Source organism: Macaca thibetana, chromosome 20 (assembly GCF_024542745.1).
Source record: "Macaca thibetana thibetana isolate TM-01 chromosome 20, ASM2454274v1, whole genome shotgun sequence".
Classification (NCBI taxonomy): Eukaryota; Metazoa; Chordata; class Mammalia; order Primates; family Cercopithecidae; genus Macaca; species Macaca thibetana.
The window spans coordinates 53,994,015-54,138,193 of record NC_065597.1 but is presented as its reverse complement, the minus strand read 5'-3'; the positions used below and the strand labels follow the sequence as shown (position 1 = coordinate 54,138,193).

The window sequence follows — 144,179 nt, the reverse complement described above, 5'->3', positions numbered from 1 at the left end:
TGGGAGATAATGAGATTCGAGCCTCATTTTAGAAAGATATCACTGTAACAAGGCAGAGATGGATTGGAGCAGGAGAGATCTTTTATTCGTTCAATGTGACAAATATTCGTGGAGTAGCCCCTGCTGAATTAGTTTCCTATTGCTGCTGGAATAAGCTTCCACAGGCTTAGTGACTTAAAACAACACAGCTTTATTTATTTATTTCTTAAGTTCTGGAGGTCAGAAGTCTGAAACGGGTCATACTGGGTTAAAAACCAAGGTGTCAACCAGGCTGCATCTCTTCTGGAGGCTTTAGGGGATAATTCATTTTCTTGCTTTTCCCGGTTCTAGAGGCTTTGGCCCCTTCCATGTTCAAAGCCAGAAATTCTCCCATTGAGTCTTTCTAATGATGCCATTCCTCTGGCGATAACCCCTTCACCTCCCTTGTCCCCATTTAAGGACTCTTGTGATCATATGGGGCTCACCCAGATAATCTAGGAAAATCTTCCATCTCCAGATCAACTGATTAGCAACCTTAATTCCATCTGCAACCTTAATTCCTCCTTGCTATGGAACAGAACATATTCACAGGTTCCCAGGATTAGGACGTGGACATCACTGGGACCCATTATTGTGCCTGCCACACAGACCAATTGTTTGTTTGTTTGTTTGAGAGAGTCTTGATCTGTCACCCAGGCTGGAGTACAGTGGCACAATCTCAGCTCACTGCAACCTCCACCTCCAGGTTCAATTGATCCTCCCACCTCAGCCTTCCAAGTAGCTGGCTTTACAAGCATCCATCACCATGCCCGGCTAATTTTTGTATTTTTAGTACAGGATTCCACCGCCAGGCTGGTCTCAAACTCCTAACCTCAAGTGATCTGCCTGTCTCAGCCTCCCAAAATGCTAGGATTACAGGCATGAGCCACAGCACCCGGCCCCCACAGACCAATTGGGAGGAGACCACCCAAGGACATGGATGCCAGGAGGCACAGGCCATTGGGCACCATCCACAACTCCACTGAGACTTCCAGTTTGAGCATTTGTTTGGAGATGACAATGAGAAATGCTATAGCTTGGGCTCAGAGATACCAATGGAAATTAAAGTTCAATTTGGTCTTCTAGTCATTTGCACGGTCTGGTCATAATGACCTTTCCCCATCTTCTTGCTTACCATGGGGGCCAAAGTCCCCTCCAGAGGAAGACTGTCATGATGCTGGGGGCAGGAATCAGGAAGTTCCAGTTTCACGAAACTACGCCACCACCATCTGGTGCTTTCGGTTTACTCCTGCCTTCTTAAAACCAAGGACAACTGGCAAAGTCCTAGTGTGGCATTGCTCTTCCACCCCTCCCTAATCCCTTCCCTTCACAGAGTAAGCAAATCTATCCTTTGTTCCATACAGTGGACTAAACAAAATATGACACAAAAAGCAGGTGGAAATTTAAGGAACATCCGATGTTTGGGACAGCTTTGTCCTGAGGATCAGGGTGTTTGTTTCAAGGTGACAAGCTTGGGGCATCTGATTTCTCAGCCTCACGCCACCCCTGGTCTTGTTACGAGACATGCTCTCATGCTAAGAGATCAGAGGAATGTTTTGCATAGTTACCCTCCATTTGCCTTGTATCTTCCAGCTGTATTTTCAACAAAAGACTTATGGTTATGCAATAAGCAACTTAGGATGTGGAAACAGGTGAGCCAGGAGGCAAGATCAGCTTAAGGTCATTTTCGTGGCCAAACTGGTTGCAGGCAACTTTCTAGGCTGTTTGGTCCACATCAGGGCACCAGCTATCCAAAGAAAAAGTCTTTAAAACTAGTCCAAGGGTTCCTGGAGGGAGGCTGGCTTCAATACCCTCCTTCACTCCACTGCCAATATCGTGGATACCCCAGATCAATAAAACCAAGCTCTGTTGCTTTAGTCCCCTGGATGTCCCTAGAGTCTGTCTTCTCTCCATTCTCCCAGCTACCACCATCAGTGCCTGACGCTTGTGAATAGCCACTGTACTCCAGCCTGGGCAACAGTGCAAGACCCTGTCATATATATATATATATATATATATATATATGGATCACCTGAGGTCAGGAGTTTGAGACTAGCCTGGTCAATGTGGCAAAACCCCATCTCTACTAAAAATACAAAAATTAGCCAGTCATGGTGGTGTGTGCCTGTAATCCTAGCTACTTGGGAGGCTGAGGCAGAAGAATCACTTGAACCCCGGAAGTGGAGGTTGCAGTGAGCTGAGATCACGCCACTACACTGCAGCCTGGGCAACAGAGTGAGACTCCATTTCTAATAAATAAATTAATTTAATTAAATTAAAAATAAAATAAAACTGAAAATCTAGGTCAGGTGCAGTGGCTCACTCCTGTAATTCCAGCACTTTGGGAGGCTGGGGCGAGCAGATCACCTGAGGTCAGAAGTTCGAGACCATCCTGGCCAACATGGTGAAACCCTGTCTCTACTAAAAATACAAAAATTAGCTAGGTGTGGTGGTGCACACCTGTAATCCCAGCTACTCGGGAGGCTGAGGCGGGGGAATTGCTTGAATCCAGGAGGTAGAGGTTGCAGTGAGCCGAAACTGCGCCACTGCATTCCAGCCTAGACTACAGAGCGAGACTGAGTCTCAAAAAAAAAAACAAAAAAACAAAAAAAAAAAACTGAAAATCTAGTGCCCAGAACCCATACTACCCACTTAGCCTCAGGAAAACTGGGATGGTTGATCACCCTACATGTCCCCTCCAGCTTCGAAGCTGCTGCACACACTGTTTCTTCTGCCTGGGAAATCTTCCAGCACTTTTTTTTTCTGTTTTTTTCTTTTCTTTTCTTTTTTTCTTTTTTTCTTTTTTTGAGACAGGATCTTGTTCTGTCACCCAGGATGGAATGCCATAGTAGAATCATAGTTCACTGCCCCTCGACCACCTGGGCTCAAGCGATCCCCCTAATTCGGCTTCCCAAAGTTCTGGGATTGCAGGCTTGAGCTACTGTATCTGGCCACCTTTCTGTCTGGTTAATTTCTAATGTTTATCCTTTCAGATCTTGCCCACATGTCATTTCCTCAAGGAAGCCTTCCCTGACCTCCCACCCCCAGGTCACATCTCCCTGTTCAAACACTTGGTGCACCATGAACCTCATCTTCATAGAATTTCCACGTGGTTATAATTTTATGTTTAGTTATATAATAGTTTATCGACATCTATCTTATGTGCTTCCTTCCTGTGAAGGAAGGTTGTTCTGTATTCTTTTATGTGCTGGTCAGTCAGGTGCAGCCACAAGAAAGAGCATAGTGGAGGTCCAGGAGAACAAAGTTTATTATACTCTGAAGTTCTAGAAACAAGAGGCAAGGTTTGTCACACACGGCCACATGGGGAAGTCTCAGGGTGGTCAGGAGACAGAAGGCAGGAGCAAGGGTTCCCTCAGGACAGGCAAAAGGGAGCAGAGTAAACAGTTTAAGATTGGCTAGGTTTTGGGGGGGTTTTATTTATGTATTTACTTTCGATAGGGTCTAGCTGTGTTACCCAAGCTGGAGTGCAATGGCACAATCTTAGCTCACTGCAGCCTCGGCTTCCTGGGCTCAAATGATCCTCCCACCTCAGCCTCCCAAATAGCTGAAACTACAGGCAGGCACCACCATGCCTGGCTAATTTTGTATTCTTTGTAGAGATGGGGGTTTGCCATGTTGCCAGGTTGGTCTTGAACTCCTGGGCGCAGGCAATCCTCCCTCTTTGGCCTTCAAAGTACTGGGATTACAGGCGTGAGCCACCATCTCCAGCTCCTTTTTCACTTGGCAATAGGTCTTTTGACATTTTGCTCTATCCAGTCTGCTCTGTCCAATGGCAAAATCTGTTAAGAAACCAAAACCTAAGGGGTTTGACCTAAACTTTGGGGGTGGTCCCTAGTAACCTGGTGCCTGACCCTGGGATGATTAGAACAGAGACACATTGCCTTCTGGGCCGGATAAGGGACTTATGGATCTAGATTGGTTAGTTTGCACATCAAAAGCATACTCCCAACTGAGTCCTTTGCTAACTCTAAGAACTAGCTAGACCCAGGAAAGAGAAGTCCGTCCAAAGCCGGAAGGTTTTTAAGATGTCAAAACACCATCATATTCAGAAAATCAAATGCACAGAATACGAAGCTGCATTAGGATTTACTCTCCCATTGATTCCTGACCCATAGTAGGCATGCAATAAATATTTGTTGAATTAGTGAATTAATAAATTGTATAATTTGGGTCAGGTGCGGGGTGACTCACGCCTGTAATCCCAGCACTTTGGGAGGCCGAGGTGGGTAGATCACCTGAGGTCAGGAGTTCAAGATCAGCCTGGCCGATATGGTGAAACCCCGTCTCTACTGATAATACAAAATTAGCCAAGTGTGGTGGCACATACCTGTAGTCCCAGCTACTCAGGAGGCTGAGATAGGAGAATCACTTGAACCCAGGAGACGGAGGCTGCAGTGAGCAGAGATAGTGCCACTGCACTCCAGCCTGGGCAAGACAGAGCGAGACTCCATCTCATAAATAAATAAATAGTATAATTTGGGTGGAAAAATGAAATAAAAACATCAGAAAGATTTCAGGAGGCAGAGGGAAGAGAGTTCACAGACACTACTAAAGGAGGAGTCAATGTTTTCAAAATGTTTTGTTATTGCCTGGGTGATATTTTCAAATAGTCCAAAAAGGGAAAATAATAATTGCCTATAACATAAAAACTGGTGAAATCTGGATAATGTTTGTACCTGTGTAGTAATAGTAGTAAAGTGTAAGATATTATCATTGAGAGAAGCTGGGGAGGTGTGTATGGAGTCTCTCTGTACTATTTTGGCAATTTATTGTGAGTCTTTTTTTTTTTTTTTTAATACAGAGACAAGGACTCATTATATTGGCCAGGTTGGTCTCAAACTCCTGGCCTCAAGCAATCCTCCCACCTCAGCCTCTCAAAGTGCTAGGATTATAAGCATGAATATTGTGAGTACCAAACTATTTCAAAACAAAATGTTATAATAAAAAATGGCTCTTAATCCTGTCCCCCCAAGATAACTCTTATTAACATTTTGTCATTTTTCCATCCAGAATCTTCCTATGCACAAATATTCATGATTTGTAAATTATATTGTACATGCTGGTTTTTTGGGTTTTGTTTTGCTTTTTGAGATGGAGTTTCACTCTTGTTGCCAAGGCTGGAGTGCAATGGCACAATCTCAGCTCACTGCAATCTCTGCCTCCTGGGTTCAATCGATTCTCCTGCCTCAACCTCCCAAGTAGCTGGAATTATGGGCGCATGCCATCATGCCCAGCTAATTTTTGTATTTTTAGTAGAGACGGGGTTTCACTGTGCCCAGCCTGTATATGCTGTTTTGAGATCAACTTTTTTTTTTTTTCCACGTTGCACAGTGATTCTTAACACTGTACATTAGAATCACCTGGTAAGTCTGATAAATACTGACGACTTCCACTTCCAAAAAGATGGAGTAGAAAATAGAACTTCTTCTCTCTATTCCTCCTACCAAGTACAATTTAAAACTTAGGACATTATCTATAACACCCACTTTAGAAGACTCTGTCAGGTGGAGAGAAGAAATCAGACAAGCTAGGGACATCAGGACCTGGGAAACGACACAGTGTTTGACTTCCCTGGGTTTTCTTTTGCTTCATATATCCCAGACTCGGAGCTGAAAAGCTTGAAACCTGAAAATGTGGACAGGCACACACAAAAAAATATCCCCCACTCCCCAGTAGACTTGGCGTGGTGTACCTATAATCCCAGCACTTTGGGAGGCTGAGGCGAGTGGATCACTTGAGGTCAGGAGTTTGAGACCAGCCTGCCCTACATGGCCATCTCTACTAAAAATACAAAAATTAGGTGGGTGTGGTGGCGGGCCCCTGTAATTCCAGCTACTCAAGAGGCTGAGGCGGGAGAATTGCTTGAACCTGGGAGGCGGAGTTTGCAGTGAGCCGAGATCACGCCACTGCCCTCCAGCCTGGGCAACAGAGTGAGACTCTGCCACAGATATATAGGGATATATCTATATATACCCCAACAAAAGCTTTCTCTCTCCAGCCAGCAGAAAAAGAAAGTGGCAGCCTAGCAAGACAGAAAACTTTAGACAATAACCGATTTACTCTAGCCAAATGCTACAGAAAAAGCTGTGGACCCATCCACACCACTCCAGCAAAGGCCAGGTAGACAACCATAATTTCTACTCATGCCCGGCAGTAATAAAATGTCTCTAAGTGGGGTGGTGTCAGAGAAGGTCTAGTGGAAAGTTGGGACTTTTACCATCACCCGGTGATATCAAGGCCACCGCTTTGTGATGTTAATGGAGACGACGCAGAGAGCTGGAACTCACATTTCCACCACCCCTCGGCAGTAACAGGGAGCCCTCTTTCCTCAGGGATCAGTGGAGGCTGAGTGGGGACTTCTGCCTAGACTTCTACCCTCACCTGGCAGTAACAGGCTGGTCCCTACACTTCCCCTTGTTGGGTCATTGTTAGAGAACACCAGCTAAAACAAAAGGTTTCAATAAATCCCAGGATTATATAACATAACATATGAAACTGTGCAGGTAGGTTTCTATTGAAAACCACCCTTCATCCCCCAAACCAGAAAGACCCCAAACTAAACGGAAAAAAAGAAAAAAAAGACAACAGATTGATTAAACCAGAAACCAGAAAGATCCCAAACTGAATGAAAAAAATAAAAGACAACAGACTGATTAATGAAATGACAGAGATGTTAAAATTATCTGAAAAAGATTTTAAAGCAGCCATGACAAAAATGTTCCAACAATTATAAGCATGACGGAAACAAAAAATAGAAAGCCTCACAAAAGAAACAGAAGACATAAAGAAGAACCAAATTAAAATTTTAGAACTGAAAAATACAATAACAGAAATGAAAAGCTCAGTGGATGAGCTCAGCAGTAGAATGGAGGGGACAGAGGAAAGAATTATTGAGTTGGAAGATAGAATGATAGAAATTGCCCAATCTGAAAAAAAGAGAATAAATAGACTGAAAAAAAAATGAACAGAGCTTCCAGAGCTTATAACAAGAGATCTAATATTCATGTCATTGGAGTCTGGAAGGAGACAAAGAACAGATTAGGGCTAAAAACTTTGTTTTTGTTTTTGTTTTGTTTTTGAGACAGAGTTTCACTCTGTGGCACAGGCTGGAGTGAAGTGGTGCAGTCTCAGCTCACTACAACCTCTGCCTCCCTGGTTCAGGTGATTCTTTTGCCTCAGGCTCCTGAGTAGCTGGGATTACAGGTACGCATAACCATACCCAGCTAATTTTTGCGTTTTTAGTAGAGATGTGGTTTCACCATGTTGGCCAGGCTGGTCTCAAACTCCTGACCTCAAGTAATGTGCCTGCCTTGGCTTCCCAAAGTGCTGGGATTACAGGCATGAGCCACTGTGCCCAGTCACTAACAAAGTACTTAAAGAAGTAACAACTGAAAACTTCCCAAATTTGGAGAAACATAAATCTATGGATCCAAGAAGCCAGGCAAACTCCAAACATGATAAACTGAAATAAATTTATGCCAAAACACATTGTAATTAAACTTCTGAAAACTAAAGATAAAGAAAACATCTGGAAAGCAGTCAGAGAAAAATGATACTTTATGGGTAAGGCAAAAAGACCATGGGAATGATAATGAATTTTGCTTCAAAAACTATGGAGGCCAAAGGAAGTGGCACAGTGCTTTTCAAGCTCTGAAAGAAGCTTGAAAGCCAACCCAGAATCCTATACCCAGTGAAAATGTCCTCTAGGGATGCCATGGAAATCAAGACATTCTCAGATGAAGGAAAATCAAGAAAATTTATCACCAGCAGACCTACCCTAAAAGAATGGCTAAAGTAGTTATTTAAATGAATGAAACAATAAAAGAAGGAATCTTGAAATATCAGGAAGGAAGAAAGAACACAGTGAAGGAAAATTTGAGTAAGTAGAATGGACCTTTCTTCTTCTCTTGAGTTTTAAAACTTATGTTTGACAGTTGAAGCAAAATTTTTGACACTGTTTGATGAGGTTCTAAATGTGGTTTTAAATATTTAAGATAAGTGTATTAAACAAGGGTAAGGGAAAGGAAAGGAAAAGGAGGTAAAGTTTTTATACTTCACTTAAACTGGTAAAGCTTCTATGCAAGTAGACCATGTATTGTTACGTATATATAAGGTAATACCTAGAACAACTTTTTAAAAAGCTATATAAAGAGATGCATTAAAAAAACATAGATAAATCAAAATGGAATTCTCAGAAATGTTAAGATAATTCACAGAAAAGAAGGAAAAAGAAAACAAAGAAATGAAAAACAGAAATAACAAATAGAAAACAAAAAATAAAATAACAATCTTAGGCCCCAACACAGCAATAATTATATTAAATGTAAATGGTCTAGATACAGCAATTAAAAACACAGGCTGGCAGAGTGGAAATATGAACCAACTACACTTTGTCTACCAAAAACTCACTTTAAATATAGTGATATAGAGGCCGGGCGCGGTGGCTCAAGCCTGTAATCCCAGCACTTTGGGAGGCCGAGACGGGCGGATCACGAGGTCAGGAGATCGAGACCGTCCTGGCTAACACGGTGAAACCCCGTCTCTACTAAAAAAAATACAAAAAACTAGCCGGGCGTGGTGGTGGGCGCCTGTAGTCCCAGCTACTTGGGAGGCTGAGGCAGGAGAATGGCGTGAACCCGGGAGGCGGAGCTTGCAGTGAGCTGAGATCCGGCCACTGCACTCCAGCCTGGGTGACAGAGCAAGACTCCGTCTCAAAAATAAAATAAAATAAAATAAAATAAATATAGTGATATAGGTAAGGTGAAAGTAAAAAGATAGAAAAAAAAGTATCATTCAAACACTAATCAAGAGAAAGCAAGAGAAAAAAAATTTTTTTAAGAAAGCAAGATTGGCTAGATTAATATCAGATAAAGTAGACCTCAGAGCATAGAAAATTACCAGAGACAGAGTGGGACGTTATATAATGATAATGAGGTCAATCCACCAAAAAGACATAGCAATCCTAAATGTGTATGCACAAAACAACAGAGATGCAAAATACGTGAAATAAAATCTGGTAGAACGAAAGAAGAAATAGACAAATCCACAATTGTAGTTGGAGACATCAACGTCCCTCTCTCCACTTGTTCTATCTAGCTGTTAAAGAACTAGATAGAAATTCAGTTCAACAACACCATCAATCAGCAGAATCTAATTGACATTCACAAAACACTCCACTCAACAACAGCAGAATACACATTCTTTTCAGTGCCCACAGAACATATTCTACAAGACACTGTATCCTGAGTGATAAAACAAACCCTGACAAATTGAGAGAATTGAAACACTACAGGGGACTCAAAAACTGGATATCAGCAACAGAAAGACAATAGGAAAATATTCAAATACTGTAAACTAAACAACATCTTTTTTTTTTTTTTTTTTTTTTTTTTTTTTTTTTTTTTGGTGAGATGAAGTCTCACTTTGTCACCCAAGCTGGTGTGCAGTGGTGTGATCTTGGCTCACTGCAACCTTCATGTCCTGGGTTCAAGCAATTCTTCTGCCTCAGCCTCCCAAATAGCTGGGACTAAAGGCGTGTGCTACCATGCCTGGCTAATTTTTGTATTTTTACTAGAGATGGGGTTTCACCATGTTAACCAGGCTGGTCTCGAACGCCTGACCTCAAGTCATCCACCCGCTTCGGCCTCCCGAAGTGCTGGGATTACAGGCGTGAGCCACGGTGTCCATCCAAACAATACACTTCTAAATAATCCGTGGGTCAGAGAGGAACTCTCAAGAAAAACTTAAAGGTACATTGAACTGAATGAAAATGAAAATGCTACATATCAAAATTTGTGAAACTGCTAGCACAGTGCTGAGAGGGAAGTTTATACCACTCAATGTATAATTAGAAATGAAGGAAAGTCACAAGTCAACAATTTAAGCTCCCACCTCAAAATCAGGAAAAAAAAAAGAGAAAAACTGAAAGCAAACAGAAGGAAATAATAAAGAGTGGAAGTCAGTGAAAGTGAAATTAGAAACACAATAGAGAAAATAAGCAAAACAGAGCTTTGAAAGGTCAGTAAAATTGACAAACCTATAGCAAAACTGACATAAACCAAGAGGGAGAGAAGGCCAGGCATGGAGGTTCACACGTGTAATCCTAGCACTTTGGGAGGCGGAGGAGGGTGATCATTTGAGTCCAGGAGTTCAAGACCAGCCTGGGCAACATAGTGAGACTCCCATCTCTACACAAATGCAAAGAAATTAGTCAGGAGTGGTGGTTGTACTGTGTGGTCGTTTTGTAAGATATTACCATCAGAGGAAACTTGGATTTCTCTTTGTTATTTTGAATAACTACATGTAAATCTATAGTTGTCTCAAAGTTAAAACTTTAATTTTTTAAAACACTGGTACCTGGGGCCTCACTTAGAACAATGAAATTAGAATCTCTGGTTGTGGGTCCTAGGTATTAGCATTTTAGTAAAGTTCCTCGGGTGATTCTGATGTACAACCAGAATTGACAGCCACTGACATAGTGACACATGATCAATCTTTTCCCAGGTCAAATACTTCTTTTGTACCATAACTTTGGGTGTTTTTTTTTTGTTTGTTTTTGAGATAAGGTCTCACTCTGTTGCCCAGGCTGGAGTGCAGTGGCACAATTATGGCTCACTGCAGTTTGAAACTCAAGCAATCCTCCCACCTCAGCCTCCCAAGTAACTAGAATTACAGGCATGCATCACCATGCCCAGCTATTTTTTTAGGGGTCTTACTATGTTGCCCAGGCTGGTCTCAAACTCCTGGCCTCAAGTGATCCTTCTATGTCAATCTCCAAAAGTGCTGGCATGAGCACCTGGCTCAGCACCACAATTTTTAATGTGATACTGTATTTCAGTTTATGGTACCACGATCCATTTAAACAATACCCTAGTATTTTGACAAACAGCTTGTTTCAAATGTATTGCTATTATACATAAGCATACTTCTAGATTAATAACTGGACACATGTCAGTATTTCTCTTTTTTTGAGACAGAGTCTCACTCTGTCACCCAGACTGGAGTGCAGTGGCACTATCGTGGCTCACTGCAACCACCGACTCCCGGATTCAAGCGATTCTCCTGCCTCAACCTCCAGAGTAGCTGAGTTTACAGGCGCATGCCACCAAGCCCAACTGATTTTTGTATTTTTGGTAGAGACAGGGTTTCACTGTGTTGGTCAGGCTGGTGTCGAACTCCTGACCTCAAGGGATCCACCTGCCTCGGCCTCCCAAAGTGCTGGGATTACAAGGGTGAGCCATGGCACCCGACCTATTTCGTTTATTAGAGCATGAATATGTTTAAGGTTTTCCACCCATCTTGCCAAGCTGTCACCCATAAAGGTTGAGCAATCTCACCAGTTTCTGTGCCTATTGTTTCCCCAACACTGGACAATGGAAGGTAATATCATTCTTTCATCTCTCTGCTAATTTGGCAGATTAAAAAGTTATTTTTTATGGTTTAATGTACACTTTTGAGGTAGGTTTTTCATGGATTATTAGCTACTTGTATTTATTCCTTTGTGAATCATCTATTCACATACTTTTCCCATTTTTATGTGAGAATGTACTTCTTTTTCCTATTCATGAGAGCTCTTACCTTTGTAATTAAAGGATATTAACCACTTTTGTCAAATATGCTGCAAATATTTTTTTTCCAGTGTTTCCAAAGTCATTCGATTTTGGTAATGATTTTTTTCTTTTTTCTTTTTTTTTTTTACCATGAAGAAATTTGTAATTTTTATGTAGGGAAAATCAGTGCTTCCAGGAAACTCCAATTTTTTTATAACTTACTAGCAAAACTGTAAAGAAATTATCTGTTTTAAAAAACTAAAGAGGCCTGGCATGGCGGCTCATGCCTGTAATCCCAACACTTCGGGAGGCCGAGGCAGGTGGATCGTGAGGTCAAGAGATTGAGACCATTCTGGCCAGCATGGTGAAACCCCGTCTCTACTAAAAATACAAAAACTAACTGGGGGTGGTTGTGCACGCCTGTAGTCCCAGCTACTCGGGAGGCTGAGGCAGGAGAATCACTTGAACCCGGGAGGCAGAGGTTGCCGTGAGCCGAGACTGTGCCACTGCACTCCAGCCTGGAGACAGAGGGAGACTCCATCTAAAAAAAAAATAAAGAAATAAAGAAATGTATAAAGGGGGATTAAATAATGCTTGATGGAGACACAATCTATCTTCCTGAACAGGAAGCCAAGAATTGATAAATTGTGAATACTGTACAAACTTACTGATATTCAAACAAAATTCCAAAGGAATTTTTATTTGTGGAGCTTTAGGGATAGAGATTTGACCAAGGATTTAAAGTTTATCTAGAAGAACAAAAAGACAAACATAAACTTTAAAACCTTGAAAAATAAGAGTTGTAAAAGAAGCTTTGCTCTGCCAGATGTAAAAAAGTACTATGAAGTACAATAATTAAAAATTGTGGCATTAGTTTAAAAAATAAAAATCAATACAAAATTAGCTGGGTGTGGTGCACATGCCTGTAATCCCAGCTACTCGGAAGGCTGAGGCAGGAGAATCGCTCGAACCCAGGAGGCAGAGGTTGTGGTGAGCCGAGATCATGCCATTGCACTCCAGCCTGGGCAACAAGAGCGAAACTTCGTCTCAAAAAAAGTAATAAAATAAAAAACAAAAATAAAAATCAGCCGGGTGTGGTGGCTCACGCCTTTAATCTCAGCACTTTGGGAGGCCAAGGCGGGCGGATCACGAGGTCAGGAGATCGAGACCATCCTGGCTAACACAGTGAAACCCCATCTCTACTAAAAATACAAAAAACTTAGCTGGGCATGGTGGTGGGCACCTGTAGTCCCACTACTTGGGAGGCTGAGGCAGGAGAATGGTGTGAACCCGGGAGGCAGAGCTTGCTGTGAGCCGAGATGGTGCCACTGCACTCTAGCCTGGACATCAGAGCAAGACTCTGTCTCTAAATAAATAAATAAATAAATAAATAAATAAATACCAATGTAACTGAGAAGATAGTCCAGAAACAGACACAAATAGATTTTAAAATTTATCATGTGATAAATCTGGCATTAAGAATCAGAGAGAAGAATTACTTAATAAGTGATATTGAGGAAATGGTTATCTATTTATAAAAAAAAGTTAGATCCTTATTTTTTTTACCTTCTTCTAAAATGAATTCCAGATAGATTGTTACAGATTATTGCAGATAATTTGTTATAGACTGTTAATTATCACAAATAAGACCAGAAAATAGCTTTTAAAAAGGAAAGGAAAATATTTCTTGTAAAGAAGGAATTTCACTATGTTGCCCAGGCTGGTCTTGAGCTGCTTGGCTCAAGCAATCCTCCCTCTTTGGCCTCCCGAGTAGCTGGGACTACAGGTGTACACCACCATGCTGGCCAAAAATGGGAACATTATTTTAAAGGAAAAGCACTGCCTTCTGCAAGTACAGATGAATTTCAGGGCTGGTTTCAGGGATACCCTGACTTGGATGTGGGTTTCAGCCGATCCAGGTTTCAGTTTGGGAAACTGAAGGAGTCATAAAGAAACTTTTGTGATAGCCGATATCTCAGCATGAGGCATTATGAGCAGCATCTTGTAACTACTTGGTCCCTGGACCTATAGCTGAGTTTGACTGAGCTACAGAATACTGAGAGCAGTGCCTGTCACAATACTATACAGTTGTAGTTAATACTTAATAAACACTACTATGTGCCAGGCACTGTGCTAAGCACTTCATATGCATTTGATCCTCCTTGCATCTTGTAATAAGCAGCAGCCATGATTATTTATTTTTACAGGTGAAGAATCTGAGGCTCAAAGAAGTCTGGTACTTGTCCAATTGCCTATAGATTGGTGGAATGATCTTGTTCCAGAGTCCACATTTCATATTACAGGAGACCTTCTGGAGGCCGGCAGGTCTCTCTTCACTGGGGATGAGTCTGGGCCATTGCTCCTGTCCCAGCTAGGAAGCCTGAGAAAACTAAGGAAACAATAGAGATCAAGACAGAAGTCTGGCCAGGTGCAGTGGCTCACACTTGTAATGCCATCATTTGGGGAGGTTGAGGTGGGAGGATCACGTGAGGCCAGGAGTTTGAGACCAGCCTAGGCAACATGGCAAAACCCAGTCTCTACTAAAAATACAAAAAGTAGCCGGGCATGATGGTGCATGCCTGTAGTTCCAGCTCTTCAGGAGGCTGAAGTGGGAGGATCGCTTGAACCGAGGAGATGGAGGCTGCAGTGAGCTGAGATAGTGCCACTGCACTCCAGTCTGGGCAACAGAGTGAGACTCCATCTCAAAAAAAAAAGAATTTAAGGTTAATGATCACTGTCCAGGTGTGGTGGTGCATGTCTTTAATCCCAGCACTTTGGGAGGCCAATGCAGGAGGATCACCTGAGCCCAGGAGTTCAAGACCAGCCTGAGTAACATGGCGAAACCTCATCTCTATGAAAAATACAACAATAAAAAAAAAAATTAGCTGGGCGTGGTGGCGTGCACTTGTAGTTTCAGCTACTCAGGAGGCTGAAAGGTGAGAGGATTGCTTAAGTCTGGGAGGTTGAAGCTGCAGTGAGCCATGATTATGGCACTACACCCCAGCCTGGGTGACAGAGTGAGACCCTGTCTCAAAAAATAATAATAATAATCACTAATAGAATTAAAATAAGATGTGGAACTTCCAAGTGGCTAGAAAAGGGATAAAAATCAATTATTCAAAACAAATAGAGAACATAAAATAGGATGGCAAGGACACCATGAAACTTATCAATGGTTAATGGTTACAGTATATGTGAATGGGTTAAATTCCCTCACGTGAAGTCAAAGACTCTCGGAGATGCTTTGACTTTTGCTTTATAAAAGCAAAATCAGCTACATATTACTTACAAGATATATATATATACACACACACAAACACACACACACACATTTGTTTTGTTCTGTTTTTTAAATTAGAGATAGAATCTTACTTTGTCACCCAGGCTAGAGTACAGTGGTGTGATCGTAGCTCCCTGCAACCTTGAACTCCTGGGCTCAAACGATCCTCCTGCCTTAGCATGCCGAATAGCTGGGACTACTGGTGTATGCCACCACATCCTGCTAATACTTTTATTTTTATTTTTGTAGAGACAGGAACTCACTGTGTTGCATAGGCTGGTTTTGAACTCCTGGACTCAAGGTGATCCTCTTGCTTTGGCCTTCCAAAGCACTGGGATTATAAGCATGAGCACACCCAGTTGAGATACATTTTTTAAAATAAAAAAAGTTTTGAAAATAAAAGGATGGGAAAAGTATCAGGCAAATGCTAAGAAAATGAAAGCAAATGAGATTGAGATCAGGACTGGTACAGGAACGGGGGTGGATCTGGTTCTGGGTTGGGGAATATCAGTGAATCCAGTTACGAGAAGACAGGAAAGGAGACCAATGTGGATATTAAAAGCTTGATAGAAATAATACTAAGCCAACAGAAGCCTCACACTGTCCACTGAGCTGTTCCTAAATATTGTCCTAGTTTGTCCCATGCAGTGTGACAAGCAGGCTCTTTCTCCTGTGTCCAGACTTGCTGGATTGGCCCTTATATGTGATGTTGCCTCCGAGAAGGTTTCCTCACTGTGAACCCAGGTTGCATCATCTGAAACAGAGTGAAGACTAATCTATGACCAGGACTTCCCAGCCAGAGGCACCAGTCCCAGAGAACCACCAGGACAGGATCTGGTGCCTCCCTTAAGATCCAGTATCCACTCCCAACAACTCAGCCCCACACCTGCTCTGCCCAAACCTTTGGCTCAGCCAGTGGCTGGTGGGGACATTGTGTTTTTCCCACCCACGTCCTCACTGATCACATGTTGGTCCTTAGCATGAACAGGGTAAGCCATGCTTCCAGGTTCCTGTCCACTGGTCAAATCACCCCCATGCTATGTTGGTGCATTCTTGCCAGACCAGCACTGAGACGTTTATGACCCCAATTTATTGCCCACTTATGGCCAATCAGGCATGGAGCTAAGTGCTTTACAGATACAGTCTCATTTCATATTCACTCATTTCAGTAACTCTCTGGAGAAGATACTGTTATGATCCGGTTTTTTGTTGTTTTTGTTGTTTTTGTGTTTTTTTTTGAGATGGAGTCTCGCTCTTGTCGCCCAGGTTGGAGTACAATGATGCAATCTCGGCTCACTGCAATCTCCACCTCCCGGGCTCAAGCGATTCTCCTGCCTCAGCCTCCCAAGTGGCTGGGGTTACAGGTGCCCACCACCGTGCCCAGTTAATTTTTGCATTTTTAGTAGAGACGGGTCTTGCCATGTTGGCCAGGCTGATCTCAAACTCCTGACCTCAGGTGATCCACCTGCCTCAGCCTCCCAAAATGCTGGTATTACAGGCGTGAGCCACCACACCCAGCCATGATCCGTATTTTACAGAAGAGGAAGGAGTTGAGGTTCAGAGAAATTACAGAACTCATCCAGAATCTCCCAGTAGGAAAGGCATAGATAGAACCAGATAATAATCCCAATCTGTCTTCTGGAGTCTGAGTTTCTTTTTTTTTTTTTTTTTTTTTTTTTTCAACTTTTAGGTTCAGCGGGTATGTGTGCAGGTTTGTTACATGGGTAAATTGCGGTCACTGGGGTTTGATGTACAAATGATTTCATCACTTAGGTAGTGAGCATAGTACCAAGAGGTAGTTTTTCAACCCTCACCCTCCTCCCACCCTCCACCCTCAAGCAGGCCCAAGAGTCTATTGTCTTCCCTCTTTGTGTCCATGTGTACTTCGTGTTTAGATCACACTGTCTAAGAAAGAACATACGGTGTTTGGTTTTCTGTTCCTGTGTTCATTTGCTTAGGATAATGGCCTCCAGCTGCATCCATGTTGCTACAAAGGATATGATTTAATTCTTTTTTATGGCTGCATAGTATTCCATGGTGTATATATACCTCATTTTCTTTATCTACTCCACTGTTGATGGGCATCTGGGTTGATGCTATGTGTTTCTCATTGTGGATAGTGCTGCAATGAACATACACACAGGTGTGTCTTTTTGGTAGAATGATTTATATTACTTTGGGTATGCACCTAGCAATGGGATTGCTGAGTGAAATGGTAATTCTGTTTTAAGTTCTTTGGGAAATCTCCAGACTGCTTTCCACAGTAGCTGAACTGTGATTTACATTCCTGAGTTTTTAAACTGTTGTGGTCTTTTGGGTTTTTCTTTATCTTGCACGCAAGGTAAACATCTTATGGTTGTTGTGGTCTTGTTTGTTTTGGTAGGCTCTCTTGCAAGTGAATCTTTTCCCTCAATATGTATATTCATATTCTTGCATCATCGTACATAGGTTCAGAAGTGTAATGCTATAAGTGCTTTTTTAGAGCACACTTTTTTTTTTTTTCCTTATTTTCTTGGCTCCCTCTCCCTCTCTCATTCCTCCTCTTCCCATGGGTCCCTCCCAGATAACTAATAAAAATCAAGTGCATGACCTTCTATATTTTTCTTTTCTTTCTTTCTTTTTTTTTTTTTTAAGACAGGATCTTACTCTATCACCCAGGTTGGAGTGCAGTGGCAGGATCTTGGCTCACTGCAACCTCCATCTCCCAGGTTCAAGTGATTCTCCTGCCTCAGGCTCCCAAGTAGCTAGGACTACAGGTGTGCACCACCCCGCCTGGCTAATTTTTGTATTTTTAGTAGAGATGGGATTTCGCCATGTCTCAAACTCCTGACCTCAAGTGATCCACCTGCCTCGGCCTCCCTAAGTGTTGTGATTACAGGTGTGAGCCACAATGCCAGTGTGTGGCCTATTTTTCTCTCTTTCTTTCTTTCTTTTTTTTTTTTTTTTTTTTTTTTTCTGAGATAGAGTCTCACTCGTTGCCCAGGCTGGAGTGCAGTGGCACAATCTCAGCTCAGTGCAACCTCTGCTTCCTGGGTTCAAGCAATCCTCCTGCCTCAGCTTCCCAAGTAGCTGGGATTACAGGCATGTACCATCACACCTGGCTAATTTTGTATTTTTAGTGGAGACAGGGTTTCACCATGTTGGCCAGGCTGGTCTCGCACTCCTGACCTCAGATTATCTGCCCGCCTTGGCCTCCCAAAGCACTGGGATTACAGGCATGAGCCACCATTCCCGGCCATTTTTCTTAATTCTTATGTAATTCTATTCTCTTCTCATCCCCCCAACACCTCTCCCTCTCTCTGTTTCTCTCTAGCACACACACACATGCCTACACATATGCATACGCATACACACACATTGCATATACATACATACGTTTTTTGTAATTTTGTCTTTTTTAAACAAAAATATAGATTCACCTTATACACATTTTTTCCTTTCTTACTTTTTCCACTCAATGATGCCTTGTGGAAATCCTTCAGATGATCCAGTGTGACTCTAATCCAATATTGTAATGGCAGCATAACATTTGGTGGTAGCATAACATTTGGTGGTACAATAATGGTGCATAATGAATGCACCAGTACGCATTCTCCCACCCTATATTGATGGGCAGTCACTGTTTCCGCATTTTGTCACAAACAATGCTGCAGCAACTTCCTGATACTCATGTCTTTGGGTCCTGATGCTTTTCTTTCCAGGGGACGAAGCCTAAAGGGTAGGATTGGATTGATTGTGTATTTTCATTAAAATTCTGAATACATAGAAAAAAAATTCTGAGCATAAGTTTCCAAGGATTACAATTCCAAATATTAATTCCCCATTGCTGCTACAACAAATTACCACAAATGTGGCAAATGTGGTGGTTTAAAACAGCACGAGTTGCGGGGTACATTTGCTCATGCCTGTAATTCTAGCACTTTGGGAGCCTGAGGTGGCAGGATCGCTTCAGTCCAGGAGTTCAAGACCAGCCTGGGAAACATAGCAAAGCACTGTCTCTAAAATATAAAAAAAGGCCAAGCAAAGTGGCTCATGCCTGTAATCCCAGCACTTTAGGAGGCTAAGGTGGGTGGATCACTTGAGGTCAGGAGTTCGAGACCAGCCTGACCAACATGGTGAAACCCCATCTCTACTAAAACATACAACATTTGCTGGGCGTGGTGGCACATGCCTGTAATCCCAGCTATTTGGGAGGCTGAGGCAGGAGAATCGCTTGAACCTGGGAGGTGGAAATTGCTGTAAACCGAGATCATGCCATTGCACTCCAGCCTGGGCAACAAGAGTGAAACTCCATCTCAAAAAATAAATAAATATATAAAATAAAATATTTTAAAAAGTAAAAACACTTTTTTTAAAAAAAAAAGCAGCACATATTTATTATTTACAGTGTTGGAGATGAGAAGTCCTAAAATTTAGGGGTGGGCATGGCTGTGTTGCTCCTGGAAGCTCTAGTGAGAAACTGTTCCTGGACTTTTCCAGCCCTAAGGCTGCCTGCATTGCATTCTTGCAGCCAACCTTGTGATTATATTGAGCTTGCTTAGATAATCCAAGAAGATGCTCCCATTCCAAGATTCTTAAAAATCATATCTGCAAAGTCCCTTTTGCAGTGTAAGGTAATACTTTCACAGCTCAAGGAATTGGGGTGTACACATCTTTGGGGGGGTCATTATTCACCCTATACAAAGTGCAAATGAATAAAGATAAATCTCCCTCCCTCAACGATTCCAAGGACTTTAATCCTCCACCCACCCATTATTTCCGATTTCCGATGTGTTCTTCCAATGCGAGCTTGTTCAACCCACCACCCATGGGCTGCATGCAGCCCAGAGCAGCTTTGAATGCAGCCCAACACAAATTCATAAACTTTTTAAAAACATTATGAGATTTTTTTTGCGAATTTTTTGTTTTTTTCCTCATCAGCTATCATTAGTATATTTTATGTGTGGCTCAAGACAATTCTTCTTCCATTGTGGCCCAGGGAAGCCAAAAGATTGGACACCCCGTTCTAATATTTTACGTAAACTTCAGTAGATATTTATGTTTGTTATATTTTACAAATGACGGCATAGTATATACCCTGCTTCCTGTCCCTGACTTCGTTTCATTTAACAACACATCTTAGTAATTATCCCATTGCCAGAGCCTTAACCAATGAAGTTACAGGACTTGAAAAGAAGTCCAGTTTAGCAGGAAAAAAAATGTAACATTCAGACAGCAGGTGCTAGAAAATCAGGCCATGTCAGGGATACTAACAGGTGGGTGAAGGCCCAGGCCTAAGAACCCTGGCACTATTTGGAATTCCAAGAGGTGGATCAGTTGCAGGAGCTGTGATATCAGAGAGCTCCAGCTACTGGGCAGGTTCAAAGGCAGGACCTGGGTGTTTGGAAAGGAATGGTGAGAGGTAGGAGGAATCTGGTCCTAGGGAAGTTACCAAAACAGGCAGTCAGGAACAGATAACTCAACCACCACAGAAACAACTCCACAAATATTTACTTAGTGGCTGCTACTGGCCAGGTGCTGAGCTGAATGCTGGTTTCTATCTAGGATGAGACAGGCCTGATCCAGGTCCTCCCACACCTTCATGGTCAGGTAGAGAGACAAACAGGTAGAGAGACTGTTGCTGTCAATATAGTCAGTGCTGTGGTTGGGGAGGAAAGAATTCTTTGGGATAATGGGGGTGGGGAAGGAGAGAACAAATAATCCAGATATATTTATCAGGCTAGGCTAATTTCTATAGCAGACAACCTTCAAATCTCAGTGGCTTAATACAATAAAGTTTATTTTTCACTTATGTTACAATATAATGCTGGTTGAGAAAAGGGTAGGTGGGACTCTGCTCCACATAGTCATTCAGTGACCCAGGCTCCTTCTATCTAATGGCTCCACTGCCCTCCCGTAAGAGTGTCAGTTCCCTGTCAGATCCTCTGCATCCACCTGGGGGAGGGAAAGAACACTGTGGAAGATAACATGGGAGGTTTTCATAGGACAGACCTTGAATAGATATACATCATTCTACCCACTTTCCATTGGCCAGAATTCAGTCACTTGGTCTCACCCATCTGCACGGGAGCCTGGGAAATGTAGTCCAACTATGAGCCCAAGAAGAAAAAGAACCAGGGTTTGGTAAACACATAGCAGTCTGTGCTGTACCAGACTTGGGAAGATGGGGGAACTCCCTGGAAAAATGGTTTCTAAGCTGATACCTGGAAGATATGTAAGAGTTATCAGGATGAAGGAAAGGGAGGAAGGGAAGGGCAATGTTGACAACAAATAGATCAATGTAAGCAAAAATGAAAAGCATTGAAAATCATGGTATGTTGAAGACAAGAAGTCTGTTCTGTCTGTCTAGAGAGCAGAAGACAAGCCATGATGGTGGAGCAACCACAGGGGCTAGACCAGGCAGGGTGTTATAAGCTGGTTCAAGGAATTTATCCCAATAATGATCAAAGCCATGGAAGGATTTGAAATTCAGGATAAATTTGCATTCCAGAAAAATGTATCTCATTTGTATATGGAGAATAAATTGGAGGGAAAAAGCAGAGAAGATGGCAGGAGACCAGCTGTCAAGGTGAGAAAAGATGACAGTCTAAACTATAGGAGTGGCTGCAGAGGGCAGTGAGAGTTCCAGATATCAGGAAATGGGGTTAGAGGATTCATAATGGATGGGATGTGCAACTAAGCAAAAGAGATGAACAAGGATGAGGGCTGAGTTTACCTGTGGGATAACTGAATGGCTGGTGATTCCATTAGCCAAGAAAGACAACAACCCCAGCAATTTGGGGGGTGGGGTTATTTTCACTTCGGACTTGTTAGGTTTGTGGTACCTACAGGACATTTAGAGAGCATTGCTCTGTAGTCAATCTTCCTTCCTTCCTTCCTTCCTTCCTTCCTTCCTTCCTTCCTTCCTTCCTTCCTTCCTTCCTTCCTTCCTTCCTTCCTTCCTTCCTTCCTTCCTTCCTTCCTTCCTTCCTTCCTCCCTCCCTTCCTCCTTTCCTTTCCTTTCTTTCCTTCCTTCCTTTCTTCCTTCTTTCTTTTTTTTTGTAGTGGGGACGGAATCTCGCTATGTCACCCAGGCTGGAGTGCAATGGCACAATCTCACCTTAGTACAACCTCCACCTCCCAGGGTTCAAGTGATTCTCCTGCCTCAGCTTCTTGAGTAGCTGGGATTACAGATGCCCGCGAACATGCCCAGCTGATTTTTGTATTTTTAGTAGGGATGGGGTTTCACCATGTTGGCCAGGCTGGTCTCAAACTCCTGAATTTGTTCATGATCCACCCACCTTGGCCTCCCAAAGTGCTGGGATTACAAGCATCAGCCACCGCGCCTGGCTTCTTTCTTCTTTTTAAGAGACAGGGTGTCACTCCATTGCTCAGGCTGGAGTGCAGTGGTATAATCATAGCTCACTGCAACCTCGAACTCCTGGGCTCAGGCGATCCTCCTGCCTCGACCTCCCAAACAGCTGAGACTATAGGTAGGTGCTACCATGCCCAGTTAATTTTTTTTTAATTTTTGAAGGGGTCCCAACTATGTTGCTCAGGCTGGCCTTGAACTGGTGGCCTCAAGCAATCCTCCTGCCTTGGCATACCAAAGTGCTGGGATTAGAGATGTAAGCTGGACCCAGCCTTGTAGTCAATTGTATATGGGCCTAGAGATCAAGAAAAAGATTCAGGCTGAGGATACAGTCATGAGAGTTGATAAGTTCATTCCAGGGAGAGGAGGAAGGAGAGAAACATGAGAAAGAACAAGGCCTGGGCTGAAACCCTGTGGAATGCCAACATTTAAGGAGTGAGCAGAGGAAATGGAGCTCACACAAGCATCTCACACAAAGCAGTGTAACATGTGAGGACAAAAGACAATGAGAGCATGACATCATGAAGATCAAGGAAAGAGACAATTTCACGAAAGCATGTGCAGGCAACAGCATAAAACTTGCAGAGAGGCAAACTAAATCAAGGACTGAAAACCGTCCATCAGTTTTGGACAGAAAGGAAATTGATGATGTTGGTAAGAGCCAGATTGCCCTGGATTGACGAGGAAGGTTGATGAAGACTGCTCAATCGGGAGCATTGCTGTGAAGGAATGAAAGAATTCAGAACAGTGTCAGAGGAGAATTTAGTGTGTCCATGCAAGGTAGTCCTCATTTTAAGATAGAAGATGCAGCCGGGCGCAGTGGCTAACACCTGTAATCTCATCACTTTGGAAGGCTGAGGCGGGTGGATCACTTGAAGCCAGGAGTACGAGACCAGCCTGGGCAACATGGTGAAATCCTGTCTCTACTAAAAATGCAATAGTTAGCCAGGCATGGTGGCATGCACCTGTGATCCCAGCTACCTGGGAGACTGAGGCATGAGATTTGCTTGAACTCAGGAGGTAGAGGTTGCAGTGAATGAAGATCACTCCGCTGGACTCCAGCCTGGGCAACAGAGCAAGACTGCCTCAAAAAAAAAAAAAAAATAGAAGACACCTTTCCTTGACATCTTGTCACTTTGTAAGCCCTTTGGAACTTAGACACCATCAAAGAGAAAAGAGTGAAGATCCCAAAATTCATTAATTGAACAAATATATATATTATTTATATATATAACAAATATATATTATATAAATATATATATATATATATATATTTTTGAGATGCTCTGTTGCCCAGGCTGGAGTGAGTGCAGCGGTGCAGTCTCAGCTTACTGCAACCTCCACCTCCTGGGTTCAAGCCATCCTCCTGCCTCAGCCTCCTGAGTAGCTAGGATTATAGGCATGTCTCACCATACAGACTAATTTTTGTTTTTTTGCGTTTTTTTGAGATGGAGTCTGTGTCGTCCAGGCTGGAGTGCTGTGGCGCGATCTCGGCTCACTGCAACCTCCGCCTCCTGGGTTCACGCCATCCTCCTACCTCAGCCTCCCGAGCAGCTGGGACTACAGGCGCCTGCCACCACGCCCGGCTAATTTTTTGTATTTTTCGTAGAGATGGGGTTTCACCATGTTAGCCAGGATGGTCTTGATCTCCTGACCTCATGATCCACCCGCCTCAGCCTCCCAAAGTGCTGGGATTACCGGCATGAGCCACCGCACCCAGCCTAATTTTTGTATTTTTAATAGAGACGGGGTTTCACTATGTTGGCTGGTGTTGAACTCCTGACCTCAGGTGATCCGCCCACCTCGGACTCCCAAAGTGCTGGGATTACAGGCATGAGCCACCATGCCCGGTCTTAACCAATATTTATTAAGCACTTACTATGTGACAGACAAGCACCTGCTGTAGTTTAGGCAAATGTGAATATTGCAGTGCTCTAAACATCCCTAAATTCTTAGCTCTGTTGAGCCTGCATTCCAATAGCGGGGACAGTGGTTAAACACACAATAAGTACGTTGGATGATGACAACAGTTGTTGTGGAGAAAAATAAATCAGAGAAAGGGCTGGGAGGGGTGCAATTTTGTAAGAATCACCAGGGAAGGCCTCACTGAGGGGACATTTAGACAACGACCTGAAGGAAATGAGGCGAACCACTGAACTATATTTGTAAGAGGAATGTTCCAGAAAGAGGTTGAGTACCAAGGGCTTGAGGTAGGAGAGAAATGGTCAAATGTACTGACAGCAAGGAATCCAACCCAACTGGCCTTCAACAGAGTGAAGAGATAATGGCAGAAGTGAAGACAGAGAAATGGCCAGAGGCCGGATGTCGGGCCTTGGGGGACGCTGTCGGGACTTCAACTTTATGAATGAGATGAGCTGGAGAGCACTGGAGAGTTTTGAGCAGAGGGGACATTATGTGACTTAGGTTTTAACAAAGTCACTCTGGATTCTGTGTAGAGAAAAGATTGGGCTGGGCGTGGCCAGGCATGGTGGCTCACACCTGTAATCCTACCACTTTGGAAGGCTGAGGCGGGAGGATTGCTTGAGCCCAGGAGTTCAAACCAACCTGAGCAACATAGGGAGATCCAGTCTGTACAAAAAAATTTAAAATTTAGCCAGGCATGATGGTGCACACTTGCGGTCCCAGCTGCTCGGGAGGCTGAAGTAAGAGTAATGTTTGAGTCCAGGAGTTTGAGGCTGCAGTGAGCCATGATGGAGCCACTGCACTCCAGCCTGGGAAACAGAGTGAGACTCTTATCTTAAAAAAAATTTTTTTTTTTTTAAATTGGGCCAGGCGTGGTGGCTCATGCCTGTAATTCCAGCACTTTGGGAAGCTGAGGCAGGCAGGTCACTTGAGGCCAGGAGTTCGAGGCCAGTTGGCTAACATGGTGAAACTCCGTCTCTACTAAAAATACAAAAATTACCACGGCAGGGTGACACACACCTGTAATCCCAGGTACTCAGGAGGCTGAGGGAGGAGAATCGCATGAACCCAGGAGGTGAAGGCTGCAGTGTGCCGAGATCGTGCCACTGCACTCCAGTCTGGGCAACAGAGTGAGTGAGACTCCATCGCAAAAAAAAAAAAAAAAAAAAAAAAAAATTGGACCAGGAAGGGTGGGGAGGGAGGGGGAAGCATGAAGGACAGAAGTAAGAAAATCCAGGTGACAGGTGATGCTGTGTTGGGGAGGAGGAATGAAGTGCCAACAGTGGAAATGGTGAGAAGTGAATCCATTCTAGAGATACTTTGAAGGTAGACTCAGCTGGATTCACTGGCTGATTGGCTGTGGGTTATAATAGAGTAGTATCCACCCTAAAGTGGAATGAAGTGCTGATACAGGCTAAAACATGCTTGAACCTCAAAACACTTGGCTAAGTGGAAGAAGTCAGGTCCTTTAAGTTGTTGCCAAGAAGGACAACAACCTCGGCTATTTGGGAGTGGGGTGAGTTTCGCTTTGGGCTTGTCAAGTTTGTGGTGCCTATGGGACATTTAGAGAGCGATGGTTGGCAGTTTTGTTTTGTTTTGAGACGGAGTCTCACACTGTCACCCAGGCTGGATAGTCCATCCACATATTGTATGATTCAATTCATGTGAAATGTCCAGAATAGATAAATCCATGCAGATGGAAGGCAGACTGGCGATTGGCAGGGGGTAGTGGGAGACGGGAGGCGGGTAACTGCTTAATGAGTATGGAGTTTTCTTACAGGGTGATACAAATGTTTTGGAATTAGAGGTGATGGTTGCATAACGTTTGAGTGCACTCAGTGGTACTGGATTGTTCATTTAAAAATGGTTAATTTTATTGCTTGAGGCCAGGAGCTCAACACCAGCCTAGGCAACATAGTGAGACCTGCCCCATCTCTACAAAAAAAAATAAAAAATTAGCCCAGCTCGATTGCATGCACCTGTAGTCCCAGCTACTTGGGAGGCTGAAGTGGAAGGATCACTTGAGCACAGGAGTTGGGGGCTGCAGTGAGCTAGGGTCGTACCACTGCACTCCAGCCTGGATGACAGAGTGAGGACTCGCCTCTAAAAAAATAAAAAATAAAATAAAATGGCTAATTTTATGTTCCGTGAATCTCACCTTAATTTAAAAAAAAAAAAAAAAAAAAAGGAGGGGAGTGGTTTGAAAAAAAGCCTCCCAAGTCTTTGGTCTGAAAACTCTGTGTGTGTGTGTGTGTGTGTGTGTGTGTGTGTGTGTGTGTGTGTGTGTGTGTGTCACAGAGTCTCACTCTGTCAACTGCAACCTCTGCCTCCCAGGTTCAAGCAATTCTCCTGCCTCAACCTCCCAAGTAGCTGGAATTACAGGCACACACCACCATGCCTGGCTAATTTTTGTATTTTTAGTAGAGATGGGGTTTCACCATGTTGGCCAGGCTGGTCCTGAACTCCTGGGCTCAAGTGATCTGCCCACCTCAGCCTCCCAAAGCACTGGGATTACAGGCGTGAGCCGCCACGCCCAGCCTTGGTCTGAAAACTTAAAGAATGGGGTTGCCATTTACTGAGATGGAGAAAACCTACAGAAGGAGGATGGTGAGGGAGAAGGTTCCTGTGTTCAGTGCTGGATGATTCTTAATTTGGAGATGTCTAATGAACATCCAAGTGAGATCGTCAAGGACACAGATAGATGTGCTTGGGTTTCAGGGAAAATGCTGAAGACATTTGGGAGTCCTCAGCATATCTTTAGGCTTAGAATTGGCTGATACTTAAGTTTCTGCTTTTTTTATGAACAAGACAGAAATAGAAATTACTTTATAACAGAAAAGTAAACAGTTTTATGTGTTGCACGACCAAGATTGTGGACTGAAACTCGTACCTTCTACATTCAGATGGGTTGCAGCTCTTTAAACCCAGCCAGGCATGACTGATCTGGAGCCAGGCAGGGCCAGGCTTGCTGGGAGGGTGGAGGAAGCCTGCAGAGCTCCGAGCTCTCTCCAGTGTTTCTGCAGAGCCCCTGGAGAACAACAGCTGACTTTGTGTATTCAATAAAGATGCATCTGTCATGCCTACTAGCACTGTTTTCATCCTGCTGAGACTTGTCGGTTGAAAAGCCAGAAGGAATGCACCTGGTTTGCTAGCACCACCAAAATTTTGCCAAACTAAGGGATGCAGTTTTTAGAACAACAATCTTCCACTGTTGGTGGTCGTGCAAGTTAACAACCATCACCAACAAATAGTAGTAACAATGGATTCAGTCCTTCCTGTGTGCCCAGCACTCCACCAAGGGCTTTGCGTTCATCATCTTGTTTTGCTCTTACATGAAGCTTGAGAAGGAGGTATCATTTTTATTTTATTTTTTTAATTTTAATTTTTTTTTTTTTTTTTTTGAGACAGAGTCTCACTCTGTCAAACAGGCTGGAGTGCAGTGGTACGATCACAGTTCACTGCAGGCTCAACTTCCCAGGCTCCAGTGATCCTCCCATCTCAGCCTCTCAAGTAGCTGGGACCACAGGCATGAGTCGCCACACCGACTAATTTTTGTATTTTTGGTAGAGAGGGGATTTCCCCATGTTGCCCAGGCAATCTACCCGCCTCAGCCTCCCAAAGTGCTGGGATTATAGGCGTGAGCCACCACGCCTGGCCAGTAGGTATTATTATTATGAGCTCCAGTTTTCCACATATTAAACAAGCACAGAGAGGTTAAGCGATTTTCCCAAGGGCACACAGCAAGTAAATGAAGAAGCAGGAGGCGGACTCAAATATGTCTGACTTTTTAGTCTTGTGCTTTGGAATAATAAAACCAGGAAATGTCAGAAGCTTCCTCTTTCACCACTATGCAGTCAGTGGCTAGAGAAGGTGTGGTCTGGGTCCCCCAAGTGACCATGTGCCTCCTCACCAGCCCTTAGCAAAGGATTGGCACATAATTGGTGTTCAGAGCTTCCTGAATGAATAAATGGATGAATGACTGAATAAATGAACAAGCACACAAAAGATCTGCAAGTATCACATTGCATTGTGCTTAGTAATTAATGAGCCAGCTCAGGCTGTGGGCTACTGGAGGAGACAGACACTTCCTTACATCCTGTAACAATGATGTCCAACATGCCAGAAAAATTTGGAGTACAGGTTAAAACGCATGGACGCTGGAGGTGGACTGCGCAGGTGCAAATTGTGCCTCCTCTTCTGTACAAGCCATGAGACCCAGTGCTTTGATTTTCTCATCTGGAAAATGGGAAGAATAGTAATAGCTACTCTATAAATATTTTTCTTAAGATTAAATAAGGCGGTGGCCCATGCCTGTAATCCCAACACTTTGGGAGGCCGAAGTGGGTGGATCATCTGAGGTCAAGAGTTCGAGACCAGCCTGGCTAACATGGTGAAACCCCATCTCTACTAAAAATAGGAAAATTAGCTGGGTGTGGTGGCTGGCATGTGTAATCCCAGCTATTTGGGAGGTTGAGGCAGGAGAATCACTTGAACTCGGGAGTGGGAGGTTGCAGTGAGCCGAGATCATGCCATTGCACTCCAGCCTGGGTGACAGAGCAACACTCTGTCTCAAAACAAACAAACAAACAAAAAAACGATTGAATAAGTTAAGACTCTGGTACATAACAGCTGTTCAGTAAACATTAGCTGTGTGTCCATGGAGGCACAGAGAAAGAAGTCCCTGGCTGTCCCTGGTGGGGTCAGGTACAGTTGGCACTCTGTAACCTAGAATAAGAATAGATAAGGGTTTTTACATATTCTCACTCGTAAGTGGTAGCTAGACAATAGGTACACATGGACATACAGAGGAGGAAGTTTTTGACATGTCCTGGTTTTATTCCTCCAAAACACAAGACTTGAAAATCAGACATGTTTAAGTTTGCCTCCTGATTCTTCATTTAATTGCTGTATGGACTGTATGAAAATCAGACATATTTGAGTTTACCTCCTGATTATTCATTTAAATGCTGTATGACCTTGGGCAAATCACTTAACCTCTCTGTGCTTGTTTATACGTGGAAAACTGGGGATCATAATAGTAATACTTACTGGATGGGTGCAGTGGCTCATGCCTGTAATCCCAGCACTTTGGGAGGCTGAGGTGGGTGAATTGCTTGAGCCCAGGAGTTCGAGACCAGACTGGGCAACATGGGGAAATCCCATCTCTACCGAAAAAATACAAAAATTAGCCTGGCATGGAGACTCCAAAAAGTGGGAGGGTGGGAAAGGGGTGAAGGATGGAACACTGCCTATTAGGTACAATATACGCTATTTGGGTGATGGGTACATTAAAAACCCAGATTTCACCACTACACACTATATCCATGTACCACGACTGCACTTGTACCCATAAATCCATAAAAATAGAAAATTTAATTTCAGTAAATAAAAACAATGATGGAATTAGTACCCCCCAAAATGAGGGGGAACAACAGATAGGGTTTTCAAACATTTATTAGGTGCCAAGAACTGAGCTAAGCATCTCCTATGCATCTTGGAATTTAACCTTTACAACAATAATATGAGATAGGCACTATTATTATCCCATTTTCCTGATACAAAGACTGAGGCTAAGAGAGATTAAGTAACTTGCCAAGATTCACAAAGCAAATAAGTATAGATAAAGAAAGGAATCTATGGATACTCCTCCTTGGTTTACAATGGGGTTACATCCGATAAACCCATCATGAGTTGAAAATATCTTAATTGAGGTAGGAGGCACGACTCCACTCAAGGTGGGGCTTGGACACTGGACCAAATTGAGAACTAGCTAAAACAGGGCCAGAGCAGAAGCAACTTTCCATAAAACACGCTCACTAGTGTACCATGTCAGTTTACCATTGCCATGGCAACGCCTGCCCCCTTCCATGGCAACAACCTGACAACCCAGAAGTTACCACCCCTTTTCCTAGAAACGTCTGCATAAACTGCCTCTTGATTTGTACATAATTAAAAGTGGGTGTAAATATGGGTGCAGCCCTGCCTCTGAGCTGCTATTTTGGGCACACTGCCTATGGGGTAGCCCTGCTGTGCAAGGGGCAGTCCCTCTGCTGCTACTGTGCACTGTGGCTTCAATAAAATTGCTATTTAACACTACCAGCTTGACCTTGAATCCTCTCCTGGGCAAAGCCAAGAACCCTCCTAGGCTAAGCCCCAACTTGGGGACTTGCCTATCCTGCATCAAGTTGAAATGCATTTGATATACCTGACCTACCAAACATCATAGCTTAGCCTAGCCCACCTTAAGTTCAGAACACTTACTTTAGGCTGGGCACAGTGGCTCACGCCTGTAATCCCAGCACTTTGGGAGGCTGAGGCAGGTGAATCACTTGAGGTCAGGAGTTCAAGACCAGCCTGGCCAACATGGTGAAACCCCATCTCTACTAAAAATACAAAAATTAGCCGGTTGCGGTGGCGTATGCCTGTAGTCCCTGCTACTTGAGAGGCTGAGACCTGAGGATCTCTTGAACTTGGGAGGCAGACGTTGCAGTGACCCAAGATTATGCCACTGTACTCCAGCCTGGGCAACACAGCAAGACTCCATCTCAAAAACAAAACAAAACAAAAAAAGGACACTTACTTTAGCCTACAGTTGGGAAAAATCACCTAACACCAAGCCTAATTTATAAGAAGGTGTTGAATATCTTGTGTAATGTATTGAATACTACACTGAAAGTGAAAAACAGAATGGTCGTATGGGTACTCCAGGTACAATTTCTACTGAATATATATCGCATTTGCACCATGGTAAAGTCAGAAAATCCTAAATTGAACCATTGTAAATCAGGGATTGTCTGTGTCGTCCCTGAAAAACAAAACCATTCTAAGCAATTCAAATAGAGGGAATTTGATTCAAGAAATTAATTACACAAATGATTCAACAGCTGAGAAGCCAAGCCGGAGATGGTGAAGCAATCCTGGACTCAGCAACATCAGGAAGCTACTCTCACAGTTACGGCTGGAGGGACACAGGGCGGATGTGGTGTTACCAATGCCCAGAGTTGGGTCATGCCCAGAGCTTGGTCCACCTAGAAGGAGTTAGAACCACAGCAGGAGCTGCCCAGTGAGAAGCTAAATCATGGAGGAGGTGCAGCCTCTGTTGGGAAATGTTCTCTGAACTTGGGGAACGAAGGACCGCCCTGGCTCCTCCCCTTGTCCCACCATCCAATCTCCCGCCAGTGCCTCTTTTTGGCCCAATTTAGCTAGAAGCCAATTGACCAGTTCACAGTAGAGCTTGGGAAATGTACTTTGCATTAAAAATGTTAGGGATGGCCAGCTGCGGCGACTCACACCTGTAGTCCCAGCACTTGGGATGGCTGAGGTGGGCGGATCACCTGAGGTCAGGAGTTCAAGACTAGCCTGGCCAACATGGCGAAACCCTGTGCCTACTAAAAATACAAAAATTAGCCAGGTACGGTGGCACGTTCCTGTAATCCCAGCTACTCGGGAGGCTGAGGTAGGAGAATTGCTTGAACCCAGGAGGAGATTGCGATGAGCAGAGACGGTGCCACTGCACTCCAGCTTGGGCAACAGAGCAAGACTCCGTCTCAAAAAAAAATTAATTAAAATAAATTAAGAAAATAAAATAAAATGGCAGAGAATGGGTCTAAGATCAAACAGGTCAACAACCCACATGTTGGTCTTGTTAGAACTCCAGCACCTCACATAGTGTGCGGCACAACGAAGGCACTCCGTAAATAGAAAGAAAGCTAGGAGGCAGAGGGAAGGGCAAACACTAAAGTCTGTGTTCTTAACCCAGAGGGAGCAACCTCAGATGCCTACAGCAGCCGGACAGATCATACAAAGGCATGGAGTGAACCTGTTCTAGGGAGAGGTGAGGACCATGTCAAACTGGAGAGCACACCCCGTGTCTAAATGGGACAGCCCTACTAAGTAACCTTCAGCCAATCTCTGCCAAGGAATGCAAGTTCAGCGTTGCCAGAGCTGCTGACTTCTCAGGAGAAATAGAAAATCCTGATTTTCAAGTTCAATCTGCTACTTTTTCAATGTTGGCAAGCAAATCAAATCCAAACGAGCCTGGGGCATCTTGTTGGGCTGGAAAGCAGAGAAGCTTATCAAAGACTATGCGAGGTCACGGTCCCATCAGAAGGACACAGAGGTAGCCTGGCAGGGCTCCCACTTGCTCAAATTGGACCATTTTTTAGTATCAGAAAGAGAATGAATAATCCTGGAACGGAAAAACCACATTAGTGGAGAAACTGGTAACATTTAAATAAAGTCTAGAGTTTGGTTAATAGCAATGTATGAACATTGGTTTTTCACTTTTGTTAAAGGTACCATGTGGTTATGTAAGATGTTAAGAAGTTAAGACGCTCACTCTGTCACCCAGGCTAGAGTGCTGTGGTATGATCATTGCTCACTGCATCCTCAGTCTCCTGGGCTCAAGCTATCCTCTTGTCTCAGACTCCCCAGTAGCTGGGACTACAGGTATGCACCACCACACACAGCTAATTTTTTATTTTTTGTAGAGATAGGGTCTCCCTGTGTTGTCCAGGCTGGTCTCAAACTCACGGCCTCAAGTGATCCTTCTGCCTCGGGCTCCCAAAGTGCTGAGATTACAGACATGAACAAGTGCACCCAGCCTTAAAACATTTATTTTAAAAAATAATAAATGGGCCAGGCATGGTGGCTTATACGTGTAATCCTAGCACTTGGGCAGGCCAAAGCAGGAGAATCACTTGAGCCCAAGAGTTGAAGAATAGCCTGGCCAACATAGCAAGACTCTGTCTGTATAGAAAATTTTTAACTAGCAAAAGTAAAAAATAATAATAATAGTCTGGGCACAGTGGCTCACTCCTGTAATCCCAACACTTTGGGAGGCCAAGGCAGGTGGATCATTTGAGATCAGGAGTTCGAAACCAGGCTGGGCAACATGGCAAAACTCCTTCTTTACTAAAAACACACAAATTAGCTGGGCATGGTGCATGCCTCTCCCTAGAACAGGTTCACTCCATGCCTTTGTATGATCTGTCCGACTGCTGTAGGCATCTGAGGTTGCTCCCTCTGGGTTAAGAACACAGACTTTAGTGTTTGCCCTTCCCTCTGCCTCCTAGCTTTCTTTCTATTTATGGAGTGCCTTCGTTGTGCCGCACACTATGTGAGGTGCTGGAGTTCTAACAAGGCCAACATGTGGGTTGTTGACCTGTTTGATCTTAGACCCATTCTCTGCCATTTTATTTTATTTTCTTAATTTATTTATTTTTATTTATTTATTTATTTGAGATGGAGTCTTGCTCTGTTGCCCAGGCTGGAGTGCAGTGACACCATCTCTGCTCACTGCAATCTCCTCCTCCTGGGTTCAAGCTGGTGCAAGCCAATAATCCCAGCTACTCAGGAGGGTGAGGAATGAGAATCGCTTGAACCGAGGAGGCAGAGGTTGCAGTGAACCGAGATCAAGTCACTGCACTCCAACCTGGGCAACAGAGTGAGACACTGTCTTAAAATAATAATAATAATAGTAATAATAATAATAATAATATACTATTGAATGAAACACATTAAATCTATTTTGAAAGATCAATGAATTCATAATGATATTTTAAAAAGAGAAAGATAAAACAAAAAAGAAAGAACTATTCGTCATCATCGGAGGCAGCTGTTGCATCAAGTCCTTACTCTAAAAATAGTAGCGATAACAAGGAAAAAATTTATTCTGCCCTAGTCAGTGAGGGAAAGAAGCTCTTCTTTAAGGAAGAATGCCACCTCACAAACATCAAAAGAATGAGCATTAGAACTTTGCAACTCCGAACAAAATAACTGACTCAGACAATTATCATCAATAGATGCTGAAACTGCAAGGTGAAAGGTTCAAGGGAGGCTGGATTTTTAACCTCCGCCTCCTGGGTTCCTGCGATTCAGAAGCAGCCAAGTCATCAGGCCATAGAGAACTTACTGGTTCTGAGAAGAAACGACTTCACAATGGAAGGATCAGGTTGTCACCACCTGAACCCATGAATCAATCTTAGCTTCACTAATGAGACAGCCTTTCATTTTGAGCTTTCTGGTGTGATGCAAGAGCATACTTATAACACCACCCAGGAAGAATTCTTGCCAATAATGTGTAGCCAAAATCTCATCAAACCATAGATTTAGCTTCTGGTTTATAGGAAATACAGGAGATAGAAGGTCAAATTAAATACACCACAAGACATCAAAGTCTAGAAGGTAGACCATTCTACCAGCAAGACAATGGTCCTAGTTGCTTCAACAACCCAATGACCTGGAAAAAGGAGGGAGAACGGGAGTCTAGATTTAAAAAGACTTAAGAGATGAAATCAGGCCAGGAGCCTGATTATAAGTGGCTCACACATGTAATCCCAGCACTTTGGGAGGCTGAGGCAGGCTGATTGCTTGAACCCAGGAGTTCAAGACCAGCCCTGGCAACATAGAAAGAGCCTGTTTCTATTAAAAGTAAAGTTTATTTAATTTCTGTTGTTGTTGTTGTTGTTTTGAGACAGAGCTTTGCTCTTGTCGCCCAGGCTGGAGTACAATGGGGTGATCTCCACTCACTGCAACCTCCGCCTCCAGGGTTCAAGTGGTTCCCCTGCCTCAGCCTCCCGAGTAGCTGGGATTACAGGCGCCCACCACCATGCCCGGCTAATTTTTGTATTTTTAGTAGTGATAGGGTTTCGCCATGTTAGCCAGGCTGGTCTCGAACTCCTGACCTCAGGTGATCTGCCTGCCTCAGCCTCCCAAAGTGCTGGGATTACAGGCGTGAGCCACTGTGCCCAACCAAAAATTAATTTTAAAAAAGAGAGAGAGATATGATAAAATGCGACTTGTGAACATTGACTGGGTCTCAGTTTAAACCAATGGTAAAAGACATTTTGAGGGCAACTGGGGAAATGAAAATATGGGGAATTACATGTTAATAAAGATTCTGTAATCCCAGCACTTTGGAAGGCTGAGGCGGGGGGATCATTTGAGCCTGGGAGTTCAAGACCGGCCTGGGAAATACAGCAAATCCTTGTCACTACAAAAAATAAATAATAATACTACAAAAATTAGCCAGTCATGATGGTAGGCACCTGTATTCCCAGGGGGTGACCTACAGATCCACCTCCTGGAGGATGCAGAGGGGGGATCACCTGAGCCCGGGGAGGTTGAGGCTGCAGTGAGCCGTGATTATGCCACCACACTCCAGTCTGAATGACAGAGTGAAACTTGGTCTAAAAATAGAAAAGATCTGGGGCTCATTTTGTTTTGTGTCATGATAGTATTGTGACTGAGTAGTGTTTATTTTTTTAAGAGATGGGGTCTCACTATGTTGCCCAGGCTGGTCTCCGAACTCCTGGGTTGAAACAGTGACTCACACCTGTAATCCCAGCACTTTGGGAAGCCGAGGTATGCTGATTGCTCGAGCCCAGGAGTTCAGGACTATCCTGGGCAACATGGCGAAACTCCATGGCTACCAAAAAAAAAAAAAAAAAATTAGCTGGGCATGGTGGTGTGTGCCTGTAGTCCCAGCTGCTTGGTGGGCTGAGGCAGGAGCATCGCTTGAGCCCTGGTTGAGGCTGCAGTGAGCTGACATTGCGCCACTGCACTCCAGCCTGTGTGACAAAGTGAGACCCTGTCCAGACCCTGTCTCAAAAAACAAAAAAGTTGCAAAGTATTGATAATTTTTCTTTTATTAGCTAAGATATATCTATAAAAGAAAACTGCTCCAATATCAGTTATATGACTATCCTCAGATTCCATTTGTATAGGACAGCCAGAATACATGCTTGACACTCTCATTTTCATTACAAATTTTCAAAATAATAAGTCAGTTCCCTAGTGTATTAGCTGACTATTGCCACATAGCAAATTACCACACTTAGTGGCTTAAAACATTACTCATTTATTACGTGACAGTTTCTGCCAGGTGGGAACCCTAGCAAGCCTTAGCTGTGAGCGCTGCTTCGTGGTGTCTCATGGGGCTATGATCAAGGTGTCTGACAGGGGCCAGGCACGGTGGCTCACACCTGTAAATCTCAGCACTTTGGGAGGCCAAGGTGGGAGGACTCTTTGAGCCCAGGAGTTCGAGACCAGCCTGAGCAACATGGCGAAACCATGCCTCTACAAAAAATAATTATAAAAAATGAGCTAGTTGTGGTGGTACCCACCTGTGGTCCACTACTCAGGAGGCTGAGGTAGGAGGATTGCTTGAGATGGGGAGGTCAAGGCTCCAGTGAGCTCTGATCACGCCACTGCACTCTAGCCTGGGTGATAGAGTGAATGTCTGCCAGGACTTGGGTCTCATTTAAAGGCTCTACTGGGGAAAGGTGTTGCTAGCAGGATTCAGTTCCTCAAGAGTTGTTGGACTAGGGGCCTCCGTTCCTGTCTAGTTTTTGCCCGGAAGCTACTCTCAGTTTCTTGCCTCATGACCCTCCCAGCATAGTAACTTGCTTCTTCATCAAAGCCAGCAAGGCAGGGTGCTAGCAAGACAGCAGCGAGCAACTTACACAGCCTAATCACAGAAATGACATCCCATCACCCTTGCCATCTTCGATGATTAGAAGCAAGCCACCAGATCAGCCTCCCCACGCAGGAGTGTTCACACCAGCAGGCGGAATCACCGGGAGCACCTTAGAGCCTACTGGCCACACCTAGCATCCTTCTAAGATGACTGAGGAGTGTCACTCTGTTTCTTTAATATGGCTTGAGTCATAGAAGGATTATTCTGGCTATGTGTGGAGACTCTAAAACAGCGGAGGCTGCATGTGGTAGCTCACACCTGTAATCCCAGTGCTTTGGGAGGCTAAGACAGGAGGATTGCATGAGGCCAGGAGCTTGAGAACAGCCCAGGCAACATAGCAGGATCCCATCTCTACAAAGTATTTTTTAAAATTAACTGGGCACAGTGGTGTGTAGTCCTGGACACTCAGGAGGCTGAAGCCAGAGGATCCATGAAGCCCAGGAGTTTGAGGCTGCACTGAGCTATGATCACACGACTGTCTAGCTTTAGTGACAGCCTGAGACCCTGTCTCAAAGGGGAAAAAAAAAAGAAATCCCTCTCCAACCTCAAAGATAGAGCCAGGGGAGAAACTACAGAATCAAATGGACCTGCTACAGGCATCCCACAGCTTTATTGTTTACTACTCCAATATTTAACTTTTTTTTTTTTTTTTTGAGGCAGGGTCTCACTCTGTCACCTAGGCTGGAGTGCAGTGGTATAATCTCGGCTCACTGCAACCTCTGCCTCCGGGGTTCAAGCGACTCTCCTGCCTCAGCCTCCTGAGCAGCTGGGATTACAGGCATGTGCCACTATGCCTGGTTAATTTTTTATATTTTTAGCAGAGACAGAGTTTCACCATGTTGGCCGGGCTGGTCTCGAACTCCTGACCTCAAATGATCTACCCGCCTCAGCCTCCCAAAGTGCTGGGATTACAGGCATGAGGCACTGCACTCGACCCAATATTTAACATTTCAATATGATCAAAACCTCACAAATGAAGTAAAAAGGCAAGAAACAGGCTGGGGGGAAACAACAGACAATGGATTTGACCTTTAGAAAATGCACCCAGTAGAAATCTGCACATCTCTGTTTTTTCCCCTATAAAATGAGGATGATAGTCTCTGTCTCACTGGGCTATCATGAGGATTAACAGAGTTAGTAGATAGAAAATGTTTAAGACAATGGTTGGCACAGTAAGTGCTACCTAAGTGTAAGCATTTGCTGCTGCTACTGTTATTGTTGTTGAAATTATTATTATTATTATTATTATTATTTTTTTTTTTTTTTTGAGGCGGAGTCTTCACTCTGTCGCCCAGGCTGGAGTGCAGTGGCACCATCTCGGCTCACTGCAAGCTCCGCCTCCCGGGTTCGCGCCATTCTCCTGCCTCAGCCTCCGGAGTAGCTGGGACTACAGGCGCCTGCCACCGCGCCCGGCTAATTTTTTGTATTTTAGTAGAGACAGGGTTTCACCGGGTTAGCCAGGATGGTCTCGATCTCCTGACCTCGTGATCCGCCCGCCTCGGCCTCCCAAAGTGCAGGGATTACAGGCGTGAGCCACCGCGCCCGGCCTTGTTGTTGAAATTATTATTAGCAACACTTATGTGATCAAACTCTAGGTTTTGTTTCTTTTGGAGTCAGGGTTTCGCTCTGTCACCAGGCTGGAGTGCAGTGGTGCCGATCATGGCGCATTGCAGCCTCAACGTCCTGGGCTCAAGTGATTCTCCCACCTCAGCCTCCCAAGTAGCTGGGACTACAGGTGTGCACCACCATGCCTAGCTACTTTTTCTGTTTGTTGTAGAGACCGGGTCTTGCTACGTTGCTCAGGCTGTTCTCAAACTCCTGGACTCAAGCAATCCTCTTGCCTTGGCCTTCCAAGTGCCGGGATTACAGCCATGAGCCATTGCACCCCTCCTAAACTCTAGTTTTTAAGGCCCCTTAATTGTCAACTTCTTTAAGACTGTTTATTTCTAAACCCCTATGTGTAAAAAATAAAAATTTAATTTTAATTTAAAAAAAATAAAACTTTCTGGCTCATTTTCAGTTGTAAACCCACACTAGTTAGAAAGGGGTTCTCTTTTAGTAGACCAAACCTAGTGAAGGTCTCTTATTTTCCTTCCCAGCATGAACCAGTGATTTCAGGTCACTTAAGTAGCAATTAAATAGTTTCGAAAGTGAATCTGACGCATTAAGCATACAATTGAAAGACTGGGTCATAAATTAAAGCAAGTCCCTCCTATTCTTTTTAAAGATGTAAGCACTATTTATTAGGGTTTTTAATTTTTTTAATTACATAAGTGATATCTGAGCATACTCCTTAAAAAAAAATTCATACATCTAAGGATCAAATTCTTCTTGACCACCCTTTTTTTTTTTTTTTTTTTTTTTTGAGACAGTGTCTTGCTGCGTCACCCAGGCTGGAGTGCAATGGTGTAATCTCGGCTTACTGCAACCTCCACCTCCCAGGTTCAAGCAATTCTCCTGCTTCAGCATCCCAAGCAGTTGGGACTACAGGTGTATCCACCATCCCCAGCTAATTTCTTGTATTTTTAGTAGAGACAGGGTTTCACCATGTTGGCCAGCCTGATCTGGATCTCCTGACCTCAAGTAATCCACCTGCCTCAACCTCCCAAAGTGCTGAGATTATAGGCGTGAGCCACTGCGTCCAGCCTGAACACATATTTATCCCTGTTCCCTCCCTTTCTTTGCAGAATTTGATATATATCCTACTATAATTTTTGTCTCTGTATTTTCATATATATCCACGTGTGTGTGTGTGTGTGTAGGTATATATACCCATTAAATATTTGGTTTGTATCCTTCTAAAACATTGTTTCTGCATTTATTTTATTTAATTTTTATTATATTTTTTGAGACAGGGTCTCACTCTGCTTCACAGGCTGGAGTTTGGTTGTGAGATCACAGCTCGCCGCACCCACAACCTCCGAGGTTCAGGCGATCCTCTTACCTCAGCCTCTCAAATAGCTGAAACCACAGGCACGCACCACCACCACCCAGCTAATTCTTTTTTCTTTTCTTTTTTTTTTTTTTTTTAGTGGAGATGGTTTCACCATGTTGCCCAGGCTGGTCTCGAACTCCTGGACTCAATCCATCCTCCCGCTCTGGCCTCCCAAAGTGCTGGGATTACAGGCGTGAGCTACCGCGCCCAACCTTTGTGCCTGCATTTACATAAACAAATATATATACCCATTTAAACGTATTCTATTGTTTTACAAGGTTTTGTGCAAATACTGTAATGTTACATTGTAGCCGTTGTTCTGCAACTTGTTTTTTTCTCTCACATCCCACATCCAATTCCTCAGCAAATTACGCCAACTCTTCCTGAGCACCGTATCCAGAATCTGGGCACCTCCACAGCTTTCACCCTGCCCCCTGCTCTGCCCTTGGCACCCTTAGTTCATCTTAGTTCATGCTCAGCAATCCCTCTTATTTTTGTATTTTATTTTATTTTATTTTATTTTTTATTATTATTTTTTTGAGACAGAGTCTCGTTCTGTCACCCAGGCTGGAGTGCAGTGGCGCGATCTTGGCTCACTACAAGCTCCTCCTCCTGCGTTCACACCATTCTCCCCCCTCAGCCTCCTGAGTAGCTGGGACTACAGACACCCGCTGCCACGCCCAGCTAATTTTGTTTTTGTATTTTTGGTAGAGACGGGGTTTCACCGTGTTAGTCAGGATGTTCTCAATCTCCTGACCTCGTGATCTGCCTGCCTCAGCCTCTCAAAGTGCTGGGATTACAGGCGTGAGCCACTTCGCCCAGCCAATCCCTTTTATTTTTTATTTATTTGAGACAGGGTCTCACTCTGTTGCCCAGGCTGGAATGCAGAGGTGCAATCATAGTTCTGCAGTGACTCTCCCCGGCTCAGGAAATCCTTCCATCTTTCAGCCTCCTGAGTAGCTGGGACTACAGGCACACTCTACCACGCCTGGCTAATTTTTAAATTTTTTGTTGAGATGCGTTTTCGCCATGTTGCCAAGGCTGGTCTCGAACTCCTGGGCTCAAGTGATCCGCCCACCTTGGCCTCCCAAAGTGCTAAGATTATGGGCATGAGCCACTGTGCCCAGCCGGCTATACTAATAGAGTGAGACTTATAATGTCTGGGTGCAGTGGCTCATGCCTGTAATCCTAGCACTTTGGGAGCCTGAGGTGGGTGGATCCCTTGAGGTCAGGAGTTTGAGACCAGCCCAGCTAACATGGTGAAACCCCGTCTCTACTAAAAATACAAAAATTAGTAAGGCATGGTGGCAGGTGCCTGTAATCCCAGCTACTCAGGAGGCTGAAGCATGAGAATCGCTTGAACCCAGGAGATGAAGGTTGTAGCGAGCCGAGATTACACCACTGCACTCCAGTCTGGGCAACAGAGGGAGACTCATTCTCAAAAAAAAAAAAAAAAAAAAAAAGTGAGACTTATAATCTTTCAGTCAGAGCTACCCAAAAGCATCGAAACCAGTGACTCAAACAGTGAACACCCATACTCATAGCAGCGTTATTCACAATCGCCAAAAAGTGGAAACAACCTAAATGTCCATCAACAGATAAATGAACAAACCGTGTGGTCTCTACACACAATGGAATAATATTTAGCCTTTTAAAAAGAAGAAAATTCTGGCCGGGCGCGGTGGCTCAAGCCTGTAATCCCAGCACTTTGGGAGGCCGAGACGGGCGGATCACGAGGTCAGGAGATGGAGACCATCCTGGCTAACACAGTGAAACCCCGTCTCTACTAAAAAAATACAAAAAACTAGGTGGGCGCCTGTAGTCCCAGCTACTCGGGAGGCTGAGGCAGGAGAATGGCATGAACCCGGGAGGCGGAGCTTGCAGTGAGCTGAGATCCGGCCACTGCACTCCAGCCTGGGTGACAGAGCGAGACTCCGTCTCAAAAAAAAAAAAAAAAAAGAAAGAGGAAAAAGTTCTGGAGATGGATAGTGGTGATGGTTACACAACCATGTAAATGCATTTAATGCCACTGAGATGTACACTTAAGAATGGTTAAATGTGCTGGGCGTGGTGGTTCATGCCTGTGATCCCAGCACTTTGGGAGGCTGAGACATGAGGATCACTTGAGTGCAGGAGTTTGAAATCAGCCTGGGCAACATAGGGAGACCCCTTCTCTACAAAAAAAAATAAAAAATTAAAAAAAAATTAGCCTGGCATGGTGGCATGCACCTGTAGTCCCCAACTACTTAGGAGGCTGAGGCAGGAGGATCTCTTGAGCCCAGGAGGTGAAGGCTGCAGTGAGTCGTGATCTTGCCACTGTACTCTAGCCTGGGCAACAGAGTGAAACCCTGTCTTAAAAAAAAGAAAAATGGTTAAATGGCAAATTTTATGTCATACATATATGTATATTTTGCCACAATAAAAAAATACATAAAAAATTTTCCAGGCCGGGCGCGGTGGCTCAAGCCTGTAATCCCAGCACTTTGGGAGGCCGAGACGGGCGGATCACGAGGTCAGGAGATCGAGACCATCCTGGCTAACACGGTGAAACCCTGTCTCTACTAAAAAATACAAAAAAACTAGCCGGGTGAGGTGGCGGGCGCCTGTAGTCCCAGCTACTCAGGAGGCTGAGGCAGGAGAATGGCGTGAACCCGGGAGGCGGAGCTTGCAGTGAGCTGAGATCCGGCCACAGCACTCCAGCCTGGGTGACAGAGCGAGACTCCGTCTCAAAAAAAAAAAAAAAAAAAAAAAAAAAAAAAAATTTTCCAGTCAGATTACATCACCCCAAACCTTCTCAAGGATCCTACCTCAGTCTGATTCAAGACTAAAGTCCTGGCCAGGTGTGGTGGCTCATGACTGTAATCCCAGCACTTTGGGAAGCCAAGGCTGGTAGGTCATTTGAGGCCAGGAGTTCAAGACCAGCCTAGCCAACATAACAAAACCCCATCTCTACTAAAAGACAGAGTATTTTTGTATTTTTAGTCTCTACTAAAAATCACTTGAATCACGAGAATCACTTGAACCAGGGAGGTGAAGGTTGCAGTGAGCTGAGATTGTACCACTGCACTCCAGCCTGGGCAACAGAGTGAGACCCTGTCTCAAAAAACAAACAAGGAGACCAAAGTCCCTACACTGGCCTACAAGACTCTCCCACAAGGTTTGCTCCCATCCCCCCATTACCTCTCTGAACTCCCCCTTAGTCTCTTCTCTTTGTTCACTTCCTATCTGGACACACCGGTCTCCTTGCTACTCCTCAAACACACCCAGCACATACCCCACTGCAGGGCCTTTGCCCTTGCTGTTCCCTCTGCCTGGTATATTCTTCTCCCAGATACCTGCAGAGCCAACCTCCATACCTCCTTTAGGTTCCTGTTCGTGAGTCCCCTTCTCTGATCATCCCATTTAAAGCTCAACCTCAGCCAGGCACGGTGGCTCATGCCTGTTACCTCATCACTTTGGGAGGCCGAGGAGGGTGGATCACTTTAGGTCAGGAGCTCGAAACCAGCCTGACCAACATGGTGAAACCTCATCTCTACTAAAAGCACAAAAATTACCCAGGTGTGGTGGCGCGTGCCTGGAATACCAGCTACTCGGGAGGCTGAGGCAGGAGAATCACTTGAACCCGGGAGGCGGAGGTGGCAGTGAGCTGAGATCACACTGCTGCACTCCAGCCTGGGCAACAGGGCAAGACTGTCTCAAAACAAACAAATAAGCAAAAAAACAAAAAAACAAAAAAAACCCCTCAAACTCCACTCATCTCCTCTGGCCTGCATCTGTTTTTCTGCATAGCCATTATTACCATCTAGACATTCTTTATCCTACTTGTGTTTTGTCTGTCTTCTCTCACTAGAATGCAAGCTCCATGAGGGCAGGAGTTTTTGCCTTGCTGACCAGTGTATCTCTAGTGCCCAGAACACATAATCAGTGATCATTAATATTTGGCCTTCATTTTTTTTTGAGACTGGGTCTCACTCTGTTACCCAGGCTGGAGTGCAGTGGTGTGATCATAACTCACTGCAGCTTCCAACTCCTGGCCTCAAGCAATCCTCCCACCTCAGCTTCCCGAGTAGCTGGGACTGTAGGAGTATGCCACCATGCCCAGCGAATTTATTTTTTGTAGAGGTGGGATCTTGCTGTGTTGCCTAGGCTGGTCTAACTTCTGGGCTCAAGCAATCCTCCTATATCTGCCTCCCAAGTAGCTGGGACTTCAGGCACATGCTACCATGCCTAGCTAAATTTTTAAATTTTCGTAGAGATAGGGGAGTCTCACTTTGTTGCCCAAGCTGGTCTCGAACTCCTGGCCTCAAGCAATCCTCCCACCTCAGCCTCATAAAGTGCTGAGATTATAGGCGTAAGCCACCGCACCCAGCCCTGGCCTTACTTCATTCTTTTTTATGACCTCAGAGAATTCAGCAGCTTGAAAATGACCGAATATGTATTATCATTCATTTCACCCCTGCACGTTTAGAAAGTTCTTAGTGTAGCACAGTGTTAGAGCCTTTTAAAGTCTCCAAGCCTCAACCTGAACTTTCTCAGGGTTTCCGGATGCAACTGAAAACCTCTGTGGCAAAATCACAGTTTGTTCCCAGATCCTCCTCTTCCCCAGGTCAAGGCCCTAGGAGCTGATTAAATTTTTAGTCTGAGTGAGTGGGAAGAGAAAAATGGAAAAGTATGTGCTCTGAGCTGCCAGGTGAGTTCTGAGCGTCAGGCTGGCTGCGCCCTGTGCGATCTGAGGCTTTGTGGTTGGATTTCTGGGAACAATGTGAAAAAACTGCCAGGCTTGGTAGTGGCCGATTCTTGTGGCCGACTGGCCAGGCTGAGGGAAAGGTCAGGATGAGGTGACCTGGACATACCGGGAGTAGAGGCCCCACACTCAGTTCCCCTTGGGGCAGAAACAAGAGGCCCAGGCTGGGTATGGGACACAGGGAGAGGGGGTGCCACAGGAATCCAGAGAACTGAGGCCATTCAAGCCAAGCAAGAATAGGAGACTCTTGTCTCACCAAGTCTCCTGACTGCTTATTTTCCAGAAAATCGGGAAATTGACATTTGTATGTGATTTTCTGGTTTTTAAACATTGGTTCGAAAATCTAAAACATGGCAGGTTGACAAAAGCTGGATCTCTCCCGTCCTCTACCCACCCCACTCGAGGGCTGTCAGTGTGCAACTCTGCAGGTTAGCAAAACATTTCGGAACATGGACTTCGTTCTTGTTCTTTGGGTTTCGTGGCTGTTTGGGCAAGTTCCTTGACACCTCCAGGTCTGTGAAATGGGAACAAAAATTTAAATGGGCTGGGGAATATTGGAGACAGAAAGAGGGATAACAAAAAGGATATGGATCGTGTCAGCTGGTATGTTGTGGTCACAGGCAGGGAAGCACCCGGAGCTTGCTGTGGCCTGGGGCATTGAGATTGAAGATCAGGGGACAGGCGCAGTGCCTCATGCCTGTAATCCCAGCCCTTTGGGAGGCCAAGGCAGGCAGATCACGAGGTCAGGAGACCAAGACCACCCTGGCCAACATGGTGAAGCCCCATCTCTACTAAAATACAAAAAATTAGCTGGGCATGGTGGGGCACGCCTGTAGTCCCAGCAACTCAGGAGGCTGAGGCAGGGGAATCGCTTGAACCCGGGAGGCGGAGGTTGCAGTTAGCCAAGATCACGCCACTGCACTCCAGCCTGGCCACAGAGCAAGAATCCGTCTCCAAAAAAAAAAAAAAAAACAAAAGAACAGAGAGATTGAAGATCAGGGATCTGCCTTTGATTAATGGAATGAGATAAGGATTCCACCAACCCAGCCAGAGACCCAGCACTGGGGGGCCTCCGGACCTGTAGGTGGCACTGCATCTCTGGAGTGTCCTTAACCCTCTGTCTCAGGGGGCTGCACACGCCCCAAGCCGTGGCTTCCCTTTCAGGACTCAGGCAGGCAGTTGCCTATCTGAGCCTCACTCACTGTTAGACTTAACATTTGTACTTGTTGTTGTTTACATTCTCAGTTTAGAGCCAGACATTCCAGTCTGTCAAGATTCTGCAAATAGATGTATTAGCTCTTCCTCCTCACTTCCTTCTTTTGCAATTTGGATACAATTTTCACCAGAATCGGCCAGGAGTCTTTTGGTTGCAAGCAACAGATACCCCAAGATTGCTTAGCAAAAAGGAAATTTATAGCCTTATGCATCTGAAATGTCCAGGAGGTAAGGCTAACCTCTGGTATGTTTTTAGTTGGGTCAAACAATGATATCGGGATCTAGTTTCTCTTTGTCATCTTTCTGGGTGGAATCCATTATTATACAGCCTATTCCAAAATATAGCTCCCCATCTGAACAACTCCCAAGCCAGTGAAACTCCCTGAGAGCTCAATGAAAGAGTCCTTGTATAGAGTTTCACCAATCAGAGTTGATCTGACTTGGGTCATGTCCCACATATGAACAAATTACTATCCCAAGAGGAATACAAAATGCTAATTAATAGGCCTGGGCCATATCCACCCTGAATGGGGTGGTAATGAATGAAGTCAACACCCCTAAGATCAAAATACAGACTAACAGTGAAAAAGGAGTGGTGACCCCGGAGCTAAACCAACTGCAGTTCCTGAAGTAGAATGAATGGATATTTGGTGTCCCCAACTCTCCCACACCCCCAAAAAGAATATTCACCTTGTCTTCCATGCGAAGTATTGTGATAGATGGTGGTTATAAAGGGTAATATGGTTTCAACATCTAACACCCCTCTGATTTCTAGGGCTAGATTGGCTGATCTTGGATCCCCTCTCAGACCTCATCTCCTAAAATTGCACTAACCCAAAGAAAGCAAAAGGGCTGTCTTTCCACAATACTACAAAAATATTCAACAGAACATTTTTTTGGCCCTGAGATACCTCCCAAACCAGTCATAAATCCTTTCAGGCATGAATTCATCTGACTCTGCCATAATTCAACCCACGAATCTTAATCCATAAAAAGAGATTTTTTAAAATTTGGCCAAATTAACGCAGGGCAGGTTCTTGGCTTCACTCAGGAAGGAATTCAAGAGCCAGCTAGCTGGTGGTGGAAGAAAACAGCCTTATTGAAGGCAGCAGCAGTGTTAGGGCTCTGTCCCTGCTCCCGCAGAGCAGGGCTACCCCATGACGGCCAGAGCAGCCTAGCAGTCATATTTATACCCACTTTTAATGACATGCTAATTAAGGGGGCAGGTTATTCAGAGATAGCTAGAAAACGGGCGGTAACTTCTGGCTGTTGCCATGACAATGGTAAACTGTAATGGCACTGATGGCCATGTTTTACGGACAGGTGCTGTTGGTGTCTCTTCCATGTTTGGCCAGTCTTCAAACTGGTCCAGAGTCAAGTTTTGCCTACTTCCTACCTCAAAACGATCCACAGTGCTAAACAGCTGGCTAAAGTCCATGTGGACACTGTCTAATGCTGTCAGACTATAGACCCTAACAAAAAGGGGAAAGAAGTTGGTTTTCTCCTCAGGAGGCCAAGTTAACTACAGAGCACAACACTCTTTGTTCATAGTTGCTTAAACATTCATGCCTTAAAACTTGCCAGCCTAACATCAACCAGTCTGGAGTTCCCAGACATCCCAAAATTCCAACTCTCCAACAATGGAATTCATGACACAAAATGAAGATGTCAGTTGCATAAAGCTGGTCACAACAGCACAGTTCCACAGGGCACTCATTCTAAAAATGTCCAACAGGGCCCCGAAGGAAAACCTTCAAAAATAACATATTGGGTTGAACCATATGAAATTGCTATTTTTTTCTTTTTTTTTTCTTTTTTGAGATGGAGTCTCACTCTGTCACCTAGGCTGGAGTGCAGTGGCACAATCTTGGCTCACTGCAGCCTCCGCCTCCCAGGTTCAAGTGATTCTCCCACCTCAGCCTCCTGAGTAGCTGGGACTACAGGTGCGCACCACCATGCTTAGCTAATTTTTTGTATTTTAGTAGAGATGGGGCTTCACCATGTTGCCCAGGCTGGTCTCAAACTCCTGAGCTCAGGCAATCCACCCACCTTGGCCTCCCAAAGTGCTGGGATTACAGGCATTAACCACCCTGCCCAGCCAAAATTGCTATTTTCATAGGTCAATAATAGTCAAATATCAACAATTTTATATGGTCACAACCAAATACACCTGGGAAGCATTGGTTTTCAAAGTGAGGTCCACAGACCCCTGGGAGGTCCCAGAGATCCTTTCAGGAGGAACTGTGAAGTCATACTCACTTTCATAATAATCCTAGGATGTTATTTGCCTTTTTCACATATGGACATGTTCCCTAACAGTGCAAAAGCAATAGTAGGTCATCACTGGTCATTAGAGAAATGCAAATCAAAACCACAATGAGATATCATCTCACACCAGTTAGAAAGGCGATCATCAAAAAGTCAGGAAACAACAGATGCTGGAGAGGATGTGGAGAAATAGGAACGCTTTTACACTGTTGGTTGGAGTGTAAATTAGTTCAACCACTGTGGAAGACAGTGTGGCGATTCCTCAGGGATCTAGAGCCAGAAATACCATTTGACTCAGCAGTCCCATTACTGGGTATATACCCAAAGGATTATAAATCATTCTGCTATAAAAACACATGCACATGTATGTTTATTGCGGCGCTATTCACAATAGCAAAGACTTGGAACCAACCCAAATGCCCATCAATGATAGACTGGATAAAGAAAATGTGGCACATATACACCATGAAATACTATGCAGCCATAAAAATGGATGAGTTCATGTCCTTTGCAGGAACATGGATGAAGCTGGAAACCGTCATTCTCAGCAAACTAACATAGGAACAGAAAACCAAACACCGCATGTTCTCACTCATAAGTGGGAGTTGAACAGTGAGAACACATGGACACAGGGAGGGGAACATCACACACCGGAGCCTGACAGGGGTGGAGGGCTAGGGGAGAGAGAGCATTAGGAGAAATACCTAATGTAGATGATGGGTTGATGGGTGCAGCAAACCACCATGGCACCTGCATACCTGTGTAACAAACCTGCATGTTCTGCACATGTACACCAGAACTTAAAGTATAATAACAAAAAAGAAAAAGAAAAAAGAAAAAAGCAATGGTGGGTCAAGTTACATGAAGCTGAATTTACTTCATTTACTTCAACTAAAACAACAGATTGCAGCCGACTGAATACAAGAATCCTGCTATCTCTTTTTAAGCCAAGCATTAAAGAGATTTGCAAAAATGCTTAACAGTGCCCTTCTTCCCACTGACTTTTTTTTTGAAAAATATTTTTTCAGCTAGGCATGATGGCTCACACCTGTTATCTCAGCTCTTTGGGAGGCTGAAGTGGGAAGATTGCTTGAGGCCAGGTATTTGAGACCATCTTGGGTAACATAGCAAGACTCTGTCTCTAGGAAAAAAAAAAAAAAAAACAACTTTTTCTAATTAGCCAGAAGCAGTGGCACGCACCTTGTAGTCCCAGCTAAGGCAGGAAGATGGCTTCACCCCAAGAGTTGGAGACTGCAGGGGGCTATAATCACACCACTGCACTCTAGCCTGGGCCACAAATTGAGACCCTGTCTCCCTTTACCAAAAAAAAAAAAGAAAAAAATCATAAAAAGCCTTTTATTTATGTCAACAAGTAGTGGGTTTATTAGTTAGAGTGTAATGCATTAATAAATATTTTTAGGTATCAGTTTTAATGTCTCATATGGAAAGTATCATTATATAAACAAAATAATATATATGTCTTAAAAACACACACATGTTTATGTGTGTGTGTGCGTGTGTGTCCCATATAAACAAAAAGTCTCGGGTATTCTATAATTTTTAAAAGTACAGAAGATACCTGGCTGGGCACGGTGGCTCACGCCTGTAATCCCAACACTTTGGGAGTCCTAGGCGGGTGGATCTCTTGAGTCCAGGAGTTCCAGACCAGCCTGGCCAACAAGAAGAAACCCCATCTCTACAAAAAATACAAACAAATTAGCCGGGCATGGTGGTGAGTGCCTGTAATCCCAGCTACTAGGGTGGCTGAGGCAGGAGAATCGCTTGATTCCAGGAGGCGGAGGTTGAGGTGAGCTGAGATCCCACCACTGCACTCCAGCCTGGGCAACACAGTGGGACTCTGTCAAAAAAAAAGAAAGAAAAAAATACAAAAGATGCTTAAGACAAAAATTTTGAGAATGACTGCATTAGGACAATCTATGGAGAAATATATAGGAAATGAAGTGTTAAGGATATTGGCAAAAAAGTGGCTGAAATGATAGTCCTGAAACCTTGACTTGATGAGGAGAGAAAAGAAATGGAAGAGAAGATTCGAGGAAATGCGCAAGGCCCGTCAGTGCCCTGACGCTGGAGCACAGGTGTAGCGGGCGCTCCAGAGGGGGCCAGAGGTCCCAACCTCTGGGTGGGCTGTTTGAATTTCTAACGCAAAGATCGGACCTATAGGGGATGACTGAGATTTGGAAGGTCTCCACCTTGGTGGAAGTGGAAGAGGCAGAGGGAAGAACGTTCCTGGAAAAAGTGACTGCACGGATCCCCCTAAAATCACCAACTTGCCCAAAGGACACTGTGTCTGCGGCGGTGTGGACGTGATGGGGGCGCGACTGTACAGGTGAGCGGGATGCTTCGCCGAGGTGAACGCGACAGGTACACGCGTGGGGTGGGATGGAGTGTTCATATATGTGGCATGTGATATGTACTGAGGGGACGTGGGGGACACTCGGATGAGGGGTCTGTGGACATATTCGTGGTGCATGTGGGTATCGCTGATGTCCCAAGGTGAGGAGGGAGAATGCGGAGCGTGTGCGTGCAGGGGGCACTTAGTGTCCCTGAACGTGGCGTCTGGGGGCTGGAGCTTATTGGGAGGCGAGGGAGGTGGCCGGGGGAGCAAGGACCTTGCGTGTGGCCAGGCCGGTAGCGCCCGGTTTGCTCCGCCCGCGGGCGCTCCCGGTGCTTCCCCGCCCCTGAGCCTGCTCCCTCCCCTTCGGTCTCGCCGCGCTCGCCGGGTGTCCCTGTGTCACCACCACTCGGCCGCGGCCGCCAGCTTAGCGCGCACCGCCGCCTCCGCCACCGCCGACAGCACGCGTCCTCCGTGTCCCCGCTCTGCTGCCCGAGCAGGTATGACGGCGACCCCTGGTTCGCACCCGGTCTCCCGCGCGCTGCCCAGAGTCCTGCGCGCCGCACCTTCTCCTGCCCAACCCCGGCCAGCGCGCTCCTGTCCCGGCCTCAGTTTCCCACGGGAGGGCGCTTGGGTGCCTATCTGCGGCGCCGGGGACCCGGCCTGGGTACTGAACCGATTGGGGGCGGAGGGGAGAGCTGGAGGCTGGGAAAAACCCCCAGGGTGCGAAAGGCGGGACCGGGCGAGGGTCCCCGGTGTGTCTGGGACCTCAGAGACGGCGGCAAAGTCCTGGCACGGAGTGGGCGGAGCGAGAGGTTGTTCAAGAGGTGACAGCAATGAAACTCGAGAGCGCTTTCTACGTGCTGGGCGCAGCGCAGCAGAGCGCCTCGCTCAAACGACCTAACTTCGCCCACAGGGCATCCCTGTGGGTTGGTTCTCTTGCTGTCCCCATTTTACAGAGGTGCAAACTGAGGGTCAGAGGGTGGGAAAGCTTTCCTAGCTCCCAGGAACAAGTTGCTGAGCTCAGATTTGAACCCAGGCAGTCCGGCCCTGGAGCCTACCTCGTGGGCTGTCAGTTGCGACCAGGGGAACGTGGGTTTCTTCTCTAAGCGTCCCATTTGGGGTGATGCTGTGGAGGAGGCCAGATCGGAACGCTCTGCAGTTGTCGGCGCTGAGCACTCTGCAGCCCTAAGTTGATGTCTGGAGAATGTAATATGGCTTAGGTGTGCTGTGGAGGGAGAGGGTACAGGGACATTCTCACTCTAGCATGGAGGAGGAAACTGAGGCACAGAGTTTAGGGAGGAAGCAGCAGAGAGCTCCAGTCCACAAAAGGCACATCTTCCCACTCACCTCCACCAGGGAGTGGGGGCAGAACAACCAAGACTGGCTTTGGTCCCTGGCAGCCCAGCTCTCACAAAGCCGGGTGAATGGGTCTGAAAGCTCCCAGAGACCTGAGCATCCGTGTCTCAGATCCCAGCATCCATGAGTGACCCAACCTGCCTACCCATTGAACTGTGTCATTCCATGCAGAACACAAAGACCCATTCTTCCTCCTCTGTAATCCTCCACCCCTGCCCTCCCAGCTCCCCAAAGGGAACCACCTTCAGAATTTGGGGTGTTTCCTTCCAGACGTTTTCCTCCACCTACACAGTCGTATATACAGAGCCATAGAAAATATGTAAAATACTAAGTAATGTTGAAGGCGGATGTTTAATGGAAATGGTACAACCCTTGGGAGGCTCAGGCAGGCGGATCACTTGAGGTCAAGAGTTTGAGACCAGCCTGGCCTACATGGTGAAACCCCATCTCTGAAAAATAAAAAAAAAAGAAGCCAGGCATGGTGGCATGTGCCTGTAATCCCAGTTACTCAGGAGGCTAAGGCAGGAGAATCGCTTGAACCCGGGAGGTGGAGGTTGCAGTGCGCTGAGATGGCACCATTGCACTCCAGCCTGAGTGAAAGAACAAGACTCTGTTTCAAAAAAAATAGAACTAGATGTAGAAATGGTATAACCCACCTATGTCATTCTGCAACTTAAGCCCTCTCATCTCCAGTTATCTATGCTGCTGCATATAAACCCAGCTTATTTATTTAAATTGCTGCATGGATTCCCACCATGGATAATGCCTACCGATGGGAATTTAGGTGACAAAAATGTTCAGGTTGGTTTTTATTTTAGTGTCTTCCATAAATTGTTATCTTGGGGTTAAGTTCAATGTCCTGTTCTTTATCCTAAACTAACTTCACAGGATCTGAATTTAAGGGAAGAGGTCCTCTCTTTTCCACTGCTCACATACAGACCCATACATGCACGCACACACACACACACACGCACGCACATATATGGGTACATATGTATGTTCACACACAAGCACACACATGCACACATACGTGAGACATACACACAAGCATGTGTACATGCATGCATACACATACACAGGTGTGTGCACACACCTCTATTCTGTCTATGGCCGAGGACACACTCTCTAGCTGCAGTCTCTGCTGGTCCCAAAGGCTGGCACTCAGTCAGGCCACTAGCTCTGCCTGGCCATGCCCCAGTGGGCAGAGGTTCCATCAGGGCTACCTCCAGGGTTTCTCTATAGATGCCCCCCAAAGCCAAACTCACCCTCCAATAGCAGACAAAAGGAGTTGAGAACCACAGACTGGCAGATTGGACTGTCCAGGGTCCCATTTGTGTACCACAAACTTTGTAGGTCCAGGCTGTGGTGTGAAGAGTGTGTTTTCTGTAGACTGCATGACGGGACCCTTAAAACTTTGGTGGAACCCATGATCCGGGTTGATGAAAAGCTAGAATCAGAGATACTACATTATAATCCCAGCTTCACCACTTCCTACTTCAGGCAATTCCCTTCCCCTCCCTGAGCCATAGTTTTCACATCTGTAAAATGGCACCCTCCCCAAACTGTTAGGTGGATTAGTGGAGTGATGTAAACAAAACGTAGCGACTCATCAGCATCAGTGAGCGGGAAGTCTTTTCCTGAACAGGGGAGACCTGGAGATGGCCCTGGGGCAGGGGTGATGCCTACAGCCGCTGTTTGTGACTTCATCCACACCCCAAGTGCAGACCAGAAGGTCCTGAGCACTGAGTCCTGAACCAAAGAAGAGATTTCGGCTTGTTGAGAGCCAAGCCCAGCTCACTGTGGAGTCCAGAAGTGTCATGTTACTTACAAAGGGTCTAAGGTGTGCCTGGTCCTGAGTTAAGACACAGAAACAAAGTGAGCTGAGGTGCTCCCCTTTGGAATATAGGAGACAGCAAAAGTCACAAGGAAGGCCTGTGGACTTTCAAATTTTTAGATTATTCCCAAGATTTTAAAAATCAGTTCATGTAAGACTCCATATTTCTGGATCCTCTTGAGATATCAGTAAAGCTGGCAACGGCCAGGCATGGTGGCTCACACCTGTAATCCCAGCACTTTGGGGGACCAAGGAGGGTGGATTGCTTAAGCTTAGGAGATCAAGACCAGCTTGGGCAACATGGCAAAAACCCATCTCTTCTATATCTATATCTATATCTATATCTATATCTATATCTATATCTATCTATATATATGCTGTGTGTATATATATATAGGCTGGGTATGGCGGCATGTACCTACAGTCCCAGCTACAGGGGAAGCTGAGGTGAGAGGCTCTCCTGAGCCCAGGAGGTTGAGACTATAGTGATCTGTGATCACATAATTATACTCCAGCTTGGGCAACAGAGTGAGACCCTACCTCAGAAAAGGAAAAGAAAGAAAGAAAAGAAAAGCTGGCAACTCCAGGCCGGACATTCAGCTGCCCCCTTACGTGCAGCAGGCACCTTGCAGGGCATGACAGTCACTACCTGGCCCACCCCTCATTCATAAAGGGCAGCTAATATAAAAGGTAACACCACAGACTCCACAGCCAGTCTCTATCTCCCAGCTATGCAGTGGATTAATTACAAGTTTCAGGCCAGGCGAAGTGGCTCACACCTGTAATCCCAACACTTTGGGAGGCTGAGGCAGGTGGATCACCTGAGTTCAGGAGATCGAGACCAGCTTGGCCAACATGGTGAAACCCCGTCTCTACTAAAAATACAGAAATTAGCTGGGCGTGGTGGTGGGTGCCTGTTATCTCAGCTACTTGGGAAGCTGAGGTGGGAGAATCACTTGAACCCAGGAGGCAGAGATTGCAGTGAGCCAAGACTGCACCATTGCACTCCAGCCTGGGAGAAAAGAGCAAAACTCTGTCAAAAAAAAAAAAAAAAAAAAAAAAAAGAAAGAAAGCAACCCATGTTTCAGGCAAATTGTTTAGCATTATTTGCGACTCCATTTCCTTACATGTAAAACAGGCATAATAAATAGCATTTGCCTCAAACGGTTATGCTGGGCATTAAATGAGTCAACACACATGAACCCCTTAGCACAGTGCCTGACTCAAGTAAGCACTGTCTAACCATTGCTGATGCTGATGCTGATAATGGCTGATAACGGTGCCTGCCTGCCTGGCCCCTGTAACAGTGGATTTATACTCCAATTATATTCCTTATAAAATGTAGTAGGAATATAGTAAGGGAGGAAGAAAGGAAAGTAACACTTTGAGTCCCTTCTTCAAATAAGATGCTGCAATACGTTTTCTGGCCAAGGACAAGAAAGGAACGTTTCAAGGAACGGTTCAAAGAGAAGGGCTTTTTAAGGTGGGTTTTAAAGGATGAATAGGAGTTCTTCTGGAGCAGTGGAGTGAGAAAAGCATTCCATACAGAGGAAACAGCCTTTACAAAAGCCTAGAGGCATGACCAAAGGAAGCATGTTTAAGAAGTGATGTAGTCTATTGTCACTTTGTAGTAGGGTGAGTAGGAGGAAAGACAGGAAGAGGTATCTGAAAAGTGAGAAAAGGAACTTGAGGCCGTGATGGGGCGTGAGGCAGGAATAGGGATGAGCATTTCTTGAGTAACTACTGTGTGCAGGTGCTCTTCTAGTCATCACCCCTGTAGTCATAATGCCCTGGGAGTCGCTTTTTGTGATCTCCATTCTACAGATGAGTTAGACTGAGGCTCAAGAAGAGTAAACCACTTGCCCAAAATCTTGCAGTGGGTCAGGGGTAGAGCTGGAGTTGGACACCAAATCTGTCTGATTCAAAGCCCGTGAGCCCTTGCTGAGCCTCAGTTTTCTCACTGCAAAGTGGAACTAGTACTAATAAAATCCACTCCACGGGTGTGCTGGGAGGGTTCAATGACAGAATGAATGCATAGTCCCTAGCACACAGCAACTGTTACCATTATTTTGACTGGAATGAAGCCTGTGTTCCTTTTTTGGGGGGCAGGGGGAGACAGAGTTTCATTCTTGTCACCCAGGCTGGGGTGCAATGGTGTGATCTTGACTCATTGCAACCTCCACTTCCCGGGTTCAAGCAATGCTCCTGCCTCAGCCTCCCAAGTAGCGGGATTACAGGAGCCCGCCACCATGCCCAGCTAATTTTTGTATTTTTAGTAAAGACGAGGTTTCACTATGTTGGCCAGGCTGGTCTCAAACTCCTGACTTCAGGTGATTCACCCACCTCGGCCTCCCAAAGTGCTGGGATTACAGGGGTAAGCCATCACGCCCAGCCACCTGTGCTCCTTTAAACCCCTTGGCCTCACATAGTGGACCAGCCTCAGATGGGAGAACCCAGGGAGTGAATGACCTAGGCCAGTGGGTCTCAAAGTGTAGTCCCCTCACCAGCAGCATAATCATCACCTGAGCTTATTGGAAATGCCAGGCGCAGTGGCTATCGCCTGTAATCCCAACTGCTTGCAAGGCTGAGGCAGGAGGACCACTTGAACCCAGGAGTTTGAGACCAGCCTAAGCAACATAGCAAGATTCTACAAAAAATTCAAAAATTAGCTGGGTGTAGTGGCACATGCCAGTAGTCCCAGCTACTTGGGAGGCTGAGGTGAGAGGATTGCTGGAGACCAGGAGGTTGAGGCTGCAATGAGCTGTAATCACCTGATTGCACCCCAGCCTGGGCAACAGAGAGCAAGACCTTTGCTCAAAACATAATGAATTCGTTGAAAAGATAGAAAGAAATGGCAAATTCTCAGTCAGGCGTGGTGGCGTATGCCTGTAGTCCCAGCTACTCACAAGGCTGAAATGGAAGGATTGCTTGAGCCCAGGAGTTTGAAGCTGCAGTGAGCTATGATCACCGGGCTAGACTCCAGCCTGGGTGACAGAGCAAGACTCTGTCTCTAAAAAAGTAAAAAGAAAGAAAGACATGCAGAGTACAAGCCAGGTGCAGTGGCTCCCACCTGGAATCCCAGCACTTAGGGAGGCTGAGGTGAGAGGACCAATTGAGGCCAGGAGTTGAAGACCAGACTGAACAACGTAGCAAGACTCCATCTCTGCACAAAATTAAAAATTAGCCAGGCATGGTGGTGCACACCTGTAGCCCTAGCTACTCTGGAGGCTGAGGCAGAAGGGTTGCTTGAGCTCAGGAGTTTGAGGCTGCACTGAGGCATGATCATGCCATTGTACTCCAGCCTAGGTGACAGAATAAGGCCCTGTCTCTAAAAAACAGAAATGCAGATTCTCACACCCATCCCAGACTTCCCACATCAGAGACTCTCAAAATGAGCCTGGCAATCTGTATTTTATTTTATTTTATTTTATCTTTTCTTATTTGTTTATTTATTTTGAGACAGAATCTGACTCTGTCACCCAGGTTGGAGTGCAGTGGCACGAACTTGGCTCACTGCAACCTCTACCTTCTGGGTTCAAGCGATTCTCCTGCCTCAGCCTCCCAAGTAGCTGGGACTACAGGCGCCCACCCTGACACCCAGCTAATTCTTGTATTTTTTGTAGAGATGGGGTTTCACCATGTTGGCCCGGCTGGGCTCGAACTCCTAACCTCAAGTGATTCACCTGCTTTGGCCTCCCAAAGTGCTGGGATTACAGGCATGAACCACCACGCCTGGCCACAATCTGTATTTTAATAAGCTCTCTCAGTGATTCCGATGGACATTCAAGTTTGAGAACCACTGGCCTAGAGTAAAACTTCAAATGAGATCTCCTCCAGCCACCTGTATCTGCCTCAAAATAGAAGGGAGGGTGGATGGTGCAGAGTTCTGTCCTCAGCAAAGACATAATCTGGAGGGTATGTCAAAAGATAAAGGCATGTCCCTCTCGGCCCTGGAGCTTGGAAGAAACCATTTTTTTTACAGATAGAAAAATTGCTAAGGGAGCTGGTGGAGTTCCTAGAACTATTATTCTTCCAAATTTGCTCAACATCCTAGACTTACAGCTTCCAGTCTGCCCCTCCTTGAGGGCCTGGGGCAAACTTGACTTTTAGAGGAGCTGCTTCCTAGTGAGGACTGCCCCTGACAGCTGAAGACCTGCCCCCACCCCACTGCAACTGTATTAGTTAGGGCTCTCTAGAGGGATAGAACTCATAGGATGGATGGATAGATAGATAGATAGATAGATAGATAGATAGATAGATAGATAGATAGATAGATAGATAGATAGATAGATAAAGGGGAGTTTATTAAGTATTAACTCACACGATCACAAGGTCCCACAATAGGCTGTCAGCAAGCTGAGGAGCAAGGAAGCCAGTCCGAGTCCCAAAACAGAACTTGGAGTCCGATGTTTGAGAGCAGGAAGGGTACAGCATGGGAGGAAAACGTAGGCTGGGAGCCTAGGCCAGTCTAGCCTTTTCACGTTTTTCTCCCTGCTTTATATTCTAGCAGCTCTGGCAGCTGATTAGATGGTGCCCACTCAGATTAAAGTGGGTCTGCCTTTCCTAGCCCACTGACTCAAATGTTAAATGTTAACCTCCTTTGGCAGCACCCTCACAGACACACCCAGGATCAATACTTTGCATCCTTCAATCCAATCAAGTTGACAGTGTTAACCATCACAACCACCTTATAAAGAGCCTGTTCTTAGAGGCTCCTCTGTGCCTGTGGGCCTTCTCTCTTGGCCCCCATGAAAACACGGTTCAAGGCACAAGTCCCAGGCAGTAGGAAATGATCTCAACTCTACAAGAGGACTATTAAGGAGGCCCCAGGTCAAGCCCAGGTTGGGGACAGTCATATCCTGCAGATGATCTCAAATCAAGAAGCAGGCCCCTCCACACATCCTCTGTGAAGCACTGATTAAGAATCAGAAGGACAAGGCGTGGTGGCTCACACCCATAATCCCAGCACTCAGGGAGGCTGAGCTAAGAGGACTGCTTGAGGCCAGGAGCTTGAGACCAGCCTGGGCAGCATAGTGAGACCCTGTCTGTATTTTAAAAATAAAAACAATAATTTTATTTTGAAGGCTTTGCCTTCAAGATTGCTGGGTCTGACTACATAAAAGTTAATATGCTCTGCGTGACCAAAAAAAAAAAAAAAACACCCACATAAACTCAGGCATTCCAAGCTAGTTAAAATATTTGCCACTGTTATGACCAAGAATTATTTTATGGATAGGGTTCTTGCAGGCTGAGCGCAGTGACTCATGGCTGTAATCCCAGCACTTTGGAAGACCAAGGTGGGAGGATTGCTTGCTTGAGGCCAGGAGTTTGAGACCAGCCTGAGCAATATAGTGAGACCCCATCTCTATAAAAAAGAATGATTAGCCAGGCATAATGGCACATGCCTGTAGTCCCAGCTACTTGGGAGGCTGAGGCAGGAAGATGGCTTGTACCTGGGCATTGGAGGCTGCAGCAAGCTATGATTGCACCACTGCACTCCAACTTGGGCAACACAGCGAGACCCTGTCTCAGGAGAAAAAGAAATGTGTTCTTGCAAATCAAAGACTAAATACCCCACCCAAAAAGTTAGAGAGCAAAGGCTATAATGTGGTTGATCATAGGAAAAGAAGTATACATTAAATTCACACAGATGAAAAAATTCTCAACTGCACTCCAAGAAAAGAAAACCACAATGATTGTTTTTTTTTTGTTTTTTTGTTGTTGTTGTTGTTGTTGTTTTTTGAGATGGAGTCTCACTCTGTCGCCCAGGCTGGAGTGCAGTGGCCAGATCTCAGCTCACTGCAAGCTCCGCCTCCTGGGTTTACGCCATTCTCCTGCCTCAGCCTCCCGAGTAGCTGGGACTACAGGCGCCCGCCACCTTGCCCGGCTAGTTTTTTGTATTTTTAGTAGAGACGGGGTTTCACCATGTTAGCCAGGATGGTCTCGATCTCCTGACCTTGTGATCCGCCCGTCTCGGCCTCCCAAAGTGCTGGGATTACAGGCTTGAGCCACCGCGCCCGGCCAACAATGATTGTTTTCAACCTGTCAGGTTGTCGAGTAACACTCAGTGTCGATGAAGATGCAGGAAAACCAAGACTCTCAAATTCAGTTGGTGAGGGTACAAATTGGTGCAAGTTCCTGGCTTATGTCACACCATGGCCCAACCTCAGATGAGGGAGCCCAGGGAGTGAATGGCCTAGGCCGGTGGTCAGGGTGCAAATTGGTGCAAGCTCTTGGCCTCACTCTGAGGGCAGTTAGGCAAACATGTCAACACTGAAGATGCACATATGCTATGAATCTGACATTTCACCTCCAGGAATTGATCCCGTGGTTATCTCTGCATTGGACACAACGTGTTAGAACAAGGATATTCAGCACATTTGTGAGAACATTTGTGTTCTCACATTTGTGAGAACAAGTGATTGGAACTATTTAAAATGTCCATCAGAAAGGAACTAAGTTCTGTAAGTGTTGGAACAGCCACATAAAAGACTGGGAGGCTGTTTGTTTTTTTCTTGTAAATTTGTTTGAGTTCTTTGTAGGTTCTGGATATTAGCCCTTTGTCAGATGAGTAGATTGCAAAAATTTTCTCCCATTCTGTAGGGAGTTATACCTGATGTAAATGATGAGTTGATGGGTGCAGCACAGCAACATGGCACAAGTATACATATGTAACAAACCTGCACGTTATGCACATGTACCCTACAACTTAAAGTATAATAATAATAAATAAATTTAAAAAAATAAAAAAAAAAAAAAAAAAAAAAAAAAAAGACTGGGAGGCAGCCATTAAAAAGAAAACAGTAGGCCGGGCGCGGTGGCTCACACCTGTAATCCCAGCACTTTGGGAGGCCAAGGCGGGCGGATCACGAGGTCAGGAGATCGAGACCATCCTGGCTAACACGGTGAAACCCCGTCTCTACTAAAACTGCAAAAAATTAGCTGGGCGAGGCGGCGGGCGCCTGTAGTCTCAGCTACTCGGGAGGCTGAGGCAGGAGAATGGCGTGAACCCGGGAGGCGGAGCTTGCAGTGAGCCGAGATCGCGCCATTGCACTCCAGCCTGGGCGACTAAGCGAGACTGTCTCAAAAAAAAAAAAAAAAAAAAACAAAAAAACAGTAACTCTCTATAAAGGGATGTGAGGCCAGGCCGGGTGGCTCATGCCTGTAATCCCAGCACTTTGGGAGGCCCAGACGGGTGGATCACCTGAGGTCAGCAGTTCGAGACTAGCTTGATCAACATAGTGAAACCCCCGTCTCTACTAAAAATACAAAAATTAGCCAGGCGTGGTTGTGGGTGCCTGTAATCCCAGCTACTTGGGAGAGTGAGGTAGGAGAATTGCTTGAACCAGGGAGGCGGAGGTTGCAGTGAGCTGAGATCGTGCCACTGCACTCCAGCCTGGGCGACAGATGAAACACCGTCTCAAAAAACAAAAAAAAAAGTGATGTGAAACAATCTTCCAGATGTATTGCTAAAAGAGAATGTGTATATATACACGCACATTAAAATCTAGAGTACACACCAGAAGCTAGTAATAGTGTTTCCTTTTTCAGAGGTGGAACTGTGGGTCTTAGGTGAAAAGGAGACTAATCTTTCATTACATACAATTTGGCATTCTTCACTTTTTTTTTTTTTTTTGCCCCATACATTTATTATATTATAGTTATAAATTATAGCCACACGCCTTCTTATTTAAAACAAGCATAACAGCCAGGTGCAGTGGTTCTGGGAGGTCGAGGTGGGTGGATCACCTGAGGTCAGGAGTTTGAGACCACCCTGGCCAACATGGTGAAACCCCATCTCTACTAAAAGTACAAAAATTAGCCGGGCGGGTGGCAGAGGCCTGCAATCCTAGCTACTCGGGAGGCTGAGGCAGGAGAATTGCTTGAACCCGGGAAGTGGAGGTTGCAGTGAGCTGAGATCACACCAGTACTCCAGCCTGGGCAACAAGAGCAAAACTCCATCTCAAAAAAATAAAAAAAATAAGTAAATAAAAATAAAACAAGCATAATGTTGGAACAAGGTGGCTGAGTGCGGTGGCTGATGCCTGTAATCCCAATAAACTTTGAGAGGCCAAAGAGGGGGGATTGCTTGAGGCCAGGAATTTGAGAACAGCCTGGGCAACATAGTGAGACTGTGTCTTAAAAAAAAAAACAAAAGACAAAAGAAATAAGCTGAATTCCTTTTGACACCACCCAAATTATACATTATGCTTTCAAATTTAAAAAATATTACCTTTTTTAAAAAGTAGAGGCTTTCATCACAAAAAGACAAATATATGATTCTACTTATATGAAGTAACTAGAATAGGAAAATTCGTAGAGACAGAAAATAGAATAGAGATTACGAGGACTGGGGGATGGGGGGTTATCACTTAATGGGTACAGAGTCTCATTCTGTTTGGGATGATTAAAAAGTTCTGGAAATGCACACCTGTAATCCCAGCACTCTGGGAGGCCAAGGTGGGCGGATTGCTTGAGCCAGGAGTTCAAGATCAGCCTGGACAATATGGTGAAACCTCATCTCTGCAAAAAAGTACAAAAAAATTAGCTGGGTGTGACGGTGTGAACCTATAGTTCCAGCCACTTGGGAGGCTGAGGTGGGAGGATCGCTTGGACCCAGGAGGTTGAGGCTGCAGTGTGCCATGATAGCACCATTGCACTCCAGCCTGGGTCACAGAGTGAGACCCTATCTCAAAAAAACAAACAAAAAAAGTTCTGGAAATGGATACTGATAGTGGTTGTAGTGTACTTAATGCCACTGAAGTGTATGCTTGCAGTTGGTTAAAATGATAAATTTTATGTTATATATTTTGCCACAGTAAAAAAAAATTGGGGGATGCAAAAACAAAAACAAAATCAAAAACAAAAACCTAGGGGCTTTGACATCAGAATGCTTGGGCTGTAGTCTTTGGTTCTATCACTTCTCAGCTGTGTTTACTTGATCAAGCGGCTCTACCTCGTTAAGCCTCAGTTTTCCCATCTGTGAAATGGGGCTGCCTAACAGTGCTGGCCTCACAAAAATCCTGCAGGGATTCAATTATTCCATCCATACAAAATGCTCTCTCTGCATGCCTGAGGCTCTTGTAGGAGGTCAGGATTAGGAGAGTAGGGAGGCTGGAATCAGCAATTGGACCAAATACTACAAGCAGCAGATTCAAGTGGAGCAGGGACCTAGGGAATTTGTAACAGCATCAGGTCTGGGCGGGGTGCGGTGGCTCACACCTGTAATCCCAGCACTTAGGAGGCTGCAGTGGATGGGTCTCTTGCACCCAAGAGTTCAAGACCAGCCTGGGCAACATGGCAAAACCCAGTTTCTACAAAAAATACAAAAATTAGCCAGGTGGAGTGGCATGTGCTTGTAGTCCCAGCTACTTGGGAGGCTGAGGCAGGAGGATCACCTGAACCCCAGGGGCAGAGGTTGCAGTGAGCCAAGATCATGCTGCTACACTCCAGCCTGGGCAACAGAAGTTAAAAACCTGGTGTCCAGAAAAAAAAAAAAAAAATCAAGTCTGGATTTTTGTATCATTTTGCATTTGCAAAATTAAAAAGAAATTGTGTTTCCATAATATAAACTGCAAAATGTAGATTAGAACAAAATCTTGTTGGCTGATGGGAGTACATAAAAGATGCAGTGATTCTTTACCTGGGGGCTACTAACCTGGACTGCTGGCTCTGCCACTTATTAGCTGGGTGACCTCAGGCAAGTTACTTAATTTCTCTGTCCTTCAATTTTCTCATCTGTAAATGGGAGATGATAAGATTCTCACTTCATAAGGAATGTTATGAGGATTAAATGTGTCAAGTGCTTAAAACACTGCCCAGCAAACAGTAAGGCCTGAATACGTGTGTTAAATAAATGAACTTCAAATAAACCTGAAAGTCTTTTTGTTTTTGTTTTGTTTGAGACAAAGTCTTGCTCTGTTGCCCACGCTGGAGTGCAGTGGCACAATCTTGGCTCACTGCAACCTCCACCTCTCCAGTTCAAGTGATTCTCAGGTCTCAGCTTCCCAAGTAGCTGGGATTACAGGCACGTGCCACCATGCCCGGCTCGTTTTTGTATTTTTCGTAGAGACTGGGTTTCACCATGCTGGCCAGGCTGGTCTTGAACTCCGGACCTCGGCCTCCTAAAGTGCTGTGATTACAGGCGTGAGCCACCTGGCCCGGCCTAAATTGAGGCTTTTTTTTTTTTTTTTTTTTTTCCGAGACAGAGTCTCACTCTATCGCCCATACTGGAATGCAGTGGCACAATCTCAGCTCACTGCAACATTTGCCTCCTGGGTTCAAGCAGTTCTCATGCCTCAACCTCCCCAGTAGCTGGGATTACAGGCGCCCACCACTGCACCAGGCTAGTTTTGTGTTTTTAGTAGAGATGGGATTTCACCACATTGGCCAGGCTGGTCTCAACCTCCTGTCCTCAACTGATCTGCCTGTCTTGGCCTCGAAAAGTATTGGGATTACAGGCATGAGCCACTGCACTCGGCCAACCCTGAAAGTCTTAGCATTTGTGTTTTCAAAACGGGGATTTATTTTTTACATGAAGAAAACAATGTCCTAGCCAAAGTACAGTCATGGGGCTGAAATGAACTTGGAGGAGGTTCCTGGGGTAGGTTTGACGAGAGGTGGCTTCAGGAGGCCAATAACAGGGAAAGGATGCTCAACTGATGGGGTGAGGCTGTAAGACACTGAGGCTCAGAGAGGTTGAGAAACTTGCCCTAGGGACACACAGCAATAACAGAACCTGAGTTTCAACCCCAACTCTCTCTTCCCCAGTGCCTCCCTGCTTGGGATTTTTTTTTTTTTTTTTTTTTTTTTTTTTTTTTTTTTTTTTTTTTTTTTTGAGACAGAGTCTCGCTCTATTGCCAGGCTGGAGTGGCATGATCTCAGCTCACTGCAAACTCTGCCTCCTGGGTTCAAGCAATTCCCCTGCCTCAGCCTCCCGAATAGCTGGGATTACAGGTGTGCACCACAATGCCTGGTTAATTCATGTATTTTTTGTAGAGACAGGGTTTCACTGTGTTGGCTAGGCTGGTCTCAAACTCCTGATCTCAAGTGATCCGCCCGCCTCAGCCTCCCACTGGCTGGGAAAATCTTGATGATTGGGGGCTGTAGGTCTGGGGGCCACTGGTGGCCCCTTGGCAAATGTGGCTCTTTCCTTTCAGACCCCCAGGACCAATGTAGGCCACCTTGTTCCCCTCCACATGCTAGGGAGCTCATTCCTGAGCCAAGGTTTGAAAGGAGGACTGAGATCTGGAGTCTTCTGTAGCCTCTCTCAAGAGCTACTCCTGATTGGACTCATTTGAAGACCTTAAGCGGGGGCTGGGTTCACCCTCCCAAAACTAGCTTTGTCTCACCTGCCGGCTGATTCCTGAAATTCCTCGGTGGGTGTCTCACCTACGTCTACATGTGGAGGTTGTTGATTCTCTAATTGAGCTCAAGGTTTGAATCCTGATTGGAAAACACCACCCCCCCCCCCCCACCTTACCCCCACCCCAGGAGAGATTACCTTTGTCTTTCTCAGAGACAAAGTTCACAAGGCAGCAAGGAGTTGGAGAGAGGCTTTGGTGGACTGGGTTAGGGAGACAGACCACGAGGAAGCTTGGGGTCTGAGGCTGTGGACTTCAAGACAGGCTTTCAAGGATTGTTTTAGAGATTGGAGGGTGGCGGGGAGGAATATGAAATGTTTAGAAGCATGCCTGGTACATGCCTGGCTCATTAATGGGGCCAGGAGGGGAGTGTCGGAGAGGAAAGGAGATAGGGAAGAGGGGGAGATTTAGGAAGAGAGAGAAAGCCCCAAGAGATGGCCATGGGCCTGCACAGGGCAGAGACTCCTGCCTCCAGCACCCAACACCTACCCTCCCGCCCTGGTTGCATTCGGGGGTGTGGTGGGGGAGCAGAGGCTGATGTAGGGAGGGGGAGGCCTTCATTATCCCATTACCTTGGAGGCAGAGCTTTGCCTGCCCCAGGAGAAGGGCCCAGGCGAGTTCTGGTTTACCCCAGGCTGTCTGGGAAGCTGATTTCTGTCCTTAAAACATTTTCTTTCATTTTTATAGAGATAGGGTCTCACTATGTTGCCCAGGCCAGTCTCGAACTCCTGGGCCCAAGCAATCCTCCCACCTCAAGCTCACAAAGCGTTGGGAGTATAGGCATGAGACACCTTGCCTGGCTCCTTAAAGCATCAAGGGCAAGATTTGGGTGCTAAAGTCTCCCAGTCCCTTTAGCTGTACCCGGACAGGTTGTTTAACAGTTAAGAGTTTGGGAGTCAAGCAGGCTGGAGTTGGAGCTCAGCTGTGGGACAGGTGGACTGCCACCTGTCCACAGGATAACTTGGTGGGGGGAATTTAGGGGGATCCTGAGGCATTAGCAAGCCAAGGGCACAGCATGCTGACCCCCAGGCACTGGACCCACCCTGGCTTTTGCTCTGATAACCTCCAAATGGTTGCTATGCTGCTCCTGCCCTGCTTGGAGAAGGGACGAGGGTAGGGCAATGATGGGAGAGCTCTGGGCAGAGAAGCCAGAAACAGTTTTATCTGCAGAATTCAGGGAAAATTGAAATCTCAGAATCAGGGCCTTGGGTGAGTGGAGGGAGGGTGGATGTCTGAGTGGATGACAATCTGGTTAGTTACAAGTCGTTGGCTGTTGGAACAGGAGCCCAGCTGGGCCTCACCTCCCCCGATCCCTTGGCACCAGGTGATAGAGAGTGGTGCCATCCTGGCCACAGGATGGTGAACCCACTGGGCAGATTCCCCTCCCCAACCCTCACAGAAAGCAGAACCTGGAGGAGAGCCGTGGTGGAGGGGAAGGAGGCTGCACATTTTCCTACATTTGGGTGGAAAGGGAGAAGACGCTTTCTTTCCCAATACAAAGCAGTTTTCTTTGCAACTCATTCATTCATTCATTCATTCATTCATTCATATTTAGGGAGTGTTTCCTGAGTGCTATAACACTAGTTCACAGGAACCAAAACACTTAGAGGCAAGGTTTTATGTGTTTTGTTTACTGCTATTGTCCAAGTTCCTAGTAGATGCTCAGTGAACATTTATTGAATGAATGAATGAATGAATGATGGATGGATGGATGGATGGATGCATACCAGCATTAGGCTAGACACTGAATATACAGTGGTGACCCAGCCACATCTCTCATCCCCCAGGAAACTCCATGGACCCCCCATTCTCTGGTCCCCTTCCCATCTTCACCTCTAATCTTGAACTCCCAGTAGGGCCCCACCAATGGTGGCTGGGCCTGAAATGGGCAGGGCTATATTCTTGTTGGATCTTATGATCCAGCTGGCTAAAAACCCTACCCTGAAGACCCCTCTACAAAGGATCTCATTCACTTGAGGAGGTGTGGTCACCTTGTCTGGGAACCCTCTTGTTTTGTTTGCCTTACGCACAAGGACTGAACTGGACTCAGTTTCTTTTTCAACACATGATATCGTTTACCAAATCAACTCTGATGGGGCCCAAATGGCTCTCTCCCCTACAGTAATAATAATAAAAATAAGCACCGTTTTTTTGTGGGTGGTTTTGTTTGTTTTTGAAATGGAATCTCGCTCTGTCACCAGGCTGGGGTGCAGTAGCACGATCTCGGCTCACTGCAACCACTGCCTCTTGGGTTCAAGTGGTTCTCCTGCCTCAGCCTCCCAAGTAGCTGGGACTATAGGCGTGCACCACCACGCCCAGCTAATTTTTGTATTTTTAGTAGAGACAGGGTTTCACCATGTTGGCCAGGATGGCCTTGATCTCTTGACCTCGTGATCTGCCCACCTTAGCCTCCCAAAGTGCTGGGATTACAGGCATGAGCCAGCCCGCCTGACCAGCAGCATTTTTGAAGTATCACTTCATGCCAGGCACGTGTTTTCTTTCATTGAATTCTTTCAGCAACCATATGGGGTAGGTACAGTTTTTTAATTATTAATATTATTTTTACATTTTTCTTGTTTGTTGAGACAGAGTCTCACTCTGTTACCCAGGCTGGAGTTCAGTGGCTCAGTCACAGCTCACTGCAGCCCAGCGTCCCAGGCTGAAGTGATCCTCCCACCTCAGTCTCTCCAGTAGCTGGGACTGCAGGTGCACACCACTACGGCCAGCTAACTTTTCTATTTTGTTTGTTTTTGTAGAGAAAGGGTTTGGCCATGTTGCCCAGGCTGGTCTCGAACTCCTGGGCTCAAGCAATCTTCCCACCTTGGCCTCCCAAAGTGCTGGGATTACAGGCGTGAATTATTATCCCACTTTTACACACAGAGAAACAGAGCTCTCCTACTGCGGGATTTCAATGTATCTTTACAACAATCCAGAGAAACAGGTAATGTAATTGTCTGCATTTCATGGAACATAAAATAGGCTCAGAGAGCTTAAGTAACTTGCCCAAGGTCACACAGAGCTAGCAAATGGTGTGTCTGGGATTCAAACCCAAGCAGTTTGACTGCAGATCCCATTCTGTTCACCCCAGCCTGCCTCTCCTCAGCTTCTTGGTGTCATCTGAGAGGTGAGTGTGGAGGAGGTGGGGAATTTTTTTCTATGTGACGTGGCTCTCGAAGCCTTTTTGGTTCACGCGCAGCCAAGTGTAAAGTTTCGGCTTTTCACAATGCCAGGAACCACCTTGGGTCACTGTGCCGGTGAAGATTCTAATCTCCCCCAACAAAGAGGGTACTCAGCCCTTGCCTTCAGGGCACCACATTCCCAGCCTTCAAATTTCCCTGGAAGCCTGGCTTTCTCCAGCCAGATGGCCTTCCTAGGGGATGAGGGGGTTGTGGACCCTGCGCCACTCTCCCAACGTTTTGGATCCAAGGCCAGTTACTATGCCAGCCCGACCCTGGCACAAGGTGGGGAACGTGTGGCCCAGACCAGAGCCTGGAAAGGCAAAGTTGGATTTCAGAGGTTGGCAGGAGATGGAGACAGAGCAGGAAACAGAAGGGGTTAAGAGAAAAAAATGTCACCGGCCGGGTGCGGTGGCTCAAGCCTATAATCCCAGCACTTTGGGAGGCTGAGGCAGGCGGATCACCTAAGGTCGGGAGTTTGAGATCAGCCTGACCAACATGGAGAAACCCCGTCTCTACTAAAAATATAAAATTAGCTAGGCGTGCCTATAGTCCCAGATACTCAGGAGGCTGAGGCAGGAGAATCGCTTGAACCCGGCAGGCGGAGGTTGTGGTGAGCCTAGATCGTGCCATTGAATTCCAGCCTGGGTAACAACAGCGAAACTCCGTCTCAAAAATAAAATTAAAAGAAAAAGTCACTATTCTTTCCCTTTCTTGAAAGTCTCTGATTCATGCCTTTCACCTGGTGTTTGGTAAATAATGTGTTTATTTAACAAACTGCAATGCCATGGAACCCATTCTGGAGGTCGAGGGTACAGGGATCCCAGCTGACCCAGCATGTATAAGCACTTACTATAGAACAGGCATGGGAACCTCCTGCAGTGGCTCACACCTGTAATCCCTGCACTTTGGGAGGCCAAGGTGGGAGGATTGCTCGAGCCCAGGAGTTTGAGACCAGCCTGCCTGGGCAACATAGAGAGACTCTGTCTCTATAAAAAAAATTTTTTTTAATTAGCCACATGTGGTGGCACTTATAATCTCAGCTACTTGGGAGGCTGAGGTGGGAGGATCACTTGAGCACAGGAATTCAAGGCTGCAGTAAGCCGTGATTGTGCCACTGCACTCCAGCCTTGGTGACAGAGTGAGACCCTGTCTCTTAAACAAAGTACAGGCATAGGGAGCAATGTTTTGCCTGAACCTCTCATTTAATCTGCACACAACAACTGTATCAAGTAGGTACATCCTTACCATCACCATCATCATGGTCACCATTACCACCATCATCGTGGTCACCATCACCACCATCATCATGGTCACCATCGCCACCATCCCCTTCATTACCATCACCATCACCATCCTCACTATCACCACCACCATCATCATCACCACCATCCTCACCATCACCACTATCAGAATCACCATCACCACCACCATTATCACCATCCTCACCATCATCCCCATCACCATCATCCTCACCACCATCACCATCATGATCACCATCACCACCATCACCACCATCACCCTCACCATCTCCTCCATCCTCACCATCACCACCATCATCACAACCATTATCACCATCCTCACCATCATCCCCATCATCATCATCATCCTCACCACCATCACCATCATGATCACCATCATCATCACCACTATCACCCTCACCATCTCCTCCATCCTCACCTTCACCATCCTCACCATCACCACCATCATCACAACCATTATCACCATCCTCACCATCATCCCCATCACCATCACCATCCTCACCACCATCACCATCATCACCATCATGATCACCATCACCACCATCATCATCACCACCATCATCCCCATCATCGCCACCATCCTCACCATCACCACTATCAGAATCACCATTACCACCACCATTATCACCATCCTCACCATTATCACCATCCTCACCATCATCCCCATCACTATCATCATCCTCACCACCATCACCATCATGATCACCATCACCCTCACCATCTCCTCCATCTTCACCATCACCATCCTCACCATCACCACCATCATCATCACAACCATTATCACCATCCTTACCATCATCACCATCACCATCACCATCCTCACCATCACCATCATGATCACCACACCACCATCACCCTCACCATCACCTCCATTATCACTATCACCATCACCATTCTTACCGTCATCACCATCACCACCAGCAGCAACATTATGGTCACCCACATGGCTTCCCAGACCCAAGACCCAGCCCACAGATGGGGTAACAGACCCTAAGGACATGATGACGTGTCGTTTCCTAGAAAGTTGGCAAAGAATTTGGGCTCTAAAGCCTGAAAGACCTAAATTTGATTTCTACCTCTGCCGCTTTTGACCTGTGTGACTTCAGGCAATTGACCTAACCTCTCTGAACCTCAGCCGCCTTGTCTGTAAAATGGTGATGGTCACAGTTCCTCCTCACGGGGCTGTGGTGAGAGGCACATGAGCTAATGCCTGTGAGGCTGTGACACAGGGCCTGGCTGAAATCACAAAAGGAAAAAACAAACACTGCAAAGGGGGCAGCAGTTAAGGGAATTGCTCAGAGCATCTGGCTGGTAGTTCCCAGCAGCTCAATCTCTGGATTGCAAGAAGTAGGTGTTGCCCAGCGTGAGAACGGGCACTGGAGAGCCAGTGTGGGGACATGACTGGAGAGATCACCCAAGGGCCTTTTTTTCTTCTCAAGGAGCCAGGGTGTGGAGGGGTGGGAGGAGAGCTTTTGTGTGGAACAGGGTGGAGAGTTCAGAGCTGATGCTGCAGCTGATCCGGTCTAAGAGAGATAAGGGAGCAGGCTCCTTTTCCAGGCTGCGTGAAGGGGCTCTGGGGGAAAACTCCTTCCTGCTCCTGTCTCAGAGGGTTCCCCAGAGCTGCCAGCACACACCTCCACCACGCATGATGGCATTTCCTTGTGGGCTCATCTCCCTTTTTGATGATTTGCTTCCAAATAGCAGTAAAGGTGGGCACCGAAGGTCAATATAATGGTATGCCAGGGAATCCTGAGTGTCTTGCTTCTAGCCTCTAGGGCTGCTACAAATGCCGGTAGGGTATGTGCGCTGCCAACTCCAGGGATGTCATTGTCAATCACGCAGACTACATACATGATGAAGGATGCTCCCTGGAGTTGTTAAGTGCACAGCCTGCACAACCATACAGGGCTACCCTGCCAGCCTCCTTCTTCCTGCAGAAGGTACAGAACTGTCTTGAGTGCCTCAGCTCCAGCTGCAACTCAAGGCAGGGAAAGGTTGAGTGTAAATGCCAATCAAGATGCAAACGGCCCAGGTTTGCTGCCCAAGTCTCGTTCTGGAGAAGGTTGTGTCTGGGCATTGTGGTGACTGGTGATGGTGGTGGATTATCGATTGTCCTTAATATAGATTATCAGGAGGCAATAGAGCGAAGTGGTTAGAGAGCAGGCTCTGGAGCAAACAGACACAGTTTCAATTTTGCTCTGCTACTTACTCTCACTGTGTGATTCGGGCAAATCACCTGACCTCTCTGTGCTTCCGCTCTGTGCTCGTCTGAAAAACAGGTATATAGTAATATGCGGCCGGGCGCAGTGGCTCACGCCTGTAATCCCAGCACTTTGGGAGGCCGAGGCTGGAAGATCACCTGAGGTCAGGAGTTTGAGACCAGCCTGGACAACACAGTGAAACCCGTCTCTACTAAAAATACAAAAATTGGCCAGACATGGTTGCGGGTGCCTGTAATCCCAGCTACTCAGGAAGCTGAGACAGGAGAATTGCTTGAATTCGGGAGGCAGAGGTTGCAGTGAGCCTAGATTGCGCCAAGGCACTCCAGTCAGGGTGACAGGGCGAGACTTCGTCTAAAGAATGAAAAATAAAAATAAAGACTATAATAATATGCATGAGTGTATTCTAGCTTTCCCTGTCTTGCAGAGTGGCTGTAAGAAGGAGATGAGATAATGTGAGTAAAGCTAAGCACAGTGCCTGCTGCACAGTAAATGACCACTAAGGGCCAACAAAATTGCCAGCCAGAAAGGTGGGGCACAGAGTCAACCATAGGAAGGCAGCTCCCTGAAATCCTGCCAGCATGATGGAGGATTTGAGGCCCAACCTGAAGTCTTTGGTCTAGGGCCAGATCAAGTTGGTTCTTGATTGGGCCTTGTCAACATAACTTTTTCATAATCAAGTGCTACTAAGGTTTCTGAGATTGTGCAGGGGCGATTCTGTGTGCAAACACCAGGAAAGAGGAGGAGGCCTGCAATCTGGTTTTTTGTTTTGTTTTGTTTTGCTTTGAGACAGAGTCTCATTCTGTCACCCAGGCTGGAGTGCAGTGGCGCGATCTCGGCTCACTGCAACCTCCGCCTCCTGGGTTCAAGCAATTCTCCTGCCTCAGCCTCCTGAGTAACTGGGACTACAGGCACGTGCCACCACACCTGGCTAATTTTTTGTATTTTTAGTAGAGACAGGGTTTCACCATGTTAGCCAGGATGGTCTCAGTCTCAATCTCCTGACCTCGTGATTCACCTGCCTCGGCCTTCCAAAGCGCTGGGATTACAGGTGTGAGCCACTGCACCCAGCCCCATCTGGGCTTCTTTGCCCTCAATTAATTCCTCCAACCTAGGGGTCTGCATACTGTGGCCCAAAGGCCAATGTTTGGTCCACCAGTTGTTTTTTGTGCAGCTTGTGAGTTAAGAATGGTTTACATGGTTGAAAAAAAAAAATCACATTTCATGACACATGCAAATCAAATGAAATTCAAAATTCAGTGTTCATAAGTGAAGTGTGGTTGAAACATAGCCATGCCCAGTCATTTACATGTTATCTACGGCTGCTTTTGCACTATGACGGCAGCACTGAATGGCCACGACATAGACTGTATGGCACACAAAGCCTAAAATACTGCTGCCTGGCCTGGCCCTTTCCCGAAAAAGTTTGCTGACTCTTGCTCTAGCTTTGTGGCTCCCAAACTCTGCTGCACATATTATCAAATTATCTAGGAAACATTTTATTTTTTACTTTTTTTGGTCTCGCTCTGTCGCCCAGGCTGGAGTGCAGTGGCGCAATCTTAACTCACTGCAACCTCCGCCTCCTGGGTTCAGACAATTCTCCCGCCTCAGCCTCCGGAGTAGCTGGGATTACAGGCGCCCGCCACCACACCCAACTAATTTTTGTATTCTTTGTAGTGACAGGGGTCTCAAATTCCTGGGTTCAAGTGATCCTCCCACCTCAGCCTCCCAAAGTGCTCAGATTATAGGCGTGAGCCACCTTGCCTGGCCACGTCTCAAATGTTAACATGCACACGAGTCGCTAGGGGTCTTGTTAAAATGCGGATGATTCAGTAGGTCAAGTGGGACCCAGCTTTTGTGTCTCTAACAAGCTGATGATGCCAGTGCTGCTGGTTCTGGTGCCCTACTTGGAATAGTAAGGTGGTGGGCCGGAGGTTCTCAAACTTTAGCATGGCCAGAGCCTCCTGGAAGGCTGTTAAAACCCAGACTGCTAGTTAAAACCCAGAGGCCTCAGGGGGAGACTGAGGATTTGCCTTTCTATCAAGCTCTCAGGTGATGCTGTTTCAGCTGGTCTGGGGACCAGACTTGGAGAACCCCTGCTCCCAGCTCTGCACTGACTCTCTCCTAGGGTGGGGGAGCCCCACAGTCCACAGAAGGTGGGATTTTTTACTCTCTCTGAGGCCAGACTCCTTGACACCCAGTTCTTACCGAGGGAATTAGGTCTCAGTTGGCTTCCTCAGTCAACTGTCTCTGACCAGACTCAAGCGGTTTCCTCAAGTTCAACCCACGACTTACAGACATGATTGGAATTGGGAGACAGTGGAAGTTCTCGTCCATGTGTTGCAAACCTCTTCCCCATTCCAGGGGGTTCTGATCCGTGCAGTTTACAGCCGAGGCCCCCTCTGAGGAGCTCTCACATTAGACACCACCGTGGGCCTCTACACAAACGAATTTGAGCCCCAGGTATGAGGTCTTGGGTAGGCCCTGGCCTTCAGCTTCAGGCCTGGAGCCCCAGGGATGGGAGGGGAAGGCCACACCCCCCCAGAGAGCTGTGGCTGCTGCAGCGTTAGGGACAAGGGCAGGGCCTTCTCTTGGGTCAGGCTGGGCCCAGAGCCATTGCCTCAACTGCCTTGAACAAGAATGACCACCTAAGTCCCAGCCGGTTTCCCGGAGTCCTTGAACTTGAGAGTGCTGGTGGCCAGATCTGGATGCGTGAGCTTAAGGAGACCAGAGAGTATGAATTCCTGAATTCTCTTCCTGGACTTTATTTTATTTTATTTTTTTGAGACAGAGTCTCACTCTGTCGCCCAGACTGGAGTGCAGTGGTGTAAACTCAGCTCACTGCAACCTCCGCCTTCCGGGTTCAAGTGATTATTCTCCTGCCTCAGCCTCCTGTGTAGCTGGGACTACAGGCGTGTGCCACCAAGCCCAGCTAATTTTTGAATTTTTACTAGAGATGGGGTTTTGCCGTGTTGGCCAGGCTGGTCTCAAACTCTTACCCTCAATGATCCACCTGCCTCAGCCTCCGACAATGCTGTGATTACAGGCAAAAGCCATGGTGCCCGGTCTTTTTCCTGGATTCTCAACAGCACCATCTTGCCTTTCACTGGGGCTTCCTGTTCCTCTGAAGACCCCGCCTGTGGGTGGGGATGTGAGCAGGGCTGGTGTCTGCTGTCCATCCCAGGCAGGGCCATCAAGTCCCATAGGACAAGACAGCACACAGAGCCTGGACCCTGGGAAAGGCAGGGGTATTAGGAGGCCTGGACCAGCCCTCAGGCAAACCCTTGCTCTTCGCTCTCCAGTGGGGTGACCTTGGGCAGCTGTCCATGCTGCAGAGGCAATGATGCCCCGGAGCGTTGACTCAAGGATTAAATGAGATGATGACTTAAAGTGCTGTGACAGTTCCTGGCACATTAGGTACTCTGTGGATGGTGGCTGCTATCATCAGCATAATAATAGATACTGGCCAGGCACAGTGCCTCACACTTGTAATCCCGGAGCTTTGGGAGGCCGAAGCAAAAGAATTGTGATATTAATTATGATGATTTAGTTATGTAAACTGCCCCGACACAAACTCTCTCCCATTCCCTTGCAGCCTTCCAGATACAACAGTTTTTGTTTGTTTTATGCCTGAAAAGCACCTACTTGGCTGCAAAACTGTATTCATTCCCATATTATACCCACATCTAAGTGCCTACGGTGTGCCAACCATTGATCTGGGTCAGCACTATCCAACATACATACAACACAAGCCACAGATCGGAATGGCATAAGCAACTGAAAATTTTTTTTATTTCCTCTTTTGAGACAAGGTCTCATGCTATCACCTAGGCTACAGTGCAGTGACATGATCATGGGCCACTGTAGCCTCGACCTCCCGGGCTCCAGTGATCCTTCCACCTTAGCCTCCCGAGCAGCTGGGACTGCAGGTGCACGGCACCATGCTTGGTTAATTTTTTTTTTTTTTAATTTGTATGTTTTGTAGGGACAGGGTCTTGCTATGTTGCCCAGACTAATCTTGAATTCCTGGCCTCAAGGGATCCTCCTGCCTGGGCCTCCCAAAGTGCTGGGATTACAGGCGTGAGCCACTGTGCCCAGCCCAGCAATGTAAAATTGTCATAGCCACATTTTAAAAGTAAAAACAAACAGATCTAACTAATTTTATTAAAATATTTCATTGAACCCATATATCCAAAATATTACTTCAACATATAATCAATATTAAAAATTATTTGTGAGTTTTTAAATATTCAATGTGTCTTTTGGCCGGGCGCGGTGGCTCAAGCCTGTAATCCCAGCACTTTGGGAGGCCGAGACGGGCGGATCACGAGGTCAGGAGATCGAGACCATCCTGGCTAACACGGTGAAACCCCGTCTCTACTAAAATATACAAAAAACTAGCCGGGCGAGGTGGCGGGCGCCTGTAGTCCCAGCTACTCAGGAGGCTGAGGCAGGAGAATGGCATGAACCCGGGAGGCGGAGCTTGCAGTGAGCTGAGATCCGGCCACTGCACTCCAGCCTGGGCGGCAGAGCAAGACTCCGTCTCAAAAAAAAAAAAAAAAAAAAAAAAATATTCAATGTGTCTTTTAAAATATTTAATTGTGGAAAATACATGTGTATAACAAAATTTACACTGTGATCATTTTTAAGTGTACAGTTCAGTGGTCTTAACTCCATCCACATTATTGGTCCTCAGAAAACATTCTGGGGGCTGGGCACGGTGGCTCATGCCTGTAATCTGTAATCCCAGCACTTTGGGAGGCCGAGGTGGGCAGATCACCTGAGGTCAGTGGTTCGAGACCAGCCTGGCCAACATGGTGAAATCCCATCTCTACTAAAAATACAAAAAAAAAAAAAAAAAAAAAAATTAGCTGGGCTTGGTCCAGGCTCATGCCTGTAATCCCAGCTACTCAGGAGGCTGAGACAGGAGAACCACTTGAATCTGGGAGGCAGAGGTTGCAGTGAGCTGAGATCACGGCACTGCACTCCAGCCTGGGTGACAAGAGTGAAACTCTATCTCAATTTAAAAAAAAAAAAAAAAAACTGGGGCTACGGAGGAGGGAGGATGACCTCCATTCACAGAGGACTTCTTGGAGGAGGTGGCACTGGAGCTGGGCCTGGAAATCGTAGAGGATATGTGGGTAGAGGCAAAGGTTTTGCACTCCAGGACTGAGTAACAGCATGAGTCAAAGTGTGGTGGTGGGAATTCCCAGGGTACCCATGGGCTTCAGTGTGTGGTTGCATGGGTATGGGATGCAACTGAGAAGCCTCTCATAGGCACTGACCGCTCTCTATGCCAGACACGGTGCTAGGTGCTTCATATTTATGATTTAATCTTCACATCAACCCAATGAAGTCAGTACTATTTTCCCCTCATTTTACAGATGGGGAAACCAGGGCACAGAGAGGGTGAGTAAATTCCACAAGGTCACACAGTCAGTGACCAAGCTGGGGTTCGAACCCAACTTCTTAACCACTACTCCATTGTAAAGCAAAGTGCAAGGAATTAAAGGAGACATCTAGACTGGGACCAGGTTGCAAGGTGTCTTGGAAGCCAGCTAAGGGTAGAGGGGCCTTTATTCTATAGACATCAGTAGCCCTTGAAAGTTTCTGACAGGAGCGTGACATAGATAGCTAAGCCTCAAGGAAGTGCAGGCCAAAGACTGAATCTTTCTTTTAGCAAGCTGGGAAATTCCCCTTCCAGCACCAGTCCTTTCTAAGGCAGCCTTGCAATTAAGTATCTAAACTCAGCAACCACCTACATATTTCATCCTTCTTTTTCCCTAATGAATTATGGTAGCCAACCTTCATTCAACACCATGCCAAGAGCTTTATATGCATTTTCACCCTCACTGAAAACAAAAAACCAAGGTACTATTGCTGGCCTCATTTGCAAATGAGACAACTGAGGCTCAAAGAGGTGATGCAATTTTGCCAAGATCACCCAGCCACCCAGACAGTAAGAGATGGGAAGAGATGTCACTCAAGTCTGTCTAACTCAAAAACTCACTTTTTTTTTTTTTTTTTGGAGACAGGATCTCGCTGTGTTGTCCAGGGTGGAGTGCAGTGATACAATCATAGATCAATAGATCACTGCAGCCTGGAACTCCTGGGCTCCAGCAAACCCCTCGCCTCAGCCTCCCAAGTAGCTGGGACCACAGGCATGCACCACTTCACCCAGCTAATTTGTTTTTGTTGTTGTTGTTGTTTTTAGAGACAGTGGTATCACTATATTGCCCAGGCTGGTCTGGAACTCCTGGCTTCAAGCAATCCACCCACATCGGCCTCTCAAAGTGCTGGAATTACAGGCCTGAGCCACTGGCCTCTGGTACATTTTTAATAATAATAGGATCATTCCTGTTTCCCAAAGTAAAACAGAGAAAGAGAAACTATAGCTTATCCTCCTACATGAGCCTCCAAACATTATCAGGTTGACCTTATTTTTCTGACTCTATTCTGGGACACCACATTTTATTCCCAGTGGAATAACTGCCTCCCTTCTCCACCCCTACCCATCCCACCCCACCCCACACACACACCCCTGGCATCTTCTAAGCTTTGGCACAAACTACCCTCTCCAAGTTGCCTCCAGCATTGGCAGGGAGGGAGCAGATGAAACTGACCACACTCTTCCCTGCTGGCTGTCAACACACACCACCCATCCTGGGCAAGCGGCCACTTCCATTACTGGGGAAGGGAAGGTCCATGGGCTTAGGTGCTCAGCGTTGGCACCCCCCCCCCCAGTCCTCTGTGTCCACTGGGACACAATGACATGGCTCCTGGCATGGGGCCTGGTGGGTGGGGTGTTTTCCCGTGTAATTTTAAGTGTACAGGATAAAGCCTGGTGCAGCTGAGTGCTCTGGCAATAAGGAAAGCAAACACAGCAATAAGACTCTGTCAACAAGGGTATGGGAGAAAGGAGCCATCCAGGAAATGCAAGCTCTGTTGCAGCCACCTCCTCTGAAATCCCTCTTCGGTTCACTCCGACCCCAGGAGAACAGGTCCAGAAATTATGAAAAGAGTTTTCAGGCTGCTAGAGCCCCCAAGGCAGATTTTTCTAGTTCATTGAACACTCTCCGTTTTGGTGACTTTTATGAATTTTTCTTTTTTTTTTTTTTGACTGGAGTCTCACTTTGTCGCCCTGGCTGGAGTACAGGGGCGTGATCTCAGTTTATTGCAACCTCTGCCTCCCAGGTTCAAGCAATTCTCCTGCCTCAATCTCCCGAGTTGCTGGGATTACCTTCCTGCACCACCATGCCCGGCTAATTTTTGCATTTTTAGTAGAGACGGAATTTCACCATGTTGGCCAGGCTGGTCTCAAACTCCTGACCCTAAGTGATCCGCTCACCTCAGCCTCCCAAAGCGCTGGGATTACAGGTATGAGCCACCGTGCCCAGCCTCTGTTTTGAATTTTTTTTAAACTATAAAAATAACACAATTTTGGAAAACAGGTACAAATATCAAAATGCAAGTCGAAGTGTGCATCTGATCTTAACTTCTTATACAAACCTCTGTTCTGCCAAATAGTAGAAACTTAATTCCAACCCATCCAGCATCTCCGCAGACCCTTACACCAGGGTTGTACCTAAATTCAAGGAAGGAGGCTGGACAAGGAGGCTCACACCTGCAATCTCAACACTTTGAGAGGTCGAGGCGGAAGGGTTTCTTTAGACCATGAGTTTGAGACCAGCCTGGGCAACATAGTGAGACCCTGTCTCAAATAAATAAATAAATAAATAAATAAATAAATAAATAAATAAATGCCACACACCTGTAGTCTCAGCTACTTAAGCTACTCAAGAGACTGAAGTGGGAAGATTTCTTGAGCCAGGAGGTTTGAGGCCACAATGAGCTATGATTGCACCACTGCACTCCAGCCAGGGCAACAGAGCAAGACCTTGTCTCTTAAATAAACAAAACAAAAAAATTCCTGGAAGCTTAACCTTTTTTTTAAGTCTGTATTTCCTGCTTCCCTACAATAATCTTTGCCTATTGATTTTTTCATATACTTAGAATCTTGGTCTTTTCACGCAGCATTCTATTATAAGCTTTTTTCCATTTTGCTATTAAAAGTTATCTTCTCATTTATTATTTTTATGATGCAAGCAATATATGTTCATTGTAGGAAAGTTCCAAAGCACAGATAAACTAAAAACAATTTTTTAAAAATAACTCAAGATCCTGCTACCCAGAGATAATCATTATAAACCTCTGGTTAATGCCCTCTGTATTATTTTTCCTATGCACATAGATGCATATAAACCCACATGGTTTTTTTTGTTTTTTGTTTTGTTTCTTTGTTTTGAGACAGAGTCTCACTCTGTCACCCAGGCTGGAGTGCCGTGACGTGATCTCGGCTCACTGCAACCTCCGCCTCCCAGGTTCAGGCAATTTTCCTGCCTCAGCCTCCCGAGTAGCTGGGATTATAGGTGTGCGCCACCACGCCCGGCTAATTTTTTTGTATTTTTAGTAGAGACAGGGTTTCATCATGTTGGCCAGCCTGGTTTCAAACTCCTGGCCTCAAGTGATCCACCCGCCTCGGCCTCCCAAAGTGCTAGGATTACAGGTGTGAGCCACCACACCCAGTCATTATTATTTATTTTTACAAATTTATGGGGAACAAATGCAGTTTCACTATATGGATATACTGCCTAGTGGTGACGTCTGGGTTTTCAGTGTAACCGTCACCCCAATAGTGTACAACATACCCATTAGGTAATTCCTCCTTCCTAACTCCTCTCCTACTCTCCCAAGTCTCCAGTGATTATTATGTTCTTTTATTGCTATTGCCCAGGCTGGAGTGCAGTGGTGCAATCATAGCTTACTGCAGCCTCAAACTCCCAGACTCAAGCAATCTTCCTGCTTCAGCCTTCCAAGAAGCTGGGACTACAGGCATGCATCACTATGCTCAGCTAATGTTTTTATTTTTTGCACAGATGGGATCTCGCTATATTGCCCTGGATGGTCTCAAACTCCTGGCCTCAAGCAATCCTGCCACCTTGACCTCACAAAGTGCTGGGATTACAGACAGCAGCCACCATGCCTGGCCTAACATAGTCTTTTTAAAAAAAACAAAAATAATTGGCTGGGAAAGGTGGCTCATGCCTGTAATCCCAGCACTTTGGGAGGCCAAGGCAGGCGGATCACCTGAGGTCAGGAGTTCAAGACCAGCCTGGCCAACATGGTGAAACCTCCATCTCTACTAAGAATACAAAAATCAGCTGGGCATGGTGGTACACGCCTATAATCCCAGCTACTCAGGAGGCTGAAGCAGAGAGAGTCACCTGAACCCAGGAGGCAGAGATTGCAGTGAGCCAAGATTGCACCATTGCACTCCAGCCTGGGAGGCAGAGCGAAACTCCCTTTCAAAAATGATAATAAGAATAATAACTAACCATTTTTCTTAATGGCTCCCCAATACCTCACTGTGTGCCTGTATCGTAGTTTGTGGAACGCTTCTGCTCTTGTATGTTTAAGGTTCCTTGCCATGCGTGTCTGTATCCATACAGAGAAGCCAGGCAGAGAAGATTTAGCCATTGCAAAATGTGGTCACCTCTCAAATCAAAATGTGGTGCTTGGCCAGCCGGTGAACAAGAAAATGACAAACCAGGAGGCCCTCTGGCCTCATGACAAGATGAGTCCTCCAAAGGCCGGATACGTACTTGTTTTTCCTTGAAAAGAACATTCACAAAGAAAAGAATAAATAGGAAGGTTTTCCTCGCAGCTATGACCACATCTTCTGTCTTAGAGTCTGGGGTCTTCCGGATCGGTTAGCAAGACATGTGTCAGGCTGCTGGGATGGAGGCCTATATTGTCTTAGAGCCAGCAGTGGAGAAACCCACAGAACGAGTCTTGTAAGGAAGCCGCCCGGCATGGCAGCTGGGGCCGAGGGATCAGTCGGGCCAGCTGTCTTTGAGTCACAAGTGGGAAGGTGTTTTATCTAATCTGGTGAGTTTACAAGACAAGAAAGGATCTTTGCTGAATCTGTCACCCCATGCAGAGTGGCACGTGCAGATGGCTTTTAGATAGTGCACAGACAATTGCTTTTCATCTCATTAGTAATTATTTATGTTGAGGGGTATTAGGAAACATATATAATTAGTAGCATCCAACCTGTGATTTTGTGGACATTCTTGCTTAGGACAAAACTGAAGTAGGTATTTAAGTAGAAAACAAGAGTGAGTCAACTTAAAGAAAAATATTAAGTGAATGATAGTATAATTGGTTCCCAAGGACAGCCCAGATCATGATGGGCACAAAGTCCATCCTTGTACATCTCAAAGTCAGCCCTTGTGCATTAAGTACTTAGTCTCGGAGAATAGAAAGACAGCCAGCAATCTTTCGCTCCAATCCTTGGTCTGCCTTTGCTACAAGAGGCCTCTGTTTTCAGAGACAGCTTCTCAGAGCTTCTTAACAAGCAAGAGCTGGACTCAAGAACCCAGGAGGTACTGGAAACGGGCAGTCAGCACAGATGCAACATCTGAGTTCCTAAAATCCGGAAGTGGGTCAGGTCAGTTTCAAACATGGAAGTCCTATCCTGCAGCAATTTGGTTAAATGCCTCTGAATCATGGACGGGGTTTCGCCACCCATGCTATACCTTGAGCGTTTATTTTTGAAGTGATTTTTTGTTTGTTTTTTGAGATAGGGTCTCGCTCTGTCACCCAGGCTGGAGGGCAGTGGCGTGATCATGGCTCACTGCAGCCTTGAACTCCTGGACTCAAGTGATCCTCCCACCTTAGCCTCCTGAGTAGTTGAGACTACAGGCGCATGCCACCATATCCAGTTCATTTTTTAAGATTTTTTTTGTAGAGAAACGGTCACGCTGTCTTGCCCAGGCTGGTCTTGAACTCCCGGGCTCAAGTGATCTTCCGACCTTGGCCTCCCAAAGTGCTGGGATCACAGGCATGAGCCACCCCATGCCTAGCTTGTTTATTATTATCATTATTATTATTATCAGTGACAGGGTCTCGCTCTGTCGCCCCGGCTGGAGTGCAGTGGTGCAATCATGGCTTACTGCAGCCTCACTGGTTTGGCCTCAAGGGATCCTCTCACCTCAGCCTCCTGAGTAGCTGGGACTACAGGTGTGTGCCATCAAACCTGGCTAATTTTTGTATTTTTTGTTTCACCAACATGGTTTCACCGTGTTGCCCAGGCTGGTCTCAAACTCCTGGGCCCGAGCGATCCTCCCACCTCGGCCTCCCAAAGTGCTGGGATTACAGTTGGGAACCACTGTATCCAGCCTGTTTATTTTAAACGCTACAGTTTTCCTTCTGTATTTAGAAGACAGTAATTTTTCTACTTGCATAATGAAGCGAACCACAGCCAATCAAAGCTGATGCACCCATAATGCTGTGAACTACACATTGTTTTAAGCACCCTGGGAGGCAGGTGTCATACTGTCCTCTCTATGCAAATGAGGAGACAGAGACACTGAGATACCATGTAGCTTGTTCAAGGTTGCATGGCATTGCTGGGCACACCCAAAGCCTGGATCCAGCAACCAAGCCCTGACCAACTCCCCAGTAAGGGGAATCATGGTAAAGCCTTTCCTTCAAACTGTATCTTTATGGCATCTTTTTTCCACACGGGGGGTCATGCACACTTACATTCTAACCAAGCGATAGGAGACTTTCTTCTTTTGAAAATATACCAGCCTGGGCAACTTGGTGAGACTCTGTCTCTACAAAATATTTTAAAAATTAGTTGGGCATGGTGGCATGTGCCTGTGGTCTCAGCTACATGGGAGACTGAGGCAGGAGAATCATGAGCCCAGGGAGTTGGAGGCCGCAGTGAGTTGCGACTGCACCACTGCACTCCAGCCTGTGTGATAGAGTGAGACCCTGTCTCAAAAAAAAAAAAAAAAAAAAAAAAAAAAAAAGCGTGAAAAAGAGAAAAGAAAATATAGCCCAGCTCAGCCAAACATTGTTGACTGTGGCTCCAGGCAGAAGCCCATGTTTTGCAGCAACCCATGTGTCACCTTTGAGGGCCTTAGGAAAAGTTACTTCTTTGTGTGGCTATAGTCCCCGGGACCCCGACTTGGCAGGTGGAGCACGCTGGACTTCAGCTCTTATCCAGCATCCTCCAACCTGGATGGGCCCAACCTGAACAATCCCCTTGGTCCCTTGATGGTTAGGAAGAAAAGCAGGCACAAGCAGCTGTTCTGAGGCTATAGCGGTTCTGCTCAGAGCATCGGTCCATGCGTGGGGTTGGGGTTGACAAAAGCAGGCTGAGAGAGATGAGGGCCTTGGAAGGAACAGGGAAGAGGCCAAACAGGATTCTGAGGGGCATTTTCCCCAGCGCCTCACTTTCAGATCCTGCAGCCTGCTCTCTGTGCAGTGCCTGAAGAGCAGGGATGTGTGCTGTGCTGAGCTCTGAAAAATGGGATCTCTTTTTTGTTTTCTGGGTTGTTTTTAGAGACAGGGTCCTGCTGTGGTGCCCAGGCTGGAGTGCAGTGGCACGATCATAGTTCACTGCAGCCTCCAACTCCTGGACTCAAGTGATCCTCCCTCCTCAGCCTCCTGAACAGTTGGGACTACAGTCATGCACCACCACACCTAGCTAATTTGTAAATTTTTTCTAGAGATGGGGTCTTGCTATGTGGCCAGGTTTGTAACTCCTGGCCTCAAGTGATCCTCCTGCCGCAGCCTCCAAAAGTGCTGGGATTACAGACATGAGTCACCATGCCCGGTCGAGATCTGTTAAGGGCAGTCGAGGCCTCCCTGGAGCTAGCTGCAGGAGATGGAGAGAACCTGGGTTATAGCTTCACATCTGGAGACCAGACAAGGTTTTCCAAGGACCCTGGTACATGCTCCCTGAAAGGTGTGGCCAGCGTTCTTTATCGCCAGCCAGCAGCTTTCGTCTGAGCTCTTATCTGATACTTGCCATGATTCATCTTCCATTTCAGAACCAGCCAGATGGGCATAGCAGGGCTACGTTGAGCCCACAGGAGGGCAGGGCTGGGTTGCAGAGGGTGGCAGGTCTCTGCCCCACACGACTTACTCACCCGCCCCACTGGCTCCTGTCAGAATCACTCCCTTCTTTCTCAGCCCTCCTGGGTGGTGTTTAGCACCAGCAATTTTGGCCTAAAGCACTCCCTTCTTTTCCCAACAGCCCAGATGACAAAGTTCAAGGTTTCTCTCAGGAGAAATGGTTTCTCTTTGCTTGGGGGATGAAGAAAAAGTGCCGCACCTGAGTCATCTGCAGGATGTCCTGAGTTTAAAAAAAAAAAAAAAAAAAAAGGTACAGGGAGGAGTGCACACAGGGTGGGGTCCTCCTGCCCCTCAGCTTGTTGCAACCAGCCTTTTACAGGAAACCCACACCACTATCTTAGTCTATCCAGGCTGCTATAACAAAATATCATAAACTGAGTGGGTGATAAACAACAGATGTTTATTTTTCATGGTTCTGGAGGCTGGGAAGTCCAAAATCAAGGCACTGGCAGATCCAGTGTCTGGTGAGGGCCAACTTGCCGGGTCGTAGATGGCACCTTCTTGCTGTGTCTTCACACGATGGAAGGGCCCAGGGAGCTTTTCCTGATCACTTTTTTTTTTTTTTTTTTTGAGACAGAGTCTCACTTTGTCATCCAGGCTGGAGTGTAGTGGTCCAATCTCTACTCACTGCAACCTCCGCCTCCTGGGTTCAAGTGATTCTCCTGTGTCAGCCTCCCAAATAGCTGCCATTACAGGTACCCACCACCATGCCCAGCTAATATTTGTATTTTTTTAGTAGATTCGCCACGTTGGCCAGGCTGGTCTCGAACTCTTGACTTCAGGTGATCCACCTGCCTTGGCCTCCCAAAGTGCTGGGATTACAAGCATGAGCCAGCACGCCCGGCCTCCTTGTCACTTTTATAAGTGCACTAATCCCACTCATGATTCATGACTCAACATCTCCTAAAGCCAGCCTCATTTCAACATATGAATTCGTTTTAAAATATGAATTTGGTGGGGGAACACATTCATTCAGACCACAGCACCATCATAGCTCAGAATTAGCACAGGAGGAGGGGCATCTATTCCAGGTCTGAGTTCTGCCTCAACAGGGGCCTCTGTAGGATCAACACTGGCCATGTAGAGGGGTGGGATGAATTTACACCACCATGAAGTGTGAGTTAAGGACAGGGCATTATAAGGAAACCCACAAGGCCAAAGTCAGCAACACAGAGATGTTTTGTGTGGGCGTGGGTTTTTGTTTGTTTGTTTGTGATAAGGTGTGCTGAGCTCTGAGGAATGGGATCTCTCGTCTTTTTGTTTTTTGGGTTGTTTTTAGAGACAGGGTCCTGCTCTATTGCCCAGGCTAGACTGCAGTGGTGCAATCACAGCTCACTGCAGCCTCAATCTCTTGGGCTCAGATGATCCTCCCAGTTCAGCCTCCTGAGCAGCTGGGACCACAGGCACATGCCACCATGCCCAGCTCTTTTTTTTTTTTTTTTTTTTTGATACGGAATCTCACTCTCCCGAGTAGCTGGGATTACAGGTGCCTTTGTATATTTAGCCGAGACAAGGTTTCACCATGTTGATCAGGCTGGTCTTGAACTCCTAAACTCAGGTAATCCACCTGCCTCGGCCTCCCAAAGTGCTGGAATTACAGGAGTGAAGCACAGCACCTGGCCTCATTTTTTATTTTTTTGTAGAGACGGGATCTCACTATGTTGCCAGGCTGATCTCGAACTCCTAAGCTCAAGTGATCCTCCTGCTTCGGCTTCCCATGGTGCTAAGATTACAGGCATGAGCCACCATGCCTGGCAGAGATGTTTTTTGTCTCCTAGGCTCCCTGTAATCCCACAGATAGGCACTGCCAGGGCCAGGGCACCTGCTGACATGGTGAGGATTCCATCCTAGTGGGGTGACCCCAGTCTCACGGGTCTTCCTTCATAGGAGCCAAGTGTAGGAAGTGACCTTGTTGGCTGGGTGCGGTGTCTCATGCCTGTAATCTCAGCACTTTGGGAGGTCAAGGCAGTGGATTATGAGGTCAGGAGTTCAAGACCAGCCTGGCCAAAATGGCGAAACCCTGTCTCTACTAAAAATACAAAAACAGCCGGACGTGGCAGCAGGTGCCTGTAATCCCAGCTATTCGGGAGGTCGAGGCAGGAGAATCACTTGAACCCGGGGGGCAGAGGTTGCAGTGAGCCGAGATCGCCCCATTGCACTCCAGCCTGGGCAACAGAGTGAGATTTGGTCTCAAAAGAAAAAAGAAAAAGAAAGAAAGTGGCCTTATTACTGAAGCATAGATGGCCACCAGGGCCAGGCAGGCTGGGTTTAGGTGCAGCTATTTGCAGTTGTCTGGGAAAGCCAGCTGCCAGCCATTGGGGAATCTGGGACAACTAGAGACCTTGGGGAGTGTGGGATTTCGCTGCCAGGGAGTGACACAGTCCCACGAGAAGCAGAGCCTGGAGACCTCTTCTCCACTTGGCCATTTCTCTGTGAATGACAGCTCCAACCACCCATGGTAAACACCCAGGGCCATTTTGAATAATTCTACACCTTCCATAAAATGTTAATAACAAGAATAATAATTTTTAAAAGTAACAATAGTTGCCGTTTATGAACACTTACTTTGTGACAGGCACTGTGCAAACTGCTTCCCACGCCTTATCTTATTGAATCCTGACAACAACCTAGAAGGCACAGGTACTACTATTCCCATTTGCAGATTATAAAATTAAGGCTCATGGCTGGATGCAATAGCTCGCACTTGTAATCCCAGCACTTTGGGAGGTCAAGGTGGGGGAACTGCTTGAGCCCAGGAGTTTGAGACCAGCCTGGGCAATACAGCAAGACCCCATCTCTAATTTAAAAATTAAATTAAAATTTAAAAATAAAGACTCAGAGAGACCAACCTATTTATGTCATGGATTGAGCCCCTTCCTCAAGGAGATGGCAGAACCAGACCCTGCCTGGGGCCTAATTCCCAAACCCTACCCTGTTTGCCCTTGAATGGGAATGCTAGCCACATCCAGGTCCTTTTTTTTTTTTTTTTTTTTTTTGAGATGGAGTCTCGCTCTGCCGCCCAGGCTGGAGTGCAGTGGCCGGATCTTGGCTCACTGCAAGCTCCGCCTCCCGGGTTCACGCTATTCTCCTGCCTCAGCCTCCCGAGTAGCTGGGACTACAGGCGCCCGCCACCTCGCCCGGCTAGTTTTTTATATTTTGTAGTAGAGACGGGGTTTCACCGTGTCAGCCAGCATGGTCTCGATCTCCTGACCTCGTGATCCGCCCGTCTCGGCCTCCCAAAGTGCTGGGATTACAGGCTTGAGCCACCGCGCCTGGCCCACATTCAGGTCCTTAACGCCCAGATGGGCTGTGCTTGCCTGCGATGTGGATGGGAATGACTCATTACCACGTAAGGGTGCTCCCTGCCCCACAGAATGAGAGGGTGACTCTGCCATTGCCACACCATGGAATGAAACCGTGGGACAGCCACCACCATGCCCCCAACAGCGTGCACAGCCACATCCCCCAGACACCACCCAACACGTGGGGCGGCGACCCCAGAGGACATCTCCACATGGTGTGGGAGTGTGGCCACCACCTCGACACTGCCTTACAGTGAACCTCCGTGACCCACCCCGGAAAACTCAAGAGTTGACATCAGCATGACATTGCTGTAAAATCTTAACATTTCAGAGCTGGAATGAATGATAAAGTGTTTCTAAACCAGTGTTTTCCAGCCTTTTTCGAGTCATGGAGTATATACGTGCATACTGTATGCACCGAATTCACACTACAGTAAAGAGACAAGGTAGCACGTGACCAGTTGCAGAGGAGGGCAGGCAATGGGGGGCAGGGGTGCTCCAGCCGCCCAGAGGTCTAGAACGTCAACACTTCAGCTCACCTGAAACCCTGAGGCACACCCGTCCGGACTGCCCTAGTCCTGCCTTAACCTGCAGCAGTTGTTCTTCCTTGCTTTGCTTCCACAGTTCCTGTGGTGCAGCTGTTTGCACCCCATCCACTCCTCTGCAACCTTCTCATTATAAGTGGTGAAGGTGTTTCCCATTTGAGAGTATTACGGCGTTGCAATCAGCATCCTTAAACTGTGCACACGTGCGTGCATGCAGCACCAAAGCACACTTACTACATGAAGTGGAACTGTGGAGTCATGGACTGTCACATTTTAAATGTAGCAGGGACTGCCAGATTGCTGTCCAAACGACTGCACCAATTTCAACCCTATCAGCACATAAACATGTTTTTTTCCCCCAGAGCTCGGCCCATACTTAGTATTATGGAACAGTTCAATCTTTGCAAATCTAATCACTGCTCTACAAATTTTTTGGATCTAACTCCAATCAGTCCACATTTAAAATTTTAATTGCTCTTTTCAATATTTTTTTTTCTCTTTCCTGTGGACATGTAAGCTACACAAAGGCAGGGATTCATTGCCTGTTTTGTTCACTGATAAATGCCCAGCACCTAGAACGGTGCGGAGTACACAATGAATGATTAATCAGTATTTGCTGACTGAATAAATAGATTAAACATTGATATGCTGCAACATTCAAAAGGTGCAAGAGGAGTAAATTTTTTTTTATGTCTCCTGTTCTGCCTGTTCCCCCAGTCACTCAGTTCCTTTCTTGAGGGCAACTCATATTACTACTTTCTTGTGTGACCTGGTAGAAGGACTGCACAGACACAAGGAAATACCTCTATGTTGCCTAAGCTGGCCTCAAACTTGTGGGCTCAAAGATCCTCCTGCCTCAGCCTCCCAAAGTGCTGGGATTACAGGAGTGAGCCACCGTGCCAGCCTGCCTATATTGTTGTTGTTGTTATTATTATTATTATTATTATTATTATTATTATTTTAGACGGAGTCTCTCTCTGGAGGGTGGGCTTAGCTCACTGCAACCTCCGCCTCCCAAGTTCAAGCAATTCTCCTGCCTCAGCCTCCCAATAGCTGGGATTACAGTTGTACGCCATCATGTCCAGCTAATATTTTTATTTTTAGTGGAGACAGGGTTTTGCCATGTTGGCCAGACTAGTCTCGAACTCCTGACCTCAGGTGATCCACCTGCCTCAGCCTCCCAAAGTGCTGGGATTACAGGCGTGAGCCACCATGCCCAGCCTGTATATATATATTTTTTTAACATAAATGCATGTGGGCTTTATATACTGTTCTACCCTTTCTTTGCTCTCACTTAACTATATATGTTGACAACATCCACTGTCTCTGATCAGCTCAAATAAGATTTTTATGTCTCCCCCTCTTAGAGGGTTGTGGAGGAAGCCACTTTTTCTATTGTCTCCATTAGTCATGCTGAGTTTGGCTTTCTGGGAGCACCCCTAGATGTCAGGGGAACCACAGCATTGGGCAAAGGAGATTCATAGGTGCACACGGAGGACACAGCCAGCTGCATTGCTCCACTTCACATTTCCCCAGCACCCACTAGAACAGGTGCAAGGTGTCAGGTGTCCCGTCTGAGCGAGTAGGTGAGAGGTGGCCGGAAGCCAGGCAATCTAGTTTCTATTTTCAGACCTGCCCATTGACTCACCATGACCGTGGGTAAGTCCCTCTGAGTCCCTCTGTGCTCTCAGTTCTCTGTGTAATGGGCATAATTATGCCTATCCCAATATACTTAAAAGAACTGCATGAAGCCACAGCAGGAAATGCCTTGAAAGAGAACGTATGTCCTTGGACCATTACATGCTTCAGCCCATAAAAGACAATTAACAGGGCATTTCCCAAAGGGTGGTAAACAAGATGAATTTTTTTTTTTTTTTTTTTTTTGACGGAATCTTGCTCTGTCTCTAGGTTGGAGTGCAATGGCACGATCTCGGCTCACTGCAGCCTCCACCTCCCGGGTTCAAGCGATTCTCCTGCCTCAGCCTCCCAAGTAGCTGAGACCACAGGCGTGTGCCACCATGCCCAGCTAATTTTTGTATTTTTAGTAGAGACAGGGTTTCACCATGTTGGCCAGAATGGTCTCGATCTCTCGACCTTGTGATCCACCTACCTCAGCCTCCCAAAATGCTGGGATTACAGGTGTGAGCCACTGCACCTGGCCAAGATGATTTTTTTTTTTTAATGATTCTCACAGGAACCTTTTTCTGAACAGTTAAGAAAGTATGTTAATGTGCATTAGGAAAAAATGGCTCAGCACATCAAACCTGTTATTTCATAGGTGTAATATGGCTTTGAATTCACAGTAGTGCCTAGGAGGAAGTTGAGTTTATTTTAGCCAAAAATAAAAAAGTGAGATGATGTGGTGTTATCTATTAAGTAAATAATGATACAAGTGCTACATGGATTTAGCAAAAAATGCAAAAATACAAATGATCAATGCTTAGGAAAACTTCAAATTAGCAGGTAGTTAGAGGGAAATAACAAAATCAAGTTTATAAATATTTATATGAAATACCCATTTGAAATATTTCTTTTTACTACTTATTTATTATTTTCTAGACAGTGTCTTGCTCTGTCACCCAGGCTAAACTTGCAATGATACCATCATAGCTCATTGCAACCTCCAATTCCTGGGCTCAAGCAATCCTCCCACCTCAGCATCCCTAGTAGCTGAGACCACAGGCACATGCCACCACACTCAGCTAATTTTGTAGGTTTTTTGTAGAGGTGAGGCTCTTAATATGTTACCTGGGCTGGTTTCAAACTCTTGGACTCCAGGGATCCTCCTGCTTCAGTCTCCCAAAGCACTGGGATTACAGGCATGAGCCACCACGTGTGGCCAGGTTTCCTTTCCTTTTCCATCTCTTCTCTTCTCTTCTTCCTTCCTTCTTCTTTTTTTTTTTTTTTCGGTGGGGGATGGGGTTTCATTCTTGTCGTCCAGGCTGGAGTGCAGTGGTGTGATCTCGGCTCACTGCAACCTCCGCCTCCCTACCAGGTTCAAGTGATTCTCCTGCCTCAGCCTCTGAGTAGCTGGGATTACAGGCACCCATCATCATGCCCGGCTAATTTTTATATTTTTAGTAGAGACAGAGTTTCACCATGTTGGCCAGGCTGGTCTCGAACTCCTGACCTCAGGTGATCAACCTGCCTCAGCCTCCCAAAGTGCTAGAAGATTACAGGCTTGAGCCACTGTGCTTGGCCCCAGGTTTCCTCTTATTTAGTGCAAATATATATCACATAGTAAATCAGAGATCAGCAAAATTCTTTAAAGTACCAGATGGTTAATATTTAAACATTTAAAACATATAGGCCAGGCACAGTGGCTCATACCTGTAATCCCAGCACTTTGGGAGGCCAAGGCAGGAGGATCACTTGAACCCAGGAGTTGAAGACCAGCTGGGCAACATGGCGAAACCCCATTTCTACCAAAAAATAAAAAAAATAACAAAAATTAGCTAGGCACGGTGGTGTGCACCTGCAGTCCCAGCTACTTAGGAGGCTGAGGTGGGAGGATAGCTGGAGTCCAGAACGCTGAGGCTGCAGTGAGCTGTGATTGTGCCACTGCACTTCAGCCTGGATGACAGAGTGAGACCCTGTGTCAAAAATGATAATAATAATAATAATAAATAAAAATTTAAAAAGAGAAAGGCTCATTTTATACATTTCCTGCACCAAAGCTGGTAGCAACCATTTTTCTAAGAAGCCCTGGTTCTTTTAGTCAAGAATGGTATTTAGAGACCAAAATCTTGGTGCTGGAAATGCACATAATATTTGAATTTATAAATAGAAATTGTGTCCAAAGTATGCCCTGGCTGCTCTAGAGATCCTGACAGCTCCCCTAAAAACTCTTCTTCATTTTTCTGGCCTGGACACTAAACCTCACCTGTGGCTCCTACACCTGGCCAGGTGCTTGAGAATAAAGAGTCAGTCATGTCCTCTGGTTGCCTTTGCAGAGGCAGAAACATGCAAGATTTTTCAATACCCAGAGTCAAATCCACTTTCAGGTTAACCTTCAATTAACTTTAAAAATCCAGTTAGCAGAAACCATATTCCCCGGTAATCTTGGATAATTGAGGTTTTGCTACAAAAATAAGTATAGGGGATTTTAATGAAAGAATCTGACCTGCAATTTATAGGAGTCACAAAGTCTGATGTCCACATGAGCCAGAGCAGCTAATGAAAATGAGTAAAGAGGGCTGGGTATAAGACAGCATGGAATGGGAAGAATCGGGGTGAACTGGGAACACGTTAGCCATCCAAGGAGAGCAGCTGCTAGTCAACTCTAGCAGAACATGGTCACGCGGGGACAACTGTCACATCTTTCTGACTTTTCAAAAGATGAAGAAAATCCACATTTTAAAAAAATGCAAAATCTCATCATTTTGAAATGGCAATGGATTAAAGTCTTTTGTTAAAACTTAATACTGAGACAATATTTACATATAATAGAATGCATCCATTTTAAGTATATTGTTTGATGAGTTTTCACGAGTGTATGCATTTAATGAACCACCATCCCATTCAGGATCCAGAATATTTTCATCATCTCCAAAAGGCTCCCTGTACAACTTTTAGTCAACCCAACTCACCCAAGGCCCAGATACTTACTGATCTGCTTTCTGTCACAATAGATTAATTCATCTTTTCTAGGGGTTCATATAATGGAATTCTATAGTATGTATTCTTATGTGTTTAGCTTTTTACTCAACATATTTTTTATATACGTCCATGTTTTATGTATCAATAGTTGGTTCCCTTTTATTGTTGAACGGAATCCCATTATGGATATGCCGTAATTTATTTATTTCTTCCCCTGTTGGTGGATGTGCAGATTGCTTCTAGGTGAGGGCTATTATGAATAAGTGAGCATATATGTACAAGTCTGTGTGTGAACGTATGTTTTTCTCCTGGATAAGTAAAAGTGGAATTGCTGGGTCATATGATAAGTGTCCATTTAACTTTTTTTTTAAATATAGAGACAGGGTCTTACTATGTTGCCAAGGCTGGCCTCAAACTCCCGGACTCAAGCAATTCTCCTGGCTTGGCCTCTGAAAGTGCTGGGATTACAGGCATGAGCCACTGCACCTGGCCTCCTTAACTTTATTATTATTATTATTATTATTCTGAGATGGAGTCTCACTCTGTCACCCAGGCTGGAGTTCAATGGCACAATCTCGGCTCACTGCAACCTCCACCTCCTGGTTCAAGCGATTCTCCTGTCTCAGCCTCCCAACTAGCTGGGATTACAGGCATGTGGCACCACTCCCAGCTAATTTTTTTGTATTTTAGTAAAGACAGGGTTTCTCCATGTTGGCTACAGGGTCTCAAACTCCTGACGTCAAGTGATCCACCCACCTTGACTTCCCAAAGTGCTGGGATTACAAGTGTGAGCCACCGCGTCCGGCAACTTTATAAGAAACGATATCAAATTGCCTTCCAAAGTGACTGTACCATTTTGCATTCCAACCAGCTGTGTAGGAGAATTCCAGTTGCTACATATCCTCACCAACACTAGATACTATCAGTCCTTGTAGTGGGTGTGAAGTGATATCTCATCGTGGTTTTGATCTGCATTTCTCCAGTGACTAATGATGGTGAGCATTTTTTCGTGTGCTTATGGGCCATTCATATTTCCTCTTTTATGTTGTCTATTCAAATCATTGGCCCATTTTTTGCTGAACTGTTTGTCTTATTATTTAGTTGTAAGAGTTCTTTATATATCCTGCATAGAAATTCTTTGTCAGATATATGTATTTCAAGTATTTTCTCCCAGGAGCTTGCTGTCTCGTTCTCTCAACCATGTCTTTTGAAAAGCAGATTTTAATTCTAATAAAGTACAATTTATAAGTTTTTTATGATTCATGATTTTAGTGTCCTATCTGAAAAGCAGATTTTAATTCTTTGCATATTTTAGTGTCCTAGAAGATTTTGCACCTAAGGTTTTCAGATTTTCTTCTATGCTTTCTTCTGGGTGTTTTATAGTTTATTAGGTCTATGAACCATTTGAAGTTAGTTTTTGCATATAGTGTGGGGTAGGAGTTAAGATTCCCTTCAAAAAAATATGGACAACTATTTGTTTAAGCATTTCTTGTTGAAAAAAATTACACTTTTTTTTTTTTTTTTTTTTTTTTACATTTTAATCTTTCTTTTAAATAGAGACAGGTTCTCACTGTGTTGCCCAGGCTGGTCTCAAACTCCTGGGCTCAAGTGATCCCAGTACTTTGTTGGCCCAAAGAACTGGAAGTACAGGTGTGAGCCACCATGCCCGGCCAATAATACACTTTCTTCATTGAATTACCTTGGCAAATTTGTAGGTCTATCAGAGCTCCCTAATCCAATGATCGGTAGATCTATCATTACACCAATACCATACTGTCCTGATAAATGCAACTTACAGTAAGTGTTGATATCACATAGAAATGTCTTTCAACTTGTTTTTATTCTTCGTAAGTTTTTAAAAATTTTGTTTTGACGTGTGTATGTGTGTGCACGTGTACACGTGCATGTGTGTCTGATTCTGTTTTGTTTTTGCTGTTTTAGCTCTTTTGCTTTTCCACATAAATTTTAGAATCAGTTTGTCAATGTCTACAAAAATTCTGCTGGGATTTTGGTTGAAATTGAGTAGACTCTAGAGATTAAGAGTGAGTTGACTCTAGAGGTTAATTGACATCTTAACCATATCGAGTCTTCTAATCCATGAGCATGGTATAGCTCTCCATTTATTTCAACTTTCTTTTCATTTAAATGATTAAAAATCAGACAAGGTGCCAAGACAATTAAATGGGAGAAAGAATAGTCTGGGTGCTGGGACAAGTGGATGTCTACAAGAAAAACAATGAAGTTGTATTCCTATCTCACACTACATACATAAATTAATTCAAAATGAATCAAAGACCTAAATATAGAGTTGGAACTATAAAATCCTTAGAGTAAAACATAGAAACAAATCTTCAGGACCTTGCATTAGGCAATAGAGTCTTAGATATGAAACCAACGCACACACACACAAAAAAGAAATATAGATAAATTTGGCATCATCAAACTTAAAAACTTTTGTTCTTCAAAGGACACCATCAAAAAAATAAAAAGACCACACACAGAGAAGGAAAGAAAATGTTTGCAAGTCCCGCCTGATAAGGGACTTGTGTACAGAATATATAAATAACTCTTGCAACTCAGTACTAAAAAGATAAATAGCCCAGTTAAAAAATGGTGAAGGATCTGAATAGACATTTCTCCCAAGAAGACATAGTGGCCATATAATGGATCTAATGGCCAATATATAAGCCTATGAGAAGATGTTCAACATCATTAGCTATCAGGAAAATGCAAATTGAAACCAACATAAGATATCACTTTACACCCCACTAAGGTAGCTGTAATCATTTTTTAAAAATGGATAATAAGTTTTGGAGAGGATATGGAGAAATTAGAACCCTTATACAACGGGTGAAATTGTTAAGTAGTGCAGCCATTTTGGAAAACAGTCTTGCAATTCCTCAAAACGTTAAACACAGAATTACCATCGGACCCAGGTCAGGAGTTCGAGACCACTTCTAGGTATATACCGAAGAGAAATGAAACCTATTTCTACACAAAACTTATACATGATCATTCACAGCAGTATTATCATAACAGCCAAAAAGTAAAAACAACCAAACTATCCATCAACTGATGAATGGATAAATAAAATGTAGTCTCAACATAACATGGGATATTATTTAGCAATAGAAAGAAATGAAGCACTAATACATGCTGCAACATACCTTGAAAACACACTAAGTAAAAGAAGCCAGTCAGAAAAGACCGCATATTGTGAAATTCCATTTTTTGTTTGTTTGTCGAGACTGAGTTTCACTCTTCTCACCCAGGCTGGAGTTCAGTGGCACGATCTCTGCTCACTGCAAACTCTACCTCCTGAGATCAAGCAATTCTCCGGCCTCAGCCTCCCAAGTAGCAGGAATTACAGGCACGCACCACCACGCCCAGCTAATTTTGTATTTTTAGTAGAGACGGGGTTTCACTATGTTGGCCAGGCTGGCCTTGAACTCTTGACCTCAAGCGACCTGCCCACTTCACCCTCCCAAATGGCTGGAATTACAGGCATGAGCCGCTGTGCCCAGTCTGCAATTCTGCTTTTATTAGGAGTGTCCAATCTTTTGGCTTCCCTGGACCACACTGGAAGAAGAAGAATTGTCTTGGGCCACTCATAAAGTGGACTAACACTAACAATAGCTGATGAGCTAAGAAAAAAAAAAATCTCATAGTGTTTTAAGAAAGTTTATGAATTTGCGTTGGGCCACATTCAAAGCCATCCTGGGCTGCCTGTGGCCTGCGAGCCACAGGATGGAAAAGCTTGGTTTATATGAAACATCCAAAATAGGTAAATCTAGAGAGAAAGAGAATACATAAGTGGTTCCTGATGGTGGGGAGGAGGGTGGAGAGAGGAATGAGAAATAACTCCTAATGGGCATGGAGTTTTCTTTAGGGGAAATAAAGATGTTTTAAAATTGATTGTGATGATAGTTGAACAATGTGAATATACTGAAATCCAGTGAATTCTACACTTTAAATGGATGGATTATATGACATGTGAACTGTATCTCACTGAAACTGTTAATTAAAAGGAGGAATTGTGCTGGGCATGGTGGCTCACACCTGTAATCCCAACACTTTGGGAGGCCGAGGCAGGAGGATTGCTTGAGCCCAGAAGTTTGAGACCAGCCTGGACAACATAGTGAGACCACCCCTCCCCACCCCCACCATCCTGGTTTCTACAAAAAATAAAATAAAATAAAATAAATTAGTTAGGCATGGTGGTGTGCACCTGTGGTCCCAGTTACTCAGCAGGCCAAGGTGGGAGGATCACTTGAGTGCAGGAAGTCAAGGCTGCAGTGAACCATGATCTTGCCACAGCACTCCAGCCTGAGCAAACAAAAAGCAATACTGGGCCAGGCACGGTGGCTCACGCCTGTGACAGCATTTTGGGAGGCTAAGGTGGGCGGATCACTAGAGGTCAGGAGTTGGAGACCAGCCTGGTCAACATGGTGAAACCCGTCTCTACTGAAAACACAAAAATTAGCTGGGCATGGTGGCACACACCTGTAATGCCAGCCACTGGGGAGCCTGAGGCAAGAGAATCACTTGAACCCAGGAGAAAGAAGTTGCAGTGAGCTAAGATCATGCCACTGCACTCCAGCCTGGACAACAGAGCAAGACTCTGTCTCAAAAAAAACCAACCAAACAAACAAAAGCAATACTGTGCTAAGAACAACAAAGATGTTTTGCACACCCCATACAGCTGATGAGTCAGCCTTTCGCAACCTCTTATTCAGAAGGGGGATGTTAAGAATTGGACATATGAATAGCATTTATGTGTCTTTTGTCAAAACAGTAAGTAGAGGCACACACAGGGCTGTGCTCCCAATTATCACAAGGACTCTGGGCTATATGATCCAATCTCAGGAAAAAAATTGCCCCTGAGAGTGAGCAGATGTTTTGTCTCATAAGAAAACCGAAACAGGGCCAGGCGCAGTGGCTCATGCCTGTAATCCCAGCACTTTGGGAGGCTGAGGCGGGCAGATCACCTGAGGTTGGGAGTTTGAGACTAGCCTAACCAACATGGAGAAACCCCGTCTCTACTAATAATACAAAATTAGCTGGGCATGGTGGCGCATGCCTGTAACCCTAGCTACTCAGGAGGCTGAAGCAGGAGAATTGCTTGAATCCAGGAGGTGAAGGTTGCAATAAGCCAAGATCGCGCCATTGCACTTGTAGCCTGGGCAACAAGAGCAAAACTCCGTCTCAAAAAAAAAGAAAGAAAGAAAGAAAGAAAACTGAAATAGTTTCCCACACTTATTGTTTTTGCATTTACTACCAGGAACATTTGCCATGAGTTCAGGGCCAATGTATAGTCAGCAACCTGTGACACTGAAGCATGACAATTGGTGTGTCTCTTTCTGCATGCACACATGGACTCAGTCTCTACTTGACTTGCTTGGATTGGGTTAAGCTGTACGCTGATTCAATCTCTTCTCCATAAACGGTGTATACATTCCAAACACAGACCATCTATCACCTTGGGGGTGAAATCTGACCAGAACATCATAAAGTTGTTTGCAGCACTTACTTTTATTTGGCTAATGACCCAAGGGGCCAGACTAGTTTGACGCTCAGCCAATACTCAACACACTTCTGCTATTTGCCTAGTTTTTGTAAAAACTTTTGCTACAGATAATACTGTTTAAACATTTTTCTTTAAATCAATTTCCCTTTTTTTACTTAAGCACATTTATGAACATAAAGCAAAAGTCAGTACCTCTTGCCATAAGTAGAAGGTGGCTCTTAAAACGTTTTACATAAGTAAAACGTTTTACTTATGTAAAACATTACATATGTAAAACGTTTTACTTATGTAAAACATTACATATGTAAAACTTTATGTAAAACATTTTACTTATGTAAAACATTATGTAAAACATTTTACTTATGTAAAACATTACTTATGTGAAACATTCTGTGAAAACAGAGTATTGCCCATTCTAACTAGATACTGTTGTCTGAGCCTGAGGCCTCATCGTTAAACCTGGAGATTAGAAGGGTTGGAGAGGTGTTAGGACCTGTTAGTACCAACCTGAGACTGAGAGGTGACAACGTGTTGGCGGCCCTCACTCTCAGCACCTCCTCGGCCTCGGCACCCACTCTGGCCACGCTTGAGAGGCCCTTCAGCCCGCTGCTGCACTGTGGGAGCCCCTCTCTGGGCTGGCCTAGGCCAGATCCAGCCCCCTCTGCTTGCAGGGAAGTGTGGAGGGAGAGGTGCCTGTGGACGCCAGTGTGAGTTCCATGTAGGCGTGGGGTTGGTGGGCCCCTCACTCGGAGTAGCCAGCCAGTGAAGGGCTTAGCACCCAGGCCAGCAGCTGCAGAGGGTGCGCTGGGTCCCCCAGCAGTGCTGGCCCACGGGCGCTACGCTCAAATTCTTGCCTGGCCTCAGCTGCCTCCCCATGGGGCAGGGCTCGGGACGCGCAGCCTGCCATGCCTGAGCCTCTCCCCCGTGCCATGGGCTGCTGTGCGGCCCGAGCTTCCCCGATGAGCACCGCCCCCTGCTCCATGGCGCCTGCTCAACCACCCAAGGGCTGAGGAGTGCGGACGGATGGCACTGGATTGGCAGACAGCTCCACCTGTGGCCTTGTTGCCGCATCCACTAGGTGAAGCCAGCTGGGCTCCTGGGTCTAGTGGGGACTTGGAGAACCTTTATGTCTAGCTGAGGGATTGTAAATACACCAATCAGCACCATGTGTCTAGCTCAAGGTTTGTAAATACACCAATCAGTACTCTGTATCTAGCTAATCTAGTGGGGACTTGGAGAACTCTTCTGTCTAGAACTCTGTGTCTAGCTAAAGGATTGTAAATGCACCAATCAGCACTCCGTGTCTAGCTCAGGGATTGTAAACACACCAATCAGCACCCTGTCAAAATGGACCAATCAGTTCTCTGTAAAATGGACCAATCAGCTCTCTGTAAAATAGACCAATCAGTTCTCTGTAAAGTGGACCAATCAGCCGGATGTGGGTGGGGTCAGATAGGGGAATAAAGCGGCCGAGAGGCAGACAGAGGCAACCCGCTGGGACTACTTTCCGCATTTGTTGTGTTTTCACTCTTTGCAATAAATCTTGCCACTGTTTACTCTTTGGATTAACACCTAGACTTTATGAGCTGTAACACTCACCACGAAGGTTTGCAGCTTCACTCCTGAAGTCAGCGAGATCACAAACCCACCAGAAAGAAGAAACTGCGGACAGATCTGAACATCTGAAGGAACAAACTCCGGACACACCAACTTTAAGATCTATAATACTTACCGCTACTGTCCGTGACTTCATTCTTTAAGTCAGCGAGACCAAGAACCTACGAATTTTGGACACAAGATTTTCTCCTTGACTAAATCAGAATAATTACATGAGAATAGAAAAAAGGAGACATTCTAGAGGCCTTTGTTTCTTCTACGACTACCTATGGGAACCTAATGTGATGTTCACCTGTGTGGCTTTAGGGTGTTAGACTATACAAGGCAGACGAAGCCGTGGTTCTTTACACATGCCTGGGTCATGGCAAACATTTAGTACTTCGATGTTGCCCTTGTAGTTGTTATTATAATAACTGTTACTACTTTATTATTTTAGAGCAGGGAATAGACCTTCTGGGGAAAGTTGGGAGTGGGGTTAGTCTATGAACATCCTCTTAAAGCCATGATGGCCTGCGCAGGCACATAGAGTTAGAAAGAGAGAGAAAAAAAAAGTTGGACAAGACCCCTTTTGGGGAAGGAAGGTGAGAGATGTTACTGTGTCAGATAATTGGATCAGGAGTGAACATGCTTGGGCAGATTTAACATCTGGATATTCGATGGAGTGCTGGGCCTTGTCAGGGATATAGAGCTGCTATCCTCAGGGGACTTTCGATCTCCTGGGAGAAGCCACAGGCACAAGAAACTAGAACACAGTATAAAACAAGGGTCTATTTTACTGTTAAGCTTCTTATAGGTGCAAATGTCAGGCATCCGATTTGAATATGCATAAGTAAGAAAATATGTTGGTTCCCATATCTGATGAGGCCAGGAATTAATGGCTTCAGGCATGGCTGGATCCAAGTGTTCAAATGTGATGTCAGAAATTTCTCTCCAACTCAGCTTAGTAGGCTTAGTTAAAAGTGGGGTCTCTCCATTAGTTATTCCAATTTAAACTGATAGAATTGAGTCCTAATGTTCCAGTCTGGGTCATATGCACATCTCCCAGAGCTAAGAGGAGAGATCAGCCTGGCAACTCACACCAAATGAGATGAAGGGGACAGCAAGATACCTTCACCTGAAACATCAGAGCAAAGGGAAGAGGATGCTGGGCACATAGGAACCACACTGCCCAGCATGGTGCCCCTAGAAGGGAAAGGCTCTCAGAACAGAGTGAGGGTCCAGCCTGGAGTCAGGAGAGCTTCATGGAGGAGGTGGCCTTTGGGCTGGACCTTGAAGATCAAATACAACTGGGGCTCGAGGAATACAGCTGGGATGCTCCTACTGCAGATTCCTGCTCTGTGTCAAGAGAAGGGAGGGGGAAGCAGGAATGTCCTTAGATACCCCATGTGCTGTAACAAGTACCTGGTGGTCTTCACAAGAATCCTACCCCCTCATGCCTATGGGAAACAGAGTCTCAGAAAGCTCTGGCATTCCTCCTCATGACCCATACCCTCCAACCTCAATGCTCTGGACACAACCTCACCCCGTTCTAATTCATATCCACAGAACACCTTTTTTTTTCTTTTTTCTTTCTTTCTCCAAGGACTCTCAGACCTGGTCAGGCGTCCATTTTCTAATAAAAATCGCTGACACTTAGGTGCCAGGCATGAATCCACCCTCTCCATATTTCCATGCAGCCAGCCTCCATGACACCGTTGTCAGGCGGAAGCTGTGATTATCCCCATTGTATGGATGAGGAAACTGAACGACTGAGAAGGAGATTTGCTCAAAGTCACACAGCTAGAAAGCAGCAGTGCTGAGAGTCAAAGCCAGACATTTGCCAGGAGTTCGAGGTTGCAGTGAGCCATGATCATGCCGCTGCACTCCAGCCTGGGTGATAGAGTGAGACCCTGTCTCAAACAAACAAACAAAAGGCCAGAAAATTTGGTTACAGAATCTTTATTCTAAACCACCACCCTTTAATGCCTCTAGCATCTCAGGGCATGGGGTCCCAGTCTTTCCTGTCATGTTTCATAGCTCTGCATTTTTGATGGATTCTTTGCTTAACATCTGTCTTACCCACTGACAGCTAGTGACAATGGAAACTGGTATACTGAGGACTTGGTCTGTGCTAGGCTCAGTACATAGCACTTTTTGTTCGTCCCCGAATTTCACCCTCTCAGCAATCCTGTAAGTTAGATGTAATTATTACAGTAAGTCTTCACTTAACATCGTTGATATGTTCTTGGGAACTGCAACTCTAGGTGAAACGATGTATAGTGAAATCAATTTCACCATAGTCTAATTGATATCAACAAGAGTTAAGCTCCTAGGCCTATTTCTGGTCACAAAAAAAAGTCACCAAATTTCTAAGTAAAGACCAAAATGCTTCTAATATTAAACATTGAAATAAATATGAGTTATACATACATTTAAGAAAGATTAAGACCGGGTGCGGAGGTTCACGCCTGTAATGCCAGCACTTTGGAATGCTGAGGTGGGGGGATCACTTGAGCTCAGGAGTTTGAGACCAGCTTGGGCAACATTATGAAACCCGACTCTACTAAAAATACAAAAATTCAGCCCAGCACGGTGGCTCATGCCCAAAATCCCAGCACTTTGGGAGGCCAAGGCGGGCAGATCATGAGGTCAAGAGATTGACACCATCCTGGCCAACATGGTGTACTAAAAATACAAAAATTAGCTGGGCGTGGTGACACGTGTCTATAGTCCCAGCTACTCGGGAGGCTGAGGCAGAAGAATCGCTTGAACCAGGGAGGCAGAGGTTGCAGTGAGCCGAGATCACAACACTGCACTCCAGCCTGGTGACAGAGCCAGACTCTTGTCTTTAAAAACAAAAAAACAAAAAAACAAAAAAAAACTTCACCGGTATGGTGGTGCATGCCTGTAATCCCAGCTACTTAGGAGGTTGAGGTGGGAGGATCACTTGAGCCTAAGAGGTAGAGATTGCAGTGAGCCATGATTGCACCACTGCACTCCAGCCTGGGTAAGAGTGTGAGACCCTATCTCAAAAAAGAAAAAGAAAGATTAATAAAAACAAGATCATTATTTACCCACTTATTCAGTTCAAGGTCATAGTGGCCAGAGCCTATCTCTGCAGCTCAGGCCACAGGCGGGAACCCATCCTAGACAGGACACGTTCCATTGCAGAGCACTCACACACAGTCACACTCACTCACCTGGCACCATGCAGACACATCATGGGGAGGACATGTAAACTCCATATAGACCGTGGCCCTGGCTGGGAATCTACTTTCTTTTTCATCAACGTTGGCAATGAAGCATTGAACAAAACGATGCTGTGTGAGGACTTGCTATACCACATTTTATGCACAGAGAACCTGAGTTGAGAGTTTAAGTCACTTGTTCACTAGGTTATGAACTCCCAAAGGGCAAAAAACCTTGTCCATTTTGCTCACTGAGTCCAGAAGGACCATTTGAGTGCCTGGCATATAGTAGGCATTCAATAAATGCATTTTGGTTGATTAGATGGATGGATTGATGATGGATAGCCAAAGGAAGGAAGAAAAGAAGGTAAAAACGGAGGGAGGGAGGAAGGAAGGTAAAGAGGGAGGAAGAACGGGGATGTGCTGCCGCCCAGTTCCTGCACGTGACTGGGACATCGTCGCAGGCAAGGCTGGTGTCCCAACTGATGTGCGTCCCCATGCCTCTCTGCAGGTGCCACCATGCACGTGAAGAAGTACCTGCTGAAGTGCCTGCACCGGCTGCAGAAGGGCCCCGGCTACACGTACAAGGAGCTGCTGGTGTGGTACTGCGATAACACCAACACCCACGGCCCCAAGCGTATCATCTGCGAGGGGCCCAAGAAGAAAGCCATGTGGTTCCTGCTCACCCTGCTCTTCACTGCTCTCGTCTGCTGGCAGTGGGGCATCTTCATCAGGACCTACTTGAGCTGGGAGGTCAGCGTCTCCCTCTCCGTAGGCTTCAAGACCATGGACTTCCCCGCCGTCACCATCTGCAATGCTAGCCCCTTCAAGTAGGTGGCCCCTGAGCGCACAGCTGGCCTCAGCAGACGGGCAGTTCTCTTTCTCTCTTTTGTTCCCTTCCACTTTTCCTTTCCTTCCTTTCCTTTCTTCTCCTTTCTCTCCTTTTTCTTTCTCCCCTTTCTTCCGTCCTTTCTCTCTTTATTACTTTTCCTTCTTTCATTTCTCTTCCTTATTCTTTTTTTCTTTTCTTTCTTTCCTTCCTTCATTCTCTTTCTCCTCCTCTCTGTCTTTCCATTTGCTTTCATCCTTTTGCAGCAACTAAGATTCAAACTTCGTAAACTTTTGGCCAGGTGCAGTGGCCTGTAATAACAACACTTTGAGAGGCCAAGACAGAAGGATCCCTTGAGGCCAGGAATTGGAGAACAGCCTGGGCAACATCGCAAGATCCCACTTCTAAAAAAAAATAATTTTTTTTTTTAATTAGCCAGACGTGGTGGCACATGCCTGTGGTCTGAGTTGCTTAGGAAGCAGAGGTGGGAGAATTGCTTGAGCCCAGGAGCTCGAGGCTGCAGTGGGCTGAGAAGGCGCCACTTGAGTTTCAAGTCAAGGCTAATAAAATATAATTAATTAAAAATAAAAACAAGAAGATGCCACTGCAGTCCAACCTGGGTAACAGAGCCAGATCCTATCTCTTAAAAATAAAAAATCATAAGTTTCCTAGGCTTAGAGAGAACCTTGGGCACCCTCTGTCTTCAGGCAGGCCAGTGCCTATTTCTCGATTCCACATGTGTTTATGGAGCACCTACTACGTGCCAGGCACTGTTCTAGGCAACACAAATACAGCAGTGAACAAAACAGAGTCCTTGTCCTCTTCACAGCCTGCCAGAGAAAACAGGCCCCACAGAGCTGTCCTCACAAATATCGAATTCATTATCATTATGATGATAAAAAATAAAACAACTCGGCTGGGCACCATGGCTCACACCTGTAATCCTAGCACTTTGAGAGGACAAGGTGGGCAGCTCACTTGAGGTCAGGAGTTCGAGACCAGTCTGGCCAACATGGTGAAACCTCGTCTCTACTAAAAATACTGTAATCTCAGCCACTTAGGAGGCTGAGGCACGAGAATTGCTTGACTCCAAGAGGCAGAGGTTATATTGAGCTGAGATCACATCACTGCACTCCAGCCTGGGCAACAGAACGAGACCCTGTCTCAAAAATTAAAATAAATAAATAAATAAAACAACTCTTCAACAAATGCTTACGATATGCCAGGCACTGTGTTCAGTGTCCTTTGGGTAATTGGTGTCATTCTAATCCACACAATCACCCTAGGATTGGGAACTCCTGGCGCAGCCCCAGTTTACAGGTGAGGAGATGGAGGTTCGGAGAAGTGAGCTTGCCTGGAGACACACGGTGGGCGACTGTGGGATTTGAACCCAGGTCAGACGTGATCCCAGAGCTGCTACTTTTTAACCATTCTTCCAGGTTGTCAGTTCTCCGCTTGATAGCAAGGCCTGTGAAGGGGACACATGAGGAGACCCAACCTAGTCAGGGTTGTGGAGAGACAGGGAGTCAGTCCAAAAACAAACGAGCAAAAAAAACAAAACAAAGTGCCCTAAGGAATGAGTAGAAGTTGGCCAGGTAGAGCGAAGAGAGTGCCCCCAGTGGTGGACACAGCAGGTGCAGCTGGTGAGAAATTTGGGGCATTCAAGGAACTGAAAGAAGGGTTGAGTCACAGAAAACATTTTTATCCAAAAGAGAGTCCTGACCTGGCACAATGGCTCACGCCTACAATCCTAGCATTTTGGGAGGCCAAGGCGGGTGGATCATCTGAGGTCAGGAGTTCGAGACCAGCCTGACCAACATGGTGAAACTCCATCTCTACTAAAAATACAAAAGTTAGCTGGGCGTGCTGGCACACCCCTGTAATCCTAGCTACTCAGGAGGCTGAGTCAAGAAAATCACCTGAACTTGGGAGGTGGAAGTTGCAGTCAGCCGAGCTCTTGCCACCGCACTCCAGCCTAGGCCACAGAGCAAGACCCTGAAGAAAGAAAGAAAGAAAGAAAGAGAGAAAGAGAGAAAGAGAGAGAGAGAGAGAGAGGGGGAGGAGAGAGAGAGAGAGAGAGGGAGGGAGGGAGAGAGAGAGAGGAGGGAGGAGGGAGGGAGGAGAGGAGGAGGGGAGGGGAGAGGAGGAAGGGAAGGGAAGGAAGGGAAAGGAAAGAGAAAAGAGAAAAAAGGGAAAGGAAAAGCAAGAAAGCAATAAAGAAAAACAAAGAAGGAACGAAGGAAAGAGAGAGAAAGAAAGAAAATAAAAGAGAAAAGAAAAGAGTCCTGACTGGGCATGGACACAGTGGCTCAGGCTTGAAATCAGAGCATGTTGGGAGGTCAAGGCTTAAAGATCACTTGAAGCCAGGAGTTCAAGGTCAGCCTGGTCAACGTGGTGAGACAGCATCTCTGTTTTTAAAAGTCCTGGAAGGGAATTCATGCGCAGTGATTACTTTCCCAATTATCAGAAAGTCCCTTCTTTTTATTAATGGGGTTCTTCCTGCCTTGGTGGTTTCTTAGAGCTGTTCAAGAGAACCTCTAATAGTAATAGGAACGACAGCACTCCATCTGGGCACTGATCCACGCACTTTACAAGCAGCACCTCACTGAATCTTCCCAACGATTCTCTGGAGTACTTATTTATATCCCCCTGTTTTGTAGATGAGAGAACAGAGCCTCGGGGAGGTTAAGTTGCCCAAGATATTAAGTGGCATGCCAGGATTCAAACCTGGAGCCCACAGAGTGACCCACCAAGCTTCCCAGCAGCTGTGGACATCTGGGCTGTAATAACACCGCCGCCTGCACAGACGCCACCCTTCCCGATCCTCCTCTTCCTGTGTACACAGATTTAATGGTCAGGGAACTGGCATAGAAGGCCAATGTTAGCTCCAGCTGCTGTATACCTTTGTACCAGGACCTTGGCCTCTGTCCAGCATTTAATGCTCCTGTAGGAAGTCCTCCAGCCAGAGTTGGCACTTGTGGCCTCAATGACCCACTCTGAGGCAGGGTCTTGGGTAAATTGGATATGAAGTGACTGGGGTGCAGGGCCCGGGCCCCCACGGGGCCTGGCAGAGATACTCCTTGATAGATCCATCTCTCACTGGCCACCATGTCAACATGAGAGCTCCAGAGGGCTGAGGGAAGACATTGGAGCCAGCCTCACAGTCCCATCCATTTTCTCTCTCCTGAAACTGGCTCCTGTTCCCAAAGTTGCTCCCTCCTGGGAGGGAGATCTCAGAACCCCCGTAAACATACCCGCTGGAGCCCAGCAACCCCGGATTCTAAGTTCAGCTCTGCCCTTTATCAGTGGAGTGAGCTTGCAAAATCACACCAATTCCTGGAGCCTCAGTTTCCTGATCTATATATGGGGACGGTAACAGACTTGTGGCAAATAGTAAATAAGACCTGGAAAGCATCTAGCACCTGGCACAGGGTAAGCTATCAATAACCATGAGCCATTACAATTCTTCCTCACTTGAATGTGAATTTCATAAGGAAAGAGACCAGGTCCCTCTTGTTTGCTGCTATACCGTCTGTGCCTTGCAAAGTGCCTGGCACATAGTAGGTGCTCATTAAAAGTTGGTGAATGAATGAGTGCATGGGTGGTGGAAGGACACATGGATGCGTGGGTGGGTAGATGGAGAGGTAGGTGTTTAGGTGGGGTGGTGTTCTTATACATAGTGGCAGCCATGCTGGAGTAACAGCGTGATATGGTTTGGCTCAGTGTCTCCTCCCAAATCTCATATCGAATTGTAACCCCCATGTGTCGAGGGAGGGACCTGATGTGGGTGATTAGATCATAGAGGTGGCTTCCCCATGCCGTCCTTGTGATAGTAAGTGAGTTCTCACAAAATCTGACGGTTTTAAAGTGGCAGTCTCCCCTGTGCATGCTCTCTCTCTCTCTCTCTCTCTCTCTCTCTCTCCCCCCGTCCTGCTGCTGTGTAAGACATGCCTTGCTTCCCCTTCACCTTCTGCCATGATTGTAAGTTTCCTGAGACCTCTCTCCAGCCATGCGGAACTGTGAGTCAATTACACCTCTTCTGTTTATAAATTACCCAGTCTCAGGTAGTATCTTTATAGCAGTGTGAAAACAGACTGCTACAGAGTGGGTCCCAGATTTCAGTTGCTCTGCTTTACAGATGTTCATTCCTCCTGCTAACCAGCCCTCTCCCCATCCAGGTATTCCAAAGTCAAGCATTTGCTGAAGGACCTGGATGAGCTGATGGAAGCTGTCCTGGAGAGAATCCTGGCTCCTGAGCTAAGCCATGTCAATGCCACCAGGACCCTGAACTCTTCCATCTGGAACCACACACCCCTGGTCCTTATTGATGAACGGAACCCCCACCACCCCATGGTCCTCGATCTCTTTGGAGATAACCACAATGGCTTAACAAACAGCTCAGCATCAGAAAAGATCTGTAATGCCCATGGGTGCAAAATGGCCATGAGACTAGTAAGTGGTCCCTAGGCACATGTCAAACAATGGGCCCCACCCATTGAGGCTGGTGGGTGTTTCTTTTCTGTAATAATTTGAGTCTTGCTAGGGGAAAGATAAGATGGAAGCCAGAGCCTGTTTTGCTTGTTAGCAGAGATTTTTTAAAAATAGAAATTGTTGGCATGTTAGTCAAGACTCTTTTGGTATAAGTGATCCAGTTCACACTAGCTTAAGCAAAACAGGCAATTCATTGGCTCACATAACTAAGAAGTCCAGAGGTATACTGCATTCAGGCAAGGCTGGATCCAGGTATTCTAATGAGGTCATCAAGAATCTTTCTCCATCTTGGTTCCACTTTTCTCTCAGGCGACTTCAATCTTGGGCAAGATCTCTCCATGTGGAGGGTCCCTTCAGTGCCCTTGCTTAGCAGTCGTCCCAGAAAAAGAGCTCTTTCCCTATTGTCCCAGCAAAGGTCCTGAGAAGACTCATTAGGTCACATGCTCACCCCTAAACCAATCACTGTGGGCTACAGCAGGGGCTCTCATGATTGGCCAGTCCTGGGCCATGTGCCCTGGAGTTGGGAGTGATGTCAGCCTCTGTGAGACCACATGGACTGAGCGAGGGGGAGGGTGGTTCCCTGAGGGAGGAACCAAGTCTTGTTATCAAAAGATAGGGGCATAAATATTGGGCAGGTGAAAAGCCACAGCTGTGCAGTACAGTCAGATGCCAAGAAACAACTGCCCTGCACTGGGAGGCTGGGATGCCATTAGTTCTTAAGCCTAAAAGTGGGAAGAAGGTGCCCTGTCTGTGTCTCAGGATCCCACGGGAGCTCTGTCACAATGCACATCCCTAGGCCCCACTCCTGGAGAATCTGAGTGAGCAGTTCTGGGCCCAGGCCCAGGAATCTGTATTGACAACAGGCTCCCTGGTGATTCTGATGATCAGTCTTGAATGGGGATCCAGGAGGGAACCATACACTCCCCAGAGGGGGAGCCACTGCCTTGCTGTTCACACTCATGACACTATGACTTCCACAACTGCTTTGTCCCCACCTCTCCACACAAACTAGCCAACGTCACATGGGGGATCTGCTGTGGTCACACCTTCCTTAACCTCCTGGGCCTCAATTTCTTCATGATGATGGGGATAACAATGATACTTACCTCCTGGCATTGCTGCGAAGCTTCAATGGGATTATAGATGTAAGACACTGGGAACAGAGCCCAGAACAGAGTGAGGATTAAGGGCTGCCATTACCTCCCCAAGGGGAGGCAGGGAGGCCCCCAGGAGTGGGCTGGCCGGGCGTGTTGGGAAGGGTGGTATAGGAATGCCGGGGGAAGCTTCTCTATCCGGCCTCCCGGGTTCCAGCAGGGAGAACCAGCAGCAGCCTCGTGGCCAAGGCCAGAGTCTGAGGGCCAAGTCTGTCCCATGCCTGTGCGATGACTTGAATGTCATGAGAAGCTGGCTGTGACCGGGTGGAAGGGTGCTCTGCACCCCGTGTTGGACTCAGGGTGACTGGATCTGTGTCTTTCCCAGGACAGATGAGAGGCAGCATTCCTGTGTGTTGAGTTTCTTCTTGGTCTTCATGGCCTCCAGGGGAGCTGCATCTGAAAGTCTCTGGCAGAGGCTGGAAAAGGAATCAGAACTGTGTGTGTGTGTGTCTGCATGAGCATAAGTGTTGCAGCCACTTGTGTGAATCTGTGTATATGGGGTTCGGGGCTAGGAGGGACGTGTGTTACAGTGACATGAGGCTGTGGAGGTCAGAGAGAGGGCGTCTTCTGTGCATGCCTCTGCACACATGACCACGTGTGTGTTTTTGCTCATGCATAATGGTATGAGTGAGGTGAGGCTGATGGCTGTAAACTGAGTCACTGAGTCACCCTACCTTGAAGGAGGGGACCAGCCTCTGTGCATGCCCATGAGTTGGTCACTGACTGTGGGTCACTCCCAAGAGGTTGCTGAGGGGTCTCCTAACCTCCCAGGCCTCACTCCCAGCAGCTGGGGGTGGGTGCACCAGCCTGATGAGGGGATCTTGTGATTGGCACGCAGCTGTGTATGAGGCGGCAACCCTTGAGTATGTGTGAGCATGAGTATGAACACGTTTCCCACCACCAAGCTGCAGCCAAAAGGACGGCTGGCAAAGCACAGCTCTTGCCCTGCTAGGGCCCTCGAGCAGTGGCTGGGGTCCTGCTAGCAGCTCCCACGCCACCCACAAAAACCCCTCTTGGCCTCCACAGTGTAGCCTCAACGGGACCCAGTGCACCTTCCGGAACTTCACCAGCGCTACCCAGGCAGTGACAGAGTGGTACAGCCTGCAGGCCACCAACATCTTTGCACAGGTGCCGCAGCAGGAGCTGGTGGAGATGAGCTACCCCGGCGAGCAGATGATCCTGGCCTGCCTGTTTGGAGCTGAGCCCTGCAACTACCGGTGAGAGCCACCCCAAGCCCACCTGGCCAGGCCCCTGCTCTGAAAGGCAGTGGCGTGTTACGGTTGGGAGTACGGCCTGCCAGCGTTCAAATCCTGCCTGGCCACTTACTGGCTGTCTGCAGCACAGTTTTCTGTGCCTCGGTGTCTTTTAGGTCCAGTTTCCTGAAGGCAGATCCTGAGGCAGGGATGCGCTGAATTGCTCAGGAAGCATTGAGAGGATTGTGTTAGGAAATGTCTGCAGGGAAAGTGGGATAAGGAAGGAGGATTTGGAACATGTAGAAAGAGGAGAAACTAGAAAAAGAAAAAGAAAAAGGAAAAGCTGGGCATGGTGAGTGGGTGGCTTACCCCTGTAATCCCAACACTTTGTGAGGCGGAGACGGGAGGATCACTTGAGACCAGGAGTTCAAGACCAGCCTGGGTGAGACCCCGTCTCTAGAAAAAAGTAAAATAAATTAAATTTTAAAAGGAGGGAGGAGAAAGTTAAGCAAGGATGTGGTCTCAGGTCAAGTCTAGGCTCAGCTTGATCTGTAGGAGGATCTGGAGCATAAACTGAACCATAGAGTCATCCTCCCTTGAAGGAGGGGACCGGCCTTTCTGCATGCCCAGTGAGTTGGTAACTGGTTGTGTGTGTGTGTGTGTGTGTGTGTGTGTGTGTGTGTCCACACGAGCATGAATGTTGCGGCCACTTGTGTGAATCTGTGTATATGGGGTTCAGGGCTAGGATGGACGTGTGTTACAGTGACATGAGACCAGCTTGGGCTGTGGGTCATTTCCAAGAGGTTGGCGTGGGGTCTCCTAACCTCCCAGACCTCACTCCTAGCAGCTGGGGGTAGGTGCACCAGCCCAATGAGGGGATCAGGGTGGGCACCCAGGCATCTGTTGCCCTCAGTTTTCTCATCTGTGAAGCAGGAACAATAATCGTAGCTTCTTCATAGAGTCATTGAGAAGAGTAAATGAGTAGGTTCATGGCAGCACCTAGAACAAGGCTATGAGGCCGGGCGTGGTGGCTCATGCCTGGAATCCCAGCACTTTGGGAGGCTAAGGCAGGAAGATCGCTTGAGGCCAGGAGGTCAAGAACAGCCTGGGCAACATAGCGAGACCTCATCTCTACAAAAAATCAAAACCAGCCAGATGTGGTGGTGCTCGCCTGTAATCCCAACTACTCAGGAGGCTGAGGAGGGAGGATCCTTGAGTCCAGGAGGTCGAGGCTACGGTGAGCTATGATCACGCTGCTGCACTCCAGTCTGCGTGACAGAATGAGATATTGTCTCAAAAAAAAAAAAAAAAACAACACAAGGTTATATAAGTATTTCCTGTAAATATTATTTTTCCCTAATGACTTTTAATGTGAGAGACTGGCAGAATGAGGGTAATGGTAACCGGAGGTCTAGGTCTTCTTGCAGTTGACCCACAGATTCCCACCTCCTCGGCCTCCCAGCTCCTGGTAAACCACCCCTGGGCCTGAACATCAGGTGTTGTCCCAGTCTCTAGGACAACCAGAAAGTGGGCATCTCCATTCTATCCCCTCCTAACAGCCTCCAGAGAGCTCAGCTGGCAGAAGCACGTGGGAAGGAGGCCTGAGCATGGGCAGGAGCACTGCTGAGGCCTCAGAGCTCCTTGTGGGCCTCCTGACCCAGCCTCCAGGTGTGGGGTATGCCACACCCACCTCGGCCCCACCCTGGGTTTCAGCCAGTCCTGTTTCTGAGATTCAGTGACCTGGGGCCTCCAATGCTCACACTTCAGACCCCTGTGGAAAGGAGCTTTTAGCTGAATCTTAATGCCATGGACATGTGACAGGCTTCCAGGCTTACCTCCCAGGGACTGTGGTTGCAGGCAGCTCTCTGAACTCAGAACCTTCCAGAATCTCTACTGAGAATCTTCAGAAAGCTCTGGGGCCTCTGTCCCCACAAAATGCACAGGTGCAGCCGGACATGTGGCTCACGCCTATAAGCCCAGCACTTTGGGAGGCCAAGGCGGGTGGATCACCTGAGGTCAGGAGTTCGAGACCAGCCTGGCCAACATGGCGAAACCCGTCTCTACTAAAAATACAAAAATTAACCTGGAGTGATGATGCACATCTATAATCCCAGCTACTTGGGAGGCTGAGGCAGGAGAATCACTTGAACCCCATTGGCGGAGGTTGTAGTGAGCAGAGATCGCACCACTGCACTTCAGCCTGGGCGGCAGAGCGAGACTCTGTCTCAAAAAGAAAAAAATAAATGCACAGGCATACATGGGCGGGGTTCTTGCACACAATGTCAGATAATTCAAGGCCACTAAGCAGGGCAGAGCAGCACATACGTTCCATTGTACAGATTAGCAAAAGGTGGTCCCCATAGGTGGAAGATTTGACTGATGGCGCCCCCCTCTTCCTTGAGGGCCACCCCATGGCTAGCTGGTCGCAGTCTGTGTTTCAATCTCACTCTCTTGGCCAGGGTCCTTTGCTCAGGGCACACCCGCCAACCACACCTGCCATAAGGCTAGGGATACCAAACAGACTACCGTAACGTCCACGAGCACATTCATCTCACCCACTCAGCTGAAAGAGAGCTGTAATACTGCAACTTCAAATGCATGGCCCATCTGCTCAGTGAGAACACGCCCGGGAGCGAGAGTGGGGCAGGAAAGTGAACCTGCTGTCAACTCCCTCCCCATCGAATGGGATCCTGGTGTTCAAGGGCCTGTGTTCCACACACAGCCCAGCCCCGAAAGCTGTGCTGGCCACCTCGTGGGTAGCTGGGCTGGGCTTGGTATAGCTGGCCTGTTGTCAACATGGAGCCCTCCAAAGGAAGCCCTATTTGGGTCATATGGGCTGAGGATGAGGGACAGGTGGTCCCCCAAGGGAAGCTGAAGAACTGTTAGCAGAAACAGGGAAAATAGATGGCTGATGGGCCAGTAAAACCCCCACCTATCGGCCACATAACTTCTGCCTTGTGGCCGTGGTGAGGGGTAGGGGTTAAGTGTAGTGAAGGGGTCAAGGCGTGGGGTCTGGGGTTAGACCACCTGGACTCAAATCCTGGCTCCATCTTACAAGCTGTGTGATCTTGAACAAATTTCTTAACCTTGCCATGCCTCAGTTTCTCTCCTCTGTAAAATAGGGGAGAGAATAGTACCTGCCCTACAGCGTTACTTTGAACATTAAGTGAATTAATATGCATGAGTAACTGACCCTACTACTAGGCTCAATAAATAATAGTTATAACTATTTTATTTTTATTTTTATTTTTATTTTTGGGGGACGGAGTCTCACTCTGTCACCCAGGCTGGAGTGCAGTGGTGCGATCTCGGCTCACTGCAAGCTCCACCTCCCGGGTTTACGCCATTCTCCTGCCTCAGCTGCCCGAGTAGCTGGGACTACAGGCACCCACCACCATGCCCGGCTAATTTTTTGTATTTTTAGTAGAGACGGGATTTCACTGTGTTAGCCAGGATGGTCTCGATCTCCTGACCTCGTGATCCACCTGTCTCGGCCTCAAAAGTGCTGGGATTACAGGAGTGAGCCTCCGTGCCCAGCCCAATTACTATTTTTATAATAGTTTTATAACCCACATTTTAGGCCGGGCCCAGTGGCTCATGCATGTAATCCTAGCACTTTGGGAGGCCAAATCAGGCAGATCACTTGAGGCCAGGGGTTCGAGACCAGCCTGGACAACAAGGCAAAACCCCATCTTTACTAAATATGTAAAAATTAGCCAGGTGTGGTGGTGTGTGCCTGTAATCCCACCTACTCAGGTGACTGAGGCACAAGAATCACTTGAACCGGAAGGCAGAGGTTGCAGTGAGCCGAGATTGTGCGACTGCACTCCCGCCTGGGCGACAGAGAGAGACTCTCTTAAAAAACAGCAACAAAAACAAAAACCCCCATTTGACAAGGAATGCAAATTCAATAATTGTGCCAACATTTACTGGGCCTTTCTCATCCCTGTATGTGTCAGGCACTATTCTCAGCACTCTGCACGTTAAAATTGCTTTAACCCTGGCAACAAAGCCATGAGAAAGGAACTGTTATTTTCCCCTTATTTTATTTTTTTAAGAGACGGAGTATCACTATGTTGCCCAGGCTGGTCTCAAACTCCTGGCCTCAAGTAATCCTCCCACCCCAGCCTCCCAAAATGCTGGGATTACAGGCATGAGCCACCGTGCCCAGCCTTCCCTCTCATTTTATAGTTGCTGTAACCTGCCCAGAGAGGTTAAGTAACATCTCTGAAGTCACAGTTGGTGAGTGGCAGAGCCAGCAGAGTGGGCCAGGCCCACCCCACGTCACTCTTATTGCCTCATCAGAAATGGTGATCGTCACTTCCCTGCCTGCCCACCTCTCCCAAGCCTGTTTCCCCAGCCCTCGGCAGGTCCCAGTGAAAGGCACCACCCAGGCACCTTAGCATAGAGATCTCAGCCAACTGCCCTCTGAGCTCTTCCTCACTCCCACAGTTGACTGGTCACCTGCCTTCCTGAGTCAGTCTTGGACACAACTGTGGGAATGTGCCTCTCTCTGCCCTCCCGGTGCTGGGTCCCAGACACTGTGGCCCTAGATTCCTCCCTCTCTCTCTGACTCCATCCTGTCCCGCTCCTAACATGACAAACGCTCCAGAAGCAGCAGCTGCAGAATTTGGAAAATGCGAGCCACAGGTGGACCCCAACGCCAAACTGCCTGGACTTGAATGTCAGCTCAGTATGTGGCTGGGTAGGCTACTTAGCCTTTCTGTGCCCCAGTTTCCTCATCTGGAAAGTAGGGACAGTGAAATAACCACATAGCATTATTGGGGGATTAAATGAGTTAACATATGGAAAGTACCTAGTGCAATGCCTGGCACATACTAAACATTATAGGAGCATTTTATTTTTAAAAAGGCTTTTGGGCTGGGCGCAGTGGCTCACGCCTATAATCCCAGCACTTTGGGAAGCCAAGGCAGGTAGATCACCTGAGGTCAGGAGTTTGAGACCAGCCTGGCCAACATGGTGAAACCCCGTCTCTATTAAAAATGCAAAAAATTAGCTGAGTGCAGTGGCTCATGCCTGTAATCCCAGCTACTCAGGAGGCTGAGGTAAGAGGCTGAACCCAGGAGGCAGAGGTTGCAGTGAGCCGAGATCATGCCACTGCACTCCAGCCTGGCAGACAGAGTGAGACTCCATCATTCATAAATAAATAAATAAATAAATAAATAAATAAATAAATAAATAAAAAGGCTTTTGGCCAGGTGCGGTGGCTCGCTTAATCCCAGCACTTTGGGAGGCCGAGGAGGGAGAATCACTTGAGGCCAGGAGTTTAAGGCCAACCTGAGCAACATAGTGAGACCCCCATCTCTACAAAAAAAAAAAATTTAAATAACAAAATTAGCCTGGCATGGTGGTACACACCTGTAGACTCAGCTACTCCGAGGCTGAGGGGGAAGGATCACTTGAGCCTGGGAGTTTGAGGCTGCAGTGAACCAAGATCACACCACTATATTCCAGCCTGGGTGACAGAGTGAGACTAAAATATATAGAGAGAGACTGGTTTTTTTGTTTGTTTGTTTGTTTATTTATTTTTGAGACAGAGTTTTGCTCTTGCCACCCAGGCTGGAGTACAATGGCGTGATCTCCACTCACTGCAACCTCCGCCTCCTGGGTTCAAGTGATTATCGTGTCTCAGCCCCCCAAGTAGCTGGGATGACAGGCATGCACCACCACACCTGGCTAATTTTTGCTTTTTTTTGTTGTTTTTTGTTTGCTTTTGTTTTTGTTTTTTTTTTTTTTTTGAGACAGAGTCTCACTCTGTCGCCCAGGCTGGAGTGCTGTGGCACTACCTCGGCTCACTGCAAGCTCCACCTCCTGGGTTCATGCCATTCTCCTGCCTCAGTCTCCTGAGTAGCTGGGACTACAGGCGCCTGCCACCACGCCCAGCCGATTTTTTGTATTTTTACTAGAGATGGGTTTTCACTGTGTTAGCCAGGATGGTCTTGATCTCCTGACCTTGTGATCCACCCGCCTCGGCCTCCCAACGTGCTGGGATTACAGGCGTGAGCCACCGCGCCCGGCGTAATTTTTGCATTTTTAGTAGAGACAGGGTTTCACCACGTTGGCCAGGCTGGTCTCAAACTTCTGACCTCAGGTTGTCCGCCACCATAGCCTCCCAAAGTGCTGGGATTACAGGCATGAGCACCGCACCTGGCCTAGAGAGACTTTTTATTGATGAATAGTTTTAGATTTACAGAAAAACCACAGCCTCCAACTCCTGGGCTCAAGTGATTCTCTTCCTCAGCCTCCAAAAGTGCTAGGATTGCAGATGCGAGCCACTGTGCTGGCTTTTGCTCTGTGCTTTGGAAAGGAGTCACGAAATTCAGACTATGCTCAGGGGAAGGAGAAGGGAGTGGCCGGGGAAAGGAACACTAAGCTCCACCCCTCCTAGAGAGAAGAATATATATTGTTTGGAATTCTTCTGTAAAGGAAGACTTGTCTCTTCTCCTCCATTTACTTATTTATTCCATCATTTATTGACACAGTATGGACTCCTATAGATTTAGGTTGTAATCCAGTTCCATGTTATCTATTCTCTTGCTTAAATTCTTCTAGCTTTGGCCACTCTGTCAGTTGGCGCCTGTATGCCTTTGATATGTCCTCACCTGCGTGGGTTTTTTTTTAACTTTTGCCTACTTTCTGGCACTACAGGATACTCCCACCCTGGAATCAGCCATTTCTCTAAAGAGCTCTGTTTGGTTTTTTGTTTTTTGGTTGTTTTTTTTTTTGAGATGGGGTCTCATTCTGTTGCCCATGCTGGAGTGCAGTAGCACAATCACATGCCTGACTAATTTTTTTTTATTTTGTAGAGATGGGGTCTCCCTGTGTTGCCCAAGCTGGTCTCAAACCCCTGGCTCAAGCAATCTTCCCACCTCAGCCCCCCAAAGTGCTGGGATTACAGGAGAGAGCCAACACGCTTCGCCCAAGCTCTGGTTTTTTTAAATTGAAGAATGGTATTTAGAAACCAAGATCTGGGCTGGGCCAGGTGGCTCATGTCTGTAATCCCAGCACTTTGGGAGGCCGAGGTGGAAGGATTGCCTAAGCCCAGGAGTTTGACACCAGCCTGGCCAACATGGTAAAACCCCATCTCTACTAAAAATACAAAAATTAGCCTGGTGTGGTGGCACGCACCTGTAATCCCAGCTACTAGGGAGGCTGAGGCAGGAGAATCACTTGAACCTGGGAGGCAGAGATTGTAGTGAGCCAAGATCATGCCACTGCACTCCAGCCTGGGCAATCTCCAAAAAAAAAAAAAGAAAAGAAAAGAAAGAAAAATAAAATTTAAAAATAAAGGAACCAAGATCTGGGCATATTGAAGCATTGTTATTACTATGGTGGTTGTTGATTCGGGGATTATCCAACTAGTTTCTGCCCTGGAAAGTCTTCCCTGACCTCTGACCACACAGTACCACTGTTGTTTTACTGCTTCCTGCTAGGATGCTCTATTTCCCAGTCTTTTCTGGAGGCTTGCTGGTCTCTGTCTGCATTCCTGGCCCCTGGCCCAGCAGAGATTTCTGTAGGGAAACACCTGGCTCTGGAACCAGCGGCAGCCGGTTCTGGGAGCAGCCTCTCCAGGTGAAAAGTATTATCAGCAAGCAAATGGTTGGCACGCACGTGGAGACCAAGAGCACCTCGTGCGGGCAGGAGGGGATCCGGCCACACCCCATGTAGCCTCCTGCTCCTAGGCTGCATCTGACCACGACAGCTTCTTGGGAACACTGTGTCCCCGCGCCCTGGGGCGAGGTCTCTCCTTCAAGAGCAGTGCCTGGATTGAGCCGGTTTGCTCTGCTCTGTTCTTTTCCTGTGGCCACAGCCCTGATCCCACACGGTTTATAGACTCCACGGTGCCTGCCCAGAGCTATTTCTTCCCTCTGGGGCTTTGCCCGTGTTGTGTCCCTGCCTGGTGAGCCCTTTCTCCTCCCCACCCTATAGACTTAGCTATTGCTTACTTGTTCATAAAGTCTCAGCTCAGGCCTCACCTCCTCCAAGAAACCTTCCCTGACCTGCTCCCCGCTCTCCACTGGGACTTACGTGTCGCTTATCTCTATAGATGCTCTTATCACCTATTGTAATTTATTCATCAAATATTTACTGAGTGTCTGTGTGCTCTGTATCACACCCTGGGCACAGAGCTGTGAACAGTAGCAGCCAAGATTTTTTGAGTATTACAGTATGCTAGGCATCCACCCCTTGCCACGGTCATGTAGGGTGACTGCCAGTATTATCTGGTGTTACAAATGGGGAAAGTGAGGCACAGAGAGGTGAAGTAACCGTCCCCAAGCTCACCAGTTGCCTAAGGGACACAGCCAGAATTGAAATCAACCAGGCTGGCTCTGTGGTCTGTGCTCTTGACCTCTGAGCTCTTCGCCTTCTAGACAGACAAGGTTATGCTCCCTCCCCGGGCTTATGTTCTAAGCAGGAGACAGCTAAGTGAGCAATTAAGTCAAGAAGATAATTTCAGGGCAGGCACAGTGGTGGATGCCTGTAATCCCAGCATTTGGGGTGGCTGAGGCCAGAGGATCCCTTGAGGCCAGGAGTTCAAGACCAGCCTGGGCAACATAGCAAGACCCCATCTCTACAAAAAATTTTACAAATTAGCTGGGTATGGTGGCTCATGCCTGTAGTCCCAGCTACTCAGGAGGTTGAGGCAGGAGAATATCTTGAGGCCAGGAGTTTGAGGCTGCAGTAAGCTATGATCACACCATTGCACTCCAGCCTGGGTAACAGAGTGAGACCCTGTCTCCACCAAGAAAAAAAAAGGAGGCGGGGGGAGATGATTTCAGATTCTGATGTATCTGATAAAGAAGATAATCAACTGGTGGAAGGGCCAGGTGCAGTGACTCACGCCTGAAATCCTAGCACTTTGGGAGGCCAAGGCGGGTGGATCACCTGAGGTCAGGAGTTCGAGACCAGCCTGGCCAACATGGTGACACCCTGTCTCTACTAAAAATACAAAAATTAGCTGGTTGTGGTGGCACATGCCTGTAATCCCAGCTACTCGGGAGGCTGAGGCAGGAGAATCACTTGAATCCAGAGGGCAGAAGTTGCAGTGAGCTGAGATGGCACCACTTCACTCCAGCCTGGGTGAAAGAGCGAAACTCCATCTCAAAAAAAAAAAAAAAAAATAGTTGGGCGTGGTGGTGCCTGCCTGTAATCACAGCTACTCAGGAGGCTGAGGCAGGAGAGTCGCTTGAACGGGGAGACAGAGGTTGTAATGAGCCAAGATCATGCCACTACACTCCAGCCTGGGCGACAAGAGTGAAACTCCATCTCAAAATAAATAAATACATACATATAAATAAACTGGTGGAAAAGATCTAGAGTAACTAGGTAGAAAAGTCTATTACTATTAGTAATAAAGTACTATTAACTAATAGTTCAAGTCCATCATTTTGCATAGGGGTTCAGGGGAGGCCTTAGAGCAGATAAAAGCTGAAGGATGGGGAGAAGCCAGTGTCTGCAGAGCTGGTTAGAGACTATTCCAGGCACAAAAGACAACAGCGGCAAAAGCCTTGAGCTTGGAAACATCTAGAGTGTTGCTGGAGTGTAAGGAACGAGACATAGAAGGCCAGCATAGGGACTTTGCACTTTATTCTGTGAGTGACAAGAAGCCTTTGGAGGGTTCTCAGAAAGGAAGTGCCATAGTCTGACTCGCAAATTTAAACAATCACCCTGACCTGTACAGAAGGAAGACCTTAAGGATGAGCAGAGGCAGAGGCTCCAGCAAGAATCCAGACATGAGATGCTGGTGGCTTGGGTCAGGGTGAGCGAGTCTGAGGTGGAGACAGGTGGACAGACCAAAGTCACATCTTGGAGCCCGGCCTGGTGGCTCACACCTGTAATATCAGCACTTTGGGAGGCTGAGGTGGGCAAATCACCTGCGGTCAGGAGTTCAAGACCAGCCTGGCCAACATAGTGAAACCCCATTTCTACTAAAAATACAAAAATTAGGCGAGGCACGGTGGCTCACGCCTGTAATCCCAGCACTTTGGGAGGCTGAGGTGGGTGGATCGCCTGAGGTCAAGAGTTCGAGACCAGCCTGCCCAACATGGTGAAACCCCGTCTTTACTGAAAATACAAAAATTAGCTGGTTGTGGTGGCAGGCACCTATAAACCCAGCTACTCGGGAGGCTGAGGCAGGAGAATCGCTTGAACCCGGAAGGCAGAAGTTGCAGTGAGCTGAAATGTCACCACTTTATTCCAGCCTGGGTGAAAGAGTGAAGCTCCATCTCAAAAAAAATATAGCTGAGCGTGGTGGTGCCCGCCTGTAATCTCAGCTACCCAGGAGGCTGAGGCAGGAGAATTGCTTGAACCCAGGAGGCAGAGGTTGCAGTGAACCAAGATCATGCCACTGCACTCCAGCCTGGGTTACAGAGTAAGACTTTGTCAAGAAAGAAAGAAAGAAAGAAAGAAAGAAAGAAAGAAAGAAAGAAAGAAAGAAAGAAAGAAAGAAAGAAAGAAAGAAAGAAAGAAAGAAAGAAAAAGAAAGAAAGAAAGAAAGAAAGAAAGAAAGAAAGAAAGAAAGAAAGAAAGAAAGAAAGAAAGAAAAAGAAAGAAAGAAAGAAGGAAGGAAGGAAGGAAGGAAGGAAGGAAGGAAGGAAGGAAGGAAGGAAGGAAGGAAGGAAGAAAGAAAGGAAAGAAAGAAAAAGGAAGGAAGGAAGGAGAAGAAGGAAGGAAGGAAAGAAAGAAAGGGAGAAAAGAAAAGAGAGAAAGGGAGAAGGGAGGAAGGAAGGAAAAGAAAAGAAAGGAAAAGAGAGAAGAAAGAAAAGGAAGGAAAGGAAGGAAGGAGAAAGAAGAAAAGAAAGAAAGAGAAAGGAAGGAGAGAGAAAGAAGAAAGAAAAAGAAAGGAAAGAAAAAGAAAGAAAGAAAGAAGGAAAGAAGGAAAGAAAGAAAGAAAAGAGAAGAGAAAAAAGAAATAGGAAAATCACATCTTGGAAGGAGACGGGGGTTGATAGGATTCCACTCTCTGTCCTCAGCCACACTGGAAGCTACAAAAGGCAGCCCTGTCTTGTTTTGCTTGGTGTCCTTAGCCCAGCACCCACCTCAACAAACATTGATTGGGTGGAAAAATGTGATTTCTTCCTGCTTCCCCTTGCACCACGGAGGAAACCCAAGCTCAGAGGTTGAGTAAGCAGCTGAAATCTGTTGACAGTGGCAGAGCTTGGGGCAGCCCCCATATCCCATTTCACAGCCTGCCCTGGACCCAAGTCATTCTGCAAGGCCACGGACCGAGACAAAAGATACAGGAAATGGCTTTCTTATCTGAAAACGTGGGAAAATAACGCCTGCCCTCGTGGGGTTATTTTGAGAATTAAATGAGATCATGTACACAGAAAGATTCAGCGCAGGCCTGGCCCATAAAAGTCACTCAGTGCAAGTTTGCTGTGGAGCATAAGGGCTTCAAAGACAATACGGCATGGCAGGTGACGTTTTGTGTGTATGTGTTATTTGATGTACTTACTCTCATTTGTTCTGGTTTTTATTTTTAACTTTTTACAATTCATTATTGTTTTTTGATACAGGGTCTCACTCTGTTGCCCAGGCTGGAGTGCAGTGGTGCAGTCACAGCTCAATACAGCCTCAAACTCCCCAGGCTCAGGTGATCCTCCCACATCAGCCTCCCAAGTACCAAGTAGCTGGGACTACAGACACTCGCCACCATGCCTGGCTTTTTTTTTTTTTTTTTTTTTTTTTTAGAGACAGGGTCTCAATTCGTTGGCCAGGCTGGTCTCGAACTCCTGGGCTCAGTCAGGCGCAGTGGCTCATGCCTGTAATTGCAGCACTTTGGGAAGCCAAGGTGGGTGGATCACCTGAGGTCAGGAGTTCAAGAGCAGCCTGGCCAATATGATGAAACCCCGTCTGTACTAAAAATACACAAATTAGGCCGGGCGCGGTGACTCAAGCCTGGAATCCCAGCACTTTGGGAGGCCAAGACGGGCAGATCACGAGGTAAGGAGATCGAGACCATCCTGGTTAACCTGGTGAAACCCCGTCTCTACTGAAAAAAAATACAAAAAACTAGCCGGGCGAGGTGGCGGGCGCCTGTAGTCCCAGCTATTTGGGAGGCTGAGGCAGGAGAATCGCTGAGATTCTCCTCAGCCTGGAGTGAGATCACACCACTGCACTCCAGCCTGGGCAACATACCGAGACTCTGTCTCAAAACAAACAAACAAACAAACAAAACTCCTGGGCTCAAGCGATCTTCCCACTTTGGCCTCCCAAAGTGCTGGAATTACAGGCATAAGCCACCGTTCCCAACCTCCTCTTGTTTTTAATAAATAAAAAAAGAATAATATAAAAACATCAAGAGTTTTTGTTTTTTTTTTGTTTGTTTTTTTTTGAGGAGGAGTCTCGCTCTGTCGCCCAGGCTGGAGTGCAGTGGCGCGATCTCGGCTCACTGCAAGCTCCGCCTCCCGGGTTCCCGCCATTCTCCTGCCTCAGCCTCCCGAGTAGCTGGGACTACAGGCGCTGCCACCACGCCCGGCTAATTTTTTTGTATTTTTAGTGGAGACGGGGTTTCATTGTGTTAGCCAGGATGGTCTCGATCTCCTGACCTCGTGATCCGCCCGTCTCAGCCTCCCAAAATGCTGGGATTACAGGCTTGAGCCACCGCGCCCGGCCAAGAGATATTTTTTAAAGCTGCTTACTTTGGAGACTTGAGAACATGCATGTTGACCGAACAGGGTTTCATGAACTCCAGCACACCCGTCAACAGAAGAGGCAAGGGGGAGCCTCCCCTGAGCCTTCTGGTGGGCCCAGGCGTTCCTCGGCTTATGTCTGAAGGCCCCTGCCTCAGTCTTCGATGAACTTCTCCTCTGTATCTGTCTCTCTTCTGTGTCTTCTAAGGACACTTGTCATTGAATTTAGGGCCCACCTGGATAATCCAAGATGACCTCATCTGGAGATCCTTAGTCACATCTGCAAGGACCCTTTTTCCAAATAAAGTCCCACTTGCAGGTTCTGAGGGTGAGGACATGGATGTGCCTCTTTTGGGGTGTATGTGAGACAGATGAAAACATCTAAGAAAGCTCTTTTTCGTTTTGTTGTTGTTGTTGTTGTTGCTGTTTTGTGTTTTAGAGACAGGGTCTCACTCTGTCACCCAGGCTGGAGTGCAGCGGTGCACTCCAGCCTCGAACTCTACAGGCATGCACCACCACACCTGGCAAGCAATCCCATCCCGCCTCGTCCTCGCTATCCTCCCGCCTCGGCCTTCCAAGTAACTGGGACTACAGGCATGCACCACCACACCTGGCTAATTTCTGTGTTTTTTGTAGAGATGAGGGTCTCACCATGTTGCCCAGCCTTGTCTCAAACTCCTGGCCTCAAGCGATCCTCCCACCTCGGCCTTCCAAAGTGCTGGGATTACAGGCGTGAGCCACCAGGCTCGGCCAGAAAGTTCTTTTTCATAACTCACAGCTAAACCAGAGAGCCTGAGCCCCAACTCCAGAGAAATTCCCTTCCCCTGCTTTCCCAAGGGAGCCTGGGAATCCCCTCTCTGGTTTTTGCAAGAGGATGGACAGAATGACGTGTTGCTTGCCTCTCCCTTTCGGAGCCCCTCCAAGGAGGAAACGAAGGGTGGAAAGCAGATAGTCGGGGAAGGCATTGTCTGTGGTGGAACCTGCCCTGCAGCTGATGCTGTTTCTTTTAGGAACTTCACGTCCATCTTCTACCCTCACTATGGCAACTGTTACATCTTCAACTGGGGCATGACAGAGAAGGCACTTCCTTCGGCCAACCCTGGACCTGAATTTGGTGAGTTTTGGTTTATCCTGGGGCCAGAGCCAAGAGGCTTTAACCACCCCTATGATGTGGGACTGAAATACCATCAGCTGTTGCAGGGTGGGCCTGAGGGGGGACTAATGAGGCATCAAGCGGAGTGACCACTACTGAGGCTCTGCTGTGTGCCAGGGGAGGCCAGGCCAGTGACCACTACTGAGGCTCCTGCTGTGTGCCAGGGAAGGCCAGGCGCTTCCTCAGCCATTCCCTCCTGCAATGCTCAGAATCCCTGGGGTAGCAACTGGTGTTCCTGTTTTGCTGATGAGCAAAGTGAGGATTTGGAAGCAGCACAGCTTCGTGGTCAAGAGCTCAAGGTTCAGCCAGGCATGGTGGCTGATGCCTGTAATCCCAACGCTTTGGGAGGCCGAGGTGGGAGGATTGTTTAAGCCCAGGAGTTCGAGACCAGCCTGGGCAATAAGGTGAAACTCCATCTCTTAAAAAAAGTACAAAAATTAGCGAGGCATGATGACACGTACCTGTAGTCCCAGCTACTCAGGAGGCTGAGGCAGGAAGATTGCTTGAGCTGGGGAGGTCAAGGCAGCAGTGAGCCATGATCGCACCACTGCAGCCCCACCATTTATTTGCAGGGTGTTCCTGAGCTCCAGAGCAACCTTCTCAAAGCCTTAGTCTCCCCATTTATACATTAGTATATAGTAGCAGAGCAGAGCATTTAGTATAGTAAATCGAATCTACCTTGTGAGCCATTATGATGAGTAAATAGTATATGCCTTGTGAGTCATTATGATGCAATGTGGTAAATTGTTTCAACTGCCTAGGAAGTAGGAAATGCTCCATATACGCTGAGTATTCTGAGCAGTTTTTAAACAACTTGTCCAGGATCATGCAGTTAATACATGGACCAAAAGACATTGCATGTTCTTACCTGTAAGTGGGAGCTAAATGATGTGCACAGGTGGACACACAGTGTGGAAGGATGGACATCGGAGACTTAGAGCATGGGAGGGTAGGAGGCAGGTGAGGGGCAAGAAATTAATGAGAACAGTATATAGGATTCCAGTGAAGTTTACACTAAAAGCCTAGACTTCACCACTGTACAATAACTCCATGTAGCAAAAGTGTGCTTGTACCACTCACATTTATACAAATTTGAAAAAGAAAAGAAACACATAACACTTAGTCTCTTAGTCCCTCTGCCCCTCTGGTGTACAGTTTTGGTTTTTTGTTTGTTTGTTTGTGACAGGGTCTCGCTCTGTCGCCCAAGCTGGAGTGCAATGACATGGTCACGGCTCACTGCAGCCTCGACCTCCTGGTCTCAGGTGATCCTCCCTCCTCAGCCTCCTGAGGAGCTAGGACTGCAGGTGGCTAATTTTCTGTAGAGATGAGGTTTCCTCCTGTTGCCCAGGCTGGTCTCGAACTCCTGGGCTCAAGCAATCTGCCCTCCTTGGCCTCTCAAAGTACTGGGATTACAGATGTGTTCCACTGTGCCCGGCTGTACAATTCTTAAAGAAAGACAGAGACACACAGAAGCTGAAGGAGTCCATGGAAGTGAGGAAATGGGGCATGGGGGATGACGGCTCCCCCTCCCTCGGGGCTCAGGTGTTGCATTGACCGCTAGAGAAGGGCTGGTGGACTCAGGCTGGCTGTGGTTTTTGGGCTTGTGAGCCAGGCACAGGTGGGAGTGGATCCCTCCTCCCATCTTTCAGGTTCTGATCTCTGCAGCCAAGAGGCAGGCTGTCATTCAGCGACCGTCAGGGCCGCTGACCAAGAGTGGGGCAGGTGAGCTGAGTGCCTTTCACTTAGCCCCCGTGCTGCTGAGAGCACTGTCACAGAGGTGCCAGTCAACTTACTTCCAGATGCAGATGATTATAGTCAGGCAGCCAGCTGCTGTGTAAGAAGCCCAGCAAAAGCACTTCCTCACTGGAAGACCTCAGACAAGTCCTTTCATTTCTCTGTGCCTCAGTTTCTCCATCTGTAAAATGGGGACAATACTAGTACCTCCATCATGTGGCCCTTGTGAGCATCCAAGGAACTCATGTTTCTTTTATTTTATTTTTGGAGATGGAGTCTCACTCGCGCTCAGGTTGGAGTGCAGTGATGTGATCTTGGCTCACTGCAACCTCCGCCTCCGGGGTTCAAGCGATTCTGCCTCAGCCTCCCAAGTAACTGGGATTACAGGCATGCGCCACAATGTCCAGCTAATTTTTGTATTTTTTCTTTTCTATTTTGATACGGAGTTTTGCTCTGTCATCCCCGCTGAAGTGCAGTGGTGCAATCTCAATTCACTACAACTTCTGTCTCCCAGGTTCAAGCAATTCTCCTGCCTCAGCCTCCCAAGTAGCTGGGATTTCAGGAGCCTGCCACCGTGCCTGGCTAATTTTTGTATTTTTAGTAGAGACGGGGTTTCACAATGTTAGCCAGGCTGGTCTTGAACTCCTGACCTCAAGTGATCTGCCTGCTTCAGCCTCCCAAAGTGCTGGGATTACAGGTGTGAGCCACCGTGCCCGGCCAAGGAGCTCACATTTAATGAAGCCCTTAGCAAAGCACCCAGCAGGCAGCAAGTACTCAACCAGCCCTTACTGTCTTACCAGACAGACTCAGCTCCACATAGCTCAGGACTGTGGTGCGTGGGAGACTGGGTCCAGTCCCTTCCCTTGATAAAGTCAAGTGGGGAAGGAAGACAGACAATAAAAGAAGAATCACACAAATGAGGCAGGTACTCAGAAGGAAAGTTCCAGGGCTAAGGAGAGCGTACAACCAAGACCCTGACACCTCGTCTGAGCCATCAGGGAAGGTTTCTGGAGGAAGTGATGCTGGTTGAGATCTGAAGGAAGAGCACATGTTTCTAGGGGGAAGGGAAGTGGCAGAGACAGCATTCCAGAGCGAGGGAATAGCACTCCAGATCGAGGAATAGCACTCCAGATCGAGGAACAGCATTCCAGGTGAGAGAACAGCATTCCAGAGCAAGAAACAGCATTCCAGGTGAGGGAACAGCACTCCAGAGTGAGGGAACAGCATTTGCAAAGGCACAGCAGGAGGAAGGTGTGCAGAAGCTCGGAGGCATTGAACGGTGACAGCGAGGGCACCTGTGGTGTGAGGCAGGGTGGTGTGGGTGGGCCATGGCCATGCCGTGCCTCCTAGATCTACCTCCTGATCAGAAAAGAGATCATGGAGAGGCAAGAGACACCCAGGGAGGAGGCTACGTCAGAGCCTGCCTTGGAGATGATGGGGCTTTGCAGAAGGCAAGCAATATTTGAGTACTGAGTTTTTGCAAAGTGGAGCCAGCCTCCTTGGCGGTCCCTGGAGGTCCCCTGGCTGGAGGGAGCTTGGAGAAGTGGGTAGTGGGGTCTCCTTTCTGCCTCAGGAACAAGTTCAGGCAGCCCTCACCTCACCCTCCCCACAGGCCTGAAGTTGATCCTGGACATAGGCCAGGAAGACTACGTCCCCTTCCTCGCGTCCACGGCTGGGGTCAGGCTGATGCTTCACGAGCAGAGGTCATACCCCTTCATCAGAGACGAGGGCATCTATGCCATGTCGGGGACAGAGACGTCCATCGGGGTACTCGTGGTATGTCCAGAGCCCAAGGGCAGTCCTAGAGGGTCTGAGGGTGGGGGCCCACCTGTCCAGGGCCAACTTCCCTTGGCCTGGGAGGAGGAGATCCGGGCCCCCCAGCCCTGGCCTGCCTTCCTTTTGGCTGGAACCCCCTCAGGGTGGCCAAGCTTTAGGGGAAGGTGAGCCCTCTGGCGCCCCCTCTGGCACTTGCAGGGGTCCACAGCCCTCTATCCCCGCATGCTTGATGCAAGGCAGGCGCAGAAAGGGTTTCCTGGAGCGACCAGGGCCCCTCTCAAGCAACCCCTCTAAACCCAGGACAAGCTTCAGCGCATGGGGGAGCCCTACAGCCCGTGCACCGTGAATGGCTCCGAGGTCCCCGTCCAAAACTTCTACAGTGACTACAACACGACCTACTCCATCCAGGTGGGAAGGCGGCGCACACCTCATGCCCCAGGGCCCCTGTCCGGGTTTATGGGGCGGAGACCTCAGTCCTCCGGGAGAACTGGCCCCAGCAAGGCTGGCTCTGCTGGGCTTTTGTAGGTGGCCACGGGGCACCCCTGGGCCTGTGGGACCAGTCACCTTCCTGAGCTCTCTCACCAGGGCCGAGGACTGGCCACTTCTCATCCCCACTTGAGCAGGTGTGCCCTTGGGGACGCCCAGGGGAATATAGGGATCTTACTCTGGGGTTTCCCGAGATGAAAACAAAAAATAGCAGCTAACACCATCAAGCTTTCACTGCGTGTGAAATACTGTGCTAAGGGCTGGAACACATTCCATCATCGTTTAGTCTTTCAACCCCCTCCCCACATGAATCCATAATATACTAATGACAGCAGCATTTATTGATAAACTAATAATAGCAGGCTTACCATGTGTTAGGCAGTCACTGTTGTAAGTAATTTACATACATTACATCATTTAACTTTCACAACAACCCTAAGATGTAGATGCTATTATCATTCCCATTCTAGGAATGAGGAAATTGGGATTGGCAGACCCCAGTTCAAATGCATCATCAATTTACCTAAGAAATCCCCCTACTTTTTTTTTTTCTTAAGATGGAGTTTCACTCTGTCACCCAGGCTGGAGTGCAGTTGCATGATCTCAGCTCACTGCAACCCCCGCCTCAGGTTCAAGCAATTCTCTGCCTCAGCCTCCCAAGAAGCTGGGATTACAGGCGCCTGCCACCACACCAGCTAATTTTTCTGTATTTTTAATAGAGACAGGGTTTCACCAAGTTGGCCAGCTGGTCTTGAACTCCTGACCTTGTGATCCACCCGCCTTGGCCTCCCAAAGTCCTGGGATAACAAGCATGAGCCACCATGCCCGGTCTTTATTATTATTATTTTTAAAGAGATAACCAGGCATGCTGGCTCACGCCTGTAATCCCAGCACTTTGGGAGGCCAAAGCAGGTGGATCACACTTGAGGTCAGGAGTTCAACACCAGCCTGGCCAACATGGTAAAACCCCATCTCTACTAAAAAATACAAAAAAAAAAAAAAAAAAAATTAGCCAGGCGTGGTGGCACACGACTGTAGTCCCAGCTACGCAGGGGGCTGAGGCAAGAGAATTGCTTGAACCTGGGAGGTGGAGGTTGCAGTGAGCTGAGATCATGCCACTGCACTCCAGCCTGAGTGACAGAGCGAGACCCTTGTCTCAAAAAATAAAATAATAAAATAAAAAAGAGAGACAGGGTCTTGCTCTGTCACCCAGGCTGAAGTGCAGCGGTGCCATCATAGCTCACTGCAGCTTTGAACTCTTGGATTCAAGTGATCCTCCTGCCTTAGCCTCCCTAGTAGCCAGGACCACAGGCATGAGCTACTGTGCCTGGCTAATTTCTTAATTTTTAAAATTTTTTGCAGAGACAGAGTCTTGCTATGTTGCCCAGGCTAGTCTCGAACTCCTGGGCTCAAGCAGTCCTCCCACTCTGGCCTCCCAAAATGCTGGGATTATAGGCATGAGCCACTGCACCCACTGGAAGTCCCTCTTTGTATCTGCCCTCAATCCTCTTTGCTGTAGCTGGCAGCTTCCTTCTTGTCCTGATCTCCAGAGTTAACCCAGACCTGCCCCTAGTCCTGGCCCCCTTGGAGAGGGCAGATTGAATCCTTGCAAAGGTGACAAAAATGACCACTCGCTGATACTTCCTCTCCAGCCCAGTCTGCGTTGGCAGATCAGTGCACTGAGGCATAACAAGAGGGCGGCCCAATGCCAGCCTCAGTGTCTGGGTGCCCGAGCATGGCATGGTTTGCCTTTCCCTGTAGTCACAGGAAATGACCCTCCTGGTGCCCACCTGCCCACCCATTGCTTGGCTGGTTTGGCCACCTCGCGTCTGGAGGGACTTCTGCCCATTATGGAGAACTCTAGCCGTCATCTGAGCCTCTGGAGGGACAGACAGACAGACAGACAGAGCAGTACAGGGAGGTGGGAAACATGGAGAAGAAGGCGCCAGCCCCAGAAACTTCATTCCAGGAAAACTGCGCTTCTCGTTTCTTCCGGTGTGGTAGCCACTCAGGCCAGAAAACTTAGCCAAGAGCCAGGCCCTGATCGGGAGCTCTGCCCATTCCCATGGCCACTCCAACCAGGAGCCGGCTTGAGCCCACCCCAGCCTCCGTCACAGAGCCTGGGAAGGACTCCCGCTTTCCAGATGAGACAGAGAGGTCTACAAGAATATAAGACACCTTGGTGGGGCACGGTGATGCACACCTGTAGTCCCAGCTACTCAGAGGCTGAGGCGGGAGGATCGCTTGAGCCCAGGAGTTTGAGGATGCAGAGAGTTATGATCACGCCACTGCACTCCAGCCTGGGCGACAGAGTGAGACCCTGTCTCAGGAAAAATACAAAAAAAAAAAAAAAAAGTAAAAAAGAGGCTGGGCGCAGTGGCTCACGCCTGTAATCCCAACACTTTGGGATGTCAAGGTGGGTGGGTCCCCTGAGGTCAGGAGTTTGAGATCAGCCTGGCCAACATAGTGAAAGTTGGTCTCTGCTAAAAATACAAAAATTAGCCAGGTGTGGTGGCACGTGCTTGTAATCCCAGCTACTCGGGAGGCTGAGGCGGGAGAATCACTTGAACCCTGGAGGTTGAGGTTGCAGTGAGCCGAGATCATGCCACAGCACTCCAGCCTGAGCGACAGAGCAAGACTCCATCTCAAAAAAAAAAAAAAAGAATGTAAAACACTTGCTGGAAACCCAGCTCTGGCTCCTCCTGGCCATGCCATTTAATCTGCCACCCAGCCCCGATTTCCTGCCCTCAGGAAACCACAGACTCATTAGGGACAATAGAAAGGCAACACATAGGGACCTGAGACGGAGACGCAGGAGGAGCAGAAGGGGACTCAGGGGCGCAGGTGTGGAGGGCGGGGCTGAGTGGAGAGAGGTAGGGAGGAGCTGGCCAGGGCTGTATCCAGGAGCCCAGGGTAGTCAGGACCTAAGAAACTGGATAGACAATGAAACACCAAGAACCGCTGCCTCCATCCGTGCAGTGCTTCCCGAGAACCTGATGTGGCCCTGAATCCTCCCTCCCAACCTCAGGAGACAGGTGTCCTCCACACCCTATTTCACCTATGAGTAAACCGAGCCCCAGAGGGTCATGACTCACCCTAGGACACATAGCTGGTCTCTGAGTGGACTGAAACCAGGTCAGAATGACCTGAAAGCCCAGTATGTTGGGGCCGAGTGAGTTGAGACTCATCACATCCAGCCTCCCGGAGGCTGCCCAGGAGCCCTCTTCTTCCTCGCCCCACCAGGAGATGTTCTGCAGACCAGTGGGCCACTCACTTCCTCTGTCATTGACTGTGCGTCAGGACGCTCAGCGATCATCCTTCTCCTGGCTTTCCCTGGGCATTTCCCTCTGGGAGGAAGGAGCGCAGAGCCAGCCTGCCTGGCTTCCTCGGCGGCCTGTCAGGGTGCATCTGTGTCACGTGCTTGGACGGAGGCTGGCATCCTCATAATGAGAGCTCTCTGAGCCTTGGCTTTATTATCAGGAGCAAGCTGCCCTTCCCCATGGTGAAGGGTGAGGACCCCAGCTGTGAATGGTGAGACCTGGGATACTGGGGTCTGGCCTAGGTCCCTCTGCGGGGTCCAGGGACCTGCTGGGAAGCCCAAAAGCGTCCAGGACTGTGGGGTCTGTAGCTGCAGCCAGTCATCTCAGCACAGCTTCTCAGCCCTGGAGCACCTCCGCCAGCTCCCCCAGCTCCTGGGCATCACTTCTCTGGACACCCCGGTGCTGGGATGGGGACATCACTGACCGTGCCTGTGTTCTCTCCTTATGAACCCCCCACCCCCCACAGGCCTGTCTTCGCTCCTGCTTCCAAGACCACATGATCCGTAGCTGCAAGTGTGGGCACTACCTCTACCCACTGCCCCGTGGGGAGAAATACTGCAACAACCGGGACTTCCCAGACTGGGGTGAGCGGGGACACAGGGGGATCGGCACTCCAGCCACCTGGGGCCACAGAGGCTCTGACCATAGAGGAGCGGGCAGAGCTCAGTGCCCTCAGCAGAGTCCAGAGATGTGCCCAGGGTGGCTCCTCCGCAGTCTGAGGTCCCTCCTACAATCCCTTCCCAGGCCTCCTTTCTTTTTTCTTTTCTTTTTTTTTTTTTTTTGAGACGGAGTCTCGCTCTGTTGCCCAGGCTGGACTGCAGTGGCCGGATCTCAGCTCACTGCAAGCTCCGCCTCCCGGGTTTACGCCATTCTCCTGCCTCAGCCTCCCGAGCAGCTGGGACTACAGGCGCCCGCCACCTCGCCCGGCTAGATTTTTGTATTTTTTTAGTAGAGACGGGGTTTCACCGTGTTAGCCAGGATGGTCTCGATCTCCTGACCTCGTGATCCGCCCATCTCGGCCTCCCAAAGTGCTGGGATTACAGGCTTGAGCCACCGCGCCCGGCCCCCAGGCCTCCTTTCTGCAGGAACCCAGCCTTCTCTCTGCTCCTCAATTTCATGAAGCATGGGCTTGAAACACATAGGCATAGGGTGCACGTGTCCTTGTGGGCCTGTGTCTGTGTGCCAAATGCTCGCACACGCGCAACCCTAGGCATGTGGCTGCTGGCGAGTGTGTGCTTGCACTCATGTTTTCAAGTGCACACATGCAAAGGCATTTCCGTGCTTGCGTCCAAACGCACAGGAGCCGTTCGTGAGTGTGGTGGGTTGCTGTGTGTAGGTTTATGCACAGGCACAAATCACTTCCAGGGTCTGCATTTGTGCACTCTGGCTTTAGTGCACTCGTGTGTATGTGTGTGTGTGTGCACGTGCATGTATGGATAAGGCCATGCGTCCCTCTTCAGCATGTGTGTTCATGTCTGTGTGGGTTCACTGGGTCTCTCTGCAAGGCGCTGGGTGGGAGGGGAGGGTGAGGAAGCCATTAGCATGATGGTGGCCTCCGAGGACTCGAAACCTGAAGTCACAGCGGGAAGAAGAGCCCTGCTGGGCTCACAAGCAATTGGAGCTGGGGCCTGGGAGCCCTGGCGGTCTGGAGTCCAACCACCGATGAATGTTGTCAGCAGGGTGCGGTGGCTCATGCTTGTAATCCCAACACTTTGGGAGGCTGCGACAAGATGATCAATTGAGGCCAGGAGTTCGAGACCAGCCTGGCCAACATGGCAAAGCCCCATCTCTAGAAAAAGAAAAAAAGAAAAGAGAAGAAAAAAAAAAGTAAAAGAGAGAATAAAAAGAATGCTGTCAGCAGGAGACTCACCACTTACAACCAACACAAACTAAACGGGAAAACGTTATTCCTTCCAGTCACCCACCCTTTGTTCATGACCCCATAACCCCGTCCCCCAGGCAGGGATGGGGATGGCCGGCAAAAGGAAAGCTGCTCTGACCGGCCTGAGCTGGGACCCAGGCCAGACAGGGGTGAAATGGCTGGAGGTCAGGGGCTGGGTAGGGAGTGGTGATTTTTCATGACACCTCCTCCCGCCACCTAACCACAGGGCCAGGAGAGCAGAGGGGCCAGCCAGAGGCTCGGCAGGGGACAGGGGCTAGAAAGCCCCCTCCAACCTCTTGGCCACCTCTCTGTCTCCTGCACAGCCCATTGCTACTCAGATCTGCAGATGAGCGTGGCGCAGAGAGAGACCTGCATTGGCGTGTGCAAGGAATCCTGCAAGTGAGTGCAGGTGGGTGGGCACAGCAGCGGGTGGGCATGGAGGGGCATCACTGGCAGGGACCGCAACAGGCCTGACCTTCTCTTTCAGTGACACCCAGTACAAGATGACTATCTCCATGGCTGACTGGCCTTCTGAGGCCTCTGAGGTGAGACAGTTGGGGGCCGAGTTCCTGGCCCTCAGCTTTGGGCTGGTGACAAGTCTGGGCATAAGATGTGGGCTTGGCCGGGCGCGGTGGATCAAGCCTGTAATCCCAGCACTTTGGGAGGCCGAGACGGGCGGATCACGAGGTCAGGAGATCGAGACCATCCTGGCTAACACGGTGAAACCCCGTCTCTACTAAAAAATACAAAAAACTAGCCGGGCGCGGTGGCGGGCGCCTGTAGTCCCAACTACTCGGGAGGCTGAGGCAGGAGAATGGCGTGAACCCGGGAGGCGGAGCTTGCAGTGAGCTGAGATCCGGCCACTGCACTCCAGCCTGGGCGGCAGAGCGAGACTCCGTCTCAAAAAAAAAAAAAAAAAAAAAAAAAAAAAAAAAAAAAGATGTGGGCTATTTGGAAATTTGGAGGGGGTGCCTTTTTCCCTCCTTCTCTCTTTCCCTCCTTCCTTCCTTTGTCTGCTTTATTTCTTCCTTCCATCTTCATTCATTCCTTCCTTCCTTCCTCCCTTCCTTTTCCCTTCCTTTCTTCCTTCTCCCTTCCTTCCTCCCTCCCTCACTTCTCCCTTCCTTCTTCCTTCCTTTGTCCCTTCTTCCTTCCTTCATTCCTTCTCCTTCCCTTCTTCCTTCTTTCCTTTCTCCCTCCCTTCTCCCTTCCTTCTTTCCTTCCTTTCTCCCTCCCTTCTCATTTCCTTCCTTCCTTCTGTCCTTCCTTCCTTCTTTTCTTCCTTCCTTCCTTCTCCCTCCCTCCTTCCCTGTTTCCTTCGTTCCTTCCTTCCTTCCTTCCTCCCTTTCTTCGTCCCTCCCTGCTTCCTTCTTTCCTTCCTTCCTTCTTTCCTTCCACCAATATTCTCCCAGGCAGTGTGCTATGTACACAACACAGAATTAGACAGACATAATCCCTTTAATAGGAGAAGGCCAAGATCACAAACAGAAATAAAATCATTTCAAAGTGTGATTATGGCTGTGAAATAAATAAACAGGTGATGGGAGAGAGTAACTGGGGGAAACTACTTTATTTTTGTATTTTTACTTTATTTTTTATTTTTGGAGACAGGGGCTTGCTCTGTCGCCCAGGCTGGAGTGCAGTGGTATGATCACAGCTCACTGAAGCCTCGAACTCCTGGGCTTAAGTAATCCTCCTGCTTTAGCTGTGGTCCTCAGCTGGGACCACAGGCATATGCCACCAGGCCTGGCTATATGTTAAACTTTTTAAAGAGATGGAGTCTCGCTATGTTGCCCAGGCTGGTCTTGAACTCCTGGCCTTAGGCAATCCTCCCACACCAGCTCTCCCAAAATGCTGGGATTACAGGCATCAGCCACCATGCCCACCCTCTGGGAAAGCACGTTAGATAGCGTGGTCAAGGAAGGTCTCTCTAAGAAGGTGACATTGGAGCTGACACCTGGAGGCAGAGGCTGAGTCAACATGGGCAGAGCTGAGGAGGATTCCAGGCAGAGGGAGCAGGAAGCATGAGAACCAGAGGTGGGAAAGAGCCGGGCAGGGTGGCCAGGCCCACCGGGGAAGAGTCTGGAGACCCGAGTCCCTTCTTCCCCAGAACAGCAGCCACAGCTTCCACTACACCCTTCCTCTTGCTCCCCATCCAAATTGTGATTCCCCCAGGGGCCTTGGGAAGGGACAGGGCTGTGGTCTACCTCCTCCAGGGAGCAGGGCCATGACTGGGAGGGATGCTGCAGATGGCAACTTTTGCAGCCGCCTTCTTGGGTTCCAGGACTGGATTTTCCACGTCTTGTCTCAGGAGCGGGACCAAAGCACCAATATCACCCTGAGCAGGTGAGCCTGAGCCTGGGCGGGGCTGGGGAAGCAGGGAAGAGGGTCCAGAAACTCGGGGCAGGAGTTTGGACACAGGACAGCTCCTCAGACACCTTCTCACATGGGTCAGACCCAGGAGCAAGTCTCCAGGAGGAGGCACTAGGAGTGAGAGAGAGGAAAGGCAGCCACGGGGACTCTGAGTCTACCAGCTGCTAAGGAGGAGCCTGTGTTTCCCTCTGTCACTGTCCACCCAGCCATCCAATCATCCTCCATCCTCCACCCACACACCCAGCATCCTCCACCCATTCATCCTCCATCATCCACCCATGCACCCAGCCATCCTCCACCCATTCATCCTCCATTCTTTCACCCACGAACCAGGCATCCTCCACCCATTCACCCTCCATCATCCACCCATGCACCCAGCCATCCTCCACTCATTCATCCTCCATCATCCACCCACACACCCAGCCATCCTCCACCCATTCATCCTCCATCATCCACCCCCACACCCCGCCTCCTCCACTCATTCATCCTCCATCATCCACCCACACACCCAGCCATCCTCCACCCATTCATCCTCCATCATCCACCCCCACACCCAGCATTCTCCACCCATTCATCCTCCATCATCCACCCACGCACCCAGCCATCATCCACCCTTCCATTCTCCCACCCGCACACCCAGCCATCCTCCAGCCATTCATCATCCATTCTCCCACCCACGCACCCAGCCATCATCCACCCATTCATCCTCCATCTTCCACCCACACACCCAGCATCCTCCACCCATTCATCCTCCATCCTCCACCCACACACCCAGCCATCATCCACCCATTCATCCTCCATCTTCCACCCACACACCCAGCCATCATCCACCCATTCATCCTCCATCCTCCACCCACGCACCCAGCCATCATCCACCCATTCATCCTCCATCTTCCACCCACACACCCAGCATCCTCCACCCATTCATCCTCCATCCTCCACCCACACACCCAGCATCCTCCACCCATTCATCCTCCATCATCCACCCATGCACCGAGCCATCCTCCACCCATTCATCCTCCATTCTGCCACCCACACACCCAGTCATCCTCCACTCATTCATCCTCCATCCTCCACCCACACACCCAGCCATCCTCCACCCATTCATCCTCCATCATCCACCCACACACCCAGCATTCTCCACCCATTCATCCTCCATCAACCACCCACGAACCCAGCCATCCTCCACCCATTCATCCCTCCATCATCCACCCTTCCATTCTCCTACCCACACACCCAGCCATCCTCCAGCCATTCATCATCCATTCTCCCACCCACGCACCCAGCCATCCTCCACCCATTCATCCTCCATTCTTCCACCCACGCATCCAGCCATCCTCTACCCATTCATCCTCCAGACTCGCACCCACACACCCAGCATCCTCCACCCATTCATCATCCATTCTCCCCCCCACGCACCCAGCCATCCTCCACCCATTCATCCTCCATCATCCACCCCTCCATTCTCCCACCCGCACACCCAGCCATCCTCCATTTATTCATGGATCTCTCCATCCACTCAACAAAAACATTAGTTGAGCACAAGAAAGACACACAGTCCAAGCTAGCAGGAGTTCAGGGGGCAAATATATGCAAAAAGGGCTTAAGGAGAGGAGGGTCTGAGTACAGCAGGGAAGGAGCCTTAGTCTGCCTGAGAGATAAGGGAGGTCTGCATAGGGAGGTGGCTTTGCGTGAACTCTCCAAGGAGGAGTAAGTGCTGTTCAAATAAGAAGAGGCACCAATGTCCAGGCAGAAGACAAAGCTTGGAACCCTGGAGACACGAGATAGCACAGCCTTTCTGAGGACCACCACGTGGGAGGGGAAGCCCACACAGCCACCCCTTTCTGTCCCAGGTGCAGTGAAGGTGCTCATGGCTCAGTGAAGAGCTCTGTGCAGAGTCACTGCGTGTAACCCGGGCCACCCTGAGGGTACAAAGTGGGGAGCTCGGAGCAGATCTTTGGGGCTGTCCCAGGCCAGAGTGTCCTGTAGGGAACTGATAGGCAAGGGGTGGAGGAAGGGGGCCATAGGACGGGTGCTGGGTGGAGATGCCCAGAGGGGCTGGGAAGGGCTGCACTTGCAATTCTTGTTTGGACTTCACCACTCATGGGAGCATGCATGAGAGAAGCTCAGGATAGAGGAGGGCTGGGGCGGCCATTCCTTGGCTGCCTTCCTGTGTGTGTTCACGTGTGCATGTGTGCATGGGTGTGTGGGTGCATGTGGGTGCATACGTGTGTGCATACATGCGGGTGTGTGTGCATACATGTGGGTGTGTGTGCACATGCATGTGTGTGCATGTGTCTATGTACACGCATGTGTCTGTCTGTCTGGAAGGGGGATACATTAGTCCTGGCCCTTCTCGCTGCCTCCTGCAGGAAGGGAATTGTCAAGCTCAACATCTACTTCCAAGAATTTAACTATCGCACCATTGAAGAATCAGCAGCCAATAACGTGAGTTTAGGAGGCTCCTGATACCCCAGAGCTGCCCTGCCCTGACCCCTGCACCCTGAGGGTGGGGGAAGGGTTCTGAGCCCTATGGAGGGATTAGGAGATCCCCAAAGCAGTCCCAAGTTATTCCCCTGGGCCAAGATGGTCACCGCCTCCCATTCCCACCCAAGAATCACCTCCCAGGAACCTGTGAGTCTGGGCTAGAGGCAAGAATGTGTGGCCTGAGCCCACCCCAGCTCCCCGTTCCCCACAGCTCGTCTGGCTGCTCTCAAATCTGGGTGGCCAGTTTGGCTTCTGGATGGGGGGCTCTGTGCTGTGCCTCATCGAGTTTGGGGAGATCATCATCGACTTTGTGTGGATCACCATCATCAAGCTGGTGGCCTTGGCCAAGAGCCTCCGGCAGCGGCGAGCCCAAGCCAGCTACTCCGGCCCACCGCCCACGGTGGCTGAGCTGGTGGAGGCCCACACCAACTTCGGCTTCCAGCCTGACACGGCCCCCCGCAGCCCCAACACCGGGCCCTACCCCAGTGAGCAGGCCCTGCCCATCCCGGGCACCCCGCCCCCCAACTATGACTCCCTGCGTCTGCAGCCACTGGACGTCATCGAGTCTGACAGTGAGGGTGATGCCATCTAACCCTGCCCCTGCCCACCCCAGCGGCTTGAACTCACTGAGCAGCCGAGACTGTTGCCCGAGGCCTCACTCTATGGTGCCCTCTCCAAAAGGTCGAGAGGGTAGCTCTCCAGGCCAGAGCTTGTGTCCTTCAACAGAGAGGCCAGCAGCAACTGGCCCGTTCCTGGCCAAGGGCTCCGTAGGATCACGGTGCTGGTGCAGGATGCAGGAATTAGTTGTATCTTCACCTGGTTCCTACCCTCGTCCCTACCTGTCCTGATCCTGGTCCCAGCCAGGCCCTGGAGACCCCTCAGAACACCTTCTCCTGGTGGCAGACCACTTCCCTCCCAGTGCCAGTCTCCGTCCACCCCAGAGAGGAACAGGCAGGTGGGCCATATGGTCTTCTCCTTCCGGGCCTTGGCTGGCCTCTGGGGCAGGGGTGGTGGAGAGATGGAAGGGCATCAGGTGTGGGGACCCTGCCAGGTGGCACCTAATTTACTCTAGAAAATAAACGCAGAAAACACTGAGTCCAGCTGTGTTCTTCGTTTGACTGGGCAGCCGGGGTGCTCTGATGGCAGAAGGGCATCCATAATGGCTTGAGAGAGACCAAAATTGGTTTAAGGGAAAGGGTCTCAAGCCCCTCCTTCCACTGCCAGCTCCCAGGCCAACACTCATTAGCCCCTGCCTGGGTTGTGTGCCCATCTCTGACCCAGTCAGTGTGGCCAGCTAGATAAGCTGCTCTGATTGGTCACACCTGAATTCATCTGCCCAGACCTGAAGTCAGTTTGGCCCCCAGGAGAATCACATGGTCCAAGGGTGGCGGGGGCACAGTTCCCAGGGTTGCCAGATAACAATCAGGCTGCTTGGTTGAATTTGAATTTCAGATATACAAACTGAATTTTTATTTTTATTTTTTTGAGACGGAGTCTCACTCTCGCCGCCCAGGCTGGAGTACAGTGGCGCGATCTCGGCTCACTGCAACCTCTGCCTCCTGGGTTCAAGTGATTCTCGTGCCTCAGCCTCCCGAGTAGTTGGAATTACAGGTGCATGCCACCATGCCCAGCTAATTTTTGTATTTTTAATAGACGGGGTTTCACCATGTTGGCCAGGCTGGTCTCAAACTCCTGACCTCAGGTGATCCTCCCACCTCAGCCTCTCGAAGTGCTGGGATTACAGGCGTGAGCCACCAACCCCAGCTGAAAAACTGATTTTTTAGTATATGTACATCCATACAATACTGGAGACAGATACAAATAAATCATTTGTTGTTTTTCTTGAGCATTTTATACATATATATTTTTATAGAGATGGGGTGTCATGGTGGCACGGGGTTGCCCAGGTGGGAGTGCAATGGCATGATCATAGCTCACTGTAGCCTCAAACTCTTGGGCTCAAGCCATCCTCCCACTTCAGCCTCCTAAGCAGCTAGAATTACAGGTGTGCCCTACCATGCCTGGCTAATTTTTTTAAATTAAATTTTAATTTTAATTTTTTTCATTCTGTATTTTTAATTGCCAAATACAGTCCCCCAGAATCTTAAGGTCCCCAAAGAGAGATCAGGGAAGCTGTCCCCAAAGAAGAGTATGGTCTGGCAGGTGCACACACAGCACTGCAGCACCCTGCTATCACCCACCAGGCCCCTGGTGATGAAGGAGAGGCTGGCTTAAAGCCTAAGCCTCTGAGGGCTCAGCCTTCCTGGCCTACATCACCTGCGTCCCTTGGTCTGGAGGGTAAACAAGCTGGCCTCCAAGTGCTCAGGATGGCACCTGTTGGAAGGAGGAGGTGCCACAGAGTCGGTGCCACCTCAGTCAAAGGCAATGTTGCTAGGGGCTGAGTAGGGAGGGCTGAGTAGGAAACCGGGTTTCCCAGCCTGGCGCCTGGCTAGTCCGCAGGCTGGGCCCACCACTCTTGGTGGTTACCACCCTCACTACTGTGATTACTGCTTTTATTACTAGCAGTAGTAGTTGTGGCCACACTCACTGTTACCATTTGTTGTTATTAAACAAGGACTACATTGGATCAAGTACTTATCATATGCCAGGCACCATGCCAAGAACTTTTTAAATCTTATTTCATTCTCATAACCACTGAGAAATAGTACAATAGCATCCCATTGCACAGGTAAGTACACTGAGGCTTAAGAAGTGAAGTAAGGTACTCGAGGTTTGTAAGTGACAAAGCTGAGACCCCAGCCTCACCCTTTGGGTGCCAATGGTCATAACAATACCAGTCCCTTACAGGAGCCCAGAGCTTTCGTATCTATTCTCTCATTTGAAGGTAGGGGGCATTATTATCTAGCCCGCGTGGCAGCTCTTCAGTCACATGTCAATTTGAACAGGTTTAAGCTACAAAGGGAATTCATTAGCTCTTGTAGGAAAAGGGTTTCAGGCACGGCTGTATGCAGGGGCTCGCCCAGATCTGGGGTTTCTTTTTTCTTTTTTCTGAGATGGAGTTTTGCTTTTGTTGCCCAGGCTGGCATGCAGTGGCGCAATCTCAGCTCACTGCAACCTCTGCGTCCTGGATTCAAGCGAGTCTCCTGCCTCAGCTTCCCGAGTAGCTGAGATTACAGCTGCCCACCACCATGCCTGGCTAATTTTTATGTTTTAGTAGAGACGGCATTTCACTATGTTGGCCAGGCTGGTCTCGAACTCCTGACCCCAGGTGATCCACCCACCTCGGCCTCCCAAAGTGCTAGGATTACAGGCGTGAGCCACCATGCCTGGCCTAAGGTTTCTTTTTTTCTTGTTTTGAGACAGGGTCTCACTCTGTTGCCCAGGCTGCGGTGCAGTGGCACGATCACGGCTCACTGCAGTCTGAACCTCCCGGGCTCAAGCAATCCTCCCACCTCAGCCTCCCTGAGTAGCTGGGACTACAGGCATGCACCACCACGCCTGGCTAATTTTTGTATTTTTTGGAGAGACAGGGTCTTCCCATGTAGCCCAGGCTGGTCTTGAACTCCTGTTTCACGCGATCCACCAGCCTCGGCCTCCCAAAGTGCTGAGATTACAAGCGCGAGCCACCACGCCTGGCCCCATCAGGTGATTCTATGTTGCTGTCCTTCTTAGAAAGGTTTCCTCCATGTGCTGTTCTTTCTGAATATCTCTTTACACCTGCAGTTGCAGCCCTGTCCCCTCAGCACAGCAACTCCAGGGGGAAGAAGGCTCTTCCTGCACATTTTCCCAGCAATAGCCCCAGAAATGAGGCTCATTTGGACCCGCCCAGGGCCCATGATCATCCTGAACAGGCCACGGCAACAGGGAATGGATGGAGATACTGCCTGGCCGGCCCTGAGTGAATCTATGGAGGGCGGCCCTTTACAGACACCTGTGAGAGGTCCTGTTCAGAGATATCTTGGAGCTGCCTGTAGATTGTGAGGTCAGGACCAGGCTGGGGGTGAGCATCACCTTGCCATCCCTGCTCTCAGGTGGCCGTGAGGGCCAGGCCATGGTGCAATGGCCTCATTGCCAAAAGTCATTCCCCTGCCCTCTGGATCTAGCGGAGAGAAATGCTGTCCTGCTCCTACTCTGAGATTCCTTTTTTACGGCTGGAAACTTAGGCTGCGGAGACCAAATTGCCCAGAAAACAGCATTCTGTAAATCCTAACTCTACCCCAAAAAGGAAGGTGGGTTACAGATGCCAGACGACTATGAAATTAACACTGTGGGCTGGGCGCAGTGGCCCACGCCTGTAATCCCAGCACTTTGGGAGGCTGAGGTGGGCGAATCACTAAGGGTCAGGAGTTCAAGACCAGTCTGGCCAACATGGTGAAATCCCATCTCTGCTAAAATACAAAAATTAGCCAGACATGGTGGCACATGCCTGTAATCCCAGCTGCTCGGGAGACTGAGGCAGGGAATCGCTTGAACCTGGGAGGCAGAGGTTGCAGTGAGCCAAGATCACGCCACTGCACTCCAGCCTGGGCCACAAAGTAAGACTCTGTCTCCAAAAAAAAAAAAAAGAAAGCAGGAAATTAACATTGTGTACATGTGGCCACCACCACTGCATTTCAGTGGCTCTTCAAATAACCCTATGAATTAGGTACCATTTTGACTCCCAGTTTTCAGATTAGGAAATGAGGCTCGAAGAGGTGAGGTGACTTTTCCAAGGTCACACAGCAGCTGGGAGGTGGCGAAGCGTTGAATCAAGCCCAAGCCTGTCCCACTCCACAGCCTAGTAGCTCTCATGAGCCCAGCACAAAGCTCACCACAAAGCTTCCACTTCCACTTTCCAGCAGCACGTGTCACCTTCCAGGTTTCTGGCTCTCGCTTCTTCGAGGCAATAGCCAGGCTCAAACCTGCCAGGAACAGCCTGTGATCCACCACATGAGAAACCAAAATATTTTTCTTCATGTGGGTTTGAAGCAGATGCTGTCGGGGCCAGCCAAACTGGTTCTGAGGATGTGAGGATGGCATGTGTGGGAAGCCCTGTGAGGACAGAGCCGGTGGGACACGGGCCCTGGCAGCCCAGTGGGGCTGGTTCAAGAGTGGCCTTGGAGGCTGGCCGAAGTGGCTTAACGCCTGTAACCCCAGCACTTTGGGAGGCCGAGGCAGGCAAGTCACCTGAGGTCAGGAGTTCAAGACCAGCCTAGCCAACACGATGAAACACCGTCTCTACTAAAAATACAAAAATTAGCCAGACATGGTGGCATGTGCCTGTAATCCCAGCTACTCGGGGGACTGAGGCACGAGAATCACTTGAACCCAGGAGGCGGAAGTTGCAGTGAGCTGACGTCACCCCACTGCACTCCAGCCTAGGCAATAGAACAACACTCCATCTCAAAAAAAAAAAAAAAAAAAAAAAAAAAGCCTTTGGGCATGGCAGGGTCACTCCAGAGGGCTGGCCTGGGTGACCTGCCTGCCCGCTGGGATGACGTGTCCTGCCGCGTGCCCACCGTGTCCCACAGGAGGAAGGTTGCCTGGCAGCCAGGCAGGAGTACAGGTACCACGGTCACCAGGCTCACTCTGAACTCTGGCCCTGCCACG

At 47.4% G+C, this 144,179-nt stretch overlaps 1 protein-coding gene across 2 annotated transcripts; it reads left to right on the top strand.

Moving 5' to 3' along the window:
• The first annotated feature begins 50,473 nt into the window (after positions 1 to 50,473).
• Positions 50,474 to 139,725, top strand: SCNN1B (sodium channel epithelial 1 subunit beta). 2 transcript variants are annotated; one of them, XM_050773831.1, is made up of 13 exons: positions 50,474 to 50,635; positions 103,607 to 103,925; positions 108,103 to 108,376; positions 110,596 to 110,786; positions 124,429 to 124,532; positions 127,918 to 128,081; positions 128,382 to 128,489; positions 132,354 to 132,471; positions 134,093 to 134,168; positions 134,257 to 134,314; positions 136,054 to 136,115; positions 138,515 to 138,590; positions 138,841 to 139,725. In XM_050773831.1, the coding sequence occupies exons 2-13, from the start codon at positions 103,615 to 103,617 to the stop codon at positions 139,219 to 139,221; spliced, it is 1,923 nt and encodes a 640-aa protein (XP_050629788.1). In that variant the 5' UTR covers positions 50,474 to 50,635; positions 103,607 to 103,614; the 3' UTR covers positions 139,222 to 139,725. The 2 variants fall into 2 exon arrangements, with proteins under 2 accessions (XP_050629788.1, XP_050629789.1); XM_050773832.1 differs by lacking the exons at positions 138,515 to 138,590; positions 138,841 to 139,725 and adding an exon at positions 137,892 to 138,033.
• Positions 139,726 to 144,179: the final 4,454 nt, after the last annotated feature.

Bases quoted from the DNA above. Each gene is read 5' to 3' on its own strand.
- SCNN1B (XM_050773831.1), top strand. From the start codon at position 103,615: ATGCACGTGAAGAAGTACCTGCTGAAGTGCCTGCACCGGCTGCAGAAG. The intron at 128,490-132,353 runs GTGGGAAGGCGG...CACCCCCCACAG, and splicing joins ACACGACCTACTCCATCCAG to GCCTGTCTTCGCTCCTGCTT. The intron at 138,591-138,840 runs GTGAGTTTAGGA...CGTTCCCCACAG, and splicing joins AAGAATCAGCAGCCAATAAC to CTCGTCTGGCTGCTCTCAAA.